The sequence below is a fragment of the Diabrotica undecimpunctata genome, chromosome 7 (genome assembly GCF_040954645.1).
Source record: "Diabrotica undecimpunctata isolate CICGRU chromosome 7, icDiaUnde3, whole genome shotgun sequence".
In the NCBI taxonomy this organism is placed as follows: domain Eukaryota; kingdom Metazoa; phylum Arthropoda; class Insecta; order Coleoptera; family Chrysomelidae; genus Diabrotica; species Diabrotica undecimpunctata.
This window is the reverse complement of record NC_092809.1, coordinates 80,866,116-81,007,541: the sequence shown is the minus strand read 5'-3', so window position 1 is coordinate 81,007,541 and position 141,426 is coordinate 80,866,116. Positions and strand designations below refer to the sequence as shown.

The 141,426-nt window shown below is 32.8% G+C and overlaps 4 protein-coding genes across 4 annotated transcripts; 3 read left to right on the top strand and 1 right to left on the bottom strand.

The window, feature by feature from the left end:
- The first annotated feature begins 32,068 nt into the window (after nucleotides 1-32,068).
- On the top strand, nucleotides 32,069-102,133 carry LOC140446831 (uncharacterized). The gene is made up of 2 exons (XM_072539416.1): nucleotides 32,069-32,503; nucleotides 98,782-102,133. The coding sequence occupies exon 2, from the start codon at nucleotides 98,847-98,849 to the stop codon at nucleotides 100,386-100,388; it is 1,542 nt and encodes a 513-aa protein (XP_072395517.1). The 5' UTR covers nucleotides 32,069-32,503; nucleotides 98,782-98,846; the 3' UTR covers nucleotides 100,389-102,133.
- Nucleotides 58,895-60,907, top strand: LOC140446489 (uncharacterized). The gene is made up of 3 exons (XM_072539044.1): nucleotides 58,895-60,020; nucleotides 60,256-60,469; nucleotides 60,526-60,907. The coding sequence occupies exons 1-3, from the start codon at nucleotides 58,895-58,897 to the stop codon at nucleotides 60,905-60,907; spliced, it is 1,722 nt and encodes a 573-aa protein (XP_072395145.1).
- LOC140446488 (uncharacterized) lies at nucleotides 60,955-63,145 on the top strand. The gene is made up of 2 exons (XM_072539043.1): nucleotides 60,955-62,091; nucleotides 62,699-63,145. Exons 1-2 carry the CDS (start codon nucleotides 60,955-60,957, stop codon nucleotides 63,143-63,145), a joined length of 1,584 nt encoding a protein of 527 aa, XP_072395144.1.
- On the bottom strand, nucleotides 85,359-85,823 carry LOC140446487 (uncharacterized). Its single transcript, XM_072539042.1, has one exon. The coding sequence runs from the start codon at nucleotides 85,821-85,823 to the stop codon at nucleotides 85,359-85,361; it is 465 nt and encodes a 154-aa protein (XP_072395143.1).
- Nucleotides 102,134-141,426: the final 39,293 nt, after the last annotated feature.

Here is a 141,426-nt window from a genome sequence, read left to right as displayed (position 1 = left end):
TGCTTTCATCGACTACAAGAAAGCGTTTGATTCAGTGCCGCATGAATGACTTGTAGATATATTAAAAATATATAAAGTCGATGATAACATAGTGACCTTTTTAAAACATATAATGTCAGATTGGAAGACAAAAATTCACCTCCAAATACCTGGTGAAAACAATATCGAAACTGAAAATATTGCAATCAACCGGGGCCTATTTCAAGGAGACTCGTTGAGCCCACTGTGGTTTTGTCTAGCGATGAACCCCCTATCCCAGCTACTGAACTCAACTGACACAGGTTTTAGCATCAAAAATAACACTACTGTTGTGGCAAAGCTCAATCATCTATTGTATATGGATGATTTAAAACTATTGGCTTTTACTCGATGCCACCTGGATCAGATGCTGAAAACAGTGGAAAATTTCTCTAATGACATTAGTATGCACTTCGGCCTTGATAAGTGCCGTGTCTTAAATATAATTAAAGGAAAGGTTCAGCCCGGTGGATTCGATATGCAAAACGGCCAGAACATCGAGGCCATGGGTGAAAATGATATGTATAAATACCTCGGAATAAAGCAAGCGCGGAAGATTGACTATAAGCAAATGAAAACTGAGATAACAACTGAGTTTATACGAAGGATAAAACAGCTGCTTCGTTCACACCTTAATAGTAAAAATTTGTTTAAGGCACTAAACACCTATGCATGTTCCGCGCTTAGCTACTCGTTTGGTATTGTTAAGTGGACAAAAACGGATATAGAAAATCTTCAGCGAAAAGTACGAACACACCTCACAAAGGTACAAAAACACCATCCTCGAAGCGCAATAGAAAGAACGACATTACCGCGGTATTTAGGAGGACGAGGACTTATGGATATAAGTGAGCAACTAGAAAAACACATTACTAATTTAAGAACTTATTTTCAGATGCAGAAAAAATGCGCACCTGGATGGGTAAACCCCTTCACGGGCGACATCCTAATGAGGTCAGTCAAGACCACGTCGACAATAAAGCGTCGAACTATTGGCTGACATCAGGAAAGTTGTTCCCTGAAACAGAAGGTTCATTACTCGCCATTCAGGATCAGGTTATATCAACAAAAAATTACCTGAAATATATCGTCAAAGACCCTCAGGTCCAAAATGACAAATGCCGATATGGATGTCAAGCTCAAGAAACCATCCAAGACATTACCGGGGGTTGCCAGGCATTTGCTGCAACTGAATATAAGGAACGGCACGACTCAGTAGGAAAGATCCTTCATCAAGAGATAGCCATCAAACTGGGACTTCTCCAAACAAACCATCTCCCATATTATCAATACGTTCCTGAAAGTATACTTGAGAATGATAACTACAAGCTATACTGGGACCGCACTGTGCTCACAGACCAAACAGTGGCACATAATAGACCAGATCTTATACTAGTTAATAAACTAAAGAGACAAACAACACTAATTGATGTGGCGATACCCAACAACAACAATCTTCGTATTAAACAAAACGAAAAGATCGCCAAATACAGGGATCTGGAAATTCAAATACGAAGACAGTGGAGAATGGAAAGTACCCAGACAATACCTATTATTCTCTCTACTACTGGAGTTATTCCGAAGAACCTCCTAGAAAATATAAGAAAGCTAGGTCTGAATGAACATCTCTACAAGACCATGCAGAAAGCTGTACTTCTCTCAACATCCAGATGTGTACGAAAATTTTTGGGAGATACTCCAGCATACCAAGTCACCTAGGGCTCGATAACACGGAAAGAGTCCCACCAGAGCTCAATCCTTTTGATACCGTAGGTATCTGGGATGAGTGAATTTTCCCCTTAGAGGGAGTGAGAGCCGTATGGCTAAATCTGGGAGATAAATAATTAATTATCTCTATGTTTTGTCATAATACTAGTAGTCGAGGATTGTGACAAAGTTCTGAAGATTGATCTTGTCTCAGGGAAATGTCGTCAGCATCTTCATCGCTATCAAATTCGGAATGAAAATACTCTTCACCACTTAGATGGTCCGCTATATACTGAAGTTCAGCTTCTATAAGCGGTCGATTTTGAGACATTTAAAAAACAAAGAATGTACTGAAAAAATTGTAATAACAAATAAGCTTAATAAATAATTTAAAGTCTTGTAGAATCTTGTCTAGCAAATAAATACTAAACTTTACTTTATTGTAGCCGTAAAAATTTTAGTATTGTGCGTAAACTACGATCTCGAGGTATGTGAAAAAATATTGGTATTGCTTGTCAAATTTAACGTGATACTTGGCCGATTTGAAATTAGGCTCCACCCACGATGCGCATTCGACCACAACACAATTCGTCCTTATTATTTCTTGGCCCTTCGAAGTGCAAGATACTTGTATAGTCTGCGACAAAGTTTTTTTTATTTTACTTATGTTTAAAGTTAGTGTGTGTGGAAGAAATATCGTATTACAATAGATTTGACTTTTTAAATAATTATTGTTACATATTTTAAATTATAAACATGGATTTTCATTCAAAATTAGAAGGCAGTCTTATCTGGACAAACAAGGGAGGTAATAGCAAATGTAATTATTTTTATGCAGAGAGAAGCGATGCAAAATCCGCATGTTAAAGATTTTAAAAAATATCAAGAGCGTGCTTCCTTAGCAACGGGAGTAAGTATAGCCACTATAAAACGGATTTCTCGTGAAATGAAAAATACAGAAGAAGGTGCTTCTACATCATTTTCGACGCCCAACAAAAGAATGAGATCTGCTCCAAAATCCAACTTGGGCGATTTTGACAAAGGTTTACTTCGGCGTATAATAATAAATTATTATGTCACGGAAAAACGAGTTCCTACATTGCGACATATAACAAAAAAAATTAATGAAGACAATATTTATACAGGGTTGCATGAAACTTTGAGAAAAGTGATGAGAGATATGGGATTTCGATGGAAGAAAACGAAGAATAACAGGAAAATCCTAATGGAAAAACCCGATATACAAGTGCTCCGGAGGAAGTTTCTCAGAAATATTAAACAATATAGGGAAGAAAATCGGCCCATAATTTACATGGATGAAACTTATATTCATTCCTGTCATACCCATGACAGATACTGGGGAGACAATACCACCGAAGGTTTGCACAAGCCAGTGTCCAAAGGGCAAAGGCTAATTATTGTTCACGCCGGCGGCCAAATGGGGTTCATAAAAAACGCATGTTTGACATTTAAATCTGGTACGAAGTCTGGAGATTATCATAGCGAAATGAACTATAATAATTATAAAAAATGGATTCATGAAAAACTTATTCCTAATATTCCTAATATACCAGCCCGTAGTGTATTGGTTATAGACAATGCATCATACCACAATGTCCAAGTGCAAAAATGTCCCACTATGGGGTGTAGAAAAGACGAAATGAAGGAATGGTTAACACACATATCTCTGTAGGAGCTGGGTTGTACGCTTGTGTGTGTGTGTGTGTGTGTGTGTGTGTGTGTGTGTGTGTGTGTGTGTGTGTGTGTGTGTGTGTGTGTGTGTGTGTGTGTGTGTGTGTGTGTGTGTGTGTGTGTGTGTGTGTGTGTGTGTGTTGTGTGTGTGTGTGTGTGTGTGTGTGTGTGTGTGTGTGTGTGTGTGTGTGTGTGTGTGTGTGTGTGTGTTTATTTAAAATAAAAATTATTCTTAGGCTATTTTCTTGTGGCATAATAATGTAATTTACTATTTTTATTGGGAACAAGCCACAATTTAAGTTTAAAATAAGTGTATTTTGAAGTTTCGAGTTCCACTTTGGAAATCGTTAACTCAAAATACGAAATACCAATAAATTAAACAAATTTTGTTTTTGTTACTTGGTAAAAAAATTCTTCTAATAATTTTATTTTATCTGACTTATTCATATTGACAACTCAGTCACTAATTGAGATATATTTTATACGATATATTTCTACAAAATCTCCTACCGAAAATAAAATATTCGGGAAAGTTAATAAAGTTATACAGTTTAGTACCTAAATACCGGATGTTGACAGGCATCCCAACTGGGCTGGTATTATTCTATTGTAAAGAAATAAACAACAGATTAAAATATTTATGACTTACTAAAATTTAGAACTACTGTTCTTTTATTCTTATACAGTTTACTGTAACGCAAATGTAAAGCTTTCATCTCTGCCAATATTCCTCTTATAAAATTACAGAACGAGACATTTATAGAAGTGTTCGAAAAAACTTCCGCTTCAACATGACTGAATGGTCAATATTAATGAGTCAAATAAAATATAATTATTAGAAGAATTTTTTACCAAGCAACAAAAACAAAATATTTTGTATTTTGAGAAAAATTTCCGAAGGAAAAATTGAAAAGTCAAAATAACATACAATGCATACATATCATAGAAGTTCCCTTAATAAATAAGGTCACTCTCTGTAAACTTGTAGTACGGAGTGTACCAACGAGGCGAAGAGACCGAGCACATTATGTATCTCTTTTCCTCCGAATGCGTTCTCACTTAATTTTCTACGCAAGTGTCAAAATTTGTCAAGTATCACCTTAAATTTGACAAGCTGTACATACCTATTTTTTCACATTTTTTATGGTGCCAATCCTAAAATGATTAAAAATATTTTCCTAGCGCTAATGTCAAACAACAAGATTTTTATAGAAATTGGTTGCCATCATATTGTTGAATAACTGGCATAAGTTTCAAAATTAAGAAATAAAAATTGTTTGTATGCCAGGATAAATAAAAACAATGAATTTTGAGGTTAGAATTGTTATAAAATGTATTTATTCCTGCGATAAATATTCTATATTATTATACTGTTTCATATTTTTATATATTTTCAATGTCATAGTATAGATATTGCACTAATTTTGATTTTTGTTTCAGGGTTAGGTATTCACAAAAATAAAAACCAAAAAAAAAAATACACAAAAAACCGGCCCTCGGCTACCAAAAAAATTATACCAAATAAAATCACTAACAAAAACCGGCGCAAGCTAACAAAAAAAAATTAACAAAAACCCTAAAAACCCGGGCACGTAGGCCCCAACCCCTTGAGCACCAAGTCGCCGAACCGGGCCTGGCTCGGAGCAGAGACGTGAGGCCCAAGTAAGCAATTTTAGTTCGCGGATAAGCCACATATAGGACAACAGGAATATAGCGACAATGCGCTGCCCTGAGTTTTGCATTCCGTTAGGAAAACATGGTGGGGTTCTATTACCCAGGACCTCCACATGAAGAGCATTTGGCTGATAGTTGTGCCCCTATCGCACATCAGAGTGCTATAAAGGGGAAAGGGATGGTCTGGAGCAGCGGTGCTCAAAGGGTCGATTGCGATCGACCGGTCGATCGCCAAAGTTTTTTAAGTCGATCGCGATTCACGGAGAAAATACGGGGACTGTCTTGACTCACCACAAGTGCATGATCGAAATAATTATGATGCTATCTCTTCACCCGAAAGGTGTGATAATGCCGATTCGGTATATCAGCATTCACAGATAAATTATGGTACATTCGTGCAGCAAATTCCTAACTGTAAACAAACACATGTGTTGATATTCTTCCCCTCATTCGTCAAGAGGCTATTAAATATAATTTATTGCTTTAAGTCAGACGGATTCTCATTTTACAGGTCCAAACTTGCCAGTCTGTTTAAATTCAAATTTTATTTGTAGCGTGTTGGTTTTTTATTTAATATATTGTGTGTTATATGTTATAGTTATTGTTAAGTTATTTACTGGGCGTGTTATTTTTTAGAGTTTAGTTTAAGTGTTTAGTATTAAGTTTTATAGTGTGTAGTGAACTTTTAGTATCCAAAAACAAAGTATTTGTTAATCAAAAGTAGAAATAGCTTGCGGTAATCATTTTAATAAAGGTAAGAGAAACCAATATTTTAATTTATTGATATTTCGAAAAGTTTTATTTCCTTTTTAGTCCATTTATTCACGTTTTTTGCTATAACTATTAAAGAACCGCTTGGATTAAGATGAAATTTGACATATACATAGCTAAACTATCCTGCAGGTAAATGTTTATGTGGTTTTTCACTTAAAGTAAATTTTAAAATAATAAAATTTTCAGGAAAAGGAAAAAGACTAATAATCTGTCACATTGGCAGTGAAGAAGGGGTTGTTCCAGAAGGGCTGTGGGTGTATGAATAAAAAACAAGTGGGGACTACCATGAAGAGATGGATATTATCATTCCAGAAAATTGGAAAAAATTCCAACTACTGCTTCTAGAAAAGCTGACATCCAAGCGTGACTGAAATAAAAAAATATAGGGTTTGAGGACTCCATGTTAAAAGTGCAACTGATGCCATTGCATCATTCACCAGCAAGTTTTGTGTTCCAAAATTTTAAATATGGACGACATTATGAAGATGACAAAAAAAATTGTGAATTGAACAGATGTGATAGAAGAACGAGGGGACGACATCTCTACCTCAAAACGAAAAATAGCTCAGTGGTCTGGCTTTCCTAACAGATTTAACAATTCATTTGAACCTCCTTAACTTTGAACTACAAGGTAAAAATAAAACAATTATCGATATGATGAGCGCAATAAATTCTTTTGTCAACAAATTGAAATTATTGATTAAGCAAATTAGCAGAAAGGAAAAAACTGACAGATATTGTAACATTCATGTCTAATCCATTTTCTTGTCAAGACGTGGAAAAAAAATGGCCACTGAGATATCCGTTACGTTCAATATGGAGATTATTTCCGTCCAAAATAAGGTACTGAAAATAATTTCGGATATACACCTTAAATCCAGAGCGACCGATACGAAATTTTGGTCTTTCATATCGTCTGAGAAATATCCGTCTTTGAGACAAGTAGCTCTGCAACTCACAGCATTATTTAGATCAACATACTTGTGTGAGTCTGCATTTTCCCAAATAAAGATATTGAAATCAAAATATCGTAATCGGCTAACTGACGAACATGTCTCTTCATGCTTGCGTTTGGCCCTCGGTAATTACGTACCATCGTATGAAATACGTGTAAATGATATGCAGTGCCAGGCATCAACATCCAAATAAAATTAATATGAAAAACATGACTTTAATTACAAGTCTATGTATTTATCAACTAGAAATGTGCAATAAATTTTCAAAACTTATAAGGTGGATTTGGAATACACGTTCAACACTTGGTACTGTAGATTATATTGAGATTAAACATTGAGTTGACAATAAAATAAAATACATAACGCGAGGAACCCACGCGAAGCTGTTTCTAGGCACGCTTGCCTTGTTCAACTGCCTCTCTCGCGGGGCTTTGTGTCGGCTCGGGAAGTCGACGGAGCTGCTGACTGCATAGTACGGGAGATTAGTGGATAATACACAGGTGGCTGTATAGTCTCCCCCTTTGCACCACATAATCGTCTCGAATGTGGGGCAAGAATCTATCTTGAGGTGGTATTCTTCTTCTACGGATAGGCCCAAATGGCTCTGGAGGGACTTCCCCAGGGTCTGCACGATAGGGCGTCAGCGCAAATATGTGGTACTTTCCAACAGGTGCATCTCTGTTGCTGACAGAAGCGATTTCGTAGGTTGTAGGAGTCACTATGCGAAGAATGCGATACGGTCCATCACGAAGCGGCACAAATCTAGATGTACGCATCTTGCTTGCATTACTTGATGTGTCCACGAGAACTTGATCACTCACATTAAAAGCGACGTCACGATGATGAGAGTCCTGATAAGAGTTTCTACGGTCCTGGGTTAGTTCATGCTTTTCGCGCGCGACGCGTAACGTATCACTAAGAGTAAGCAAATACTGAGTGATTTGCGGCACAAAATTTTCAGTCTGCACTATCGCACGAAAGTCTCGATTGGCATCATCCGGGGTGCGTAACTCGCGTCCGTACTTGCGAAATGTACGGCGGAAAGTTTATCTGACCAAATCGTATGATCATATTTAGATAAGATAGTTAATTGGGTTTTCATGTCGCGATTTTTACGCTCAACAGGGTTTGATGCGGGGTGGTACACAGGAATCAGCGATTGTTTGAAACCGAAACACTCTGCGACCGTTTGCATTACGAATCCGGCGAATTGTACGCCATTGTCACTTATTACCCGTCGAGGCAATCCGTACCTCAGTATGTCCTCGTCGATTAATCACTTGGCACATGCGGCAGCGGTTGCAGTTTTTAGCGGAAAGAGTTCCACCCATCGACTTGCGATATCTTCAACTATGAATACCCAGCAGTAACCATCTGCAGTCTCTGGTAATGGTCCAAATAAATCTATGCTAACTACTTACTTCGAAGCGTTGGGACTGTATAGGCGTCTGTAGTAGGCCTGCAGGTTTTAAGTTGGTAGGCTTAAATTTCTGGCAGTCTACACAGTTACGTAAGTAGTCAGCTATTGTCCTACGCATACCAGGCCAAAAATATCTTTTAGCAATGCGTTGATATGTGCGTTCGACACCACAATGACCTGCTGTATCAGCATCGTGGTATTGTTTTAAAATTTGTGAAATACGAGCACTAGCTACTACAAGTTGTGGCTCGTCTTCATCAATGTCTGGGGTGTAGCGGTACAAAAGTCCATATGACATCACATATCCTCTCTCCACCCACTTTTTGTATTCGACAGAAGTCTCGTTAGGGTCTTCAAGCCCTTTTATGATTTTCTCGATATCAGGGTCAGAAACCTGCTCTTGTCGAATATCGGCAGCACTAAGTGTAGGAAAATCGGCTACAACATAGTTACTTCTATTGTTTCTTCAGTTTCATTGCGTGGTGGCCGCGAAAGTGTATCGGCAACCACATTTTTCTTGCCAACAATATATTCTATGCTCAGATCATAAGGCATTAATTCTAGAGCCCATCTGGCGAGGCGACCGGTTGGTGATTTAATAGACATCAGCCATTTGAGGGGCTGATGATCGCTTTGAACAACAGCGTCTTCCAGGTAACCTCTGAATTTCTTTACAGCCCACACAACAGTAAGAGCTTCACGTTCCTTCGTGTTGTAGTTCTGCTCTGTGGAAGTCAAGAGTCTAGATGCATATTCCACTGGTCGTTCATCGTCGTTCTCCCCCTGGAGTAAACATGCACCGATTGCATAACCACTAGCATCTGTGCGTAGTATATAGGGTAGTCTGCTGTCCGCTTGTCTTAAAATTGGAGGCGAACAAAGTAGAGTTTTAAGTGCTTCAAAAGCTTCGTGTTGCTTGTGGCCCCAGGTCCATTTAAAGTTCTTCTTCGTCAGAGTGCTTAACGGCTTTGAGATCTCAGTGAAGTTTTCTATGAAACGCCTGTACAATGAGCAAGTTTGTAAGAAACTTAAGAGTTGTTTCACGTTATTAGGAGGCGACATGTTGAGTATTGCAGCTACGGAGTCCAAAAGGCATGCGTGTATACCTAAATGTACCAAAAGGTGTCACTAAAGCAGTTTTGTCTCTATCACTCTCTTTGACGCTAACCAAATGATATCCACTACGAAGATCAAGAGTTGTCATACATCCTGTCTTCTTGGCGGCATGTAAAAGATCATCTATCCTTGGGATGGGATACCGGTCTGCCCGTGTGACTGCATTTAAGGCTCTGTAGTCAACGGTGAGACGAACACTATTGTTTTTCTTCGGAACGAGTACGACTGGAGCAGCGTAAGGAGACTCACACTCTTCAATGTAACCACTCGCTAATAGTTTGTCTAGTTCTTCCTAAAGTTGATTTTTCTTGGTCTCTGACATCCTGTAGGGAGGTGATGCTATTGTAGATTCATCTAATAGTCCTATGGAATGTTCTGCATAAGGTGTAGGTTCATCATTTGGCTCAAAAACCTTGCTAAACTTATGCAAAAGATCATTAAGCGTACTTTTTTGTTCTTGTTTAAGAACAAGTGCTTCATCATCTTGTAGTTTGATATTTTCAAATTTTACATTATTCACAGAATATAAGGGATCTAGATCAGTGTCAAAAATAAAAGTGAGTTGTGGATATTCACCAAAATAATAATGATTACTAGGGAAATCTAAAATTATGTTTGCTTGTTGAATAAAGTACCCGAGCAAGGTTCGACTGTTTTCATGGTCTGGGACAGACATAAAACGTGTAAGAATAGTTTTATGTTGTAACTTAACATCTACTTCAAAAATATTTACGTTTACACGACGTTGTAGACCATCTGCTAATGTCATTAACATGATATCTTCAGTATAGGGTACGTTATCCTGCAATAATAGTTTAGCAAGAGAAGATCCGGCAACACTGGTTTTAGCCTCGGTTTCTATATAAGCGTAACCATTATAATTAAAAATATGAATCGAAACTAACGGTCTGACCATGGTTAAATTTTCATCAAAAGTATTGTACATAAAGTCTGCAGCACGAGCGTCAGCTGCTTTAGATCTACAATCTGGACAATTGCTTTTAATATAGCCAAGTTTACCATAGCCATAACATGTTATACTGGAAGACGTAAAATTATTATTACAAGCAGGCTCCTTTTTAACAACAAAGTCCGTTTTAGCCAAAGGGGCAGCGCTAGTAGGTTTATTTCTACTGTTTGCTAGCTTACGACACTCTTCGATAACATGTCTTGTATATTTACAATATGCGCATCTAAGTTTTTTCTGAGACGGTAGTTTTTGTTCGCTAAAAACTTTGTTTTTCGGTATATTATCGAATGTTTCTTCGACTAATCGCGCACGAGTGAGAAGTTCACCAAAAGTTTGTATTTTATCGCGAGAAACCTTTTCCCGAATTCTGCGATTTAAAAGTCCATACACCATGTCAAGTTGTATAGCCTCTGTAAACGTACCGGCAGGCAGCTGCGCTAAAATCGACCTAGCCTTACATATAAAAACGTCGGTTTTGACCTTAGTGTCTTGTTCATTACTAAATAATTCACGATATACGCGATGAGGAGGTTTAATCGGACCAAAAGTTGAACGTAATACGTCAATAGCTGAGTTCCAGTCAGTTAGGATAGTTCTGACTCCACGGTACCACGTCGCAGCGAACCCGTCAAGCAACATAGGAAGTCCCATGAGAGCGTTCTCATCAGAAATATCCGTACAGTTTTTGTATACCACAATAGCATCAATAAAAGCATTGACATCAGTCTCCGAACTACCGTTAAATCGCGAATTGCACTTTGCAAAGTTAACCATCTTTGCATTAACACCAGCAATGCGAGTTAAAAGTTCTTGAAATTGTTCTTGCGAAAGCGACAAGTTTGAAACAGTTCAGCTTACTGTTTTTCCTAGATTCCATAAACAGTCATGTTCTGTCACTGGTAAGCCTGATGTAAAATATTTCCAAAAGTATTTCGTGTAGAATGCACCCAGGAACCTAATTTACGCGCCAATTTTGGAACAGACTGTACACACAATTAGCCTCTACGCAGGGATAGCGTTGCGTTTCGAAGAAATGCCGGCAGAATCACGCGCCAAACGTTTTATCTTGTAACTTTAATTGTTCCGCGAACGATTTTTTTTTTCGGTGATAACTCACACGAGAAACACATAACAGATAGTCCCATTGTATAGGTTGCGATAGCAGAAAAAAGTCATATATAACATACGTGGAAAACGAAATCCCGCCAAAACTACAATACACAAAGTTATAACGTTTTTTTATTCCGTGCCACTCGTTGGGCGACAAGACAATATAAGGTGGATTTGGGGGTAGGTTTAGGTACACGAAATACACGTTCAACACTTGGTACTGTAGATTATATCGAGATTAAACATTGAGTTGACAATAAAATAAAATACATAGCGTGAGGAACCCACGCGGGGCTTCGTGTCGGCTCGGGAAGTCGACGGAGCTGCTGACTGCATAGTACGGGAGATTAGTGGGTAATACACAGGTGGCTGTTATAAACTGTTTTTTTTACTATGCTTTGTTTTTAAACCAGGAGGAGTAAACTAAAGAGACTGATTCACACCCAAGAAAGTCATTAGAAAAGTTACTAAATACATCTTCTTTTTTGGTTGATCATATCGGCCTTCCACGATAATCCAAAAATATTATATTATACTAATACGTAGCTAAAGAGTTCTAAAAACAACTGTTTTTTATATAAATGCAGACTAAAAATCTAAAAATTAAAAGAATAACGCAGAAAACACAAAAAATGGCCGATATAACTTAATTAACGTATGAAATGCCATTAGTGTCAACATTGCATAACAGTGAAGTAAACTTGCCTGAGGTTGGACCAATTACAAACAAACAATGCGGCGCGGTAAATTTGAATTACTCCTTCTGGTTTAAAAACGGGGTATAGCAGCCGATCTCCGGACGCTTGCAGTTTATGTGGTAGATCCCATGCAGTATAAGTCTGAGCACCACTGGTCTGGAGCATTGGAGCGCGGTGGAGTGACTCTTGTTTTATATATATATATATATATATATATATATATATATATATATATATATATATATATATATATATATATATATATATATATATATATATATAAATCCCGCCTTTCATAGCGTAATCCGCCTTTGGGTTCCTGTTCGCCAAGCCTGCCTATTCTACCAGTCTTCTTCAGATAGATTTCTTGCTGACATTGCTTTTGAAATTCCTTGCATCCATGTTGTTGGTTGTAGTCCTCGTTTTCTTTTCTCTGGTGGTATCCATTCTAATATTTTTTTTGGTAGTCTTTCTTCCCCCATACGTCTAACATGTCCGTACCATGTTAATTGTTGTTTTTCGATATCTTGTATAATTGATCCTTGTACATTCATTTGATTCCTTATCTCCTCATTTCTCATATGTTCTAATCTAGACTTTCCCGCTGCTCTCCTCCAAAAATGCATTTCAACTGCCAATAGGTTACCTTTAAGTTTTTGTGATAACTGCCATACTTCTGAGCCATAGACGATTACTGGTTTCAATATGGTATTCAATATACTTTTTTCGTTTCCGGTCTTATATTTTTCTGCCATAGTACTGAATTCAATGCACCTATAACTTGTTTCCCTTTGGTTATTCTATCTTTTATTGCTTTATCAGTTCTTCCTGTCTTTGTTAGTTTTACCCCCAAATATATACATTTATCTCATTTTTTAATTTTCCCGTCTTCTAAGTCGAGGTCATCTGCAGTATTTTCTCCTATGCAAAGATATTGCGTTTTTTTTGTAAATTTACTTCGAGGCCCCATTTTTTGTACTCTTCAATTAGGTTTCTAGCCATATAGTCCAGGTCTTCTTTGTCTTCGGCAATAACTACCTGGTCATCTGCACAGTGCAACGTGTATAAAGTTTCATCCCCAATAGACAGCCCCATCCCTTTACACTTCTTTTTCCAGTGCCTGAGTGCTTCGTCGAATATATATACATATATATATATATATATATATATATATATATATATATATATATATATATATATATATATATATATATATATACTGAAAAAGCGATGAACGCTTGTCATCAACGCTGATCAAATAGAATACAAAACTCAAATATTTGGATGTGCAGCGGAAGATAGGACAAAGAAGTACTCTTTTTAGTAAACCAAGCTTTCGCAAATCTTTATTTGCATCATCAGGGTGCTACAATAAACAAAATTAGTACAAAATACAGAAAAGAAATTATTTTGCATCTTACACTAATTGAGGTTGGTTGTCGTGATGTTTATCAAATGAAATGAGCAACTCATTTGACCCCTACAAATGATGGTGAAAACTATCCAAAATTGTTTTTTAAAAAACGTTCTTTAACAAATACATATTTAAAACACTTTAAAACACATATACATGAACACTTAAATAAAATTATGTTAAAATAATTACAGAACATGTCATAAAATAAAATTTAGGTTATAAACATTCTTATCAGAAACAAAGAATTGGTTGTGAATTCGTTACTGCCAACTTAAAACGATAGAACGTTAGATCTTAATGATAACAATGTAAAGGTAATAGTATACCTGATAGACGCTGAACTTGAAACAGAAAAGGTAAAAAGACTTATTTTAGAAGAAGTAGTAGAGGTATTGTATATCTCATATATAATTAAACTTATATTGTTGATGATGAATTGTCTGTATTAGTAGATTCATGTTTATCCAAAGTTAACAATAATGAATATAAGTTGCTTAAATTATTGGTATCTGTCTTTTTGTTAATAGTTTCTTTTTCTTGAAAAATGAAAGCCATCTCGAGAAACAATCTTTTTAAATAATTGGTCTCCGTGGATAGGATTTTTACATTTGGAAAATCGAAAGAGTGCCCTGTTGTGTTAGCATGTGTGGCTAGAGAACATCTATCAGGGTGTAACCTAATGTCACTCTTGTGAAGAGTCAAGCGGCTAGAAACTTTTTGGGAGGTGTGACCTATATAAGAACCTTCACAGCCCAAACAATTAAGTTTGTAGACAACATCACTTTTATCTAAGTTTGGTACTTTATCTTTCAATGACTTGTACAAAGATCCCACAACTAGGGTGCTTTTATAAGCAATTTTTACATTTGGTAGGTATTGAGCAAAAATTCTGGTCAATTTGGGAGAGACGTCCTTAATAAATGGAAGTGATACAAAAGATATATTAGAAATATTGTTAGTCTGTGAGTGGGAATCAGAGCTAACTTTCATAGCACCTGTATTTTGGGGAGGGTTTACTTGTGTGTTGAGTATGACAGAGGATGTGTTAAAGATGATTTTCCTAAGTAAGAATTCGGGGTAAGAATTATCTACGAACAACTGTAAAAGGATGTTGAGATTCTTCTCTCTAAAAACAGGGTCAGCTAGTTTACGAACTCGTGTAGTCATTTGTTTGACTAGATTAATTTTCATGCTTGACTTGTGGTAAGAGTGGTAGTTGAGATATCTTCCAGAGTTACACTTTTTTCTATACCAATCAATTGTAATGATGTTATCCAGTTCTCTAATAAACATTGTGTCGAGAAAATCAATCAAATCAAAAACAAATCAAATCAAAACCAATCTGTTCCTTTTCTCGACACAATGTTTATTAGAGAACTGGATAACATCATTACAATTGATTGGTATAGAAAAAAGTGTAACTCTGGAAGATATCTCAACTACCACTCTTACCACAAGTCAAGCATGAAAATTAATCTAGTCAAACAAATGACTACACGAGTTCGTAAACTAGCTGACCCTGTTTTTAGAGAGAAGAATCTCAACATCCTTTTACGGTTGTTCCTAGATAATTCTTACCCCGAATCCTTACTTAGGAAAATCATCTTTAACACATCCTCTGTCATACTCAACACACAAGTAAACCCTCCCCAAAATACAGGTGCTATGAAAGTTAGCTCTGATTCCCACTCACAGACTAACAATATTTCTAATATATCTTTTGTATCACTTCCATTTATTAAGGACGTCTCTCCCAAATTGACCAGAATTTTTGCTCAATACCTACCAAATGTAAAAATTGCTTATAAAAGCACTCTAGTTGTGGGATCTTTGCACAAGTCATTGAAAGATAAAGTACCAAACTTAGATAAAAGTGATGTTGTCTACAAACTTAATTGTTTGGGCTGTGAAGGTTCTTATATAGGTCACACCTCCCAAAAAGTTTCTAGCCGCTTGACTCTTCACAAGAGTGACATTAGGTTACACCCTGATAGATGTTCTCTAGCCACACATGCTAACACAACAGGGCACTCTTTCGATTTTCCAAATGTAAAAATCCTATCCACGGAGACCAATTATTTAAAAAGATTGTTTCTCGAGATGGCTTTCATTTTTCAAGAAAAAGAAACTATTAACAAAAAGACAGATACCAATAATTTAAGCAACTTATATTCATTATTGTTAACTTTGGATAAACATGAATCTACTAATACAGACAATTCATCATCAACAATATAAGTTTAATTATATATGAGATATACAATACCTCTACTACTTCTTCTAAAATAAGTCTTTTTACCTTTTCTGTTTCAAGTTCAGCGTCTATCAGGTATACTATTACCTTTACATTGTTATCATTAAGATCTAACGTTCTATCGTTTTAAGTTGGCAGTAACGAATTCACAACCAATTCTTTGTTTCTGATAAGAATGTTTATAACCTAAATTTTATTTTATGACATGTTCTGTAATTATTTTAACATAATTTTATTTAAGTGTTCATGTATATGTGTTTTAAAGTGTTTTAAATATGTATTTGTTAAAGAACGTTTTTTAAAAAACAATTTTGGATAGTTTTCACCATCATTTGTAGGGGTCAAATGAGTTGCTCATTTCATTTGATAAACATCACGACAACCAACCTCAATTAGTGTAAGATGCAAAATAATTTCTTTTCTGTATTTTGTACTAATTTTGTTTATTGTAGCACCCTGATGATGCAAATAAAGATTTGCGAAAGCTTGGTTTACTAAAAAGAGTACTTCTTTGTCCTATCTTCCGCTGCACACCCAAATATTTGAGTTTTGTATATATATATATATATATATATATATATATATATATATATATACAGGGTGAGTCATAACTATTGGGACATAGACTATGGACAGATTATTTGGAAAAAAATATGGCTATTGGGCCAAATATGCCTTAATAAAATGTTGCTGAGAAAAAAGATACAGGGTGTTAAAGTTAATTTTTGTTTTTCGTTTTTTGCTAATAGTTTCCCTGTATATTTATAAATTGCTATCAAAATTGGCACAGAGACATAATCTTAGACAAGAAATAGTATTTTATTTACAATTTTACGTTTTGTCATAGAGAGCGCCACGTGGATCATTCCTAATTATCAAACTGAGTCTAAACTTTTTCTGACGAAACTTCTTAGTAATTTTTATTAGAAAATATGACGTAAACATAATTTTTACGTAAAATTGGTACTCTTGTTTAAACATGAAAATTTCAACCGTTTTCGATAAAAACGCAGTCGAACTGCTTAGAGTCTTAAAAAAGGATTTCAAATATTATTTCATTTATGAAAAGTATGCTTTGGACTGTCAGATAATTGTTGTTGGTAAATGTCATTTGTTCAGAGTAAATTATTTTTGATGTGACTTTCATTACTTTTTCTGATTGAAATGCCTCGTCACAATCATTTTACTAATGAAGAAATGCGAGATATGATTTGCGTATACGCACAAGAAAATTTTTGCTGTCGCTCAGCAGCCAGAAGGTATGGAATGTTATACGCAAACAGAAGGCAACCAAATCACAAAACTTTTGTAAGATTATATCGTAGTTTAGGTGAAACTGGGTCATTTCACACTAAAAATCGGGGTGGTCGACCGAAACAAATCACACCTAATCAAGAAGATGAACTTTTGGTTCGAGTAGATGAAAATCCTGAAATAAGTTCACGACATCTATCAGCAGCAACAGGAGTAAGTCAGTCGTCTATTGTTAGAATTCTAAAAAAAGAGAACCTCCATCCTTATCACTTCACTCCTGTTCAAAATTTACTTCCAACAGATCTTCCACGACGGTTACAGTTTTGCCAACGTATTCTGAATAAACATCGCAATGACAGACACTTTATTAAGAGTATTATGTTCACCGACGAAGCAACTTTTACCAGACGAGGGGTTTTTAATTGGCGAAATAGTCATTATTGGGAAGAAGAAAACCCGCATGCTATAAAAGCTAGACATTTTCAGCATGAGTTTAAATTGAATATTTGGTGTGGCATTATAGGCGACCAACTACTAGGGCCTTATGTTCTTCTTCCGAATTTAAATGGAGATTCTTATTTATTCTTTTTGGAAAATACTCTTAGTGATAATTTGGATGATCTGTCACTGGATGTAAGAAGAAAAATGTGGTTTATGCAGGATGGAGCGCCACCTCATTTTTCATTAGCTGTTAGAAATCATCTTAATGACGTATTTCCTCAACGATGGATTGGCAGAGGCAGTGATTTTCAATGGCCACCAAGAAGTCCTGAGTACAACCCGCTAGATTTTTATTTTTGGGGACATATGAAGTCCTTAGTTTATGCCAATGAAATTAATACACGAGACGAACTTTGGAGATACATTCAAAATGCAGCTAATCTTATAAGGGGACAGAATAATATTTTTTTAACGTCCGAAAATCCTTTATAAAAAGAATTAGAAAAGGCATAGAAATCGGAGGAGACCATGTAGAACATTTAGTTTGAGTTTTTGTGAGTTCTTTTAAGTTAAAGTGTGTTTAGTTTTGATTTATCGTCAAAACGGAAACCTTACGTTAGTTGCAACTTTGTTTATTAGTTTGATATTTGATAGTGGAATTGTAAATAAAATACTATTTCTTGTCTAAGATTATGCCTCTGTGCCAATTTTGATAGCAATTTATAAATATACAGGGAAACTATTAGCAAAAAAACGAAAAACAAAAATTAACTTTAACACCCTGTATCTTTTTTCTCAGCAACATTTTATTAAGGCATATTTGGCCCAATAGCCATATTTTGGTCCAAATAACCTGTCCTTAGTCTATATCCCAATAGTTATTTAAATCGCATTTCTTCATTATTAAAATGATTGTGACGAGTCATTTCAATCAAAAAAAGTAATGATTACTTTTAAAAAATGCAACATTACACTGCACTGTCACATTAAAATAATTTACTCTGAACAAATGACATTTACCTACAACAATTATCTGACAGTCCAAAGCATACTTTTCATAAATGAAATAATATTTGAAATCCTTTTTTAAGACTCTAAGCAGTTCGACTGCGTTTTTATCAAAAACGGTTTAAATTATCATGTTTAAACAAGAGTAATAATTTTTCGTAAAAATGATGTTTACGTCATATTTTCTAATAAAAATTACTAAAAAGTTTTATCAGAAAAAGTTTAGACTCAATTTGATCTTTAGGAATGATCCACGTGGCGCCCTCTATGACAAAATGTAAAATTGTAAATAAAATACTATTTCTTGTCTAAGATTATGCCTCTGTGCCAATTTTGATAGCAATTTATAAATATACAGGGAAACTATTAGCAAAAAACGAAAAACAAAAATTAAATTTAACACCCTGTATCTTTTTTCTCAGCAACATTTTATTAAGGCATATTTGGCCCAATAGCCATATTTTGATCCAAATAACCTGTCCTTAGTCTATGTCCCAATAGTTATGACTCACCCTGTATATATATATATAAATATATATATATATATATATATATATATATATATATATATATATATATATATATATATATATATATATATATATATATTCAATAGTATGGGAGATAAACAACAACCTTGCTTAAGTCCTTTTGGTACCTGAAAACCATTAGACACCTTATTTCCTAACCCTTTTTATCTTTTGATATTATGTTAATCAATTGTGTTGTTATATAGATCTTATAGCGTCGAACGCTGATACTGGTTTTCTCCAATACTTCCCACAATTTCGCAACAGGCACGTAGGGATGAATCGATACCACTCGGCATTCGATACCAAGTACTTAGGTCGGTATCGAATCAAGGCATCGATACCTCATTCGATACCGGGTTCTGGTATCGATACTTATGAGTACTCGTTACTCATATGTGACGTGACGTAATATAATCACAGAATACCACTTGTATGACGTAACAGCACTCACAAGTACAGGTAACAGGACAGAGTGACAGATGACTGAAAAATAAACAATGAAATTTGTGGAATGGACAGCCGGAGTGACGTCACGGCGGCCATATTGTTATTATTACTTTCCAAACAAAAGTTGAAATGGTTGAAATGCCCAATCTCAAGACTTTTTAATTTCTATAAAGTTAAAATTTTGCTTTCTCTGCTGCTTTTTCTTTTAAGTATAGTGTTTTTTACGATAATACCATCATAATTCAGTATTCTATTTATATGAAATATAGTTTAAAAGTTTAAATTAAAGAAATTCTAACCTCACTTTATTGATACATGCATTTTATTGCTATTTTTATAAAACAATATGCTTTATTATTTACACAACCTTGTAAACTTGTTGTAGTAACTATTAGAATACTTAGATATTGCAAAAAGCGGAAAGGTTCTGTAAAAAAATGATAAAACAACGAAAAATACAAATTATCCACACTAAACAAGGTTTGTTTGGAAAGTAAAACTGACAGCTGTCAATAAAATCTACGTTTTTTCTCCAGCAGTACATTAGAATCAACTTTATTTTAATTATACATAATGATCATAGTAACAGTATATAAAGGATAAAAAGAAGAAAAATAATTTTTTTAACAAAACAATATACAAACCAGTTTGTATAGTGTTTCGATACTAGTATTTTCATTCGATACTAGTACTCGGTATCAAATACGATTTCATTCGATACCGAGTACTCAGTATCGAATGAAGGTATCGATACCATATGAGTATTTAGTAGTATCGAATCATCCCTAGGCACGATGTCATATGCTTTTGTTAAATCTACTAAAAGTAAATGCACTTCTCGAGATCTCAGTGTTCTTTTCTCGAGTATTTGGGATAAGCAGAAAATACTATCTATTGTGGATCGTCCTGCTCTGAATCCGTTTTGTTCTTCTGATTCAGAAGGACGGTATTCTTCGCATATGCGTTCTTTTATAATTCTCCCATATAATCTGCTAAGCGTGCTCGTAACAGTTATACCCCGATAGTTATTGCAATCTTCCTTATTTCCTTTTTTATGAATAGATGTAATAAGTCCTTTTTTCCAACTTTGTGGCACTGTTTCTCCATGCAAGTGCCTATTGAAAACTTCTGTTAGTATCTCGAATAGTTTGTTGGTTCCATTTTTTATTAACTCTGCATATATCCCCTCTGGGCCCGGAGCACGTCCATTTTTCGACAATGATACAGCTTTTTTATTTTCTTCGATGTTAATTGTCGGTGGCTCTCCTTGAATCAGGACTTCATGTTGTTCTATGTTTTTTAATCCGGTCTTTCTTCTACTAACAGTGTTTTATAGTGTTTTCTCTATTTTTCGGGCTCTATGGAGTGTATGGTTATTTGTTCTGTTTTGTTGGATCTGATGTTTTTTATAAACCTCCAGGATTCTTTTGATTTGCGGCCGCCAATGTACGTATCTAATTCCTGACATTTTTTCTCCCAGCTTTGATTTTTTGACTCTGTTGTCGTGGATTTAAATTTATTTACCATTTCTCTATATTCTCTTTTGTGTTCTTGATCCTTTGTTCCCAGCCATCTGTGATATAATTTTTGCTTTTGTTCTTTCATTTCCTGTAGTTCATCATTCCACCAATTATTTGTCTTTTGTTTACTCTTACACCTAATGCTTCTTTGACCGCTTGATGTATTCCTTTTCTTATTATTCTATGTAAATCTTCTGTTGTTTTATGTTTGAATTCCTGTGGTAGTTGTTGCTCCAATCTTTTTTTATACAATTCTCTAGTACTATCGTTGTCTAAACTTGTTAGATTGTACTGCAGTTGTTCAACTTCTACTGAGTGATTTTCATTTAGATTTTTATTTTGTTGGTGTTTACAATTTTCTCTTAGAGGTAGTATTATTTTGGCTCTTACTAGATGGTGGTCACTTCCACATTCAGCTCCTCGAAACACTCTTACGTCATGCACTTTTATTTTAGACTTTTGTTTCATTATTAGGTAATCAATTACTGTTCTCAAGTTTCTTGTAGGCTGAGTCCATGTATATGTATGTATTTCCTTATGTTTAAAATACCCATTCATGAGCCTTAGTGAGTTGTATCTATACATTTCTATTAAGTTATTGCCATTTTCGTTTGTAGTGTTTTCTCCATATGGTACTATTGTTTTATCGTTTATTCTTCTACCAGTTCTTGCATTGAGGTCACCTAGTATAATAGTTTCCCCTGTTTGACCTATATATTGGAAAGGATGAGGTAGCTGGTTCGATGATTTAAAAGTAAATATTTGAAAAATTATAGTCCCACCTTCCTACATCTGGTAGATAAAAAATAAATAAAACCACGAAGGACCAGCGACCAATAGGTCGCAAAATTGCGGATTAGTAATAATGTAGTGAGTAGTAAAATTAAAAATAGAATAATTAAAATAAGAATTAAGCTAGAAATATTTTTATTATATTATTTACAGAAATAAATAGAAGTAGCGGAATCGCCAACAAATCACACCTTTATAATAATAAAACATAAATGTTCATATAAAATGTTCTTAAAACATACAACTGTTATATTAATTGTTCTTAAAGCTAAATATATGCGATTTATAGAACAAGAAAGTTTATTGTTTGTTGTATATCCGGCAACCCCGTAATTTGTCGGACCGGCATTTATGAAATGTTGGCACAAAACTGTAGATTCTCTTCTGTATAAAAGAATAATTTCAGGTACTTACATATTCGATGCACAGGCACTGAATTTAATATAGTTAATTAACTTTTTAATAAAATAAGTTACCTATTTAAAAACTGCTTTTATTTGAGAAGCGTGAGAACTATAACTTGCTTCTATTTGAGAAGCTGAAAAATAAGTCTGACTTGCGTGCTTCTATTTGAGAAGGCAAAAACGAAATGGCGTTAAGGGTAGTTGGGTTTGAATATTTTGAATCTGAAATACTGACAGCCGCAGCTGATACGAAACAGCACGAAGAAGGAATGTCGTGCTGATCGCATAGTCTCTAATTTAGTAAGATATATTATTGAGAATAATTATAATTATTACAATAATAAACAAACTATTGTAGAAAATATAATTAATTTTCTACATACTGGGGGCGGGGAAAATTTAGAATATATACAATGATCGAAACGACCGTTAAGAAAGGGTTTAATCAGAAATTGGAAGAGGTGCTAATTTTATTATGGGGTGAACACATTCACATACCTAGTGGCCAATTTAAAGGAGGGCGATCTTCAGATTGTATGAGAACTAGCTGATTGATCGCCAAGTTTTGTTAGGGTAGTTGCCATTTGGGTCTATACTGCAGACGGTGCAAATAATCCACAGACCATTTTCTCCAAAACTCTTGTTGGAGTTTGGAACACACTTTCCAATAAGAAAGTCGATTAGTAGGAGTTCTAGAAAGATCCCTTTTTGGGTAAGAAGTAAGGGGAGCTCCAATCAGAAAATAACCAGGAGTAAGATCATTAGGATCGTTGGAAAAGGGATACAAGGGATGGCTATTTAATATGGCTTCAATTTGCACTAATAAAGTAGAAAGTTCTTCAAAAGGAAGGCAAGTATTGCCGAGCAATTTGGTCAAATGAAATTTAGCACTCTTTACAGCTGCTTCCCAGAGTCCGCCCCAATGTAAAGACCTGGGAGGGATTAATTTCCAGGTAATTTCGGTGGAAGAAAGAAAGAAATTCGTGATTATTTTCTTTGGATTTCAGAAATATAGTCTCGTAATTGATTACGAGCTCCAATAAAATTGATGCCGTTATCCGAGTAAATTATTTGAGGATTTCCTCGACGACTAATAAATCGTTTTAATGAAGCAATAAAAGCTTCTGTGGACAAATTGGTGACAAGTTATATATGGATAGCCTTGGTTACCATACATATAAAAATGGCTATATAAGCCTTAGTGGTAGGGGCCTTCCTTAATCTAGAGGAGCGAATCATAATAGGACCAGAAAAATCTATTCCGGTCTTAGAAAATGGACGAGCTTGTTGAACTCGATCCAAAGGCAAAGGGGACATTATCTGTGATGCAAATTGAGCGTTAAATCTATGGCAAATAACACACTTTTTAATGATAGTTTTAATTCTTCGTATACCATTTAACGGCCAATATCGAAGACGAAAATTTCCAAGGACATTTTGAGCTCCACTGTGTCCTAAACGCATATGTTCCCGATTAATTAGTAGATCGACAACATGGTCAAACACAGAAGAAATGAAAGATAAAATACTGCGTTTAGTTAAAACAGTAGGTTCTTGTATATTAGTAGTACGAATAAGAAAGAGGTCAGACAGAGGGTTCCATTTTAATCCTAGTATGTTACTAGGGGAGCCATTAATATTAAAATCAATTTCGTAGGAGGAAGTTTGTGATATCGTAGATAAAAATTCAGAATAGTTGGATTGCCATTTATGAAGCTTAAATCCGTGTTTACCCAAAATAGTATTAAGCTCAGAATATATTGCTTCTAGAGATAAGAAATCGTTAGTACCTGACAAAATATCGTCCATATAGGTTTGTCTAAGTAGAGCATTCCGAGCATTCCAAGCATTAGGGAACTTAGGATATCTCTCAGCGATATCCTTTAAGACACGCGTAGCCAAATACGGGGAGCAATTTTGCCCAAAACTCAGACTTAAAAGTTGAATACAGGTGAAGGGATCAGAAGAATTTTCTCTCCATAAGAAATTTTGGAAATGACGTTGCGATGGATTTATATCTATAAATCTATACATCATTTGAATATCAGCACAAAGGACAAATTTGAAACAACGGAACCTACATAATATGTCAAAGAAATTGTCCTGTACTTGGCAACATTTTGAAGTTAGGTCATTTAAGGACACTCCGGTATCAGTACGGACGCTAAAGTCAAAAACTACTCTCACAGGCGTTGAACTGTGTTTGCGTATTACAGCTCTGTGGGGGATAAAATATTTAAATTCGTTAGTAGGATAATTGTAAAAAGATAAAGGGATTACTTGAGCGTGATTTAAAGTAAGATATGCATCTATAACATTCTTAAAGTTTTGAAATAAAATTGAATCACAATTGAATTTTTTCTCAATCGAGAAAAATCGTTGGCGTGCCATGCGAAAAGACTGTCCCAATTTTGTCGGATTATTTTCAAGGAAGGGCATATCGACCTGGTAACGACCTGACGGTAAAATAATAGTGGTATTTTTGAATATTTGTTCTGCAAGTTCTTCCCTGGAACAGTGATTTTTTGGTAGTGGAATAGTTTCTAATTCCCAGAAACTTTCATTACGACGGTTCAACTCATCTTCTCTTTCTAATTGAGCATCATTAATTGTAAAATAAGAATGAGAAACATTATTTTGGTTTGAAGAAAAATATAAGCGGCTCCTAGGTATAGGACCGGCGATCACATAATCCAGATAAGTTTCAACCAAAGAGGGGATCTGGGTCCCATATTGATAATATTAGGTTTAAGTAAATTAAAATAAATATCAGCACCAAGAAGCCAATTCATAGGCCCAGTTTTAGAGAAAAATGGGTCGGCAAGTTCGGCTATTATATGTTCATGTAATTTTAGAACCTCGGGTGATATAGAAAATTGAGGGAAATTATTTGTTATTTTGTTTATAACAGAACAAGAAACGTTAAAAGTAATTGATGGGTTAACAAGAGAAATAAATTGTATATCTAGCATTTTTCTACTTTTAGCACAATTGGTACTACCTAACCCAGAAATATTTACAAATTGTGTTCAAGAGGACAGCTGCAAATTTTCTGCAAAGGAGCTATCAATGAGACTCATTTGACTAGCAGAATCTAATAGGGCTCTTGCCACCATTTGTTGACGATTAGAACATCTGATATTTACAAATTCTGTAGGTAAAAGAACTATGTTATCAAGTGAAGCTTGCTGAGATGAGGAATGAGCATGTTCAATAAATTCATTATTTATATTTTTACGCATTTTTACGCATTTTTTTACGCATTTTAAAATAATGGACTAAAGCTTTCACCTCATATTTTTTGTCTTATAAATTCGATGTCCAAGCTATGGAAATGGTCTCGAAAATGGTCGAAAGAAAAACTTTAAAATTAGCTTTTTTCGGTATTTTTAATTTCATTTATTTGCATTTTACGTTTAGTAGTAAGTATTTTACGAAAAAAACATAAGAATAACTTTCGTGATAGAAAACGTAATTACGAATCATTTGTTTAAAAATTGTTCAATAAATAAATAATATCAATCAAATAAATAAGTTTACATGGAAAATTTTCCATTGAAAAAATTTATCCATTGGGAAAATATAAAGTTTTTGTTTGAGATTATTTATTTTCAGAGCAATACATAAACCAAGAGATGCTATCTTTAGAACTAATTGAATAGGATCATTTGTTTTTTTAATAAAATCTATTATAAATTGTTTACGACGTTTATTAAAGCAGTATATATATATATATATATATATATATATATATATATATATATATATATATATATATATATATATATATATATATATCGAGAAAAGGAGTACGACCGTCAATCCAAAATAAACTAAGGTACACTCGAAGAGTGGTGGGTTTTTCGGTCAAAGTGGAGAAATAAAAGACACAGAAGGTGGATACTTCATCTATTTATTGAAGACGTTTCGCTTTCTGCTCAGAAAGCATCATCAGTTCATCTAAAAAGAACAATATGAAACCAAACATCCATAGAGAAGTTAAAAAATGTGTGTTACCTTACAAAGACATGTATCAGTCAATGATGTTAAAAATATGAAAAAGCTTACGAAACTGGACATTTAAAGCTAAAGTTGTAAAAAACAATTAATTGAAACTAGGTATAGTTTACAAATTAACAAAATTAGCACAGCAAAAAAACATGTGATAATCATACATGTATATAAAAAAAGTTATTATAAAAACTTAAGTAAAAAACATTAAGGTTTATTTTATTGTGTAAAGAACTAGAAAAATGAAGAGATGAAGAATACATATCGCTAATAAAACATATAATGGACTAATTAAACATCTAAGATCTAACATCACAAGAAGCACCAAATGCAAAATATACAAGACCCTGATAAAACCGGTCCTTGTATATGGATCAGAGACATGGACACTATCGAAAAGCGATGAAAACCTATTAGGCACATTTGAACGAAAAATCCTTAGACACATATATAAGGGGGTAAAGGAAAATGACATATGGCGCAGAAGATATAACTTTGAACTGTACACAGCATACAACGAACCCGAGATCATAACATCCATAAAGATCGGACGTCTGCGCTGGATGGGCCATGTTGAACGAATGTTGGAGACTGAAACACCAAAACATATTATGAGACAAACACCAGTAGGAAGAAGGTCAAAGGGAAGACCCAAACTTAGATACATGGAACAAGTGGAGCAAGATCTGAAAACACTTAAGATTACCAACTGGAAAAACAAAGCAATGAACAGAACATAATGGCGGAAAATCCTAGAACAAGCCAGGACCCAGAAAGGGTTGTCGAGCTACTGATGATGATGATGAAAGAACTAGAAAGATCATGAGAATGCACTTCCAACAATTTATTTATAATCAATTAGATTTTAATTTTGACTTTAGGTAACATTATTAAATTATTTAAGATTAATATAGTAATAAAGATAAAAAATAAAGTTACCAGTCTTAAGCTTACTGAATCTCCCAGGTAAATGAATTTACAGGTTAAACACCCACGCAAACAACGTGAATAGATATGGCCTTGAGGTCAAAATGACAGAACAGCAAGGCAAAATACCAACCTCCAATATAATAAAGCGGTACATTCATAGAAAGTGATAAATTTGGTTGACAACTTGTCGTTAAAAAGCCAAAAAATGAAAGGAAAAGGTGGTTAAGATCACCATTTTCCCCCCAGTGATTGATTTGTTAACAAAGAACAAAGCATGCGAGGTCAATCCAAAATATCATATATTATAATATTTAAGATGTCACTGGTTAGCCAGCCAACAGGTGAAGATTAATTCAACTTCCTCAGTCCAAGGTTCATAGCATTTGGAACTGTAATGAAAAAGATTCTATGAATCAATTTCAGTTTAAAATTTTACCAAACAAGTTAATCAAAAGGAACAATTACTTTAAGTATGTAAAAGTGATATTGACCTAATAGTTAATAAAATCTAAGTTGATGAATCTTAGTTAATCTGAAGTTAATAAGGAAATAATAATTTATTTTATTTTTATTTTTATTTTAATTTATTAAATATGAAAATGTGATAAAAAACACCTTAAAGGACAATTTAAAGTAAACAACATATTAAGCCTAATTCTGCAAAATTAATGCATGATAAATTTGGCTTAAGTTACTAATGTCGGTTCTCTTATTAAGGGTATTTGGATGTTTTAATATTGAACACACTTCTAAAAACTGTCTTTTAACGAGATTGCGTTCAGTGCCAAGAATTTTAACTTCATTAAAGTTAGCACTTCGTGCTTAGAGTTAATAGCATGCTGGGCAAGAGCACAAGTATGCTTAGATAAGTTAATATCACTGCGGTGTGTCGTAAGACGCCCTCTCAGTGATCTCCCTGTCTGACCGATGTAGTCACACTCAGCACAAGGTATATGATATATTACATTAACTTGTTCCAGAAGGGACAGAGGTGTTTTAGTTTTAGAAAACAAATTCCTGACAATCTTAGCATTCTTAATTGCAATTTTAACCGGTACGTTATTATGTTTGTACAGTTTAATGAGTTTCTCAGTAACTTGAGGAAAATAAGGTAACGATGAGTAATGGGTAGTTGGAGTCCCAAGTAAAGTATTAGGCAGAACAGTGTTAGATAGAGTACAGTACATACAGATACTAAATCTGTATGTACTGGATGATTTAGTATCTGACCATTTGGGTCTTTTAGATTTCCAAATCCCTTTTATTAAACGGTATGTTGATGACTTATTACTAGCCTTACCTCCAGACAAGATTCAGGCCACCTTGTCTTTGTTCAATGAGTTTGATCCTCATTTACAGTTCACCGTTGAACTTGAGGACTCTAACACAAATAGTATTCCCTTCTTAGACATGCGTGTCATTAGAATGGGAGATAACACCCTAATTACAAGTTGGTACAGGAAACCAATGGCCTCTAATAGGTTTCTCAACTACCACTCTTGTCATCCATTTAAATATAAATTAAACCTAATTAAAGCTTTAAGCTGCAGGCTAAATAGACTGACACATCCGGTTAATCGAAGGGAATCCCTTCAATTACTTAAGAAAATTCTGATTGGGAATTCCTATCCATCCTCCCTTATTAATAAATACCTTTTCGTGCAAAGCTATGGTTTTTCTTTAAATGACATACCCAATGATGACCAACTTAGAATATTATCAAATAATTCAATTAACAACACTGTTCTGCCTAATACTTTACTTGGGACTCCAACTACCCATTACTCATCGTTACCTTATTTTCCTCAAGTTACTGAGAAACTCGTTAAACTGTACAAACATAATAACGTACCGGTTAAAATTGCAATTAAGAATGCTAAGACTGTCAGGAATTTGTTTTCTAAAACTAAAACACCTCTGTCCCTTCTGGAACAAGTTAATGTAATATATCATATACCTTGTGCTGAGTGTGACTCATGTTACATCGGTCAGACAGGGAGATCACTGAGAGGGCGTCTTACGACACACCGCAGTGATATTAACTTATCTAAGCATACTTGTGCTCTTGCCGAGCATGCTATTAACTCTAAGCACGAAGTGAACTTTAATGAAGTTAAAATTCTTGGCACTGAACACAATCTCGTTAAAAGACAGTTTTTAGAAATGTGTTCAATATTAAAACATCCAAATAGCCTTAATAAGAGAACCGACATTAGTAACTTGAGCCAAATTTATCATGCATTAATTTTGCAGAATTAGGCTTAATATGTTGTTTACTTTAAATTGTCCTGTAAGGTGTTTTTTATCAAATTTTCATATTTAATAAATTAAAATAAAAATAAAAATAAAATAAATTATTCTTTCCTTATTAACTTCAGATTAACTAAGATTCATCAACTTAGATTTTATTAACTATTAGGTCAATATCACTTTTACATACTTAAAGTAATTGTTCCTTAGAATCTTTTTCATTACAGTTCCAAATGCTATGAACCTTGGACTGAGGAAGTTGAATTAATCTTCACCTGTTGGCTGGCTAACCAGTGACATCTTAAATATTATAATATATAATATTTTGGATTGACCTCGCATGCTTTGTTCTTTGTTAACAAATCAATCACTGGTGGGAAAATGGTGATCTTAACCACCTTTTCGTTTCATTTTTTGGCTTTTTAACGACAAGTTGTCAACCAAATTTATCACATTCTATGAATGTACCGCTATATTATATTAGAGGTTGGTATTTTGCCTTGCTGTTCTGTCATTTTGACCTCAAGGCCATATCTATTCACGTTGTTTGCGTTGGTGTTTAACCTGTAAATTCATTTACCTGCGAGATTCAGTAAGCTTAAGACTGGCAACTTCATTTTTTATCTTTATTACTATATTAATCTTAAATAATTTAATAATGTTATCTAAAGTCAAAATTAAAATCTAATTGATTATAAATAAATTGTTGGAAGTGCATTCTCATGATCTTTCTAGTTCTTTACACAATAAAATAAACCTTAATGTTTTTTACTTAAGTTTTTATAATAACTTTTTTATATACATGTATGATTATCACATGTTCTTTTGCTGTGCTAATTTTGTTAATTTGTAAACTATACCTAGTTTCAATTAATTGTTTTTTACAACTTTAACTCTAAATGTCCAGTTTCGTAAGCTTTTTCATATTTTTAACATCATTGACTGCTACATGTCTTTGTAAGGTAACACACATTTTTTAACTTCTCTATGAATGTTTGGTTTCATATTGTTTTTTTTTAGATGAACTGATTATGCTTTCTGAGCAGAAAGCGAAATGTCTTCAATAAATAGATGAAGTAGCCACCTTCTTTGTCTTTTATTTCTCCACTTTGACAGAAAAACCCATCACTCTTCGAGTGTACCTTAGTTTATATATATATATATATATATATATATATATATATATATATATATATATATATATATATATATATATAAATTAATTATAAATATTTATGTGCTACAATAAAAATTACCTGACATAATACTAAAAAAACTTGAAAAAAATTGTTTAAATAAATAAGACATTTTATTTAACAATTTATTTATTTAAATAATACATATTCGTAATTTCCCCAAAAGTACATGCAAATAAAAAAAGAAACGTGGAAATCCATAAACAAGAACTAGAAATATGGTTAATTTCTCCTTCCCCCTTCCACACTCCGCCAGTTTCAAAGCCAGCCGATTTTTAGGACCACATTTTGGAGCTTTGTGAACGATTCCAATAAAAGGCAATATTTTTTTCGAATTTTGCACATTAAAACTTAAGGTATGTTGTTTCAAATGACGCTAATTAGATTTCTTAACTGTTATAAAAAAAGCTGCTGTCAATTTAAAAAAAGGACTAACTTCGTCCCAAATTGTCCTAAAATAACTTTTTCTTTTTTTTTAATTTGTAGAAAAATGCAAGCTTTCTGAATATAAAAAAATTATTTTCCGCAGGCAACAGTAAAAAAGTTATTGTAATTGTTAATAAGCAAAACATTGATATGATTTTGCAAAATAATTTTTGCAATATTTAAAATCATTTTTCTTATTTTTTTTAAACAGTTGATAGAATGGCCCTTCTTCTTTTAAAAACTATCCGTAGAATTACTGTAATCATCAATTATCATTTTCTGACTTATTTTTTGTCGACAAAGTTTAATTTGGAATAAATAATTAAAATAACTTTTTAACGATTTGATCGATCGATTTGAAATTTTGATCATTAGTATTTTAAGTTAATTTTTAAAAAACAGAGGTCCATACTACCCAAAACAACTGTTTGTTAGCCAGTTCATTTTCACAAAAAAAAAATGATTTCCCTGATCTATTAGTCTAGTTGGACTTACGATAAAAAAAATACATTCTTAGGAATAACAATAATAAATACAGTCTATAAAAATTTGTAAACTTTTCAGTTAAAATTGACTACTATTTGCCCCCGTTTCTCCTACTTCAGTTTATGTGTGTTAGGTATAGAGAGAGAATATTATAAAGCATAATAATTTAGTAATATCAATGTTCAGTATTTTTTATATTGCTGTTTTTTAATCTACTCGTATTTTCTGAATTTTTAGGCACCTTTTCTTTTTTTGTTAAAATATAACAGTTTTTTCAACCCCGAGTTGAAACGTTATAAAGAAAATCTAAGAAAATAAAAACCTATCTACGTTTACTGTTGATATATATATATATATATATATATATATATATATATATATATATATATATATATATATATATATATATATATTTATATTTATACCTATTTATATTTATAGTTCATTTATTACAATGAGATAAAATTTAATTTTAACATCAAGTGTGAATCTCTAAAATTACATTAAATTATTTCTTTTCCAACCTACTATTTGAATCTTTTACTATTGTTTCATTAGAACGGTTTTAAAATTTGAATTACTACTAAACCAGCGTAAGATGCAATTTAAATATTAAGAACTCCTTAACATTTCAAAGAACTAGTTGTAAGGTGGGGATACAACTACAACGAGGCAATGTGAAGACAGTGGGGCTCTGGTAGAATTCAGAATGTAGGTCTCTAGGTTTTAAACGTGGTGGGTGGTGGTTAGTACAGGTTAGACAGTCATCATCGAAGATAAAGTAACTTCCGTACTACTAAGGTGCTATTCAAGAGAATACAATATGGACTAACATGTTTTTTATTGTTGATTCGGTACTGCAAATTTATAGTGATTGGTGGATAAATGCAGATACAACTGTTACATTTACAGTGAAATGAAGTGTATACCACAGTAACTACCAATAAGTTAACATTTACTGAACATTAAAAAGACGCGTCAGCATTTGTGAGAGCTCCCGTAAGTTGTTGCTAGAAAAAAATATATTGATTACCTTCTTTTCTAACGGCATAACATCTCTGTTTTTAATAAAATTATTTAAAAAGGTGTACAATATTATCGTTCACGTATTATACAATAATCTTGGATTAATCGTAGAATATTTAAATGTGTAATATTTTCTTATTACAAATATAACAAATTCTGGTCAAACTCTTCAAACTTTAAAGCACACTTATATTTATATTAAAATAAATTGAAAAGAACACCATTCATTTCAAAGTTGCTCAAACAATGTTTACCATATGCTTGTCGTGTTTGAGGTACGACATTCTTACACTATAATCATACATGTACTATTCTTACAATGTATATATAATATATACTATATACTACCTATATAATATATATATATATATATATATATATATATATATATATATATATATATATATATATATATATATATATATAATAAGTTAATAATTATCGGGTATAGTGGTCTATAGTAAAAATCTTTATTTTTTCTAAATTACTCAATATTTCGCTATTTATTTAAAAGCTTCCTCAGGAGTAAACTAAAAACAATTTGAACATTACAAAAAATGATTTTAGTTTACTCCTGAGGAAGCTTTTAAATAAATAGCGAAATATTGAGTAATTTAGAAAAAAGAAAGATTTTTACTATAGACCACTATACCCGATAATTTTAACTTATTTATAAATTATTTTTTGGTCGAAATAATCACTTCTAATATATATATATATATATATATATATATATATATATATATATATATATATATATATATGTATATATATATATATACATATATGTATATATATACATATATACATATATACATATATATATATATATATATATATATATATATATATATATATATATATATATATATATATATCTGTATATATATATATATATTATATAGTATATATATATATATATATATATATATATATATATATATATATATATATATATATATATATATATATATATATATATATATATATATATATGGAGATAATATTGATCATTCCCATTTTGAATTTCTAAGCAGCTTATAAAAACAGAATTAACGATTATTTTACATATTAAAATTAAGTTTAGTTGACGTTTAGATTTCCACTTTGGAAATAATTCTTAAATTTAAAAACATTAATAAATAATAATAAATGACTTAAACCAATTTTGTTTTTGTTGCTTGGTAAAAATTCTTCTAATAATTTAATTTTATCTGACTTATTCATATTGACAATTCAGATGACTTTAAAGTGATATTGCTAATATATTTTTTAGTTGCGTTCCTGGGTTGACTTTATTGTGACTAGTTGTCTTTAAAAAGACAACCACATACAATGATGGCAGCAAAATACTCATGTTAGTGATCCTATAGTAAATTATGAGGAAAAAACAGGGAAAGAACCTCATAATACTATCCCAATATGGTAATTATTTGGTTTTACATTTATTTTACTCTCAATATTAACACCAAACTCTAATATGTATGTTTTTTTAACATAAATTATATATCCTCGATATGTTATTGGCTTACTAATAGTGGTATTTCCTTTCTATTGATTTCTTCTTTTAATATGGGTAACTAGATCCTACTATTTGCGATGCAATTGGATCCATTTAAAATAATTAGAGCAGCTTCTTTGATTTTTCCCTTTGTACCATCTTTTTCTTTCACGACTATACTTGAATCTTTCCACTGAACTCTATATTAATTTTCCCATGCATGTTTACATATTTGAGATCTATCAAATTCTCTATTTTTAATATAAGATTGATGTCAGAGATATATCTCGATGTGTTTGTCGTTTTCAATGTTGTTGAAATGTTGAATTTACTTCCTATCGTTTTAAGTTTTTTCGATAATCCATTTATTGTTATTTTTGTAGGGTATTGTTATTTTCCTCGTATTATTTCTTGTGAATGTTATAGGATCCCGTTCTAAGTTATTCTGTTCTATTCGGTATATTATTTATCCTACACAGGATAATCATTTTTTAATAAAACAGATGTTAACACATGTTTTTCTTCTAAGAACGAATTTTCGTTAAAACAAGTAATTTTGGCTTTATTGTATAAAATATGTTGTGATTTAATTTGTAATTTAGATATCTGTTAATGTGTGTTGGTTTGCTTTGACGTTAAAACTTCGAGGGAAGGTAGTATGTTATTAAATTCTTTTTCCATGGTAAATGTTATTGTCTCTTCTTTATCTTTATTTTATTTAGGAATGTGTTTAACAACTCTGATTCATGAGGCCATATTGAGAACACATTATTTATTTATCTCCACCATACTGTGAGTTTTAAATTTTGTTTAGAAATAATAGTCGTTTCCAAATCTTCCATAAATATATTTGCTAATAATGAAGATAAAGCAGACCATTGCTGGACTAAAATTTAGTTTATAGAATTCGACAATGTGTTATTATTATTAGTAAATGGTTGTATATTATTTAAAAAAAATTTGACAATTCACTAACAGGAGAATTCATGGTACCACAAATGGGTTAAGTGGTTTATGCGCTTTCTGAATGTTTGGTACTCCATAAAATGAGGTGTCTTACTTCTTTCTTTTTTGAAATAAACATATGGTAAAAAGAGAAAAATCAAAGAAACTGCTCTAATTATGGTAAATGAATCCAATTGCATCGCAAATTCCTCGACAGAATGCAATAGGACCTGGTTATCCATACTCAGAGAGGAAATCAATTGAAAGAAAATTCCACTATTAGTAAGTCGATAACATATCGAGGATATATCATTTATATTTTAAAATACATACATATAAAATTAGAGTTTGGTGTTAATATTGAGAATACTTACAATAAATGTAAGACCAAATACTTACCATGTTGGGATAGTATCATAAGGTTTTTTCCTGGTTTTCTTCTCGTGATTTACTAAGGGATCACTAACAGGAGAATTTTACTGTCATCATTGCATATGATTGTTTTTTTAAAGACAAATCACATGCTATGATTTTTCTGACGCATATTTTTAAGTTAAAGTTGATTTCATGTAATCGAATGAACTATCTTACAACAAAGTCGTCCCAGGAATGCAACTCAAAAATATTGGCAATCATTTTAAAGACATCTGCTTTAAAATGTATAATATATATGTCTAAATTGTCAATATGAATGAGTTAGATAAAATTAAATTATTAGAAAAAATTTTTACCAAGCAACAAAAACAAAATATGTTAAATTCATTAATGTTTTGTATTTTGAGAACGATTTTATTAATAGAAATCGTAATGTCAAATATAAACTGTTAAAGTAAAATTGTGGTTATTCTCAGTTATTTTTTTTCTTTCTAAGGTAAATTTGAACTATTCAAATCGTGTGACTGTTTAAAGCTTTTGATTTTTTATTAAGTTGGTAATACAATTTGTTGATGGTTTCTTTGATATCGACTGTTGTACTTTTTCTTTAGTACCCTCTTCTGAATTTTGTGATTCACTGATTTGTGTTTGATTTATGCAATATATTAAAATAGATATTTTAATAAGTGTCTTCTTAGGCTAATTTGTATTTATATTTCATTATTCTGTTTGGTGCATGTTCATACGCCTTTTTATTGTTGGGTATTATTAGATATATATATATATATATATATATATATATATATATATATATATATATATATATATATATATATATATATATATATATATATATATATCTAATAATACCCAACAATAAAAAGGCGTATAAACATAAAGGTTAAATAATGTGTTAAACTGTGATGTATCTCATTCATTGGTTACTTATATACACTCATATAATCTTACGAGTAACTATAATTACATATCGAACAAATGGACTATTATGATAATGATGATAATATTATGAACTAACGAACTAATATTATGCTGAACTAAATTGCCTGTTTGTTTACTATATTTATAACAATATCGGTTATTAGGCCAACGATGATGTTTTTCTAAAAATGCTGAGTCTTTAAGGTAAGATTTGTAGCAAAAGTATTATGAAACAAGACACGTGTGTTATTTCATACCTGTGCTTTAGTTTCCATTTGTCATAATAAAAATGGGTAAACAACAATTTACGTAATGAATAATAAGTATTATTTTGTGTTTTTTTATAAATTAAATAATTATATCAATATCTCACCACATTGCCAAGGAATAAGACTGCCACGTCCAATCCAACGTTCAGAAAAGGTGTATTTAACTATGTTCTCAACGCCTTCTCTCTAGAATGTGGTGGTGTACCATCTTACATAAACCATATATTTTGGTTTTTCAGCATTTTACAATAGGGAGAAAGTAATACAACGCCAGTAGGTATAGAAATTTAAGAAGCGATAGAAAAGGGAAATTGTATACATGATGACGGCCAGCGTCTGAATACGGACACGGCACCTAAAGAAGAAGATGAAGAATATTTTCTCCAATAAGACATTTAGCAGCCATAACAAAAATTTTGTAATGTTACATTATCATCTTTGAGTTGTTTTAATAAGAATAAACTATGAATTATGCTTATCTACAGGTATTGAGTGCTTTACCGCACAAATATCACAACTAAGAATTATGAGGCAGCTGACTTATAAAATGCGATTATCTCGAAAACGGTTAAATTTTGAGGTTACTAACAAGTATACCTTTTCTTTGTAAAAATAATGTATGTTTAATATTTTTTAACACAAATAGAGGTAACTTTAAGAGCAAAAAAGTTAAGCGCAAATCTATGCCACACCTGTGGCATATGTGGCGCCATCTATCAGTAACATTAATTTATGTATAAAATTATAATTTATCCTACTTAAAAGCGTCCAATTATAAATTTTTGTCCAAAAATATTTACAAACGTAAAAGTTATAGCGAAAAATAGAATTTTAAATTTCCACTTTAACACCCTGTATCTTTCTTAATATCAACATTTTATTAAAGCAAGTTGGCTTAAATCGTAATATTTTAAAGTGAAGAATCTACGGTCTCTGTTTGTACAATAACATATATATATATATATATATATATATATATATATATATATATATATATATATATATATATATATATATATATATAATATATATATATATATATATATATATATATATATATGTATATATATATATATATATACATATATATATATATATATATACATATATATATATATATATATATATATATATATATATATATATATATATATATATATATATATATATATATATATATATTCTGAACCGACTGAATATGACTAGACTTATCTTAGCGTCATATTGTATTCTTCTTCTCATTATATATATATATATATATATATATATATATATATATATATATATATATATATTCTGAACCGACTGAATATGACTAGACTTATCTTAGCGTCATATTGTATTCTTCTTCTCATTGCGCCGTCTCCTTTCGAAGGTTGGCGATCCAAATGGCAATTGTAGTTTTGGAAACTGCTGCGCGAAAGATTTCTGCGGATGAGCGGTCGAACCATCTCCTCAGATCTTTCAGCCACGAGTTCTGGCGTCTTCCTACTGATCTTTTGCCCTGTACTTTTCCTTCCAGTATAACTTGAAGTAATTCATATCTTTCGCCTCTCAACACATGACCCAAGTATTGCATTTTCCTCTCTTTGATTATTCTTAGTAATTCTTTTTGTTTACACATGCGACGAAGTACCTCAACATTAGTAACTCTTTGTACCCATGGAATCCTCAACATTCGTCTGTATAACTACATCTCAAAGGCATCTATTCTTTTTTTTATTTCAGAGTCCATTGTCCAACTTTCACAGCCATACAGTAAGACAGAAAAAACGTAACATCTGATCATTCGGATTCTAAGCTGTAGACTAAGGTTTGGTCTTGTAAAAAATGTTTTCATGCTTATAAATGTTTTCCTTGCTTGTTCGATTCTTGATATATCTTGACATATTGTATTGCTAATTAAATTTTCTTGCTCTATCCAAGATCTTGACATCTGATTAAGTATATGTGTGACCTGTTGTGTTGGAATGATGTGCTACTGTACAAGAATTTTTTGTTTTGCAGTCTCTCTGTTTTGCAATCACTTTTAGGCTGCGTTATTCTTTGTTTTAACCACTGCGATGTTTGCCTCTATATTGCCCATCACATTCGAGACAAGAAAGTTGGTAAATGAGATGACTCTGCTTTAAATGCGGTGTCTGGTCTTTAAGGTTCGAGAATAATCTATAATTGGATATATATATATATATATATATATATATATATATATATATATATATATATGTTTATATATACATATATATATATATATATATATATATATATATATATATATATATATATATATATATATATATATTATTGTTATGATTGTTTATTTTGACTTTAATCTTAGTTTATTGAGCCAATAAAAAAAATATAACTTATTTGTTATCAAAAGTAAAATAAACTCCTTATATTACCTGTGTTCGATGGATTCAAAGATTTTCTAGTTGTCTTTTATCGGGATAGAGAAGAAAGATAAGAATAAAAATATATTATATTACAAAAATTTACGTTTCTTTATTTTATATGAACGAATAAAACAATTATCAAATTCTGTCGTTATCTTATCAATCAGCATACAAGAAAATAAATCAAATTTTTATAATAATAAGATTTTAAATCTACATACATTTATATTACGTGAAAACCAATTTTACTTAAATTTTTCTTTACTTGAAACAAGAAACAACAAAACTTTAAACTTTTGATTAGCCTACCAAAACCTTAGTTCTTAAATTTGAATGCTAATGACCATGATGTCAAACCGATCCTTCACAGATATAAAATTTAATTGTACAAACACTTACAGCTTGTTTTCTTGTTGAGTTGTATGTTGGAACATACCCAGAAAAGTCCAGTCTCCTCAACGATGTGATCTCTCCTCTTTGGCACCTCGGCTCCTTTCTAACGTCTCTGCAAACCTCCTGCAGACTACACAAAAACACCTGATTCACTTCTCCAAACTCAGCTACTTATTTATGACACAAGGACCTCCTTTTGTCAACTTGATGCCGTAAGAATACTTTTACATATACTTTACAAAATGCCCACGGTAGATACAAGAACCTCTTTTAATCTACTTGTTATCTCCTTCTGCAAAACTATTCACTTCTTTTCACAATTTCGGTATCCAAACTCACGAACCACACTCTATCTTGAGAAAAACGACTGTTTCTTTCGATGACCAAATTATCACTAACTTCTCCGGTCTCATGATCGGTTTACAAATTCCCATTTAAACACGACCGTCCAATTAAAAGCTCAAATTGTGTTTACCATGATTTTGGAAAAGCCTAATTTCGGTTTCAGAGAAAAACTAAATAGCTTACTTTAAAATTGGTTTTGTCAATACACAATTTATACATATTTCAAAAGATTAGAATATGGTCATTTAATACTCGACTATACAAACAATGAAAAGATTAACTTACAGGTAAAATGTCTTCTAATTCTAAACAAAGGCTTTTTGATAATTTTGTTTGAAACGGAAAAAGGTCGTTTGCCAAACAAATTTCTATTCTTATCTACACTAAATCTTATCTTAAATTAGTATATACAATTCGTTTATATTGATATCTTGAAATTTTATTTCGATGGATTTTTTTTTATTTATTTTTCTTTGGTTGGGAAAGAAGAAACATAACATATATATATATATATATATATATATATATATATATATATATATATATATATATATATATATATATATATATATATATAGATCTAGCGGTTAATGTGGGCCCCGTACTAAAACGGTATTATACTAACTCCAGCAGAATATACACCGTGTATATTATTATCTGGGTAGCGCTTTATGTAGACTCCGACCAACACGTAGGATTAAATGAACTCCGTAATAGGGTAAAACACTTTTGGGATCCGTATGTATTCTTCCCCGTACACAACTAAACTCCTCCGATGTTGCCAATAATTTGATTAGTCGTAGATTTTTAAATTTTACAGCAGGTACGTTTTGGAACTTGAAATTTATTTAAATATCAATCAATTTATTCATCCCGAAATTTCACAAATACTTGGTTAATGTAGTTAAATATTTTATGGTGGTAATTTATATTACTTGCTTTAATTATTTTTAAACTTAAGTTAGTGTTTGTTATAAGCTTGGAAAGGGCAATTTTTATGTATTAGTATTTTTTTAATGCATTGACACTGAAAAATTTATTATATAAATGTACGTTCCGATGTTTCGATTGCTACGTTTTATGATGTACAATATTTGTTTCATAAAGTAGTAAAATTTAAATTATAATAATTTGTAAATCAATCTTAAAATTATAATTTTTTACTGTCTAATTTCAATATTTCAATTTTTAAATGTAGGGAATTCAATATCTTACTATAATACTTTAGTATGTAACTTGTAACAGATACTAAAATAATAAGTAGGCATAACACCTAATTTCGCTTTAACTATAAATGTATCGTATAACGTAACGTAGCAATCAGTAGTGAGTCATTACTCAGATAAAATATTTCGGTGGCTTTATGGTAATTTGATTATAGCCAACATATCTATTACAATTATTACATATAATATGTTCGGTTCTTTTAAAAAATACTTTGTCGCTTGTAAATTTTGTATCTTTCGTTATCAGACATACGAGTATTTTATTTTTAATTTAGAAGTAAATGTATATATAATATTCTTTATTCTGTCACTTATTTTAAATATGGTTCACTTATATTCTTCTTGCTTATTTATTTTTATTCGTAATACTTATAACGTACGTAATAACGTACCCGTTGTTGCAAAAAGCAACAACGGGTACGAAAGATATCAGGTATCAGGGGTGGTATTTGTCAATCTAAATGCCGCCTACGACACATTAAATTAGAGGACATTTCTCCAAAAACTGTATGACAAACTGTAGACATCGTTTTATCTGCGTATATCTACAGAACAGAAGATTTTTCGTATCATTCAATGGTAATATGGAGAACGCAGACAAACGGTCTCGCTTGGGGTAGCGTAATGGCACCTACACTGTATTACATTTACACAAATGATCAACAGATACCAGTAGATACTAGGATTTTCATGTAGACCATACATTGCACAACCAAAAACTTTTGTTGCTGGAGTGGAAAAAAATCTAATAGATGCCTTAAATATAATAAAAATGAACTACGATTTAATTTTAAGCCAAACCCCAAAAATCTTAGGAACGCTCCTTCAATTTTCCCAACACAGGCGCTTTCACAAAACTGAACATCCAATAGTGTGATGAAATCCTTGAACTCTGAATTTCCTATAAATATTTTGTAGATAGTTTATATCGCACGTTGTCAATCACAGAATCTTGTTTAAAACTAAAAGGCAAACTAAGGACCAGAAATAGTATGCTCCGCAAGCTTGTCAGCTAAAAATGGGGCGCACATCCTTTCACCCTTAAAACATAAATGCTTGCACTTTTCTTCTTGCTTAACTGTCTTTTTCCTTTTATTTCGATATACTCTGTACGAGTACTAGAAACCAATTCGTTAAGGATTTTTGCTTAGTTGAGGAGATATGTTGTTCAATGCAATTTTTAGATTCCCCATGTCTCTAATAACAGTTTTATCAACGTCTGTTTTTCCTTGCAATTCTTAAAAGGCACAGATTAAAGCAAAATACTGAATTTGGTTTCAAAAATTAGTTTACGTTTTTTAACCAAGTTTGACATCTTGGCGTCTATGCATGTATCCGATCTACCTTAAGCGATTTATTTTCCTAAACAATATATTTATAAGAGCTTTCTTTATTTAGTATGTGTTCTTATTCTACACGGATTTGTAGCAATATGATAATGAGGTTAAAAAAGTTTTCTTATTATTTTTCTTTCAAATATTCGGAGTTCTTCCGTATTTGTTTTAGTCATTGTCCATGATTCGCATTCATGTATTAAAATAGGTCTTAAGTGAATTATGCTCTGTATTGAATTGCTTTCTTCTGTTGATTCGCTTGTATTTGGTTTTTATTTTGTTGATTTTAAGTAAAACATTTTTCGTGCTCTCTTCACTTTGTTGAAGATGTCGTTTGCGGAAAGAGTTTCTTATAAGATCAATATCATTAGCAGATGCTAGGACTGCTTTGTACCTTGAGCCATTAATGAATTGCATTTTAAATAGACGTTATTTCTATTTTAGTAAGCTGTTCATTAAATTTTTGAATATTTGAATCGAGAATCTGTATTTTATTCAACTGTTTTATAACACAGAGTTTCTTGGCGCCTATCTTCATCTCTGTTTTTTTTTGTTTAGCGTATCACTATTTTTCTTCCTATGCCGTCCCCATTAACGAAGGTTGGCGACCACATTTCTAAAAGTATCTCTGTCTTTTCCAAAGTGGAATAATTCGTCTACAGTCATCTTTGTCCAGTCACGAATATTTCGCAGCCATGACTTACTCTTTCTACCTATTCCCTTTTTGCTATCGACTCTACCCTGCATGATGGCCTGCAGAAGACTTTATATTCCTTAGTATGTGTTCCAGGTATGCAGTCCTGCGTACATTTATTGTTCTCAACAATTTTTTGTCTCGACCCATCCTTCTCAGCACTTCCTCATTGGTGACCCTGGCAGTCCATTCTCAACATTCTCCGGTATATCTAAAATTCAAAGGCTTGAAGCTTCCTAACTATTTGCGCTTTTACCGTCCATATTTCTACTCCGTACAATAGTTGAGACCAGACGTAACATTCAACAAACCTCAGTCTCAGCGCAGTATTAAGATTTTTGTCACAGAACAATTGCTTGAATTTTAAGAACGCTGCCCTTGCCATTTCTATTCGTACCCTGATTTCTTAGTCTGAATCTAATTCTTTGTTGATGTAAGCTCCCAGATATTTATATTTTTACTCCCGCATCATTATTAAAAGAATTTTGCTGAATGTCGATCTAGGGAATCCGGTGGTATGTACATGATGTTTCCATAACCAACGTTCGAAAATTTGTCTTACTGTAAAGTCATGAGGATTTTACTAGGAAATATAGTGCTGTTTAATAATAATAAAGTTCAAGCAACAATTCCTATATGCACTAACTTGGTACTGATATCTCTGCTCCCCGATACCAGGTAGCAGTCCCGAAAACATTATAACTGCTACACTCATGCTTCCAATTATCCAACGCTTAGCCAGTCCAGCTTATTTCTCCGAGAAAGTGAAAAATATCTATTTGCTATCCGGATTTAATTCATAGATTAAATATTAGAATGCTATAAAATAATGCTATTAGCAGCAAAAAACGGTCTGATAGTAAGTAATGAGAAAACTAAATAAATTTCTTTAACATACAAGAGAGAGGACGTAGAGTAGGGCATAACGTAACAATAAACCCATATAATTTTGAAAGATTGCAGCGTTTTAGGTATCGTAGATAACGCTGTCACATAAGAAATAAAATGGAATATTCAGGTAGCTAACTGATGTAAATATAACCCACATAACACTTTTAAATCCAGAAGTCTAATACAAATCCCTAAAATCAGGATATATAAAACAGTGATTAAAGCAGTGCTATTGACTGAAAATGTTACGAGAACGCTGACAAAACAATGTAAGTAAAACTTAGGTATTAATTAGATCAGGATTACTAGAAAAGCCATCAGAATTATTTTCCAACTTACAAAGGTCCGAATACTAACCAATACCGAACCGGAACTAATGCCAAGGTCTAACAGATATATAAAGATAGCAACGTCATACAAGAGACTAAATCTCAACGCCAAAGTTACGCTGGCTACATCCAAAGGCTTTCTAATAACTGCATTGCCAAGTTAAACTGGGAAAATGCCCCGAGAGAAAAAATGCCCTTAGGACGTCCACGAATCAACAGGGGAGGTAACATATGGTCAGATTTAGGAATAATGGGACTACCTACCGACCCATCATATTTATCAACACATGCCTGTACAACCAACTGCTATCCAACCTACAATCAATACTTATCTCTTGGGAACTATCAAATCCATTACATGTAGTCAAACGAAGTAGGCTTAAAAAAAGTTATCTTAGGAAAGGCACTACAGAAATATTGATACATATTTTTAAAACGTTATTTACGTGGCTAAGTTTTCAATAGGAATGAGGAGACAAAAAGCAGAAAAGCCAATAGAACCTTGTTGCGTTCTGACTATACTATGACGATAACCTTTACAATATAAACAATACTTGAGGCAACTGTTTGTCTCAATTTTGTCATTCAGAATAATTATGTCTGTATTTTTTAATTTGCTAATTTCCATAGAATCTAAATATATCTTAAGGCCTTTATTTTAATTATACTTTTTTAGTAATGAAAATACGTAGATAGAACCTGGAATATACATTTAACCTTTAATCTCTGGGATAAATCCATCTCCTAAACAATGGCGCCGATATATATTTAGTTAAAATTCTGTGCACTTATTTTAACCGTTTATGTCCTTATCATTCATATATGAGTTGTGACCGATATTACAAACTCATTTACTTTTCACAAAGAGACTCCATATTAACTATACTTATTACTATACAAATCTGATTCGAAATATCGTCGAAAAGTAACAGTGTGTAAAATTATTTTTAATGAAAAGTTAATTAGCCATTTCTTATGGGGTTCAAAAGAAAAGCCTTTACGAAAATTTGAGTACAAATAAGACCACCGTAATCAGTTGTACCCTGGGTAATGAATAATTAATTAATCGACTAATCAGAATCACCCGGTCAATATGATTTTTGTCAAATCGGTCCTTTTTAGGATCAATTATTCTAATAATGTCTACAAATATTAAGGGCATATCTAGAGATAAAGACACTTTACTTTACTTAACCTTATCAGACATATGCGCTTAGCACAAATGTGACGTATTTCTAGTGCAGAAAATACATAGAGGGCAAAAAATAGTGTATTTGGTATTAAGCTGATCGCTGAAAATCACATAATAAATGTAAAAGTGCTATCTCTGCCGGCAAAGAAGCAAAGAAAAACTTAAAATGAGAGAGGACAAAACCAGTCAGCTGAAGGAACCTTTTAACGATGTTGAGCTTGGATCCACTATCTACGTATATAATGAAGAATAGTACGGCACTGACTGAAGATCTGAGCACAAAGCTTATTATAAAATTTGGACCAAAAATACAACAGTTACTGATATCCAAAGTCTTCAGACAAACAAAGCAAAGACAAAGTTGTGGCCTTGCTTAAACCTGACAAAAACCTCAACGACCACAAAAGCTACCGGCCAATATATCTATTTATTTTGTCAGCTATACAAAATACTTCTGCATATGATCCTTAATATAAACCGATATTAGAAAAAAAACTTCAATTTAAAGATAAAAGTGGCTATATATGACAGGATAGATCATGTTAGGATGTTTCGAAAGAAAAATACTAAGGCGCATCTATGGAGCGGTAAATGAAAACTGTGTCTGGAGAAGACGATACAACTTCGAACTCTATAGGATATACCAGGAACCAGATATCGTAAAACACATAAAGATAGGACGTCTGAGGTGGGTAGGCCATGTAATGCGGATGGAGCAAACCGACCCAGCTAGAAAAACGCTCCTTGATAGACCTATTGGTCAAAAAAGAAGAGGAAGACCCAGAACAAGATTCCTAGATAACATCGATGAAGACATGAGAAATATGGAAATACGTGCTTGGCGGAGGAAGGCGATGGATAGGGACGACTGGAGAAAAATTCTTGGGGAGGCTAGGACCCACACAGGGTTGTAAAGCCAAAATGATGATGATGATCATGTTCGTTACACATACTAAATCTTGCCCAACACAGCGAAGACGCATATGAAAAATATCAGACATGAGGAGTGGTATTTGTCAATCTAAATTCTGCTTACGACACCTTAAATTAAAGCACATTTCTCCAAAATCTATGTGATATCCCCTTAGGTAATAAACTCACTTGTATTATCCGCGTATGCCTACACAACAGAAAATTTTCCGTATCACTCAATGATAAGAATAGAAGATGAAGATGGAGAACGTAGTAGAACGGTCTCCTTTGGGGTACCGTAATGGCACCTACACTGTATAATATTTACACAACCCATACCAGTAAATACTAGGACTTTTATTTTGTAGACGATACATCTATTGTTGCACAACCAAAAAATTTTGTTGCTGAAGTGGAGAAAAATCTAAATATCATATCTTAAACACAATAAAAATAGATTATAAATTAATTTTAAGCCAAACCCTGGAAAAAGTCAGGCGGGCTCCTTCAATGTCCCTAACAGAGACGCTTTCACAAATTTGAACATATACCTGAACCAATAGTGTCATGAAATCCTTAAACACACTTTGTACTTCACAGAACTTTGTTTAAAACTAAATGGAAAACTAGAACCAGAAAAATAATATTCTTCGCGAACTTGTCAGCTAAAAATGGGAAGCACATCCTTCCACTCTTAAAACGTAGACGCTTGAACTCTATGCTTCTGCTGCCGAATATACCTTGCTTGTATGGGTGATATCAATACATACTTAACACGTAGATTTAGCTATAAATTAGTCAGCCAAATTCAGCGGATATTAAGACTCACATCCATACATAAGCTCTACAATATCGTAGTTATCAATCCACATAATATCCGAAGATAAGTAGCTAGAGAACAAAAGAAACAAGGTCTAGATTCGTAACATCCACTCCACGAATAACAACCCATTTTATGACTAGAATCGAGGAAAAACTAGCTAGACCAACACATCTGCAAGACATACAAAAAAAAAATAAGCTGCTTCTCGCCATCTGAACCCTCGAAAGGAACTTCCTTATGGTAGTTATCTTCCTTAAATCTGCAATGAGGACTCTTGCCTTCAAACACCGGTTAACCTGTGTGAATCTGGGGTGATACAAGATTCATTACACTTTCTTAGTTGACTTTGCCATTCCGATCGCTCTTTTCTGAAGGGACAAGGTTTATTTATTTGAACTAAACATGTAAAGTATAGTCAGTAAGCTATTACTTATATTGATCATTGCAAATTTGACACTAACTACACTTATATTGACTACATATTACCCCTAAATAGGAGATAAAACATTCAGTATGTAATATGGGTGTAAGTATGTAATATGGGTGAAGTGGTATAATTGTTGTTAGATAAATTAAGCATTCTTCTTTTTTTTTTGTGCACTACTATCTATTTTTACACAAAAATATTTATTTTAGCACTTCAGTATTTATTTTGAGATAACCTTCTATCCAGAATTATCTGTAGTACACAGATAAAACAAGAAATAAAATAATAAAAAATCTGTATAAAAGATATAAAACAATGGATAAAATAAAAGAAGTTCTTATCTATCGAATTCTTAAATAAAACGTATGAAGATATACTCACGTTAACAAAAAACATTAGGAAATTTCCGCATGTGAAAAAAATCCAATTTGGTAACAAAATTCTTTTGTATCTATAAAGCTATTTTTAGAAAAGCACGTACCTACCAAAAACAGGTAGTTAATAGTATTCATATCTGTTACACAATGTAATGCGTTTGAATGATAACAAAAATAAGGAGTCCATATAAACCGTTCAGACTATACGCGAGAAGTATACAGCTTAATGGCAGAGTTGCCAAACTATCAGAGTTTACTTAAACCGATATACCTATGGTTCCAATATACAATGAAAAAGATCTGAACGACCCCTATAAGATATACACGTGAACTAAGCAATATACATTCATGATACAGGGGTACTTAAGGGCTCCACAAAATTTTTAAAAATTATGAAACTATACATGTTGACGAATCGACAGAGCCAATATTATAGAATGGTCAAGTGAGCTCCGTATATCGGTGTCGACTTGACCACGGAGCTCACTTGAACCTGAATTTTAACATGGGCAGAGTCCACTTTATGCCGTAGATATATATATATATATATATTAAAAATAAATTTTCTAAAAAGACAAGTCATTTTGGTAAGATTTTCTACCTGCCACGTGATCCAAAAATTACGCGTGTGAGAGCGTGTATTCGCAGCTGTTTGCGTCCTCAATCTCAGCGATTCCATTTCGAAAAAAATCACGTGACCTGAAGATACCCATGCTGTTGTGCCTCAAAATTTTGGAGTGATCTCAGTTGTAAAATACTACTAATAATTGTCCCACGTCTTATGAAAAAAAAATTATAATGTCGGTTAATAAAAGAGTGTGTGAGAGTGAGCAAAAGGCGATGGAAAAATAATTTATTTTGTTAAAAAAACTTAAAATATAATAATGTTATTTTACCAGGGAATCGTAACCTTGAAGATGGCTATCATAGTAATTGTTATAAAAATTGTTTGCCAATTACAAAAAAAAACGGGTGTGGCAGTCCAGTGGGACTGCCGGTGGAAGTTACACTTCTATACACGCATTCGCCGTTACAAATTTATTTGGGAGTCAATCTGCACAATCATTAGGTACATATGTAATTCTATAGGTAAGACATAGCAGAAAGAGAAACAGAATTAATAACAACTTACTAACAATGATGATTGAATCAATGTTTTGATGAAAATGTATATTTTTATTTTCATATATGTATGAAAGAAGTTGAATGCAAAAATTTTTTTACAGATCCTCTGCAGTAAAATTCATTGTTTATTTTGTTATTAATATAATAATACAATACAAATTAAACTGCAATATTCATAAGTATTTAAAAATGACAATAATATACATAAAAAAAAATACACTACAATACAGTGCAACATAATTCCATATAATAATACAATACAAATTAAAATGCAATATCCATAAGTATTTAAAAATAACAATAATGTAATAATATTAATTGATAGGCGGGGATACTGACTACTATACTACCGAGGACATGCCACAGACGCATTTCAAAATTGACAGTTCTGAATCATACAGTGATTTATTGAGATTATTATTTTGAAATACAAAAGACTAATATAATTATGAACATTTAATAAATGATACAAAACATATCACATAAATAATAATATTAATAAATATTATATTATATGTATAATATTATATGTATATATATATATATATATATATATATATATATATATATCTTTATATAATATATATAATATTAAATTATGTATACAAAAGGAACATTTTTATATTCGAGAGAGGAAGAGACAGAAAATATATCTTCTGTCTCTCTCTTACTCATTATCTTACATATGTAATGATTTCACAGATTCACTCCCATACAAATTTCCAAAGTGGAGCGCGCGTATAGAAGTATAACTTCAAAAATATTATATGATGAAAGTATTAGGTATTGTATTAATTACGTTTTCTTTCCTTTTTTTGTAATGTATTAAACTCACTAACTCTAATATTACGAACACAAGATACTCACTATATTATTGATATTATTCTACATTCTAAATGAATACAATAGTTCTAACATCTGCACGTATACAATTATCTGCTCAAATACCGAAGGGCCCTTTAGAACCGTTAAAAATAATTTTAACACAGAAATTTAATAATTTTTTTTATTTTGCAAATATATTTTTATACCTAATCAATTAATTAATAACATTTGGTTATTTTAAGACTTCAAGTATTATTAATGTTAATTTTCCTTTTTTTTCTCTCTCTCTCTCAATTGTTTCTATGGTATAATTTCACTATTTGAGAGAGTGATTCATCGTTTAAAGGCGCAGAAATGCGGAAAGCTGTATGAAAATCCAGTGACGTACACTCACTTTTATTTTAACGTTAATTATATTTTATTTTTCAAATATTAATGTTCGAAATAGGCCACAATATATTTATTTACAAGTTTTTACTGACATTTCGATCTCTATATCCAAAGACCGCTTTCAAAGATATAAATGATAGTTATATTTATTTTATTTGTTTATTATTATATATTTTTATAATCTTATATTGTTTATTTTCTTTCTTTTTCTATCTTTAAAACCGGAATAGAGATCGAAACGTCAGTGTATTAAACATGTAAATAGATATATTGTGGCTTATTTCCAACCTTCTCCCTAAAAATGCAGAATGCCACAAACAAGAAGCTATAGAAAAATAAATATATCTGTCATTTGTATGTTTGAAAACGGTCTCTTTATAGAGATCGAAGCGTCCGTAAATTAAACATTTGAATAAATATATTGTGGCTTATTCCCAACATTATTTCTAAAAATACAGAACGACAAGCGAAAAGCCATAGAAAATAAATATTACTATCATTTGTATAATTGAAAACGGTCTCTGGATATAGAGATCGAAACATCAATAAATAAACATATGAATAAATATTTTGTAGCTCATTCCCTACATTCCCCTAAAAATACAGAATGCGACAAACAAAAAGCTATAAAAAACAAGTAATTTTGCAGAAAGTTTACTGATACCAACCGGCTGTCGCGGAAGTTACGCTAAAACGTCTTTTGACGTGACCCGTCCTTAAAGAGTTACACAATGAAATTTTTTTAAAACAAATTTTAAGACAGTTTCCACACCCCCCCAGAGGTATGTCTTGTGGCGCGTTACTTTTTTTAGATGGGTGTTCGCCAAGAGCCATATTGTCTTATTAAATAAAATGAACAAAACACTTAAACAGTATAAAACAAAAAAAAAATAAAATCCTATAAAACAAAATAAAATTCTATAAAAACAAAATAAAAATAATGTTTGATGTAAGAAAACATTGTACTATTCTATTTAAACACAATCACTATACACACTTACTATGTTCTTCTCGTTTTTTTTTTCTGTTTTTGGTTTTTTTTTTATGCTGATGTTCTTATTAAACTATTAGAAAATATTATTCGCTGTCTAAATCTGAAGATGCAGTGCTTCTATCGCTGTCATTACCTTCACCACCTGGTGTAATTATAATTGGCTCTAGTAAAACTTCGATATAACTGTGAAGTTCCCACATACGATGTTCTTCTTTAATTATGTGGCCTACACATTTAGCCCATTTCTCTGGAGTTATATGGAGGATTGCTGGAATCAAAAGTTTCTTAATTTCATTTAATTTGAACGTTTTGTTATTGCGTGCTACTTCTACTTTCACTTGCGCCCAGATAAGTTCAATGGGATTAAGTTCGCAATGATAAGGTGGTAGACTAGTGGTAGAACTTTGACACCATAATCTTTTGCAGTTTCATCTACAGCATATTTAAGATATTCACTTTTCCTTAACCGTGCAATGTCAAGTAGCTCAATTTTGAGCATTGATTCTTCGTATGCAATCCCCTTTTCTGTAAGCCATTCTTGAATCCTCCCTTTCAATTTCTTTCATATTCACCTGTTTTTTTCGACTCAAATTTAAGAAAACCATCATAAAGAAACCCTGTATCACTTCCTATATGGGTGATGATTAAACGCCGTCCCTTTCCTGATGGAGCTTTTAATCCTGTAGATCAGCCTTCTATAAATGCTTCGCGTTTACTTTTGACATTTAAATCTTGCCAAACTTTTTCAACTGTATGACCTTCGTTAATCTAGGTTTCATCCAAATAACATATTTTGCGTCCAGTGCTGCGAATTTTGCGTATTGAGAAATATTTTTCAGTGTTGGAATTTCACTCCGAAAATAAAATGAATGAATTTTTCGACGTATAATATTCCTTGTCTTGTCATCCAAAACAATGCTTTTCCTACCTCTAGTTTTACCTTTTTCTTGCTTTTTATTTTCCGATGTATTTTTAAGTACCTACACGATAAATACAGCTAACGGATACTTTTGTTAAACTGCTACAACTGCTACGACCGCTTGGCTAACATTTAATACCACTTTCTGCCGACAATTCCTTCATAAACGTTTCGTATCATTACCTTCTCTTCGGACGTTAACATTTTTCGTCTCTTTTGCGGCTTTTCATTTTTTGAATCAACATCAGAATTTTGCTGTCTTCTCTTGGAACAACTCGATTTTCGTCCAACTCCAATAAAACTCAAACCAAATAATCACAGAATATAACTAAAAATTTACTATAAAACGACAAACTATAACACTCGTATTATCAATCGTCAACACGTTTTATCAATAACACAAACTTATCGCATAAAATATATTCACATAATGCAACACATGCCCTACCCTCAGAAACACCAACGTAAATGAACTATTGTTGATGGGCACTTGCTCGACAAAAACTAGTTTTACGGCTTTCTGTGGGTCGGAATTGAAACGGAGTTCTGTCGCTAATTCCAAAGTTGCCAAACGATTGAAAAATATTGTTTTAAAATATCGATTTTTATTTTATAAATTTAAATATGTAACGAAACGGAACATATAAATAAAATTTATTTAATTACAATTTTGTGCTTAATTTTTACTATTGAAAAAATCATGTTTTTTTGGTATTTTTATGACGGTAATAATCGCAGCGTGGAAGAATACAGGTTTTGTAGGACCATAATTACTACTTGTGAACAAGAATTGGCTACACTGTACGACAACTCCTGGTCAGTTTTTCTATAGAGATGCACAAATAAATATACTACTTATATATTGTGTAATTTCTTATGAGAAAACGCAAATTGCAATTGAGAAAACGGGTAGTTTTCGAGGGCCGCTGTGTACATTTAAATTTGAGGATATTTACCGTTTAAACGATGAATCACTCTCCCAAATAGTGAAATTCTACATTACATATATTACATTACCAGAGAAATCACTTGACCAGACTACGTATTAAATCTGGATTTACAGATATAGTACAGCACGCTTTCAAAATTGTTGCACAAATTGTAATGCTAATAGGGAAAATGAGCCTTTTAAAAAATGTTAAAAAATTGTGATCCATCTACTTTGCCTCAGTACAGAGGTGAATTGATTGGTGACAAAATCTGTTAAGAACACAGCATATTATAAGTATTTGACTAAACGCATATTTGCGATTCCCCAATTCTTTAATACTTAATGGATACGGATGGATATTACATATAGACAAATTCGATTTTCATTGGTTTGAGGAAGATTTTTTGCCCAAGAGAATTTCGGATGTATTGCTAAAGGTAAGCTTACCTACATGTTCTTTTTATAAATGCTGTCTTCTTTTTTTTTTAATTCATTCAATAAACACATGTAACTATTTACAGATCATACAGAGCAATCGAGTCTCGAGGAGGGTCGGAGGAAGAAAAAGAAAAAGAAAATAAATATTTTAGCTCAGATGAAGAGTTTGAAGATGAAGTACAAAATTCGGACACAGAATTAATTTAATTTATACTTTTATATATATTTATTAAAATAAATTTAATTTTTTCTATTCATATTTACAAAATTTATATTTTAGTACGTATTATCTTCTTTTAATTAATAAAGGAATATATGAGAAATCTAATAGAAATAAAATATATAACAATTACAAAAAAATCATTAAGCACAACAGCATGGGTATAGCCAGGTCACGTGATTTTGATCGAATCAATGGAGTTGCTGCGATCGAGGACGCAGAAAGCTGTCGATATAATGCTCCCTCACATCGCAGCTTACCTATTGCACTTTTCACGCACACTTAATTTTGTTGATTACTTGACAGGTAAATTTTATTATTTAAAAATACACTGTCAAAATAGCACCTTGCTTAAACCGTATTTTTTGTTTTTATTTCCAAAATAGTTTTGCAAGTACCTTGCAGAATTAAAATCACTCGCAAATCGCATAGCTTGTTTATTTTCTTTATTTTTGAATATTTCAATTTACTTTAAAAAAATTACAAGTTACCTCAAAGATATTTTTTGTAATAAAAATTTTTAGATGTTTTTAATTTAACTCTTGTTAAATGGCCGCATCCTCCAGCCAGATCTGTATTTCTGTATTAGGATAATATGGAAAAAGTATCAAAAAAAATTTCAAAATGCGTCAAATACCTACCCAAAAATGTCATTTCAGTATAGAGCACTGAGAGCTTAAAAAGGAAAGAGAGGGGACAGGTAACGTTCATTTAATAAACCTTCGAAAAGTGAAGCCAGTTTCGATGTGACCGCTATGTTTTGTGACTTTACGTTGTCCATTACTACCTCTCTCAGGGTTACCAGGTCTACTGATTTTTCAGTAGATCAACTGATTTCAACTTCAATTTACTGATTTACTGAAACACCATATCGATCTACTAAAAAATATGTAATGATAGAATCATGTTCAGAAAGTGATCATTATGTCAGTGTTCAATTATAAATTTATTTATGGATAGTCCATTCCGTCCATTCTCAATCTACTGAAGAAATAAAATATGACCTGGCAACTTTTTTGGTGCCGGTTGGTGCCAATTTAGGCTTTAGTTAATTCCATACGATTAAGCGTCCCCTCTCTTTCGTTGTCTAAGACTGAGAGCGATATCGGCCGCGGTAGTGAGTGAGACAGTGAAAAGTTAGGGCGATATCCTGTACATATCGGACTTAACTTTCGTTACAATTTATGGAATTAATGTGTTAACTTTTTTTATTGGTCGACTGTTTCACACCTAGTTCAGATTCAATGTATTAAATATGTATGCTCCGTTTTATTTTTGCTTAATATATATATATATATATATATATATATATATATATATATATATATATATACAGTGTGTCCGTAAAGTATGGAATAAATTCGATATTTCTTAAATGAAAAGCCTTTTTAAAAAAATCTAAAACACGTCGATTTTTCGATTTTTAAATTTAATGTTCTACTTCTTTTTCTTTAAGTGCCGTCTCCCCATCGGAGGTTGAAAATCATCATCACTATCTTTACTCTATCTACTGCTGCTCTGAAGAGTTCTATAGAACTGCATTTAAACCAGACCTATACTCCTTCCTCCTCTTATCTTTCCCTGTATTATCAGCCTTAGCAGTTCATATCGCTGTCCCCTCATTACGTGTCCCAGATATTGTAACTTTCTTATTTTTATTGTGTTTATTATTTCGCATTCTTTGCCCATTTCTCGCAATACTTCCGTGTTAGTTTTCTTCTGTGTCCATGCTATTCTAAGCATCCTCCTGTAACACCACATTTCAAAGTACTGTAACTTATTTATATGTTCTTGCTTTAATGTCCAGCTTTTAAGCCCATATTGCAGTATCGAAAACACGTAGCATCTCAGTGCTCTCACTCTCAGTTCTAATCTAAGGTCTTTGTTGCAGATAATTGTTTTCATTTTTACAAACGCATTTAAACGCATTTTAAAAACGAATTGTTGCCCCTGAAGATGCTCTAGGAAGCGAAAGTACTTGGGCAAGATTTAATTAATAGAACTGTGCTCGATATATGCCCTTTTTTTTCAAAGTTCATTTATTAGAGCATTCAACCTTATATCAAATTATAATTTTGTTGGTTACGCGCCTGAATAGTTCAATTGAACTGCATCCAAACCATTCACGGAGATTGTGTGGCCACGAGATTTTACGTCTTTCTACGCTTCTTCTGCATTTGATTTTATCCTGCATTATATTCCTTAGTAGTTCGTATATTTCATCTCTTATGATGTGCCCCAAGTATTCCAATTTCCTGATTTTTATGGAATTTAAAACTTCGCATTACTTTCCTAGTTGTTCGAGAACTTGTTCGTTTGTTTTGCGATCCATCCATGATATTTTCAAAATACGTCGGTAACACCACATTTCGAATGCTTCTAGGTTTTTAATGTTGGATTTTTTAAGTTTCCAAGCTTCAACCCCATACACAAGGGTAGAGAAAATATAACATCGAAGCATTATTTTTCTGAGCGATATATTGATATCGCGATTACAAAAAAGTTTTCTCATTCTATTAAAAGTTGACCGTGCAATTTCTATGCGGCATCTTATTTCTTTTGTCTGATCAGTATCTTCTGTGATTCATGCTCCAAGGTATTTGTACGAAGATATTTGTTCAATTTCTGTATTATCTAGTACTAGCTTAACTTTGATGTTTTATGCTTTTGTAATTACCATGAACTTGGTTTTCTTCAAATTTATTTTTAGTCCATAATCGTTGCAATATATATTTAGTTGTTCAGCAAGGTGTTGCAGTTCTTCTAGTCTTCCTGTCAGAAGGACGATGTCGTCAGCATATCTTATGTTATTAAGTGGCTCACCGTTTACTATAAGGCCCTCACTGATCTCGGCAAGCGCTAATTCTGAGATGGCTCCACTGTTAAAAATTGAATAACAAGGGTGATAAAATACACCCTTGGCGGACACCACAGCGAATCTGGATATCCTCGGTCAGTTCATTTTCAACTTTCACTTTTGCTGTTTGGTTTCAAAAGAGGTTACATATGATTCTAATATCTCTACTGTCTATGTTTTTATTTCATAAAATTTCTTTAAGGCGATTATGCTGCACTCTATCAAATGCCTTCTTAAAATAAATGAAACAGGCATATACTTCCTGATTTATATCTAAGCATCTCTGCGAAAGAACACTTACTGCAAACAGTGCATCTCGTGTTCCCAGTCCTTTCCTAAATCCCATTTGTGTATTACTTATGCCTTCATCTAATTTCTTATGTATTTTATTGTGAATTACTTTTAAAAACAATTTCAAGACATGACTCTTTAAGGCTATGGTGCGGTGTTCATTGCACTCCTTTGCTTCGGCTTTTTTGGGTAGCAGTATGAATGTTGATTGGAGCCATTCTTTAGTATTATACCTGTTCTATATATGGTATTGAATAGATCCAAAAGAAGATCAATAGATTCAGTATTCATAATTTTGAGTAATTCGATAGGAACTTCATCAGGCCCGGGAGATTTACCACCTTTAGCTTTGTTTGGGACTTTTTAATTTTGTATAACCAAAGGTTTAGGTCAGTTTGGCAACAATGTGTAGTTGCAACCTGTAAGACGAATGGACTCGCCCGTATGAGCAATGTACTAGGGGAGGAAGGTTGTAGTAGTAAGAAGAGAGGTTAGAATGGCGGAATACATAGCATTGTAAATTTGTTTTAGTTTTTAATAAAAAAGTTGGAAAAATCAGTTGGTGATTTAATGTTGGCAAAGAAAAAAAAAAGCCGTAAAGAAAAGTTGTAAGATCTTAGCGGCTTCATGTGGTCCTTCGAGCCGGATTAGTGCAAATAAATACAATACATTTATCGATAAAATTATCGAACCGGCATGGCGGTAGCAGTTTATGGACATTTTGGCTTAAAACGTTAGAAATTGGATGATTCTGGTGAGTCTGTTCCTTTTTAAACACATTCCTATTTGCGATCTAGAATTTCTTTAATTTGTGTTATGAAGAGTACTTGAAATAAACAATATTTAGTTTGTATGTATTTGTTTCATGATTATTGGCAGGGTTCTTATTCGTAAATTTCATTTTATTGGCAATATTTAATATAATTATTGGGTTAAATGTTGATATTGATTAATTATTGGCAAAAATATAAAGATTTCAAGTTATTTACTTTGTATTTATTGGTTTATTGGCGCACGCAAGTTCATTTTATTGGCAGTATTTAATATAATTATTGGGTTAAATATTGATATTGGTTAATTATTGGCAAAATATAAAGATTTCAGTTTATTTACTTTGTATTTATTCGTTTAATTGTCATTGGCGTACACAATTTCATTTTATTGGCAGTATTTAATATAATTATTGGGTCAAATATTGATATTGGTTAGTTATTGGCAAATATACAAAGATTTCAAGTTATTTACTTTGTATTTATTGGTTTAATTATCATTGGTGTACGTAATTTTCATCTTATGGAAAATATACAAGTATTTCAAGCTATTTACTGTGTATTTATTGGTTTAATTATTATTGACAGTATTAGCATTCGTAATTTTCATCTTGTTGGCATTATTGAAGTTACTTAATTGTAACTGTTGGGTTAAATATTGGCATTGTTGGTTAATTATTGGTACTATATAAATATTTCTATTTAATAATCATGGCGGAAGGTCGTGAAAAGAGTTAAATAGATCACGTGGCACCATTAAGGGTCAATTAACAACCTTTGAGACTTTTTTAAATAAATGTAGACTGGATAATAATCTTTTAATTGAATTGGAAAGTCGGTTAGATCGGGCAGTAGGATTATTAGATAAATTTGAAGAAGTTCTCTCAAGTATTGAAAAGTTTCATTTTTTAAAACGAGCATTACAGGGGGATCCTGAAAAAATGGTAAAAATGCGTAAAATGACCGCGGAAAATTATGACGTTGTTTGGCAACTGTTATGTGGTCGTTATGATGATAAACCTTGGTTAGTTGGGTTTCATATAGATTCATTATTAGTATTTCGGTCATTATCAAAAGAATCTGCGACAGATTTTCGGGATATGTTAGATACAATAATTGAAAGTTTGTTTGCATTGGAAAACCTAAGAAATTAGACCTAAAAAAGAGTTAGCAACTCTAGATCAGTTTAAAGATTTGTTAAGAAATAGAATAGATAGCTTAAAAAATATTGAGAGGATGAGAAAAGAAAAGAACACAGTTGATAGTAAAGGGAAACATTTTCAACCAAATTGGAAAAGTAAATTAAATAAAACATTAGTGGCAGTAGAAACAACTTCTTCTTGTTTCTATTGTAAAGAAAAACATTTTATTTATAACTGTTCTAGTTTTTTGAAATTAAACACTTACGGTAGATATAAACAAGCACAAAAATTGGGTTTATGTTTAAATTGTTTGCAAAAAACTAATCATGTTAGTAAAAATTGTCAATCTAGAAGCTGCAGGAAATGCGGGCGGAAACATAACACACTGCTGCATTACGCTACTGGAGGGGCAGATAGGGATGTCACTGGAGTAGGTTATCAGGAAGATATTGATCAGCTTTCTGCGATACAGGTCTGCGAAGAAGGTGCCACTGCCTCTGTTAATAATGGCAATCAGTCAGTAGCTGGAACATCAAATGGTATGTCATTTAGTGTCAATTCTGTCTGGTTGGAAGATGGAGCTGGGGTTCCTGGAGAGGTATTGTTATCAACTGCATTAGTTCAAATAATTGATGGAAATGGAAAAGCTTGCACATGGAGAGCACAGTTAGATTCTGGGTCCCAACCCAATCTAATAAGTGAAGAAGTAGTAAAGCGGTTAAACTTGCCTAGGAAGTCAGTAGATCTTACTTTAGCAGGAGTTGGAAGCAAGGTCGCACAAGTCAAATATAGATGCAATGGTACAGTTGAATCAATTGGGGTAGGCTTTAGGAAAACTGTATCCTTTTTAATAGTTCCACAAATTACTGAAGTAATCCCTAGTCAGAATATACCTACAACAAGGTTGAATATTCCGAAACACCTTCGATTGGCAGATCCAGGATTTCATAAACCTGGAAAGATTGATCTTCTCTTAGGAGTGGATATATTTTATGAATTATTGTGTGTTGGACAAATTCGGTTGGGTCCAAATCTTCCATTGCTTCAGAAGACAAAGTTGGGCTGGTTGGTCAATGGAAAAATGAGTTTTATTGGAAACACATCTAATATTACAAATTGTAATCTTAGTGTATTAGACATCAGTCAGCAGTTGGAAAAGTTTTGGCAAATAGAAGAGGTAGCAGATGGACAAGAGGTGCTTTCAAAGGAAGATATAGAATGTGAGCAAATCTTTCAACAAACGACAAAGAGGGCTCCTGATGAAAAATTTGTATAGTGAAAATAATGAAAAGTTACAAGAATTGTATATCAAGTTCATGCAAGACTATATTGACATGGGTCATATGTCATTATCAGATGGTTCATTGGATACTATTTCATATTACTTTTCACATCATGGGGTGATTAATGAAAATAAAGAGACTATACGGTTATGAGTGGTATTTAATGGTTCAGCCACTACTGATACAGGTGTATCTTTCAATGATTTGCAATATAATGGACCAAAAGTACAAGAAGATTTGGTTTCTATATTGTTAAGATTCAGACAGCATTATGTGGTAGTTGGTGGAGATGTCGCTAAGATGTACAGGATGATTTGGGTTGTTCCTGAGCAACGGTCCTTACAAAAAATATTTTGGAGAGCATCACCTGATGCAGACTTAAAGGAGTATACACTCAACACAGTCACATATGGAACAAAGTCAGCACTTACTTGGCAATTAGATGTTTGAAGGAGTTAGGAGTTCAGTGTGCAGAGAATAGACCTGAAGCTTCTCAAACAATTTTAAAAGATTTTTACGTAGATGACCTACTTACTGGTGCTGAATCAGCAGAGGAAGCAATAAGCTTGTGCAAGGAAGTAGATCAAGTTTTACAATGTGGAGGTATGGAGTTGAGAAAATGGATAACAAACAGTAAAGAGGTGCAGCTTGCATTGGCAAAATCAGAAGATGGTTCTGGTTCTGTTCAGATTGGAGAAAAGGATAAAAACAAGACACTGGGGTTGATGTGGGCATTTAAAGAAGACACATTGATGTTTGCAATAGATTTTTCAGCTAAAGACAATAGGCATACCAAGAAGTTTCAAGGATTTTTGATCCCTTAGGGTTGGTGGGACCCTCAGTACTTTTGGCGAAACAGTTGTTACAAAAAATGTGGCAGCAAAAACTTCAATGGGATGAGTCATTGCCTTACCATTTGGAAACAGAATGGAGAAAATTAAGGGCCGAGTTCTTAAATTTAAATAGTCTACGAATTAAAAGACATGTGCTTTGCAAGAATGCTATAACAGTGGACATTCATGGATTTGCAGACGCTTCAAAGTTGGCATATGGAGCTTGTGTTTACCTTAGAAGTATAGACCATGAGGGATTGGTAACACTAAATTTGTTGTGTTCTAAAGTGAGAGTAGCTCCATTGAAGGCACAAACAATTTCGAGACTTGAACTCTGTGCTGTATTGGTGTTGGTTAAATTAGTTGCAGTAGTTCAAGCATCTCTTACAGTAAAAATTAATAATATTTTTTATTGGACAGATTCTACAGTGGTATTGGGATGGCTTAAAACTGATGTTTGTAAATTACAAGTTTTTGTCGCAAATAGAGTTAGTCAAATTAAGGCCATTGCTAAATGTGGTGAATTTAGACATGTGAGATCAGAGCACAATCCAGCAGATCTTCTATCTAGGGATGTCTTACCGTCGAAAATTATTGGTTTACAATATTGGTGGATTGGGCCTGAATGGTTGAAATTGGAAGAGTCAGAGTGGCCAAATTTGGGTCATGAAGCACAATTGGAATTACCAGACTTGAGGTATGCAGTAGTTTCGCACATAGCTACTGAAGAAAACCCAAAGCTATTTCATTTTGAAAAATTCAGTTGCTTAAATATTTTAAGGAGAGCTGTGGCATATAGTTTTAGATATGTTAAAAAGATCAGATCAAGACATTTTGATGTAACCAGTTCACTATCTCCTTTGGAATTGGAGCACGCTATGGATGCGTTGGTATTGATATCACAAAAAGAAATTTTTGGAGCGGATATGATGACACGGGAAAATGGAAAAGCCTGGAAGAACAGTCTTCTTAATTTGAATCCTTTCTTAGATAAAGCAGGATGTCTCAGGGTGGGGGGTAGATTAAACTTGGCAAACCTACCTTATTCACAAAAACATCCTCGATTATTAAGTGCTAAACACAGGTTTACCATATTGTTATTTGAAATGGAACACAATAGGTTGCTGCATTGTGGCCCGCAGCAATTGTTAAGTACTATCAGAGAGAATTTTTGGGTATTGTGAGGACGAAACTTAGCGCGGAAAGTGTATCGCAGTTGTGTGAGATGTTTCCGATGCAAACCTATTCCTTTGGAGCAAATTATGGGAGTTTTACCAAAAGACAGAGTAGAAGTAAATCCTCCATTTTATGTAACGGGAACGGATTATGCAGGTCCTTTTCCAATGAAGACAAAACGTGGTCGTGGTTCACAAATAATTAAATGTTATATTTGTCTTTTTGTGTGTTTTACAACTAAAGCACTTCATCTAGAGGTAGTATCAGACTTAACCAGCGAAGCCTGGATAGCATGTTTTCGAAGGTTTGTCGCACGACCCGTAAATTTTAAGTGGCAAACCACTTAAAATTTATTCAGATAATGGGTCAAATTATATTGGGGCTAATACTGAATTAAAAGAATTACAAAAACTTTTGGAACAAGAATCACAAACAATTAGTAATACGTTAGGTAATAAGGGAATTCAATGGCAATTTATTCCGGCACGTGCTCCAAATTTTGGGGGTTTATGGGAAGCGGCCGTGAAATCATGTAAACATCATTTACGGAGAATTTTGGTTAACTCTCCTCTTACATACGAGGAATTTAGTACTCTTCTTGCATAGGTTGAAGCGGTTCTAAACTCCCGTCCTTTGGTCCCTCTTTCCTCTAGTCCTGACGACCTTGAGGTATTAACACCTTCCCATTTCCTTATTGGACGCAAACTCACTACAGCTCCTGATCCAAGTCTTCAAGAGATACCAGTTAATCATCTGTCTCGTTGGCAACATGTACAGATGTTACATCAACATTTTTGGAGTAGATGGTCGAGTGAGTACCTTGCTGGATTGCAACAAAGGCAAAAATGGTTGAAGAATTCCAATAATCTTCAAACTGGACAGTTGGTTATCATCAAGGAGGACAATCTGCCTCCATCCCAGTGGCGACTAGGAAGAGTGAAGGAACTGTTCTGTGGTCCAGACGGAAATGTGCGAGTGGTCATGGTCAAAACTCAACTGGGAGAATACAAACGTTCTATTTCAAAACTTTGTCCCCTCCCAGGACAATCATAGTGATTAAGTGTTTTTCATATATATAAACGTTGGTTATGTGACAATTTTCTATTTTTCAGTTTTTACATTTATAAGCTTTATGTTGAAATTGTTATTTCAATGTGGGGGAATGTTTGGGACTTTTTAATTTTGTATAACCAAAGGTTTAGGTCAGTTTGGCAACAATGTGTAGTTGCAACCTGTAAGACGAATGGACTCGCCCGTATGAGCAATGTACTAGGGGAGGAAGGTTGTAGTAGTAAGAAGAGAGGTTAGAATGGCGGAATACATAGCATTGTAAATTTGTTTTAGTTTTTAATAAAAAAGTTGGAAAAATCAGTTGGTGATTTAATGTTGGCAAAGAAAAAAAAAGCCGTAAAGAAAAGTTGGAAGTTCTTAGCGGCTTCAAGCTTGTTTCATTGCATATTCAATTTCTTCACGTATAATGTCAGACCCAGTATCTTCCTTAAATTCTTTTAGTGCTTCTGTTCTCTCTTTGTCTTCAAAAAGTTGTGCTTTATATTGTGTCCATCTCTGCATTTTTTGGTTTATATCTGTTATCTGTTATTGAACGTTACTAAAAATAATTACATTTTACCAAAAACTAGTATTCTACTTTTTTGCAATTGATAATAAATAATTTATTTTCTAAGCGCATATCTTTCAAATTATATACATTAGACCCGAGTATTATACTTTTTTGAAATCAGTTCATTTTTATCGATCTAAAAATGTCCTAAAATGCAGGGTGTTACATTTAAAAAAAGAACCTATGGCGTCATCACAAACTCAGTTTTCATACAGAGTTTGTGTGTTTTTTTTTTAGTTTTATTAAGTTAGTTTTAAATAATGAGTAAAGGTTACAGTAGATATATAATAACATCGATAATACACTACATATTGAGTTGTAAGTTATGAACTATTAACACCTGTATATCTTATAAACTCGTTTTCATCTATTGTTATTTTAGAGAACTAATGAAGCCTTAGAAATATAAGACGAAATGTCGACTCTTCCTGCTGCCAGTCGCTTCGTGTTGCTACCTTTCGCTATAACAGTAATTCCTATAGTTACTATTTGCATAAGGTTTCTGGAGACGAAGTGTTATTGCAGCTCAACCTGATCGTTTTGTAGTCGACACGCCGGTTCTCGTACTCTTGATAATTTAACTTCTAATTGGATAACTATTCTTGGGTTTCGACGTCTTCGACGATAGCAGGAAATTGGTTAAATAATAAAACTCAAAGTAGCGTGGTAGCACACCGAGCCAACAAGGTCTAACGGGGCTGGTAGTGAGAGACGACTGGATCCCCATCAAGCAAGCAATTTGATTGAACCCAGCCTGTGAGAAATGTTCACCCCTATGAATTACGTTCGGGTGTAACAATTCATTGGAGCGAGGTGTGTTAACTCGAGTAAAAACAGGAGTCACCCCACCGCGCTCCAATGCTCCAGACCATCCCTTTCCCCCCTATAGCACTCTGATGCGCGATAGGGGCACAACTATCAGCCAAATGCTCTTCATGTGGAGGTCCTGGGTAATAGAACCCCAACATGGTTTCCTAACCGATTGCAAAACTCAGGACAGCGCATTGTCGCTATGATCCTGTTATCATGATGTGGCTTATCCGCGAACTAAAATTGCTTACTTGGGCCTCAAGTCTCCGCTCTGAGCCTAGGCTCAGTTCGGCGACTTGGTGCTCAAGGGGTTGGGCCCTACGTGCCCGGATTTTGGGGTTTTTGTTAATTTTTTTGGTGGCTTGCGCTGGTTTTTTGTGATTTTTTTTGTAGATGGCCCTGAAACAAAAAATCAGAATTAGTGTAAAGTCTATACTATAACATTAAAAAATATATAAATATAAAACAATATAACAATATAGATTTTATCTTCTTTATTTATTTAATATTATTTATTAAATAATAATAGAGAAAATAAATAATATTTATTTTCTCTCTGGTGTTATTGTTTTATTCTACTATTTGTTGTTTTGGTCTTTTGTGCTTCCATCTGTGGAAAGCGTCAGACCTCATCATGTCTCTTAGTATGTGAGTGGGGTGGTTCTCTATTTCTGCGAACTTTATCCTGGCTTTTTCTCTCATCGTGTCAGTCACTTTGATTTGTTGGAGTTCTCTAAAGAGGAATCTTTCTGCAACGTATCTTGTACGTTGACTGCTTCTCTTAGGCTGTTGTTGTGTGCCGCTTGTATTTTCTTTTTTGATGTGTTGCATATATGTCCTCAAGCAAGGGATACATATGTTAGTATGGGCAGTATTATGCTATTTATTAATCTTATCTTTGTTTTTAGTTTGAGTTTACTTTTTCTCCCTGTTAGTCCTCTTATTGAAGTTCTTGCCATGTTTGCTTTTTGTACTGTAGCTTCTACGTGTTTGCTGAATGTTAAGCCTTTATCCATGATTACTCCGAGGTATTTTGCTTCGCTTTTCCACTCAATGGGATTTTCTTGCACAGTTACCTGTTCTTCTGGTTGCTGGTGCCTCTTTTTGAAAAGTACAGCCTGTGTCTTATCGGAGTTTATTGCTATTTTCCATTTTAAACTCCATTCTTCTATGTCGTCTAATGCTGTTTGTAAGTTGTTCACCGCTATGTCTACGTTTCTATGTTTGGCCGCTATCACTGTGTCGTCGGCGTAGAGGCTTAATAGTGTACCTGGTGTTCTAGGTATGTCTGCTGTGTATATTGTGTACAGTAGGGGTGACAGTACCGCTCCCTGTGGCACTCCAGCCTCCGGGTTCCCGAGCTCGGATAGGACTTGTTGCTCGGTTGCCCAAGTACGACGAGATCAGTCTTGTCATTGTTACACTGTACCCGTAACCTCTCATTTTGTATATTAGTCCTTTATGCCAGACTCTGTCGAATGCAGGGATTGCAGATGGTGTAGGGATTCATTTTGGTTGTGGAATTTCTATCTTTTTCTCCTGGGCTTCAGGTTTGGGTTGTACCAGTGTTAAAGCTGTGACTGCTTGTATAAGCGTGGACAATACTGTAGCCAGGTCTGGGGTGTGGGTATCTTCTATTAGTTGGGCGCCATGTCGTACGGTTGTAGTGTTCTCCTGGTTTTCAGGGGTTTCTGGACGATCTACGACCGCCGCTCTCGAAGAGGATCTCAAGTTTCGAGAGTCCATCTTCGTTTCAAGGAGTTAAATTTAGATACCGGCCTCTACGGGCGAGAAGTTCCGCCGAGCCTTTGTGGTAGGTGAGGGGCCACCGGCAATCAGAATTCTCTAACAGTTCGAGCTTTCTTACAGACGATATTTCTTACAATGACTTAATTTGTGTTAGAATTCTGATGCATAGTGTATACCTCAAATTCAACAGAGTTGTCGGCCTTCTCACTTCGTGTAGCCGCGTTCCCTCTCCTCGAGAGAGGCACAAGAATGCCAGCAATGTCGACTCTTTCTGCTGCCAGTCGCTTCGTGTTGCTACCTTTCGCTAACAGTAATTCCTATAGTTACTATTTGCATAAGGTTTCTGGAGACGAAGTGTTATTGCAGCTCAACCTCATCGGAAAAGCAATTACAAGTTCCCGTCGGGGCTTTCATTCGCTCTTTACCGTAACACGCCCAAATAACGATGTCGTCAGTTCGACACAATTTGAAATAGTTCTAAGACCAATGTCTTTCTATCTCAGAAAGTCGTGTTCTACTGCCAGGAAGCGTTTTGTAGTCGACACGCCGGTTCTCATACTCTTGATAATTTAAGTTCTAATTGCATAACTATTCTTGGGTTTCGACATTTTCGACGATAGCAGGATATAGGTTAAATAATAAAACTCAAAGTAGCGTGGTAGCACACCGAGCCAACAAGGTCTAACGGGGCTAGTAGTGTAAGACGACTGGATCCCGATCGGAAGATGTGCTGCTCTTTAATACACATAGTGTTTGAGCATTTGCAGGAAGCTTCCGCCGAAAGGCCAATGACAGCGCAGTTAATAACATGCGCTGTGGTTGGCCGGCCAAAGTAACAATCTTTGTCGACCTTGGCGACAAGTTGTTTCGATTTTATAAGATTTTGGAGGGCAAAAAGACACCTGTTGCCGGTCTGGATCCTGTTGTTTATTTCTTGTGATCCGTTATTGTCTTCATTTATTGTTGTTCCAAGATACTTGAATTCTCTAACACGCTCAAAGTTAAAGTCATCGATGGTGATGTTCTGACCGATTCTGTCTTTGCTTTGGTTATTGCGGCTCATATACATATTGTAGCGTGATTAAATAAAACGAGCGGTTCGAATTTATATAAATATATTTATTTATAAGTTTACAGTTCGGTACTCTCTTATCAACTAAACTTCTAACACCTCTAATTGTCTCCCGTCCGAAGGACGGGCGCTATTGACATGCCGATTCTTACGTTTTCTAGATTCGTCCTTCTAAGAATTATGACGTATCGGAGATGGGCTATTTCGTTACAATATATTTCGTCTTGTTTTCGTTGATTTGGAGCCCCATCTTCTCTGCTTGCCTCTCGAACCTCACGAAAGTCTCCTACATCCTTAGTCGTGTGTTTCCTATTAGATCGATATCGTCTGCAAATGCCAGTAGTAAGTTTGGTCCTTCTCGATGAAATACTGTATTCGGTTTTTCGATTCTTGCACTTCTGATTATGTGTTTCAGAGCTAAGTTGAAGAGTTGTGGTGAAAGTGCATCTCCCTGTTTTAGCCCATTGTCTATTTCAAATGTCTCCGAGTATTGTTGTTCAACTCTCACCTTACATTGTAACCGTTTCATACACATCCGTATGAACCTGACTAGTTTTTTTGGAAAGTCAAGTTCCTGCATCGCTGTCCACAGTCTGGCCCTGCATACTCTATCAAATGCTTGTTTAAAATCTATGAACATCTGATAAAGCTCACCATCAAACTCCCAGCATTTTTCCATTATCTTTTTTATTGTGAATATCTGGTCAATGGTAGAGCGGCCCGGTCTAAATCCGCATTGATAATCTCCAACGATTCCTTCTGTGTATGTTTTGGTTCTTTCTAGCAGGATGTTTGCAAGGATTTTGTAGGTGGTGTTTAGGAGTGTTATTCCCCGGTAGTTAGTACATTGCTTTTTGTTTCCTTTTTGTATATTGGTACAATAACCCCTTCTTTCCATTCATCTGGCATTGTTTCTTCTCGCCAAATGTCTTGAATTAGCTTGTATATAGTACTGTATAACGCTTCTCCTCCATGTTTTAAGCACTCGGCGGGTATACCATCGCTACCTGGTGTCTGATTATTTTTAAGTTTTTTAATTGCCTGTATTACGTCTTCGTATGTCGGGTATTGGTCTTCTATTTCAGCTGTATGTACCTCTAAGAGGAACTTCGAGGAACGAAAATTAAAACACCTAGTCGACGAATGACGAATGCAAAAAATATTAATTCTAAATAGTAGCACTATAAGAAACGAAACAACTTGGGAAAATTCAATGTAAATAAATTACTGTTTTTTTAATAGCGGAAGAGAAAATAGAATGCTAGGAACAGGCTTTGTGGTAAATAAAAATATGAAAAATCTAATCATTAACTTCAAACCAATTTCAGAGAGAATATGCGTAGGTAATAAGAATAAGAGAAAAAATACCAAAAAATAACATTTATAAACATACATGCACGCATACATACATATGCAAATATAGATTTTTTTCTGATGTTTATTTTTAATAAGAGGTCAAAACCTTTAACATAAATTTTTGCTTTTAAGTTTGGACAACAAATATGAAGCATTTGAAATATGCTTAAAAACGCCGAATTTAAACCTTCACATTACAAATGATCTAAAACGTTTAAAACTAATTATTTTCGATTGCACAAGTACGATTTTTGAAACAACACAACGTCAACTACAAATTACACCCAATGCTGTTTTCTTGGAAGCATTATTCGTTTTTAACGTGAAAGTGAAAATTAAGCGTTTTTTACGCATACTTAGAATGTCTCTGCCTTGCCGAATTTATTGCCAAAACTCAAAAGCGAAATTGCATGTTGCAACGTTTATTGATTTAACAGCTTTATAGAACCTCATTTCGCTTGCAAGAAAATGTAAAAACTGCACACAAAATCTGCACTCTTCAACTTTAAAACGAATTTTGCTTTTTGTCAATAGGACACTTATCAAAAGATATTGAATTTTTACCGCCGAGTTGATACAAATTTTATTTAAAAATTAATTTCGCCCGCGTAACGGACTTTCAAAATCGCAAGTCGCTGCAAGCGTTGTTTCTAAGAGAACAATTTATTCTACAGAAAGTGCCAATAGACATTTTTGTTCAAAATTATCTCAGCTACATTTCTCGTTTAAAATATTTTTTTGTATGGTGTACTGATTCTTGGTAAATCGATGTTTTTTCGTTTCCCCTAGGAGGAGTGGCAAACTTTTTTACAATCTTTTTTGGGGTCCAATATCTGGCAACTGGACTACGTACTTACGCTATTTTAATATTAAGAATTGTTTAAAATGCTGTTCATTTTGCTGTGCACTGAGATTAATGCTTGTAAAGTTATTGTGTAAATAACATTTATTTTAAATTATGAAAGAGTTGCTGATATGAATCCATTCTACCCATATGTTGGCAAAAGTAAAGACAGTACTCACAATCCAATACATGTGGTAAAAATAATTTTTTCTACTTTCCTTCCTTATAACTTTAAAACTATTTATTTTGGAGCATAGCCGTATGGAAATAAAATAGCCATAATTCAATTTCCTATAAGATACGACTGGTTAAAAATGTATTAATTTATTATTCTTGCTGCAAAATAGCAGTAAATACAAAAAAAAGGAAACAATCCTTTTCTTATTCAGTATTTTTCAACCACTTAGATTGTACTTAGAACCTTCGTAATTCGCCTAGAAAATCGATTCAATAGATTTCGCATTATAATTTTACAATCTAAATTAAAAAAAAAGGAAATTCTTTAAAATCTTGCACAACAAAACCAAAAACAATGTAAAAGTTTACCTATTTTTTACATAATATAAAAGAACACTTCATTTATTTAATCGGAAAGACGTCATTTTTTAAGTTGAATTACGAGCAATGGTTCCTGAGATACAGACGGTCAAAGTTGACCGGCATTTGTGATCAAGATATATATAAACATTAGAATGCTAATCTTTGAACCATTGCCTTTTTTATTTCGGAGCTCTTTCTCGATAAAAATTTCATATTTTCAAAATATTTATAAAATATATTACAATAAGAAAAACGATCGGTATTGCCCGTGAAAAATACCAAAATAACTAAGTTGAAGAAAATTGAATTTCAAAGTTAAAAATCTGCTTGCAGTTCAGAGCAGTGTTTTCTCAGCTTCCAATGAAGCAATTTTCTTCTCTTTGTTTTTAATCCATTGTAACTCGAAAAGAGAAACCTAAATAATTCATTACCAAATCTCAAAGATGCTTTAATTTTGTTATAAATAAATAAATTAATTTATAACAAAATAAAACTACATATATTTTCCTTTTTGTTTTTTTTTTAGAAAAACTTAACAAAAGTGTACCTTTTAACGCTTAAAATACAAATATCCCCATTTAAATTATATTTCACACCTTTCCAACGCTGTTTTCTAAAATTATTTTAAACTAATGGTTAATACGATATTATATTTGTTTATTAGTGAAAAAAAAAATTGACATTTTAAAAAATTCCTGATACCGTCCAAATAACCCGATTTCACTCCTGTAAACTGTGTTGCATAGATGAAATTCTCTTTTATATGTGAGAACACTGAAAAACTTCTACATTGTTTAGTTTTGTTGTGCAAGATTTTAAATAATTTCAATTTAAAAAAAAAAAATAGATTGCAAAATTATGCGAAATCTGTTGCATCTATTTTAATGAAATTTAGTGAACTGTTTTACTATATTATAAGGATATTCTAGTCAGGTTACGAAGGTCCTAAGTGGTTGAAAATTCAATGAATAAGAACAGGCTTGTTTTCCTTTCTCCCTTTTTTTTGTATTTATTGCTATGTTGCAGAAATGTAATAAATTAAAACAATTTTAACCGGTCGTATCTTATAGGAAATTCAATTATCGCTATTCTATTTTATTACGACTTTGCACTAAAATAAATCGTTTTAAAGTTATAAACAAGGAAAGTAGAAAAAACCGATGTTTTAAGTAATTTTTAAATATTTGAATTTTTTGTTATATTTCCGACTTATTTGAGAGGAAGAATAAGTCAATTATTATTATTGAAGTTATCACACAACTTTTTCTTCCAAAATCAGAATGCCACCTCTCACATTCACCTGACAACAGATCTAGCCTAGTCTATATCTATCTGTAAATCCAAACGAAGAAAAGAAAATTATTATGTCCAGCCCTATTGCGACGTTGCCGTATCTCCAAAAAAGTTGAGAAAACGAGTATGAACTACGCGGTGTAGAATAATAATATTTATTGGGTTTCCTTAAAATTTACTTTAAAGTTAAGTCAGCAAGTAAAATGGAAAGTGACGCATTCACCGATGACGGTAATAAAAGAAGAAGAAATGGGGATGAAGTTAAAGTGGATTATTTTTCGAAAAGTAAGAAGACGCCTAGAACACTAATAAATGTAAGGAGTGAGCGTGAGGATATGTTAAATCGGTAACTTGCAATAACCGAAGATACAGAAGGTGATATGAAAGAAGTAAAGAGGTAACTGCAAGAATTAAGAAGTGAGCAAAAAGGAATTTAAAGAAAAAAAATCGAATACTTGATTCGATAGAAAACAGTACCCTAAAAGAGAACCATAAAAAATACTAAATTAGAACGAAGAACTGAGGCAGGAGCTAAAGAACTTAAAAAGAGATATGGAATGGCTCGATAAAAAGAGCAGAGAGCATATTGTACTAAAACGGCTAAAAATGTATACAAGTAATGCAAATGATCTAAAAAATACAATGGGAAACTTTTTAGAATAAGGTGCATTTATAAATATTAACAACAACAAAAGTAGGAAAAATCATGCCCATTAGAATTAAAAAACACTGACGATAAGTAAATAGTGATAAAAAAGCATAAGCTTAAGGAAATCAGAAATCAAAATTTTTTTATTAACCATGATTTAAGTAAAAACATAAAAATCGTTACAGAAACATGCAAAAAGCAGTAAGACGAAATAGCAATAAGAATACGAAGAAAAAGGAAATAAAAAAATGAGTTAAATTTAATTTTGCCAAAATAACAATTGGAGAGGAGAAATGGATCTGGACTAAAGATCCTTATCATTAGAAAAGCCGAAAAATAAATAACCAAAACAAAGGCCGAGAAAAAGAAAATGACTATTGCAAAGGAAACGGAAATGAATGTAGGAAAACGATTAAGTGACTATGTTGGACGAGAATACAGATGACCACATGGAACGTGAGAAAAACCTACACAGAGAGATATGCTCAATAATGAAAAAGTATAATATCGATATGATGAGTCTGCAAAAGACTAAACGAGCAAGAAATAAGATATATGAAAGAACGATGTAACATTTTTCCAAAGTGGAGGAAATGATGGAGAATTGGGAACTGGAGTTTTCTTTATGAAGCAACTATATGATAAGATGGAGGAGAAGCTTGTAACTGACAGAATGTGCATCTTAATAATAAGAGAAATATGCAAAGGGCAAAATCATTCAAAATATATACGCACCGAGTGAAAAGGATGATGAAGACACAAATATATTTTACGAATTATTAGAAGAGTTTAATAAAATACCAAAATATGACATAAATATAGTTCCGGGGGATTGCAATGCGAAAATAGGAAAAGAACCTATTTATAAATCAGTTGCAGAAAAAAAACAATATGCATGAAGAAACTAACGGAAATGGGCAGTTGATAAAATTGGAATTAGAAAACAGCTTAGAAAAAAAGCACGCAGTTGCAGAGAAAGGAGATCTGATCTAGAAAGGAACATGGTCCTCATCCGATGGTAAAATTATAAACCAGATAGACTATGTCTTAATCGAATAAAATATCAACATATCATTACAAAAGTCAGGAGCATGAGAGGCGTGAACTGTGGCTCTGATCACATCTTGGTAAGAATAAATTTTTCGGTAGAAGGGGAAAAAGAAAATTAGCTCAGGCATCACGAAAAAGCAGTCCGAGATAAAAATAACAGCTAACTAAAGGATGATTACTTAAAAAGAAAATATGAGCAGCACATACAATTGGAGGTGCAAAAAACGAATTGAAAACAGAGGTAGAAATAAACTGATAAATAATTAAACACTCAGTGGAAAAGGTAAAAAAAGAAGGGATTGGATATGAAAACAAAATTAAAAAAAGTTTATGAGTGGTTCCATAAGAAATATAAAGATTTAGCGAGGGCAAAATTACAATCAAAACAGGAAATGTTATCCCAATTATAATGACCCCAACGAACAGAACTACAAAGAAAAACGTAAAAAGTTAAAGAAAATATTGCAGTAAAACAAAAAAAATTTAATCTTTCACCAGGAAATAAAGAATATAAAAAAAGATTATCAGAACAAGAGCATAGGCATGGCAACAGCGGGTACCATGACATCCACAGTAACTTTCGAGGGGCGCAAAAGTTGGGATTGTTCACTTCTAGCAACAAGCAATCTGTGTACATGTTGAGTAATAGAGTAATACCCAGTAATACCACAGTACATTGCTATTGCTTAAAAAGAATCAGTAGGTTCAGTCTGCCGCCAGTCCTTTGTTCTTCATGTTCCATTTTTTTTTCACGCGCATTTATTCCAAGCGCAGATAAATTCCAGTTTTTGTTACACTGCTCCATATAATTTTTAATACACTGCTCGAAAATAAATAGGAAAATTGTGACTTGTGGAGATCTAAAATTTAATTAGATTTTCGGAATAATGAATACTTTCCTAAATTTAGCGTTTTCGACAATTATCAATAGTTTCCCAAATAATTATTACTGATTGTCCTTCAAAATGTATTATGTTGAATCCATCAGTTTGGATAAATCGAATATTTAATTTTTTGTATTCACTAGAAAATGACGCTGTATTCAATGTTACTGGTGAGAAATCTCATAAAACGAAGAACTGATGTCGAAAGAGCTAATGAGGAAACTATTTCCATAGATGAAAAAATAATACATTCGAATTATAAATTATATTTTGAGGATTTCAATTTTACAATAGCAGTTATAATAAAAATAGGATTATAAAAAACACAAGTAGCGAACTATGAATACAAGTTAGAATATATATATATATATATATATATATATATATATATATATATATATATATATATATATATATATATATATATATATATATATTTCCACAATCACAACTTATTAATAATAAAATAATGGAATGAAAAAATGTCATATAGCCTAAAGATCCCACTGTAGGATTACTACGTTCATAACGTAATTAGTCAAACTCATCTTTTTATATACATTTAAAATTGGGAGAATCTGTCTATATAAAAGACTAGTCACACTGTTTGTCCAGTAAGGTAACTACGCCACCTAGGAAAGAAATCTGAACCAACATCTACAAAAATTAAATATAATTAAGTAAAAGCTGTAAAAATGCTGTTGAGACAAAAAAATAGACATTTCGACATTGGAGCATGTGATGCGTTAAATAAAAGGGCACTACACAGTATCTTCAATATTAATGAACGTGTACGAGATATGATAGGGCACTATGGATAAAAATAGATTTACCATAACACAAATTTTGATTTTTTGACTTAAAGAATGCCTCAGGTCGAGTACAAAATAAACAACTGATTGAATCCTAACATGTGACATAGCAAATGAAAGGGGAGGATATAACGAATGTATTTAGATAGAAAAAATAAACAAGGCGACTACTAAAAGAGCACTACACAGTATCTTCAATATTAATAAACGTATAGCGACATACAAGATATGATAGGGCACTATGGATAAAAATATATTTCCCTTAACACAAATTTTGATTTATTGACTTAAAGAAGGCCTCAGGCTGAGTACAAAATAATTGATCGAATCCTAACATGCGATATAAATCTTCTCAGCTATTTACTATTCTGTTTTAAAAGGTTCAAGAAAATTATGTTTTTTATATAGCTTAAGTTTTGTTTTTAAGACTAAAGCATGAAGAATCAAACTACAGCTGGGCTTTAGGAGGCCTGTTATATAGTTTCTGCAAATAAGGTAATCCTCAAATTCTTGCAGAATATAAAATTTTTATGTTAGCGTTTTTTTCCTCCTTTTTAGCATTTCTGCAAAGACCGGTTCCTCAAAATGTAAACTGCATATTCTAAAGTGATCATAACAATATTGAGCACTGTACACGGCAAGTTTTTCACATTGGACAATTTGCTTCCATTCTGCAAACCTAAAAATACAACACCGATGAGGTCAATGATATTAAATAGATAATTTAGTTCTTACCGATTTTCATCCTTGGGAAACCTGGAGAAACTCAAGTTCAAGTTGTTATGGTCCCTGGAATTTTTTCTATATACACAGCAATAATAAACATTTGTTTTGACTGAAATAATAAAACCACTTAGAAAACTGGAGAAATATCACAGTAATATGTATTAAATACGAAATAAACTTATAAAACCAACTATATAACAACAAATAAAAGAAATTTATATAAATTACTGTAATTTCACAGCATAAACATAAACACGTGTTTGGGATGAAATCAATTTAATCAATGTTGCCAAATGTAATCAATCAATGGATAGATACTTATGATTAATTATTTGAATATGGGTAAATTGTCTAGAACATAGCCCAAAAAAAGAATAAGAAGAAGAAGAATTATTTGAATAGATGATGTCAATTAGGCAATATGATTTTTCAAATTTTAGAAGTTTGTATAGTGGGTATGTGAAGAATTTTACCATTTATGAAATTTATTTTCCACTTTTCGAAGAACTTCTTTAATAATTATTTTATTATAATTTAAATATAATATTTTAAATCTTGCAACAGCAGCATTTTTCGCCAAATCTATTGCGCACATACCTAGGAGTGGATTCAAAATTGGAACCGTGAAAATGCGAGAGTGAACCTACTGATTCTTTGTAAGCAATAAACTGTGGTAATACTAAGTAGATCTTAAAATCCAAAAGAAACACGGGGTGAACTGAAAGCTAGAGAGCAGCAGCAACAAAAAAATCTGTCGCTGCTTATCTCCAACCTGCATATAGGTAATGGATTTTGACAAGAGCTATGACCTTGTAAATAACAGATAAACTTGTGTACTGCACTTTTTGCTCGATGGTACTGCATCAGCATGACTCATAGCTCTTGTCAAAATCCATTACCTTTGCCTCATATTTGTATCATTTTTCCACACTGTATATTGAATTTAAATCGATCTGGTTTGACAAACAGATTCGTATAAATTTTTTCATAATTTTTTTTCATTGTTCTATAAATTTCTTTACTGTATAACTTGTGTCACAAAGAGATTGTTTATTTTACGATATTGTCTTTAAACTAGCTAAAAGCCATCCACATAGGCAACCAACCTCACAGGAAATATCATTTAATGAATTTCATTTATTTAATCTCCTTTCTCTTTTATTCATTAGCGTACAAACATAATTATTATCACAATAGGTAATAGTTTACCTTACCACCAATTTTATCACATTACACACTCTTACCAAAGAATATAGACGCTCTATATTCTTTGCTCTTACTAAGTTGGCAAAGTCGTTGCTCAAATACAGGATCAGACATTGACTTTATTCATTCAATTAACTGGTTTTTGTTAGCAAAAAATTTAACTTCATAATTTAATTTATTTAATTGACATTATTAAGTTAATCTTTTTTTTATTTTTAAATTTTGGTACATTATGTTGCTTTAAAATAATTTTTACACACAATATCCTGATCTGATTATTGTTTGAGTGGTCGCCAAAAATCTACTTTCTGCTCACGGTTCGTAGACTTACTACGGTTGCCTCTTCCGACTAACCAATGAACATTAAGCCCGAAATTACGTCACGAGAGTACAGTAATTTGAATCGTAACATTGTTAATCGTCGTTTTTAAGTCTTTGATGTATGGAAAATAGTGAAGATAGTTATGAAATAAAGATGTCTAGTGGATTATAATACCTAATTATGGAAAACTGTTGATATGTAGGCAGTTTGGTACTTAAAATTAATCAGAACCGGTTGTTAACGTTTATCCAACGTTAATGCAGGATTTACGTAAATCTAGGACTTCAATCTCCATTTTACACTAAAAATTTGTCGTGTATACTGAATTTACATCAATACTGGATTAACTATTGAATAAATTACTGAATTACATAACTATTTTTTCCATTTTTTTAATATATTTCCTACACACTACAACTTGTGCCTGGCATTCTAAAATTTCATCAACATTATTATTACGTTAATACACAATGAAATTTTAAAGTTTTAACCTACCTTATAAAAAGATATGAACACAATAGGTACAATGTACAACTACAATAAATAACGTTTCTTCGATAATTCAAAATAAGTTTTTATAGAAAACAACACCAAAATTTCAAATACAAAAATATAAAGTAAACTGAGATATTTAAGAAACGATAAATAATAAAGCAAATAATAAACTGAAAGATAATTACCACAAACAAACTGTGATAATAAATGGGTTTTGTATTCTTGTGTACTCTGATGACGTAACTCGAGCATCCCCACCCCAGTCGGAAGAGGCAACCGTAGTAAGTCTACGAACCGTGCTTTCTGCTGTCTTATGCACCTGCCAATTTTAATAAAAACATTAGGGAATTGTCAAAAAACTGTCAAACTTGAAGCACGGTTTTTTGAAGAACGTCTTAACAATTTGTCGATTTTGTCCATCGAAAGTAGGAGAGAGGTTCTGTCAAACTCATTTGAGGTTGAGGGTTGAGGCTATCTTCGGTTTCCGTGATTGGCTTTTGTGGAGAGAGGTTCTATTATAATAGTTCTGTTCCTATCCTTATAAACTTTAATTTAATTTTTAGTTGTATATAAATAATTTTTATTGTATACAATCAATTGAAAAAAAAAAACAAAGTTTAAAGAGGTTTAATAATGGGGGATAGCACAGGGGGGGTTGGTCCTCCTAGTGTTGAGATGGTAATAAATAAGATAGATGATTCAGATTTAGAATGCAATATAAATATAGACAAAATATTTGTAGGAAATAATGATAATTCGGAGACCACTAATCAACAGGAGAGTAAAAAAGACAAAAAACAGCATTCTTATCAGTATACCGACACTGGCCCATTTGAGGTCTATATGGAATCAAAAAACAATAACGTCGGAAATTATAGTTTTTTTAAAGCTAGCAAAATATACACATGATAAGAAAATTGAGAATATACAAAAAATTAATAAAAAAGGTAAAAACCGAATTAGCGTTATTTTTAAGAAATGGGAATGTGCTAATAAATTTGTTTCAAATATAGAGATTAAAAATGATGGATATGAACTCTTTATTCCTGCTAATAAAGTAACTTGTAGGGGTATAGTAAATAATTTTGATGCAAGTATTTCTGATGTTGAATTAATTAGTTTTTCGGGTATATCCTCAGTAAATATTAAAATTTGGAGGTAAGACGTTTTAAAAGAAAATCAAAATATGATTCAGACAAATACATAAATACAGACAGTTGCTTTTACCTTTTCAGGAAAACAAATTCCAAAAGGGGTTTCTATATATGGGATTCCCTTTAGGGTAAAGCCATATATGATTCTGGTGGTTCAATGCTATCATTGTTTTCGTTTTGGTCATACAAAAAATCAATGCAGAGGGGATAAAAAATGTAAAAATTGTGCTGATAAAGCACATGAAGGTGAATGTATGATGAAATGTCTCCATTGTAGTAGTAATTTTCATGTAAGTACTTTTAAAGAGTGTCCTGAATATGTCAGACAATAGAATATTAAAGCTGTTATGTCATTAGATAATCTCTCTTATTTTGAGGCAAGTGAAAGGTATCCATATGTTTCCAATAAAAAGTTATCAAAAGAAAATACATTTAGAGTAAGCCAGGACGAATTTCCACCTCTATCACCTGACAGAATTCCAATTAATGAGCGATGGATAGAAAATATTCGAAGTAACCCAGAACAGTGGTTTAGCAAAAAAACAGAAAATATTGGGAACAAAAATAAAAGAAAAATTAACGAGTCAAATAAAATTTATGACAGAGAGCTTCATAATCAGAATTTAATATCTCCAAATGGGAGATTTGAAGAGGGAACCTTCTCTGTTAGTTCTAAAATTCCTATCCCTGGATGTTCACGTACAGAACAACTAGAGGAGGAAACGGAAAACATATTGAATGAAATACTAAAAAAACTGAATTGGAGACATAAGGAAGAGATAATCACCTACTTGAACAAGCTAATTACACATGAAACATCAACAAACAGAAAATTATTAGATCTAGATGGATCCCAAGAATCCATACATCCTACAATGGAACATAAAAAGTTTAAACAGTAATTGTAATAGTTTAAAGATTTTTATACACGATTTTAACCCTAAAGTAATATTATTAAATGAAACATGGTTAAAAATAAATCATCATTTTTATTTAAGAGAGTATAAAATACATCGATTGGATAGATTAGATGGTTATGGTGGTATTGCTACTGCTGTTGATAATAGTTTGGATTATAAAGTAGTATATACTTATAACAATAATAATAGTAAAATTCAAATTTTAGCAGTTAAAATAATTGATTGGGATATTACAATCATTAATATTTATATTCATCCTGGGGCAAAAATAGATTTAAATGGATGGGTTGGGCGAATAGAAAAAATCAGAGGCAATAAAATTATAATGGGTGATCTGAATGCACATAATGCATTTTGGGGAAGTCAGGTAACTACTAATGTTAATGGAAGAATAATTGCTGACTCTCTAGAGGATTTGGATCTAGTTTGTTGCAATGATGGAAGATCCACACGGATTACACTCCCAGGTCAGAATGCTTCAGCAGTAGATCTAACACTAATCTCCTCGGAAATAGCGAACAGATGTCAATGGGATGTGTTAGAGGACTCGGGTGGTAGTGATCATTTCCCAACGATGTGTAAAATCCAGACACAAATTCAACATACATCTATCCAAAAAAATTACAAAAAAAAACATTAACAATGCCAATTGGGAAAAATACTGTTCAAAAATAGAAGAACTAATGAAAAGTGGGTGTAAAGAATATAGCACCTTTACGCAAATTATGGAGAAGGTGAGTGATGAAGAAATACGCTTTTTGGAAACAAAAAAGCACACAGTAAAAAAGAAAAGTCCTCCATGGTGGGACACGGAATGCTCAAATTTAATTAAAATGAGGAAAGAAAAAATCAAAAAATACAAAGAAGATGCAAGTACAGATAATTATATAGAAATCAAAAAAATCTTTGCCTATAGTAAAAAGATATTTAAAAATAAAAAAAAGAAATAGTTTTAGATGCTTTTGTAATGGACTAAACAGGGACACTCCTCTAGCAGAAATATGGCGAACTGTTAAACAGTTCTCCACATATCAAAATGCAATAATTCCTGCCAAACTTCCCAGCAAACACATAGCTTTGGATATATTAAATATATTGGGAATTGATATAACAGATCCAGAATTTACTGTTATCCAATCCAATGAGAATGTGGAGGACATTTCTAGAGAGGAAATAATAAGTCTCATTAAAAAAAAGGATAAGGCTACTGGCTTAGATCTAATAACATATAGTATGATTGGCAGACTTCCTCAGGTAGCATTAGAATCACTGTCAATAAGATTTAATCAAAGAATGAACAGAAAAGCTGGATTTCCACAAGAATGGAAAAATACTCTTGTTATTCCTTTCTTAAAACCCTATAAAGATCCATTATGTGCAGACAACTATAGAAATGTTGCCCTAGAGTCATGTGTGGGCAAAATACTCCAAAATATAATTAAATTAAGAATTGAACAAATAATTGAAAAAAACTGTATATTGAATCCAAAACAGTTAGGATTTAGAAGAAATAAAGGATGTAACGATAATTTAGCTTTAACAATAAATTATATTAGAACAGGATTTAGTAAAAATTTAAATACAATCGCAATTTTTTTGGATATTAGTAGGGCATATGATACTGTCAATACGTTTTTGCTATATAAATATCTAATAAAGTATGGTATTCCAACAACCTATACAAACCTAATTATGCAATTCTTGCTCAATAGAAATATTTATATTAAAGATAAATCAAACAATATACTAGGCCCAATCCAAGCATCAACTGGATTGCCACAAGGGTCACCTCTCAGTCCAATATTGTTTAATTTGTACTCAAAGTCTTTACATGATTTAATCAAACCTGAAATGGAGTGCTTCCAATATGCAGATGATTTTGTAATTCTGGTACAAGGGTCAGATATATATATATATATATATATATATATATATATATATATATATATATATATATATATATATATATATATATATATATATATATATATTACATGATTTAATCAAACCTGAAATGGAGTGCTTCCAATATGCAGATGATTTTGTAATTCTGGTACAAGGGTCAGATATATATATATATATATATATATATATATATATATATAAATCAATTAATTGCTTAAATACTTACTTACAAAAATTACAGGAGTGGTTGTTGATTGTTGATCATGAAAGCAATTATCTTTGCGGATTCAAAAAGTGCTTTATCCAAAATTTCCAGTCTCAAATGGATTACGTAACCATAATGACCAAAAAACTATTGGTAGAAGCTAATAATATGGGATTCTCGATAGGAATAGAATGGGTACCTGGACATCAGGGGATTAAAGGTAATGAGGTAGCTGATAGGCTGGCGAATATTGGGAGAGAATTAAGAGTACCATATGATATAAAAAATGTTAGTACAGATATCTTTTGCGTTACAAAAAAAGACATTTTAACACAATTCTACAATGAATGGCATTCCCAAATTAAAGATAAAGATCCAAACTATTGCAGATTGCAGTGTGATTTCCCCATAAAACCATGGTATGCCAAATGTGGGTATATGGGCAGAAATACCATAACAAATATTAATCGTTTACGTAGTGGACATTGCAAAACTCCTTGCTATCTCTACAAAATAGGTAAAACAGAAACACCGATATGTGAATGCGGAACCATTGGCAACAGTGATCCATATCTTCTTTGAATGTCCCATAAACAAACACAAAAATATGGATCTGTATTTAGAACTAATAAAAGCAGGAATAGAGAGTCCAATATCTTTACATAGTATTCTATATAAACCCTCTGACAAAGTTATAAAAATAATTATTAAATTCATCAAATTTTTTCAAATCGATCTATAAAAAAAAAAAAAATTTTATACTTGTCAAAATAACAAAATAAATCTAGAAAATACTGGAAATACCCTAACATACAAAAATGTACGTCCTTAAAATCCTTAATCCTAACCGAAGGTAGCATTACCCATAAACCTAATGTGACAATGTTTGGAAGCTACCCCCAAACGAGAAAAGTCTAATCTAACCTTAAATGAAGAAGATAAACAAATGGGAAAGTTGATCTTTCAGTATCACCCAGTTGTCAATTAGCAGTAAACAGTAACCTTAAATGAAGAAGATACACAAATGGAAAAGCTGATCTTTCAGTATCACCCAGTTGTCAATTAGCAGTAAACAGTAACCTTAAATGAAGAAAATAAACAAATGGAAAAGCTGATCTTTCAGTATCACCCAGTTGTCAATTAGCAGTAAACAGTAACCTTAAATGAAGAAGATAAACAAATGGAAAAGCTGATCTTTCAGTATCACCCAGTTGTCAATTAGCAGTAAAGTAAACAGAAGTAGAAATTTATCCCTGGTTGTGCATTGCCTAGAGCAAGACGAGCATAACCTTACATGTACTGGGTAAATGATTATATAATCCAAACCCAAAAACAAACGAAGAAGAAGAAGAAGAATAAAAACATTTACTTCCTCCCCCACGGTTCGTAGACTTACTACGGTTGCCTCTTCCGACTAACCAATGAACATTAAACCCGAAATTACGTCACGAGAGTACAGTAATTTGAATCATAACATTGTTAATCGTCGTTTTTATGTCTTTAAATAAATAAAAAATATGTCCTTCTGCTCGTCTTCTTTGTCTTCAGTGGGAGCATGGATATTGATAATGCTGTAATTAAAGAACCTGCCTTTAATTCGGATTCTACATAGTCTTGGACTTATTGGATCGAAAGTTATGACTTCTGATTTCAATCGTTTATTCAGTACGAATCCCACACCAAAAATATGATTATTTTTATCTCCGCTGTAGTAGAGAGTGTAGTCTTTTTTTTCTAGACTAGCACTACCTGTCCACCTGATTTCTTGAAGTGCTATAATGTCTGCTGAAGATTCATTAAGTGTATTAGACAGACTTCTTAGTTTACCTGCATTATACAGCGTACGCACATTCCAAGTAAATAAACCAATATAATCAACCTTATTTCGTTTGCCAAGTCGTCGACAAAAAATCCGTCCGGCTAATTGTTTTGAAGTTTCCGTAACAGAATAATTTTTACAGGAGGGGGGTGTTAACCCACTGCCCAACCCCCAACCTGGAGGACCAGTTTACCCACTCTTGTCAGTTGCCGACTGGATTAGGTGGTTGTCATTAGTTTCCTCCCAGTAGTCAGGTCCGTAACACAAAAGTGAAGTGCGGCTGTTATTTTTCAGACTTCTTATTATTTTGGATAGCTAAGTGTGTTTGTGGCAGTTTCTTTAAATGATGGCGTTAGAAAGTAATAGAAAGACTAATTCTGTTATTAATGGACAATCTCGTGAGATCATATTCTTATATACGTTTTATTTCATTATTCTTTATTACATCGATTATTAACCCTATGTTAATAATAATAATAATATATAATTAATTATCTCTATTTTTTGTCATTAAAGAACCCACTTTATAAATATTTGTCACGTTTAGGTTCTCACTATCCCTTTAGATTATTTTTCAATCAGGTTTGAACCTTTAGTTCCCCTCTTAGTTTGAAGCCCTCTGGCAGACATCCCAGTCGAGGTTTTTAGTGGGTCCAAAAGGATGGCCAAAGTTCGTGGAAGCAAAGATACTTAGGTCACCCGAGCTGACCCTCATACACCGCCCTATCATCATTGTGACGGTTCTGTTCAGGAAAATTAAAGAAATAAACTGCCACATTCCAAATCTATTTAACAGAACGAAGTCTGTCGGGTCCGCTAGTTCAAAATATATTCTTTAAAACAGTAAATTTTTGAAGCGATTACGTTTGTTTTTGTAATAAATTATTTTTTAAAGGATTTCATAAGTTTTAATAAAGGATTTTATTTAATGTAGTATACCTTTACCGTTAGCTCTAGCTTTTGCATTTGCAATGGATTATATAATTGCTTCAATCTAATCTTTGACCACAGCAAGTGCTTAAGCACACCAAGTCCAACGTGTTTCAGATAAAGATTTCAAAGTTTTTAACTTACTATTTGTGACCTAGACAATCTCTTCGAAAACAGAGCGCCTTTTTGGACTGCCTCCAATATAAAAATACACTAATTATGTTACACCAAAAAAATCGTCAAATCTTTGGATTTTCAATATGATTAGCGCAAGGGGCAACCAATGCTAAACTAAGGCAATGTGCATAGTAATGAATATATACAACTTTAACATTAAAAAAACTTACATATAAGTAAGAACTTCTTGTGTATATTGGTATATTATTTATTAAAAATAATTTAAAAATTTATCCAAAAGGATTGCAAATCTTCAAGACGTTTTCGGTCCAGTCGGATCATAATCATCAAAAAAGGCTGAAAATGTATTTCCACTTTAAAATAACAAAATACGTAAGTTGACTCTTAAATGACAAAATGACATGTGGAAAATACTTTAATTAAAAGTAGTTAAAACTAGCTACGTAAACATGAACAAATGTTTTGTACATGAAAATCATGGTAAATTTTAATATTTAAATGACACTTAGGTCGATATTATAAGAGAAATAGATTATGTTTGCGTCCCATCATTCTCCTATTGGTTTACTATTTCTGATAAGTAGTTTCTGTGGCGTAACGGTATAGTTCAAATAATTATTACACAATTAAAAAAGTAGTAACATTTTTTGGCAAGCTTTAATATATCATTAGAAAGATGAAATTGTTATTATTTTTTTAGTCAATTTAAATAGAAAGCCACTGGTTTATAATATCTCTTTAATTTAACATACAAACACAATAATAATTATGACTGAATTTTCTTCATTTTCATCATCAGAAGAAAACCTGTACTGGAAGTTTCGCTGTTAATATTTATAATAATAGGAGCTATTTCCATGGCGTTATCAACCACTTTCTCGCTGTCCATGTATTCATCTTCCTTCGTAATGACATGGTCACATCGTTTTCTCCACTCATTTGCATCAATTTTACTGAACTCTTCCTCAGTCAGTTTTTGTACATCAGCTAATTTAAATGTAACGTTTTTCTGGCTTACATTATTTTTGACTGTAGCCCATATAAGTTCAATCGGGTTTAGGTCAGGATGGTACGGAGGTAAACAGAAAGGAATATGGCTATGCTCGCGTAAAATTTCGTCGAACTTGTATTTTACGTGACGGGGTTTATGATATTTAATGGTTTCATATAATTCCGATTTTAAAGCGGTATGTATAAATGGAATATTTTTCTGTATTAACCATTCTATCATTTCATTTTTTTTTTTGCGTTTGATGTAGGCGCCCGCTCTAAATGAGGACCCTTAAGCTAGCGGGGACACATGAACGGAATCCAATTTAACCTACGTAATATTTTTTCACCCATTTTTCACTAATTTATTACCACCCTAAAAATTTTTCACCACCAAACCAACCTTAAGGGGAGCGATTCTGCTGGCTTAAGATTCAAGCTAGCAGAATTCAAAAAAGAAACTTTTTGTTGATGGCATATTTTTTCACCCATTTTTCACTAATTTATTACCACCTTAATAATTTTTCACCACCAAACCACCCTTAATGGGAGCGGTTCTGCTGGCTTAAGGTTCAAGCTAGCAGAATAATAAAATAAAAAATCTTTTTGTTAATGGCATATTTTTTCACCAATTTTTCACTAATTTATTACCACCATAATAATTTTTCACCACCAAACCAACCTTAAGGGGAGCGATTCTGCTGGCTTAAGGTTCAAGCTAGCAGAATTCAAAAAAAAAAACTTTTTGTTGATGGAATATTTTTTCACCAATTTTTCACTAATTTATTACCACCCTAATAATTTTTCACCACCAAACCCCTCTTAATGGGAGCGATTCTGCTGGCTTAAGGTTCAAGCTAGCAGAATTCAAAAAAAAACTTTTTGTTGATGACATATTTTTTCACCCATTTTTCACTAATTTATTACCACCCTAATAATTTTTCACCACCAAACCACCCTTAATGGGAGCGGTTCTTCTGGCTTAAGGTTTAAGATGGCAGAATTCAAAAAAAAGCTTTTTGTTGATGGCATATTTTTTCACCCAATTTTTACTAATTTATTACCACCCTAATATTGTTTCACCATTAAACCACCCTTAAGGGGAGCCATTCTGCTGGCTTGCGGTTCAAGCTAGCAGAATTAAAAAAACATATTTATAATATACCACAGTGTTTTGCTAGGTTTTTACGAATTTATTACCATCCTAGTAATTTTTCACCCCTTAACTACCCATGTGAAAAGTCAATAATTGTGTAAGATTAAAATTTAAGGAGAATTTTTTTTTTAAATTTACTGTCCACTACTTATACTGAAATAAAAAAGTGTTTTGTTAAGTTTATACTAAACATTGACCATCCTGATAATTTTGCTCCTATAAACCTATTCGAAAACTTTCCTACTAGCTGAATATTTGAACCAGCAAAATAAGAAAAAAACGTATTTTTGAAATACCTCAGTATTCTGCTAAGTTTTTACGAATTTATTACCACCCTAGTAATTTTTCACACCTAAACCAAAGAATATAGACGCTTAGCGTCTATATTCTTTGCCTAAACTACCCCTTGTGATAAGTCAATAATTCTGTTAAAATTTAACGTGAAAAAAATCTTTTTTTACAATTTCACTATCCTCTACTTATAACTGACATAAAAAAGTATTTTTACCCTGTTAAGTTTCCATCTCTAAACCAATCTTATTTGGAAACGTTCCTCCTAGCTTAATATTCAAGCCAGCGTAATTAAAAAAAAATATTTATGATATACCACAGTGTTTTGCTAAGTTTTTACGAATTTATTACCAACTTAGTAATTTTTTATCCCTCGACTAACCCTTAGTGGAAGTCAATAGTTCTGCTACGTTTAAATTAAAGATGAAAAAGTTTTGTTTTATAATTTTACTAAATACTATTTATAAATAAAATAAGAAACTCTCTGGTTAGTTTTTACTAAATGTTAACCAACTTCACCAATTCCACCATCTACACATTTACGCTGGTTGAATGCAAAGCAAATCTTTTCGGAAATATGAGATACTACAGTATTACGCTAGATTTGTACTAATACATTACCATCCTAGTAATTTTTCACCCTTCAACTACCCTCTATGAGGAGTCAATAATTCTACTACGTTAAAATTTAAGGTGATAAAAAATCTATTTTTATAATTTTACTGTATTCTACTTGTAACTAAAATATAAATTGCTTGCCTGGTTTTTACTAAATTTGATCCACCCTTATAATTTTTGACCCCTAAGCCTCAGTTAATGGGAAACATTCAACAAGATACACATTGACGCTAGGTGAATAAAAAATCTTTTTGAAAACACAAGAGTGCTCTGCTAGAATTTTACTATATTTTTACCAGCCTAGTCATGTTTTTCTCAACTACCCTAATTGAAAAACATTTTCAAATGTTATTCTATACTAACTAATATTTATTTTTTCAATGTTTAAATATTAAAAATATGAAAACACTTTATTCCAAAAACTATAAATTTTACCTGTTTTAAAAAATTGACTCTGATTCGAGACGTATTACATGGCTAAGCGAAATCGAATCGTTAGTCCCTTTTATGAATATAAAATAACTGAAATCAAGTTGAGTTTTAGTAAATACAATGGAATTTTTATATTTCACAGAATAAATTACCAGGTAAGAAATATTCAAATTGAAATAATTTTATTACGTCTATTACATTATTTAACAGATTGTAAAGGAGGGTCGGGACCGTGCGCACCTATTGTTAAAAGATTTGTATTCATTAGGTAGATGAAAATTTGAAAAATAATTTAGGTATTTAATATTTTAATATTATTTAAATAAGAAGAGTATCAACGATTGGTCAAAACATAATTTTAAGATTAGGTGTATAACATAAAGAATTTATATTGGAAAACATTTTAGGATATAAATATTTTAAGTAGGGATATTCAAATGAGACCGAAATTACCGGTTGGTCAGAATAGCTGATATAGATTATTTGCGTAGTAAAATAAATTTATATTAGCAGCAAAGTCTAACTTTCCACGGTACCATCGATTCATCTCGCGATAATTCTTTTACTGGATAACGCAGAGCAGTCATTTTATTATTAAAAAGTCTATAACTGTTCTTATTCTATAAAACCGATCTTCAGGAATAACATTTGGTCCCATTGGATTATGGATGAAGATTAAGCACCTTAAAATTATAAGAAAAAGATATCTTCCGATGTTCTGCAAAAAAGATTTTAAGTTGAATAGTGGATCTGTTTTCCAATAACCCTCCAATCTTGAAATCCGTATGTGTCAGTGTGGAAGATAATTCCCATAAATACTAGAAATTCAAATAAGGAAAGTAGTTTACATCTTTAAATGCTAGAATTTACACAAACACCAACTTCACCAACTCTTTTATATGCTAAACATTGCAATATTGTTGTTTTGTACATTGCCTATTTTTTAACAAAATTCTACAACTTAAAAAGGGATCATTCCCGTGAGTTGGCTGTATATCATATAGTTAAAAAACTCGAACACTGTTATGATTGGTATATTTAATTAAATTTTAAAAATCCTAAGGGATTAAGTTCAAAACGTTTTCGGATTTATCAGTCCATCTTCAGTGAAATTTGTAGTACTTTTAGTAAGTAATAGGTAAGTAGTAATTTTTAATTAAATATACCAATTATTACAACCGAAGTGTTTTTCACACACACACTCGCACACACACACCGTGTAAATGTATTGAAGTATTTTTAAAAAAAGAAATTTATTTAATTTTTGTTAAAGGGATAGTAAGGGGTGAAAAATTACTAAAGTTGTAATAAATTCGTAAAAACCTAGCAGAAGACTGTGGTATAGCATGAATATTTTTTTTAATTCTGCTAGCTTGAACCGTAAGCCAGCAGAATCGCTCCCCTTAAGGGTGGTTTGATGGTGAAAAAATATTAAAGTGGTAATAAATTAGTGAAAAATGGGTGAAAAAATATGGCATCAACAAAAAGTTTTTTTTTTGAATTCTGCTAGCTTAAACCTTAAGCCAGCAGAATCGCTCACATTAAGGGTGGTTTGGTGGTGAAAAATTATTAGGGTGGTAATAAATTAGTGAAAAATGGGTGAAAAAATATGGCATCAACAAAAAGTTTTTATTTTGAATTCTGCTAGCTTAAACCTTAAGCCAGCAGAATCGCTCCCATTAAGGGTGGTTTGGTGGTGAAAAATTATTAGGGTGGTAATAAATTAGTGAAAAATTGGTGAAAAAATATGCCATCAACAAAAAGTTTTTTTTTGAATTCTGCTAGCTTGAACCTTAAGCCAGCAGAATCGCTCCCCTTAAGGTTGGTTTGGTGGTGAAAAATTATTAGGGTGGTAATAAATTAGTGAAAAATTGGTGAAAAAATATTACGTAGGTTAAATTGGATTCCGCTCATGTGTCCCCGCTAGCTTAAGGGACCTCTCTAAATGAATACTATGAATACTATGCGTTATCAAAAACTAGTACCGAGTTAGCAGGTAAATTAGGTATTAAACGTTCTTGTAACCACTTTCCATAATTATGTGCATTCATTTCAGAGTGGAAATCCCCTGATTTTGTACCTGACTTGAAGATTAATAATTCATTCATAATGAATCCCATGTCTCCACCGGCATGCACTATTATTAGTCCTTAGACCTTTGGAAATATTAGAAAATAATCACTTTGTTGATTCCTCAGTCCAGTTCTTCGAAGAAGTATGACCGCTGTGTAAGTAAGTTTCGTCAACATACACAATTGGCCTATTTTAAGTACGAAAATATTTGATTTGACTGAGATATTTTATTCTCAAAGCTCGTATCTCACTTTTTTCTATAAGCAATTTTCGGTTGTTTTCGGTTTTCTTCCAACGAAATTGCATTTTGCGTAGAAGTCGCCTTAGAGATGTCTGTGAAATTGTGATATCCAAGTCGTTATGAATTTTTTGTTTTAATTTTTTTACCGTAACCCGACATTTGTCTGTTTTATAAAAATCGTAGATTATTCTGCGAATGTCTCTTGTTTGGTGTTCCGGCAAATCTATGATTGATCTCTTTACTCGTTTTTTGCCTAGAGTGGCAAACTGGACTCTGTCGGTATTTTTCAAAGAACATTTTGCCTGTCTTGTTATCCTTTCGATTGTTCTGATAGAAATTCCTATAAAAGTAACTATAGTGATTCATTTTATCTAGTATGTAAGTATAAAAAAGTCTATATATACTGCCATACCGAAAGACAGTACACAATATATTCATGTGCTAATAGGTGTAATAATTTAAGTATGTTAAAAAATGTCTTTCAATTATCGAGAGTAAGACCGATGTACATACAATAATTATAATTTTACAAATTTTTGCAAATATGTTTATTTAAAAAGCTATGCCGTTGCAAACTTGAATATTTGGGCCATGTTATGCGACACCCAGAGAGATATAATATACTCCACTTAATAATACAAGGCAAGGTAGACGGAAGAAGAGTGGACAGGTCGAGAATGGTTTAACAGATCGTCTGCATCCCTTTTCCGAGCTGCCGTCAACAAAATTACTATAGCCAACTTAATAGCCAACGCTCGATAATCGAGCACGGCACATGAAAAAGAATGCCATATGATACAACCGCGAAAGTACGTTATACAACTAAAAGAGAATGAATTAAGCAGATATGTCTAATAAAATATAAAGGCAAAGTTAAAAACTCTCGATTATTTTCAGTTCATTTGATAGCGAATTAAAATTAATTTATTGTACAAACTTACCTGTTGCTTTAGTTGTTTCTTTCACAGTTTTCAAGGTATCTGCTTCGAGCTTAAAATTTTTGAAATAATTAAACACATTATATAAGTGTTTTAAGTAATCGCTTTACTGTAAATCAAGTAAATCATAATTATTACAAAAATCTGTTTTATTTTTATTGTAGTGCTTTATACAATATTTTTTGTTTGATTACCTGGTAAATATACGAACAAATCTAATGGTTTTCCAACACGGGAACAGGCAACATACAATTGACCATGTGAGAAACATAGGTTTTCTAGATTAATACCACAAACACCTAATGATTGCCCCTGGGACTTATTTGTGGTCATAGCAAACGCAAGCCGCACTGAAAACTAGTCGTTTAAATTCAAATGGTACATCAGTCGGAATCATTGGGATGCGTGGTATCAAAACGTCTTCTCCTTTATACTTTCCTTTTAGTATAGTTTCTTCTATCACGTTGTTCGATAATTTTTTTATCGCTAACCGTGTACCCTTGCAAAGACACGGTCGGTTGATATTTCTCACATTATAACTACCGATCCAACTTTTAATTGAAAATTGTGAGGTGTAAATCCTCTCACAAAAATAACACATCCAACGAGATAAAAAAAAGAATATGCGTGGCTAACCGCTGTTATTTTGGCCTGGGCCCTCAACTAAGAGCGAGAAGTATGTCAATAGCAACAAAGTGCAAACTTTATAAAACAATAATACGCCCAGTGCTCACATACGGATCGGAAACATGGACAATGACGACCCGAGATAAAGAGTTACTGCGAGTCTTTGAAAGAAAAGTATTGAGGACCATATATGGCGGAGTAAACGAACAGGGTCTGTGGAGAAGGCGATATAACTTTGAACTCTATAGACTTTTTGGTAATGCAGATATTGTGAAGACCAATAATACGCCCAGTGCTCACATACGGATCGGAAACATGGGCAATGACGACCCGAGATAAAGAGTTACTGCGAGTCTTTAAAAGAAAAGTATTGAGGACCATATATGGCGGAGTAAACGAACAGGGTCTGTGGAGAAGGCGATATAACTTTGAACTCTATAGACTTTTTGGTAATGCAGATATTGTGAAGACCATCAAAATAAACCGCCTAAGGTGGGTGGGCCACGTTATGCGGATGGATGAGAGTGATCCCACTAAAATAACTATGCTAAACAGGCCGGTCGGAAGAAGAAGAAGGGGGCGACCTAAACTCAGATATCTGGATGATGTACAGGAAGATCTGAGGGAGATTGGAGTGAGGGACTGGAGAAGATAGACACTCGATAGGGAAGGATGGAAGAATGTTTTGAAGCAGGCCAAGGCTCACGAAGGGCTGTAGCGCCAACTGATGATGATGAGGTATAAATCCTGGTAAATCCAGCGAGTTTAAAAATTCAAGCGGATAATTGACGACATCATCTTGATTAGTAGCAGAATCAACTGATTTATATATCCTCAATTCGCCTGTAATTTGTTCTTGAATTATGAAATTTAATTTATTTACATCTATGTTTTTTGCAGCCAATATAGCCCGTTCGCTTAACCAATCATGGTTGATGTAATTTTGAGCAACATCTGGAAACACCTTTTGAATAAGTTCATCTTTTGATCGAGTTAACTGACAAAAACTTTGAGGAAAGTTAATGCAACCAGTCAAGGTGTCTATAGGAAATTTGCCATTACCAATGTAAATGAGTTGTTTAGAGAATATGTCTCAAGATTGGTGATTTTGCAACTCGACACGCATATTCTTGTTTAAGTGTAATACCTTGACATGTTTCCACAAATTGGAGGACTTTAAACATGGATTGAGTTCATCAGCTAGCGTTGATCGTGGAATAACTGGCAATGTTTGACGAAAATCTCCTGCTAATAAAATCATTGCACCACCAAATGGGTTATGATTACTCCGTAAATCTTGTAAGGTTCTATCTAAAGCTTCTAAAGATTTTTTATGTAACATCGTGCATTCATCCCCAAAAATCAATTCACATTGCTGTAAAACCTTTGCCATTGCAGAGTTCTTCAAAGTTGCTGCAAAGTTGCTGCGCTTCCCGACGAAGTGAGTGCAAGTGCAATTTTATTTTGTAAGCGAATTGTTGCTAATATCAATGAAAGCAAAAAGTTTTTCCTATACCACCTGGTGCATCTAAAAACCTCCTGTTTTATCATTTGTTACTTTCATAAGTGTATCAAATACACTTCTGTTGTTCATTCAATAGTGGAAGATTTCTTTGAATTAATTCCTTCAAAGTGTTGAGATCATACAGTTTTTCTCGGTGCAACTCGTGTAACCAGTTAAAAGCATCATGCATTGGACGATTGGGCGCGGTCAGGCCTAATTGAAATAATATTTTGTTTGACATCATCACACAATATTATCTTTCTACTTGATCCACAAATCATTTGGGTTTGATGGGAAGCATGTAGATATGATTATAGAAAACAATGTTCGTATTTGATAAGCTTGTGATGATATTACTGCATCATTGAGAGTTTGATCCCAATGAGCGTCATTTTCTAGCAGTTGCAAACGTTGACAGGCTTCTCTGTATGATCCACACAAATCACCATCAATAGTTCGTAAATGTTGGAATGATGTTGGGTCACGTACATTGACTAATAGCAGTCGTAAATAAAACATTTATCATTGCTTGGATGTACTGAATAGATTCGACCAATCGCATCGGTAGAATATGTATTTGAGTATCCAGGAACTGGTTTTCCTTGTTTCCGTCGTATAAATCTCCTTGAGGATTGATTCCAAGTATAATATTTTGGCATTTCAGAATATAACAATGTTTAAGCAAAAGCATCGTTTTGGCATACCTCAAAAAAACTGGTTAATGTAGTAGATGGTGGTCGAGCAACTCTTCGAACTGCGTTCTGTGCTGTAAGTTATACTCTTTGTCCATTTTCTAAATGCACAGCTAAATGAACAACAGTAGTGTGTCTCTCATGAATAGGAAAAAAATATTCGCCAAACTGCTTCATTACTATTAACATAGCGGCCCATTTGGTATTGGGTAACTTCATCATTGGAATTCTCTGCATTAATACCAATCACAGTCACTTCCTTTGTTTACATATTTGCAAATGTATTTAATAGATTTCACTGAATGACAAGATTCAACGTTGATGTGCGCTTTGAAGGTCTTTGATAAAATGGGTGAATATGGAACAATCCAGCGATTATCTATTTTAATATCGTGAATTTCAAGATAAACTTAAATTAGATTAGATTACCGATTTCAATATAAACTTAATTGAAAAGCCATAAAATTTAAATTGACTTTACATTTAGTTAGAAAATATTTGTATAGGAAAAATAAAAGGACTGTTTTAGGGTTTTCCCGGAAATTATTCGAATATTGTTTGCCGTATAAACCATCCTTAGACTTCAAGGATCATTTAAAAAAAATTGTTAAGATTGGTCCATGCGTTGTTGAGTTATGCGCTTACCATCACATTTTGCGATTCATTTTTATATTATAGATTTAAATAAATATTTCAAAAAGTTGCAAACTGTTTTTCATATATAAAAATGTGATCGATTAAAATGAAAAACGTACCTTTATGAGGAAAAGTAGGGCGCGATTTTCAACATTGTAGTTCAAAACTGGAACCCGGACTTAAAAAAACTGGCCACGCCTATGAGCGCATGCATAAGATCAAACGAAGGAATGATGTTTAGCAAGGCTGATAATATAATGTCCGAATAGAAAAGTGTCTTCGGTGCGCTTTAAATGGATATGACGAAAAGGAAGAAGCCAAACAACCAATATTAGAATGCGAAGATATCCATGACAGACCAACAGAACAATAAATTCTTCTTCTCAGTAAAGAATGTTGGCGATCATCATGGAAATCTTTATATTGTTAGAAGCAGCGCGAAACATCTACATAGACGTTGTGTTGAACCAGGTTCTGAGGTTCTTTAATCAGGATCTTCTTCTTCTTCCTGGACCTCGCTTGACAAATATTTTACAACATTATTACATAGAACAAAAAATACTAGACACATTTTAAGACCTAAAAATAATAAAAGCCCTGGAGTAAACGGGATAAGTACAGAAATGTTAAAAGCAGTTAAAAAGCTGTTAGTAAAGTAACTAGCTAAGTTAATTTGGTGTATTTGGGAAAAAGGGAAGATACCAGTAGAATGGTACGATGCACTTATTTTTCCAATTTATAAAAAAGAAGATACGATGCTTTATGAGAACTATAGAGTCAACGCCCCACTTGACACTTGCTATAAAATATTAACAGCATTCTGAGAAGGAGAAGAAATCAGTCCGCATAAACTTTGTTGGGAGAATAATCAAACTGGCTTCAAGATAAACCGATCTACAACAACAAATTTTTGCTTTGAAAGAAATTCAGACAAGCTGTTATGAGTATAAAATAAAGTTATATGAAATATTCATGGATTTAAACAAACATACGATAAAATAAATTAATGAAAAAGTTATTAGAAGCAATCAGCCAGCTGGGTATCCCAAGGAAGTTGGTAAGGATTACGAAGCTAACGTTAAGCACAACTAAAAATAAAGTTAGGTTAAATAGGTTATTATTAGAGACTTTTTACGTCACGTTAAAGAGGGGAGAGAGACCACTATTAACAACTTTGTTTAATTTACGTCTGGAAACGATAATAAGAAACAGTGATTTCGAAAGAAATGGAACAGTTTTCAGCAAGCACTACCGATGCCCAGCTTTTATGAATGATTTAATGCTTCTGGATAAGGCAAAGATAGATAAGGCCATCATTGGCAATACCAATGATGGTATTTAAAAAAAGAAAAAGGGAAACAAGAAAGTATGGACTGGAAATAATTATTACAAAATATAAATACATTATTATGGGCGGGCGGAGCCAAGATGAATGAGAATAAAATTTGAAGATAACAAAAGAAGATGATAAAGTATATGAGTTTGAGAAGGTTAGTGAGTTTACTGGTTCGGGAGTTATTTAAAGAGAGCGGCTATAAGAAAAACGAGATAAGCACAAGGCTGGCAAAAGGCAACATAAAATATGGAAGTCTGGGAACGTAAAATATTGAGTAGCATTTTGGAAGGGATAAAGAATGAGGAACGATAAAGAAGAAAAACAATAACGACAAATGTCAAGCTATAGAGAATAAGGTGGCTGGGATATACATAAAGAATGCTAGTGAGAAGAATACTAAAATCTTCCTTACATAGAAAGATCATAGAAATAGAAAGAAAGAAAGACCGAGGTCAAGATGGAAGCTTGAGAGTTACTTAAAGGAAGTAGGTGTAACTCCCCCTCTTTGACTAATCATCTTCTCTTCATATAAATTTGGATCTATTGTCAGAAAATAAGAAAGAAACCAATCGTCATTTAATTAATTCGAATATCAAACCTTAAACTCTATATATTATACCTTAGACTCAATAAATTCTCTAGAAATCATTCAAAAATTTAAAATCTATTCTTTTGATCCTGTGGTCAAACTCATGACAAGAATTTCACCTAATTTGCATCTAAATCACAGAAACATTGCTTTCCTGTAGGTGCCATCTCATATTGGAATCACGGTAAATGATCTGGCAGATAAATATGCACGAGAAGACTTTAGAGGACGTAACTATTAAGATCTATTCGAAAACTCCAGCCACAGATCTCAAATATTTCCACAGTAAAATAGTTGACATATAGAACAACAGATGGAACAAAAACAGGCGAAATTACTTAAGATAAAACCAACCATGGTCTAATAGTTCCACCAATCGTTTTTCTCAGCTGATCATCACGCGACTGCGGCTTGGTTATAGTTACCTACGCATGTACATCTGGTGACACGCGATCCCCAACCCGAGAGTTATGCTTACGCGACCCTGCTAACAATAAAACACCTTCTAGTGGAGTACTTGTTAACAAGCGACAGAACGTGAAGTGGCGTTCTTCATCGGCGATGAGAAATACAAAATACGTAATAGAAATATATATATATATATATATATATATATATATATATATATATATATATATATATATATAAACCGAACCAACACAAGGTGGAGTACCGTTTTTCTTCTCAATATTTGTGGTTTATGATACCTAAGATAGGGCAAAACCGTCCAATTATGGCCGGCGCCTGCTATCCCGTTGTTTGTCGATAAGTCGATCCGCTTCAAAAGAAAATCGAAAGCTGATGCACGGCGTGTCCAATCCTTTGGACGCGACTAAGGAGATATAGTCAGATAAACAATCCAACTTCTAAAATGTTTACCACCAATATGATGGTGTACAACAGACTTAACCCTCGATACTCAGCATCGGAATGGTCCCACTACATTTTGGAGTAAGGCGAGTGCGTTTATTAAATAGCAAATATTTACTAATTTCACAGTAACGTGCGGTGCCAACCGTTCTCTTTCTCTGATCGTCAACATCGATCTTCTGTTTCACTTTCCTGACGTACTCCAGCGAAAAGTGCCATTCCACAAGTTGACTGAAGCCGCCTTTAAGCCGGTATCAGACAGCTCGCTGGTTCAGATCGGCAAACAGAAAATATATACAGTGAAAAAAAGAGAGACCGCGGTAGGCATTCCATCTTAGTGTAAAATTGATAAATATTTACTTTTGATAATGACCCTAACGAAGAGTATCCCTCGAGATCAGTACTTAGGTTAGTTTTTCTCCGCCAGTGATGCCGGTAAAAATTTTAGTTAATTGGGTAATTTATACAATGATAAAAATTCCAACACAACTTCGTTAGACCACTCCATAGTAAAATTACCACGACACTGACCGTACCTGTCGCTAATCATGTCAGAAGGTTTGATGGGATAAGTACGTGCTATATATCATCTTGCAGATTTCTTCGAACCGTGTTATTTTACCGACAAACAACGGGAGTGGAAGCACTGGCCATAAATAGACAGTTTTGCCCTATCTCAGGTATCGTAAACCACAGATTTTTTGGGTAAAAACGGTATTCCACGTTGGGTTGGTTCATGTTTTTATATTTTGTCCTTCTCTATTATGTACTCGTATTTTCTCTTTATGTTTGCCAATGAACAACGCCACTCCATGTTCTGTCAGATCGCACCTTTACACAGTACGGAAAGAGGTGAATTCGGAATCCCAGATAATTTAAAAGAACTATTGTTAAAGTGCGGTACCAAAGTGATTATTCAATATTTTAAAAGCATTAAATTATACAAAAGTTGATTGTTGTTCTATTTTATGGATGTTAATATTTTTTTCTTTTTGGTTAATGGCCACACAGGCTGATGTGAGTTTGTAAATAAAAAAAATAATTATACGCTTTTCGTTTCCCTTTTTATTTCAACTAAATGACTTGTTTTTTATTAACTTGCTACTACTAAGTAAATACAAATTTGTCAAAAATATCTTTTCAAATATAAACATTTTATTTTGACTTTTGTTTTCTCACATTACTTTCTTTTTTAGGTTTTGCCCACCACATAGAAAAGTACTAGAATACATATAAGCAGATATCTATAATTAAAAATTTGATGGAACTTAAGGACACTGTGATAATGGATTTAACTGAGCCGATAAATAGTATTGATAATAAGACGGACTTTTTTGATTTTGTTGAACCTTCAGATTCAGGAAACTCATTTTTAAAGAATGTAGAAGATAGAAAAGAAAATAACAATAATACTATGATCGTTACGGAGTTACCAGATAATTTAAATGAAAATTTTCAGCCCGCTTTTTGGAATATAAAGGATACCGTTAAAATAGAAACAGCTTTACTAGAGGATTTAAATAAATATTGCTGGATGTCAACTGCAAATGAAGTTGAGTCAATTGGTCAAGAAAAAAGTAACGCTGATGAACAAATATATACTCTAACAGTATTAAATGGAGTAGACCAAAGCGCCACATGGTACCGTTTGCCAAAAGAGGATGAGTCTCTTTCAAGTCCCAACTCCATGGAACAATATCAAGTAGGAATTGATATGGATTCAATATTGAGTGTGATACCAAATGGTCAATTAAATTATAACAACCTGATAACCAATGTCACTACTACGAATACAGATGGTCTTATAAAATCCGAAACTTTTACATATGATGATAATAAAAGTGAAATAACTAATTCATTTATTGTAGATAGTCCTATGTTAGAAATAACAGACACTCTTGAAAATGATAATAACGATTGGAAAATGTCTGATCATGATAATAACAACAATAAAGAGTCTCCAGACTCACTCTTAAGAAGTGCTCTTCAAGGAAAAGCATATATTCGGTATAACGGCACTTTTAAACCAATCCAACGAAAATTTCCAGACAGTGAAAATGCGGAACTAAAAAAAGTACTTTCGAATTCTCCAACGAATGCTTCTACAATATATACCAATGATGAAGAAGTAGATAGAATTCCTACAATTGTGGCTGGAATAGATGTTAACGGTAAAATAATTTTCGAGGAACATATTGTAACTAAAGTTATTAAAGAATCCAATAGTTCCACAAATACTAGCAACGTAGATGATCTTTTGCTCAGTCAGCTGGATCATTCATATCCAGAGGATTTTGAAAAGTTGAAAAAAATCGAACACGAAGTTGCAGAGTCTGTCCATCAGTATTGTCAATTCGATCATTCCGGCGAAAGTAACACTACTCCAGTTAATGGTGAACAAATAGGACTATCCTACATAAATCCACAAATACAAACTGTAATGCCGAGAAGTACAAATGTAAAACCTAATAAAAAATATAAAAGACAAAGTAGCGGTAGTAAAACAAACACAAATTTACAAAACGCAACACCAACACCGACAGCAGCAGCAACAACAACAAATGTAGTTAGAAAAGAAAGATCACTTCATTACTGCAATATATGTTCTAAAGGATTTAAAGATAAATATTCTGTTAATGTACATATTAGAACACATACTGGAGAAAAGCCATTTGCTTGTAGCTTATGTGGTAAAAGTTTTAGACAAAAAGCACACCTAGCCAAGCATTATCAAACGCATATAACACAAAAAAATGCTATGGTAACAGGTAATGTTATTTCCGTAAAAGGTAAATCCAGGTAGTTTAAAAAACAATTATAATAAAATAAATACCAAATGCATTTGGTTTCGAAAATTATTTACGGATTTTAAAATAAATACATTTCATTTTTAATAACATTTCAAGTGAGTGTAAAAATAATAGAATGAAAATAATTTAACGATATCCTTAAAAATTAATAATTTATCTCTTTTTTAAATGTTAGCATAACAATGTATCCCATTTTTTTATATATAATAAGTCACCACATTTTTACTGAATTTGCTAGTTCTAACAAACAGTATTTCACAAGTTAATTGTTAAAGATGATTCGAAAAGTAAGCTTAGTCATTTATTGTACTTTAGTAACGATAATATAATTTAATGAATAATTCTTTTTCGAAATGTGAAGTGAGTGTTAAAGTGAAATGCTTGTTCCATACTATGTGTTTTTAAAAGGTTTCCGCTTTTGAGCGACATCAATTATTTTTACTTAATCTTAATATAATCTTAATCTTACTTCTTTGGGCGCCGTTTCTAATGAAGGTTGGCAATGACTTCTGCAAATTTGTCTCTATCCTGTACTTTTCTTATTAGGGTTTGAAGGTCCAGGTCAGTACAATCCTTAATGTAACGCAGCCAGGTCATGTATCGTCTACCAGGACCACGCTTTCCTTTTACTTTTCCTTCCATTCTCTTCTTCTTTTTATGTAGACATGACTGCCTATTTTTAATGTGCCTTCAGTAAGTTTTCGTTTCATTGTTTTCGTGGTGTTCCTACTGATGGTCTTTCTATTGGAAAACCGTCTCTCGCCATCGTTACTACTCTATTTGTTGTCATTAGGCTTATATGATCGTTCCCTTATACTCTTCTATGTCTTACCTAGTCCTTGATATTCTCCACTTTGCATCTACGTCGTATATCTGTGCTTCTAGCTCCGCTCCATAGTGTCTTGCCATCAATTTTTCTAAGAGTTTTTATCTCTACTGATTTCAACATTCTTTTTGCCCGCTCTGTGTCAGGTCGTGTTTCTACCTCGTACATTATTATTGATCTGATGAGTGTTTTGTAAATTTTACTTTCATTTATTTCCCGATATTTTTATGTTTCCATACTGTTTCATTCAGAAATCACAATCACAAATCACAGCAACTGAAATGGAGTTCATGGGAAGAAGCTGCAGAGTGACAAAAATGGATCGCATCAGAAATGAGGAGATAAAACAATAAATGGCAGTAGAACAAGACATACTCAGCTACATCGAAGAAAAACGTTTAATTTGGTATGGACATGTGAGAAGAATAGATCATACAAGGTGGATAGCAAAGATTTCGGATTGGAGCCCAATAGGAAGGAGGAAAAGAGGTAGACCCCGAAGATCATGGAGGGATGAAGTGGACGAGGCCATGGGAAGACGGGACCTTAGAGATGGAGAATGTCAGAACAGAAAGGACTGGAGACGTTGGCTGAAAGAAGGAAGGCGGCGACAGCTGTAAAAATTCTTATATAGATAGATAGATGTTTCATTCAGATAACCTGCAGCTATGTTTGCTGTATTCACTTGAGCTTTGACTTCTGTTTCGAGCTTTCCGTAGCTAGATAGTGTGATGCCTAGATATTTCATTACTTGTTCTATTATCTGACCTTCCAGCTCCAATTTACATCTTAGTAAAATTGATGTTATAACCATGCATTTTGTTTTTTTTTGTCTTAGTAAAATTGATGTTACAACCGTGCATTTTGTTTTTTTTTTGGGACACGAACATGTTCAATTTTCTGGCGGTTATATTAAATTAGTGCAGCATACTATGTAAATCATCTTTACTTTGAGAGATTATCTTGCGTCGTTGTTATTTTTCTCCCTTTAGTATCCTTTTTTAGTTCTTACTTTTATGATTTCATCCATGATAAGGTTAAACAATAGAGGACTCAGGAATTTTCTTGTCTTATCCAATTGTCAACTTCAATTGAGTGTTAGTTCTTCTTCTATGTTTACTTTTATTGTGTTGTTTTGGTAGATATTTTATTTTGGTAGATATATATATATATATATATATATATATATATATATATATATATATATATATATATATATATATATATATATATGTGTATATATATAATAATAAACTGTGTTGTTTGTATATATATATATATATATATATATATATATATATATATATATATAAGTAATAATATTTCATTGAGTTTAATACATTTATTTCAACATACTTTTTAACAAAGTCTCCAAGAATCCATGTTCTAATAAACGTTGACAAGTAGTGACAACTGACTAAGAGTCTCCATACATTGTGCCTAGAGCCCCGTGACCGTAATCATAACCTACTGATATGACATCTTTCCCCTTACATTTGATAGTCCTTAAAACGCACTGGAGCCCTTTTGAGTGTAGCGCTAGTTCTATTTTCAGCATTCATCTGGGAGGTTGAAGGTTCCTCTACTTCACAACTCTGATTCCAAGATGAGGAGTTTAATGATCTATCATTATGTGCAAAATCAGTATTCTTCTTAATTTCCGCTTTAACTAGGGAAGGCCTCAAGTGATAACTGTTTCGCCTGACCACTTCCCCATTTTCTTTCTGCACTAAATAATATCTGGGTGCCTCATCTACTTTTTCCAGAATTTTACCTGGTCTCCATTCTCTACCCTCTCTGACACCTACATTCTCTCCTGGCACTATTTCTCTTCTCACCTTGGTGTTTCTATCATAATAATTTTTATATTCGTTTCTTTTTGCCTCTAGTTTCTCCCACTCTTCCTTTAGATTTATGTCTTTGTGCTTTTTATTTGATGGTAGCTTCGATCTAAGAACCCTGTTAGTCACTAATTGGGCCGGTGTTTTATCTGTTCCATTTATTGGAGTATTGCGATACTCCAGGAGCGCCATATCTAAGTCGTCACACTTTCTAAGCAATAGTGGTTCTTTAGCATTATGACTTTTAAATATCTCACACTTGCTACAATTTCTTACCCAGTCTTCTATACTTTTGTTCATTTGTGGCCAATGTAATATCTGTCTTGCTCTCTGTTGGGTTTTCTGAATGCCAAAATGACTCGAATGCAATAATCTTAGCATGCTCTCTCTCAATATTTTTGGGACTATAACTCTGTCTTTGTAAAATATTAGTCCGTCAAGTAAATATAAATCATTTCTTATATAATAATAATACCTAATTGAATCGCTTACTCTTGACAAGGTTTTGGGCCACCCTTGTATACAATATTTCTTTACTAGTTTCAGATCCTCATCAGCATCCACTTCAGTCCTAAATTGTTCTCTCTTCTCATCAGTCATGTCAATAATAGTATGAACTATTTCTGTAATAAATTTATCATCATCCACTTCATCTTTTATAAAATTCCTCGATAATAAATCTGCCACATGCATGAATATATATGATATATATATATATATATATATATATATATATATATATATATATATATTAAATGGCCAAATATATGGCCTAGGAAGACAAATTCGTTAAACTTCCCGTGCTCGAATCGGTATCAATAAAGTGTTATGATCATTTCGGCCTATCCCAGCCTCATCAGACACTTGGGCTGATACAAATTCAAACTCGGAAAGTCCAACGAATGTCTCCCAAAACTTCACTACAACAGTAGTTTAACGAATTTGTCTTCCTAGGCCATATATTTGGCCATTCAATTTAATAAAGCGATAGCGGCTTTCGCTAAAAGATTTTATCTTTTATATATATATATATATATATATATATATATATATATATATATATATATATATATATATATATATTTATATATATGTATATACAGTAAACGGCTAAATTATGGAGTATTATCATTATTTCGAGAACGGTCAAGTTTTGAGGGAAATCCCGAAACAGGTCGATTTTGGTTATAAAATACCCATCTTATAACGTACATGGAGTAGGGATGACGTCACCGGTGTGGGTGTAGTGACATAACCGTTAATATAGAAATTGGTATAATGCGACACCTCATTTGAAGAATTTAATTCTCTATTCAACGACATTACATTTTTATCTAAAATATTTTTTTAAGGGTACAAAAACATTTTTTTTAAGTTAAATTCAACTAAATTACAACTAATGATTTAATTCATAATGTACTTTAAAGTAACCAAATTATGCATAACAATTATTTTAAATGTTTGAAATGCCATGCATCGGCTCCTGCCATGAATAAATACTTAAAATACTTAAAAAAGCAAAAATAAGTAAAAATAATAATGGACACAACATGTTATCTCATAAACACTGAAAAATTTTGTCAAATGTTAATTCAAGCACGTGATACTGGCATAGGTACTGTAATATTTATTGACGTAAATGTTTTGATTTTGTGAATTGTCATCAGTTGTAATTTTTACTTTCGAATACTAAATTATGGCTCACCTAAATGAAACACAACGCATAGAAATATTAATTCTTAGCGGATGCGGAAATAAAAAAAGAACACAGAACGAGGTATGCAATTTATTCAACGCAAAATATCCAGACAGACTTATCAGCCAATCAACAGTAAGTAAAATAGTCCGAAAATTTTGAGAAACTGGGCAAGTTAAACATATTCCAAACGCTGGGCGTCCTAAAATTAAAGACAATGTGAAACTTGATATTTTATTAAATGAACATGACAATCCTCACAGTAGTTTAATACAAATGGGTGAATATTCTGGAGTTTCCCAACGATCGTTATTACGTATTTTAAAAAAGAAAAATACCATCCCTACAAAATTCAACTACATCAGGAATTAAACGACGACAATCCCGATCGCCGGCTTCAATTTTCTGAAATTATGCAGGATTTATGTATCCGCAATCCACATTTCATCAATCAAATCCTTTTTCCGATGAAGCCACATTTTTTATACATAGTACCGTGAATCATCAAAATTTCAGATATTGAAGTCAAGAAAACCCACATTGGATGACTGAGTCACACACGCAATATCCTCAGAAAGTAAATGTATGGACAGGGATCATTAATAACAGAATCATTGGCTCTTTTTTCTTTGAAGAAAATTTAACAAGAGAAGGTTAATTAACTTTTTTAAAAAATCAACTTATACCTGTCCTTGCTAACATGTATCCAAATGGCAATAATCCAAATTTACATAGTCAAAATATCTGGTTTCAACAAGATGGAGCTCCTTCGCATTACGCACGTGAAGTATGTCAAGCAAGGTCGCCAGATCTAACACCTCTAGACTTTTTCCTGTGGGATTACATAAAATCAAAAGTTTATGTCAATAGACCCCAAAACTTACAGGACTTGAAAGATAGAATTAGGCATGAAATGAGTCTAATTACTCCAGAAGTCATCCGCAATGTACTTGATGAATGTGTCCGTAGATTCGCATATTGTCAAGAAATCGATGGATTGCATTTCGAAAATTTAATTTATAATAATTATTATGCATAATTTGGTTACTTTATAATACATTATTAATTAAATCATTAGTTGTAATTTAGTTGAATTTAAATTAAAAAAATTGTTTTTGTACCCTTAAAAAATATTTTAGTTAAAAATGTAATGTAGTTAAATTATAGAGAATTAAATTCTCGTTTAAATGAGGTGTGGCATTATACCGATTTTTATTTAAAAAAATTAACGATTACGTCACTACACCTACACCGGTGACATCATCCCTACTCCATGTACGTTATAACATGGGTATTTTATAACAAAAATCGACCTGTTTCGGAATTTCGTTCAAAACTCGACGGTTCTCGAAATAATGATAATATTCCATAATTTAGGCGTTAACTGTATTATGTATAAGACTGACGTTTTAATTATCACAAAAAGTGAAGTAGATCTGAAATTTTATAAGGATCATTTGGCTAGTAAGTTAATGTTGGCATTGAGTACTACGAATACGAGTACCTACTGCTTATCTTTCATTAGTTTTTGTAATTCACTACCTTAAGTTATGAGTCTAGGTCTAGACTACCGTATTATGTATTTACTATTGTAGACATAGGATATGTCTCATTTCTTTATATCCCTTCTTCGAAAATCTTTTTACTATTTAATACTTTATAGGCACCTTACTGTCAATCGAGTTGTAAACCTAAAGTATATTTCACGAATTTGCAACTATTTTGGATTAGGGATGAAAGACTTGAGTAAACGATCCGCTGCACTGAAAAAGTTAATAGGAAATTCTCCTAATATTTGAAGCACTGGCAAAGACAAGCAAAAATACGGTTTTAACTAAATGTATTTTACATATTTTTACAAAAATATGCAATTATTAGTGCAAAAATAGAAGAAAATTACAAATTCTATTGTTTCGAAATTGTAGTGATACATATTTTACTGATAAAGTAATAACGATAACACTCAAAATTTTTCTTAATGAGAGAATGAAAACATGTTACCTTACAGTGTAATCAAGAATTAGATCCATACTCATAATAACTGTCCCCGGTATCTTCTTTTGGATTGTAAATGATGAATGGGTTAATTGTTTTGATACGATTTTCACGCTTCCAATATTCTTCTATTAATTTTTCACATTTCCGCACAATTTTCTTGTGTGAATATGTTCAATGGAACTGAATTCAGAATGTTTAGGGGGCGGTCTTAACACTGTATGTCCACAACTATATAATCTCGTCTACTAAGAATATTTTTAGTTTTTCATTCCTTTTGGCTAACTGTAGTAATTTCAGCTTAAAATAATGTTAAGAAATCGAAATATTCTCATTCGTTAGCCATTCTTTTATTTTATGTACTATCCAGGAATTGTTTGGTTGCTTATTTAAAATTTCCGAATGGTATGGGGCATGATCCAAAACTATAACAGATGATTTAAGTAAACTTGGAAGCAGTTTGTTTGTCTTTAAAATATTCTACAATCATGTTATCGTGATAATCAGCCGATTTTGATTTTGACAAAAACACAGGATTCGCTCCATTAATAAACCCATGTTTTCCACCCGCATGCAATGTATTATGTCCCTTTCTCTCAGTATCGGTTTGTTTTATGGATTTTACTCTCGTCCTGCATAATCCGTTTCATTCTACATTTAGCAAAAATCCACGTTTCACTAACGAACGACACTAACTCTTTCACACAAGGCTTTTCTATTGTCTTCCATTTTGAACCTAAACCCAATCTATTTGAAAACTCTCCACAGATCTACCCTAAAAATTTCGAATGTATTTCTGGCTTTTAATTTTTTAACACCGTCTCTAATGTTTTTTTTTCACGTATTTTATATATAATATCTCGAATTGCAAACTTACAACCTTCAGAAAGATCTTTAGTCTTAGAGTGTGATCTAGGTTTATATTTTGCGACCTCTACGTCACTATTAACCTTTTTTTTTTTTCAAAACTGACTTCAGTTTTGTCTCACTAATACACAATGCATCAGACCTACTTTTATGTACGGATTGAGTGGTCACAAAGGGCCTCCACTGTCCTTTTGAGCAGTAAAATAAGCGTGCAAATTAAATATTACTTGATTTATGTCTAAAACACGTCTCACTATTTTCGCTGTGAATACACAGACAAATTCTTTGCCTTCAGAAGTAGGTGGTACTATGAAAAAGTTATTAGGGTACCATTAATTTGCAAACAGTTTGGGAGTATCGGTAAAGTAAGGTATCAATTTCTCCGAATTGTCAAAAACCAAGTACAGGCTATAAGGGATTAAATAAAATCTACGCTTATGTTAATCGCCAAGATTACACTGATTCATCATGATTCTCTTTATTCTGAATTTATCCCTATGCGGGGTTGGCTTCTCTAATTACATTTCTCCATAAGTTTCTATCTTGGGTCATATCAATAATAATACCCCTTACCGACATGGCCTGCCTAAGCGTCTTCTCCTACTACTACCAAGAACCTGCAAATCAGCAATTCTTCGTATAGGTGATTAAGGTTTTGAACATGACCAAACCATTTTAACCTATGCTTTCTCATTGGCAACAATTGGTGATTGTTTCCTAGACTTTCCATAATATACTCATTCCTAATTTTATCCTTTTTTGTCACTCCACTCATCCAGCTAAGCATCATTTCCGCCACATGCATTCGTTTTACCTCTTTCTTTTTCAAACTGTCGAACATTCAGTTCCGTACATTATAGTTAATCTTATGGCTGTTTTATAGAATTTTTTCTTCAGCTTCATTGGAATTTTTCTTTACAAATTCCAATGAAGCTGAAGAAAAAATTCTATCCTACAGCAACATATTCCAACATATAGCTTCATTGGAATAACACACCACGCGTTTTCTTCCACTTCATCAATCCAACCCTAATTCTACTGCATTCATCTCCATCTATTCCCCCATTACTCTATAACAGCGATCCTAGGTACTTAAAAGTATTACTTTTCACAATCATTTCACCATCCAAATATATCATTCTATTTGTACTAACTCCATTTTTAAATGAACATTCCAAACACTCTGTTTTTGTTCTACTAAGTTTTAAACCTTTTTCCTTAAGAGCTTGTTCCAGTTTTTGTTCTAAGTCGCTTTCACTATTTCCTACTAACACTAGCACACATCAGCCGGAATATTACCCTGTAGTTTTGCTGTAATTTGATCTAGAATTAATGAGAATAAATAAGCACCGAGCCTTGGTGCAATCCTACTTTTACATAAAATTTAGGAGTCTCTCCCACACCTGTCCTAACACTAGTTGTTACTCTCTCATACACTTCTCTCACAATATTTACATATTCACCGAAGACTCCTTTCCTATTGAGTGCCCACCACGAATCTCCTAAAGAACTCTATCATATGTTTTCTCAAGATCAATGAACACCACATGAGCGTTTATTTCTTTATACCTGTATTTTTCTATCGAATGCCTTATAATGAAAATTACGTCTGTTGTTTATCTGCCTTGCATAAAGCCAAACTGATTATCGGATATTTCGGTTTCTTAAAGTGTCGGTTTCACGTATCCATCTATCAATTACTCTCTCGTATATTTTCATGATGAGACTAAGTAGTTTTATGGCCCTGTTGTTTCTACGGGACTTGATGAAAGTAACTCCTCGTAGACACATCGTCTCAGGACCAGCAACTTCACGTAGAGTCATACGTCACCATGTTACCAAATCCACTGGTAACTTTAACATCATAATATTTACCACCACATAATGTAAACTAAATTAAAAAAAAAAACAACTTTTAACGGGTTTTTACCCACATATTTAGTGGCTCAATACATGTATACCCACCTAGTGCACTGATGATGGAATATAGATTTCGAAAACGTTTTGTGATATAGCCCGACTGGGTTTTTTTACATTAAATACCTTTTATAAAGGATTCTTAATAAAAATTTTTGTTATATATGGTATACAGCCAACTACAGGAACTTAGACTCCTTGTGGATTATAAGAGGATTTTTTTAATTCAATTTAGAAATTACTTTCTTTCTTCACATTTCCATTACTAGAACAATTTACTTACTTGCCTACTTCTATGGTGTACATTAGATTAGACCATTTGCTGTCGAATGTTTGGAGATAATCCAAACCAGTGGCAAATTAGTGAAATATATTATACTTGTAGTACACGACAACAAACGTAAGCTGTAAGAATTCCTTTCCTAAGAAATCAATTTTTGTTAAGAGGATTTTTATTGTCCTTTATATTAAGTACTAGCTGTACTTTCATGTGAAAGCTGTATATGTCTAATCCATGCAAAAATCCTTTTTATATGGAGAATCAGTCCATTCTTTAATTGTGATGAGATATTTTATTATTATTATATGTCCACATTTTGAATCATAAATTGACTAATGATTTTTCCCCCCATGACTTTGTTTCAAAAACGCAGTAATACAAATTATTCTGTTTTAAACAGATTTTAGGATCATAAATCAACCTTCTTCTACCTATTTGTAAGCGTAGCAGATTTTATGCTGCCTGTAAAAAATACAGAAAATCTAAAATTTTGTGAATGGATAAAAAAAATAAAATGATAATATGGGAGAGATAATTAAAAAAGAGCTAAGTCATTAATTCTTGTTATATTAAAAGTTTTAAGTTTTATTAAATTAAAATGTTCTTATAATATTGTTACAAATTCGATGCGCGAACCAATATTATAGCTAACTTAAAACATTATTTTTGTTAAAACATATCTGTTTTGTTTAACATATTTTTAAACAATTATTGTTTAACAGTACAACTTTGTGAGATACTCATTTTAATACTCAATCTCTTTGTTTAGATTCATATTTGATATTGTTTTTATGTGCTGTGATTTTTAGCGTAGCGTGAAATTATATTGTTTATATTGTAAAGAATATAATTCATTTTTATTTTGCCTAAAATGTTTCTTGCCATGTGTAAAAAAGTATTATTTGTATTATTATATAATAAATATATATGTATATATAAATATACAAATATACACGCACGTATATATATATATATATATATATATATATATATATATATATATATATATATATATATATATATATATATATATATAATATGTATGTTCCGAAAGATTTCCGCGGTTAGTACAATTAAACCTAGAGCAACGATTAATACTACTACAAGAATTAATATTAAACTCAATAGTCCATGCGATTATCATTACACCGACCTTTCGACATCCTTTTTGATGTCTTCTTCAGGGCTTCCGAGGTCTCAGTCTCGGAACATTTCACACAGTAGGATTTTGATTGGCGGGTGGAGTGGACGATATTTTCTTTATGAGAGGTCTTCATGTCGAAGGTAACCGTATGCCGTCACCTCTAATATGCAGTGTCGAGTCACTGAGTAGTAGGCAGATTAAAAAATTAGTGCTGTTTGACGGCTGTATTTCTACAGAACAAGATACTGGTACGTCACGAGTGAGGGGAGTAGGCAGATTGGGACCCATGCTCGAACTCGAACAGAACCATATACCTCTTGATAATGGCTCCAAAATGGATGCCGAAATGTCGAGTTTTAAATTCTCAACGCGGTTCTTCTCGAGAACTTAGTAATTTTCATTTACTTGACACGGAAATTTATCCGAACATATATATATATATATATATATATATATATACAGGGTGTAATAAAAAGGTGGGTCATAAATGAAGTCATATATTCTGGAATCAAAAATAGTTCGATTGAACCAAATTTCTACAAATGTGTACATACAAAAAGTTACAGCCCCTTGAAGTTACGAAATGAATATCGAGTTTTTCCAATATTTATCGAAAACGGTTTTTCGAAAAAAAAAAAGAGATTTTATATTGAAAAGGGGCACGTGACTTTCTTATGATAGGAACATCTTTAAAAAAATAACAGTGAAATTTGTACACCCCATAAAAATTTTGATAGGGGTGTCGTTTCCATAACTCTCAAATGTTTGTGTACGTTCTAATTAAATTAATATTGCGATACCATTAGTTATACATAATGTTTTTAAAACTTTTTTACCTCTTAGTACTTTTTTTGTTAAGCCAGTTTTTATCGATATGCGGATTCTTTTTTAATACGTTTAAAAATTTCTGAATACGTAACAAAATGTAAATTATAAAGACATTTTCATATTATTACCAGGTCTCTAAAATCTTACTTAAATATTTATAAATATGTGTTAGATTTTACAAATGTTTAAAATGACTTCCATTTTCTTGAATACAGATTCAGCACCGTTTTAAAAAGGAAAATCAAATATTTTGGAAAATTATGGGCTTTTGATGAAATCAATTTGCAACTTCCATGATTCTATTCCTCAGTTGTTGTTTGTTCATAATTATTACGGAATATACATCCCCTTTCATAAAACCCAGAAGCAAAAGTTAATTGGGTTAAGATCTACACCTCTGGATGACAAAGAAATACGCGGATGAGGGCCCCTTCTAATTCTATGTCCAGGATACTGATCGAACAAATATTCTCTGATTTCATTATGATAATGTGCTGAAGCGTTATCCTGTAAAAATCACATATTTTCCTTACTGCGAGATTGATAACGTCCAAGTAATGTATTAATTAATACGTTTTGTAGAAAGTGTAAATAATTTTTACTATTTAAATTGTTGGAAGAAATACTGGCACTATTAACCACAATTCCTGCCCAAACTTTAAATGTTTTTGGTGATAAGATACTTTTTTGCGTAGGGGTTATCCTAATCCCATTATTTTAGAATAATCTTCATCCAGTCACTCTAACGGGTGTTAAGTGATAAGGGTGAAACTGCTGTTCCTTAAATCTTCTCCAAACCATCATATGAGACACATCTAATTCAGCCGCTACTACTTTTGTACTACATCCAGCAATAACTTCAATTGCTTTCAAAATCTCCTCATCGTTTGTATCTACTTTTGGTCGACCATTATTACCTAAAAAGTTGCGGTCAAAATGTACATGTCTCTCGTAAACGACGATCAATGGAAAGAAATAATCGTCTGCGTGGTGTATTTCGATTAGGATATTTTTCAAATAACACCTTGCGGCTGCTGCTCTATTCCCTTGGCATTAACCTGTAATTACCAAATTACCAATAATTATCTAAAACCCTAATTTAACCTGCTCAAACGTACCCAGAATTAAATGCATATCTGCAATTTCTGAAAACGTGTACGCCATTGTAATAGATAATTTAGTTTTTCTTAATAATCTTAAATACGCAATAATTATTGGAATATTTATTACTGTATATATTATATTTATTACTATAATATGTACTGTTGATGCTACTGTTTAATACATATTATCCCTAGCAACAAGTGTTATACAGCTTACTGCAGAATTTTTGAAACATGAATAAAAAAGAAGTTTGTCAAAAAGTACTAAAAGGTAAAAAAGTTTTAAAACATTGCGTTTAACTAACAGTGCCACAATAATGATTTAATTGGAACGTACACAAACATTTGGAGAGGTTTAAGGGAACAAAACCTCTATAAAATTTTTATGAGGTGCACAAATTTCATTTTTATTTATTTTTTTTTTTTTCAAGACGTTCCTGCCATAAGAAAGCCACACGTCAATTTCCAATATAAAATCTCTTAACAATTTTCGACATATTGGAAAACGACGATTTTCATTTTGTAACTTCAAGGGGCTTTATTTTTTTTCATGTGCATTTTTGGTCCCAGAATATGTGATTTAATTTATGACCTACCTTTTTTTCACACTCTGTATAGATATAAATGTAAATATATGTATATATTATATATATATATATATATATATATATATATATATATATATATATATGCATATATATATACATGTATATACATATATATATATATATATATATATATATATATATATATATATATATATATATATATATATATATATATATATATATATATATATATATGCATATATATATATACATATATATATACATATATATATATATATATATATATATATATATATATATATATATATATATATATATATATATATATATATAATTAATTCCTAGCTCTCGATAATGATTCTTCTGAGCGTTTGGTCGACAGGACGCTAAGATTTATCTTCATTATGAATTGTCAGTCGCACGCTCAGAAAATATGTTTTTGTTAAATTATGTTTTTTTTTAATTTTAAGTATAAATAAGTATATGCATATATTATATATATATATATATATATATATATATATAACAATGGAAAGGGATTACACTATAACTCTTGAAGGTATCAGATAAGAAGAGAAAAGAAACAAAGCAACTATTCCATATATTAGCGGAACCGTTTCGTTTTGTACTTACAAAACAGCATCAGTCCAAATCTGCAAGAGTACCTAATTACTGAAGCTCTTTAAATTAAAAAAGAAAGCCAATTAGAGAATAATAATGAAAATGTGACTTACATAAGCAGTAATACAATATCCATTGTAATTATAGCTAGCAGTGTTACAAAGAATTTTATTGGTCAAGCATTTAAAATTAACATCATGTAATCGTATAGTAAGGTTACAATCACTTAATTAATCCATGAAAAATCAGACTTAACGAATTATAAAATTATCCTTAGTTGATAAATGAAACTTGGAAAACAGTCTTGTACCATCGATATTGTATTACTGCTTATGTAACTCACAATTTCATTATTATTCTCCTTTCTATCAACATGCGAGGTCACTTATTGGCCTTCTCTTTTAATTTAAAAATCTTCACTAACTACTCTTGCAGATTTGGAGTGATGCTGTTTTGTAAATACAAAACGAAACGTTTCCACTAATATATCGAATATTAACATCTTGCTTTGTTTCTTTTCTCCTCTTATCTGATTAAGACCTTTAAGAATTACAGTGTGAAAGGGTTCCAACGCTGCCCACTGTTTCATAATATATATATATATATATATATATATATATATATATATATATATATATATATATATATATATATATATATATATATATATATGTACTTATAAAGGAACATCCTTCTACTTAGCTGCTTTCCATTTTATGTTTATTAATATGCAGTTAATTTATTAGTTGTACTCCATCGACCTCAATGTGCTATCGTTGTGTATTTCATTTTTTTTGCTTGGATTGTATAAACCTTACTTGTGAATAAGAAACTTGTTACTTTATATATATTTATTTATACGCAACGCTATTTGTGTAAACGTATTATTTGCATAAGTCTATTATGACAGAAAAAAACAACAAATGATGATACATAATTTCAAAAAGAATTACAAAAAACATTACGAATTATATATATATATATATATATTGTAGAGAGATTAAATAAAACGAGCGGTTCGAAAATTTATATAAATATATTTATTTATAAGTTTACAGTTCGGTACTCTCTCTTATCAACTAAACTCTACTCCTAACATCGTTACATATATATACCAAAAGTATTATATACGAGAATATTCTGGACTAGCCCACCTCTAATTCGTCTCATCGGGCGCTATTGAAATGCCAATACTTGAGTTCTCTAGATTTATCCTTCTAAAGAATTATGACGTATCGGAGATGGGCTATTACGTTACAATATATATATATATATATATATATATATATATATATATATATATATATATATATATATATATATATATATATATATAAATATATATAAATGTTTTGGATGGGTTGGAGTCAATAAAAAAACGTCAAAAAAGTCCAAACGAGTCACAAGTACTTCTTTTTTCTTATATATATATATATATATATATATATATATATATTGTTCTTATTTTAATTTATTAAAAAGCACGATAATTTATATCAATTTATTAAACCACTGTACAACAATTTATTTGACTAATAATTACATAATGTATGTATACGAACGTTACAATTAAATCGCGACCGCGAATCTTCAAAATTAACTGTTGTTTCTCGAACCCCATGGATGTTGACCTCAATTGACCTGGTCTTGCCTCGAATGCACAGGCCTGTTTCCGGAACTTTCAAATGGACGGGTTTTTTATTACTTGGAATTTCTGCTAGTCGAAGGGTCGTAGAATCTAGAACATATCAGTGAATAAACATGTTTACAGGTTTTTAATATGACTCATATTTTTACGTAACAATATATATATATATATATATATATATATATATATATATATATATATATATATATATGGTATTTCTTGACCGTGAATTATTAAATAGGGGCTTTTTTAATTCCTGGGGTTGTCGGTCGTTATAAATACTTAATTAGTGCTTATACATTTCGGCTTTTGAGATTTTCAATAACCACTTTAATTATATAAACCTGTACTTACTTTTTGAGAGTTTACGATGGAATGAAAAAAGTGTTATCTGACCTTAAATACATATGGCAGGTACTTCAAAATACGAGTGGTTCATGGCCGTATCTAAAGATTCCATATTGAAATGATTCACAAAAAGAAAGATTAAAATTCTGTCAATAATAAGGTATCAAAGATCTCTCTAATATACATCTCCAATATTAAATAAATTGAGTTGTTTTTTAATGGGCCATTGGTAGATATTTAAGATACGACCCTAAACCACTCTTATTTTGAAGTACCTACCATATGCATTTACGGTCAGATATCACTTTTTCATTCCATCGTAAAGTCTCGAAAAGTGCCTAAAGTGTATTTTTTTTTTGAGCAAACTCTAATTGTCTACGATGTTCTTTGTCATAGTAAGCGTTTCATTCTAGACTAATTCTTCTTTATAGTACCTGTATTTGATTGTCTCCATGGATTCTAATTTCAAGTTCTAGATACCTTCATGTATTTGTTCGATGATTTTGTTCTCTAGAAATATAGTTTCTCGAGTGCCAAATTAGTGATGAGTAGATACATATAATTAGTGATGAGAGAGTTATATGCAACAGAAAACAGAACAAATATTCACATATACAGTGATGAGTGCCTTACCACCCGGCAAAATAGCGGAAAGGATAGAAGACAGATTAAGTTGTGAGATAGTACGAGAAAAAGCTAGTTCTTGACGTGGCTATTTGACTTCAGTCATAATTATACGGATGACCTCGAAAATATTTTATTTTAATAATTTCTGATGTTAGAATCAATGATTGAATAAATTAAGATATATTATAGTAAAAAACATTAAATAGTAGCGATTTTAAATTATAAATCTTTAAGTTTATTTAATAATAAAAATAACTCAACTGGAATATTTGACTAAACTAAAGGTAGGTATGTTCGGTCCGAAAACAATTATTGTATGTGGAATTGGTGTAATAGTTAGAGACGTGATCTATAGACAAGAAGGTTGGGGTTCAATTCACACCAAGGATAAAATTTTTGTTTTACTCAATCAAAATAATAAAAAATATGATACATATTAGGTAACAAGTTTTCGAAAAGCTTATTATTTACAATTTATTCTTATTCCAATGTTTTAAAATAGAAATACAAAATAATTCAAATTCAATTCCAGTTTTACATCTTCAGTTGTGAAAGTAAAATAATCCGGTGAAGACTGTTTAATGTCAAATCCATCACTAAATTCTCAGTGTTAATATCAATTCCTCTGTACAGGTAATGATTTTCAAAACAATTGACAACATTGGAATGGACGCGCGCTAACAGCTGCCTGCTTTACAGCTAACCAAATCATTAAGCCTTCAGCCATGAAATAATACCATATCGAGAAGTGTTTTTGCACGGTAAACAGAAACTTTTTATTGAAAAAACAATTCGTGAAAATGGTTTTAACGGTCGAGGAAAAAGTGCAAATTGTTGTCTGGCATGTGAATGGATTATCAGACAACATGATTAGACAACAATTTGTAAATATGTTTCCAAATAGGCCGGCTCCAGCACGATCAACAATTCAGTCTATTATACGTAATTTTTTTACATATGGATCCGTGTTCGCTCCAAGAGGAGTTCTTAGACGAAGGGAGGTAAATCCAGATTTGGAACTAAGGGACACTTTGATTTGTGCAAGTATTGAGCAAAATCCTACCCAATCAACTTCTCGTCTCGGAGAACAATATGGAAAGATTTAGAGTAGGTAAAATTTTGGAAAGACATGGATACCGTCCCTATAAACTTCATAAATCCAACGAACAATTCCCTGGGGATCAATATAGACGTTTAGAATTTTGTCAAACTGCAATTGAAATGTCACATCAAGATGAACATTTTTTAGAGAACGTTTTGTTCGCCGATGAATGTACGTTTTCATTGCATGGCCGTCACAATTCAATGAATGCTCGGCATTGGTCTCGAGGAAATCCTCGTCAGATTTATGTCGCTCGTACCCAGCGTCCTCGAAAAGTAAATGTTTGGGGAGGCATAACAGGGAATCATGTCATTGGTCCATTTTTTATAGACGGTATGTTGACTGGGCGGAAATACTTGGAACTTCTGCAAAATCAAATTCTCCCAGCTCTTCTTAATTTACCAATACCTTTCGATTCCATATGGTTTCAACACGACGGTTGTCCTGCACATAATTCTCGCATTGTCAGTGAATATCTCAGTGCGACTTTTCCTAATCGATTGATTAGTGGCCACGGAGATATTTTTTGGCCTGCAAGATCACCTGATCTTGCACCTTGTGATTTTTTTTATGTGAGGATATATCAAGTCCAAACTATATGAAATTAAAGACGATAGGCCTAATTCTCTCCAAGAATTAAGAGAAAAGATCTTTGATTCAATGAGAGGTATTAGTCCAGAAACATTAACTAATGTTAGACGAAACTTTTATAATAGATTGGGTTATTGTTCTGCTGCTAATGGAGGCTTATTCGAACATTTTTTGTAAATACATTTCATTAGAATAAAATACGTTTATTTAGAATATTTTTATAGAATTTCTACCTATTTAAACATTTTTTGTAAGTACATTTATTTAGAACGTTCTTTTATGTTTGAAGAATTTTTACTTTATTTTCGAAAGTACATTGTTTTTTCAATAAGATTTTCATGTTTTACTGTAAACACTTCTAATAAAGACTGAAATAAATGTTTATTGATTTAAAACAAAACGATATAATATCTGCATAATTTCAAATTTTAATTTTTAAAAAAGTAAAACCTTCATGTTGGATTCGAACCCTGAGCGCCTGGATGAGAACATTATGCCTTGAACTCTGATCCATCAGACTTTTATAATTAATTAGTGACAGTTTGGGTTATTGTTCTGCTGCTAATCAAGGCTTATTTGAACATATTGTAAATACGTTTATTTACAATATTTTTGTAGAATTTTTACTTATTTAAACATTATTTAAACGTTCTTTTAATTTTGAAGAATTTTTACTTTATTTTCGAAAGTACGACGATACTGTTTTTTCAATAAGATATTTATGTTTAACTTTAAACACTTCTAATACTAGTAACGACTGACATAAATGTTCAGTGATTCAAAGCAAAACGATCTCTGCATAATTTCAAATTATTAATAATAAAAAAAAAAGAAAACCACATGTGGGTTTTGAACTCCAATCGTCTGCAACGTCTGTGTCGAATTCTTACGACTAATCCACGAAGGATTGGTGACAAGAGTGTATGAAACTCCTCAAATCATAGTAGAAATTATTCTTGGTTAATAATTTAAAACTTTAGATTAAATAATCACTATTAATTAAATTATTTTATTCATATTTTTGCTTTATTGTGGTCAATCAGATTTTACTTTATGCGAAATTAAAAAATGGAAATACGTCACAAATACGACTTTACTCATAATAATTATGACCGAGGTGATTTAGCTCAAAGCTAACGTCTAAAGGTGTGAGACTATCGATAGTGGTAATGTAATGTAATGTAAATTATAGGTTTCTATCGATTATTTCTCACCTCTACGAGTTTCATCTCTTTTTATTTCACAAGGTAACTGTATTTTCTATCTCTTACGTTAAAAAGCCGGGTGATAAGACACTCATCAATGTATATGCACAAAATTTTTAAAAAATATGCGTTATATACGCAAATATGCAGACGTTAATTATCGTCTTGTTCATAATTTTTTTTATTTAAAAAATAGTTCATATAATAACAATCTAAAATGCCTTCGTGTTAGTATTTAAAAAGTTGTATTTTTACAAACATAGAATTTTGATATATTTTAATATATACAAAATATCAATATTTTAAAAAATACAGTAACCATAAATACTTATAGTTGATAAGCAATTTCACAAACTAGTGTTATCATTATCAAAACAATTCACAATAATTTGTTTTTCAAAATTTCATTTAAAACATTTAAAAATTTACATTATGCTTTCTATCTGTGTATGAATGTTTAAAAATCGAAAAACTTCTTTCAATATAATCAGAAGTTATTGATCTATTTTTAAACTCTTTTATGTTGGAAGACTTAAGATCTGGTAATTTTTACGGTACGAAAAAAGGTAACATTTATTTTTAACATCTTTAACATATATTGATGCTACAACTACAATTTTAGTGTAAGTTTCAATTATAAAAGAAGGCACTGAGGATGATCTGATCTAGACCGAAAACGTCACGTTATGCTACTGTATAAATTTTGACGACACTTTTTAAAAGTTTTAATTATATGTTTTATACCTAAATACAAATTTGAAGTGTTTTACTTCTGTATAAGTTTTAAGCTTTGATCCTCAACATTAATAACACAAACATAAAATACTGGACAAAATACATTCTATTCTATCCATTATTTTTTGTTTCTGTTAATAATCTCAACGACTAGTAAGTTGCACTGACGAATTGTGATATTTTGTAAATATTTACATTTTCTTTTTATCTATATTACAGCGTCTTGAAAAAGGAATAAAATAATTCCGAAAGCTAGACAAAAAGTTAAAAGAGTGTTTCTTTAACTTTATTTGTCGCCGTATATCGGCAATAACGCGATGAATGTTGTCCTCCAAGTGGTCAATCGTTTCATGCTTATCGGCGTAGACTAGCACCTTTACATATCCCCAGATAAAATAGTCTAGTAGTGTTAAATCGCACGATCTTGGAAGCCAATTCACGGTCCGAAACGTGAAACTATGCGGTTACCAAACGTTTCCTTCAACAAATCAAACGTGGCACGAGCTTTGTGACCTGCTGCGCTGTTATATTGAAGCGACAGCTCCGGCACATCATAATTGTTCAATTAAGTAATGAAAAAGGTAGTAATCATGGATAGCAGTCACCATTGACTGTAACGTTCGGGTCAGTATCGTTTCAATGATTTCACCAGACCATAAAGCACATCAAACAGTCAGTTTTCTGGATGTAATGGTTGAATAACATTAGATATGCAGATGACACTATAGTTTTTGCCGATAATCTGAATGACTTACAGATATTAACAAATCGCATAACAGAAGTCAACAACAGATACGGACTAGCTCTTAACATAAGGAAAACCAAATTTATGACAATTAGTAAAAAACCAATACTAAACGCTCAACTTACAATCAACCAACAGAATATCGAAAGAGTCGAGCAATATACATATCTAGGCACCAATTTAAATAGCCAATGGGACCACTCAACAGCAATTAAACAGCGAATAATAAAAGCAAAAGCAGCATTCGTTAGAATGAGAACTATTTTCAACAGTCGAGACATATCATTAAAAACAAAATGCCGTCTATTGAACTGCTACATATTCACAGTTCTGCTCTACGGAATGGAAGCATGGACACTGACTGTTGCATCTATGAATCGGCTCGAAGCTTTCGAAATGTGGTGTTATAGGCGCATCTTACGTATATCCTGGGTTGACAGAGTTACTAATGTGGAGGTCCTGCGTAGAATGGGGAAAGAATGTAAAATTCTCATGACCGTCAAAACTAAAAAGTTGGAATATCTAGGTCATGTAATGAGAAACCAAGAACGTTACGGCCTTCTCCAGCTGATTCTCCAAGGGAAAGTAAATGGTAAGAGAGGACCGGGAAGAAGACGCATTTCCTGGCTTCAAAATTTGCGAAAGTGGTATAACACGACTACCACTGAACTGTTCCGCGCTGCAATAAGCAAAGTGAAGATAGCCGTGATGATCGCCAACGTCCGGAACGGATAGGCACTTTAAGAAGAAGAATGGTTTCTCAATATACAAAAATCTTAACTACAAATAGGGCAGTTTTGTTTGTTGACGTAGCTATTCAACCAAAAGTGAGCTTCATCCCTAAACAAAATATGCTTATGAAAATCGGAATCAACGGCAATCTCGTTCTAGACCGAATATACGCATTGCTAGGTGATGATGTACCTTCAATTCTTGCATAAGTTGTACCTATTTTGTAAGCAAGTAAAGCAAGATCTTTTCACAAAATCTTCCATAAAGTGGATGGACAAGTATTCAACTATTGTGCACGATGGCAGATAAACTGATTCGGGTCTTTCTGTATGCTACGCTCTACAGCAGGAACAACTTCTCCTGCACGCCATGTACGACGTGTCTGTAGATGCAAATTATCATTTGGAGTAAACGTAGTGCAAAACCTTCCATGATTAATCGAATTACTAATGGACGTAGTGCGCGATACGTATTTCGAACAGAATCACAATTTTCAAAATAAATTTGTACAATTTGGAAGCGCTGTTCGGAAGTCAAGTATATTCATGCTGAAATGCCAAACCAAACTTAACATAAATCACTGGACAAGTGTCAAAATGGCCGACAGTTAAAAAAGTGTTATCAACTTACATTTCTATACCTCTAAAAAACACTCTTTATATAATATATACATACATATATATATATATATATATATATATATATATATATATATATATACAATATATATATATATATATATATATATATATATATACAATATATATATATATATATATATATATATATATATACAATATATATATATATATATATATATATATATATACAATATATATATATATATATATATATATATATATGTATATAGAAAAGGTTTATTTTAAAAAACGTTGAAAAATATAAATTATAAAAAATTATAAAAACTAAACGATTTCCGAAGTGGAAATTGAATACCATTTAAATAGTAATTATAGAAAAGGTTAATGCGGGTAAATAATAAAAGTAAAATGTAATGGCATGTCTCGCAAAACAGGAAAACAAAATAAGTACCTATATCAAGTATAACGTTGGAAGGCAACCGTATATACGTATTTCTGACTATTTGTTGTTTTCAGTACGGTGCAGCCAAGTTAGAAAAGGAGCACATTAACTTGAGAAAGGATATATATATATATATATATATATATATATATATATATATATATATATATATATATATATACCCGGTATTTAGGGGCCTCGCCCTTCCGGTAGGGATCTATGGAGGAGTATCACTGAGCCGCAAGCCCTTATCTCTTGCCGTACTGCTCCACCATAGGCCGATCAGACACCAGCATATTCTAGTCTAAGCCGCAGATTCATTTAGAATTTTAAACTGCTGCGTTAGCCTTTTTGTTTTCTGTACACCGAGCTGGGGATCAAACCACTGAACCACTCGCAGTAAAGCGAGTGAGAACCGGCCGCCCAGCCCGCTTGGCTATCTGACCGACTTGAGAAAGAATTACTATACTAAAACAATTTTTAATTGAAGGTGGTTACTTGGCAACATCGCACTTAACGAAGATCTTAACGATAACTTTTCAACGAAATCATATTCCACGTATCAATTTTGCAGAAGCGTAACAAAAAAAATTTTAATTATTTATTTAAACACATAACTAATTACGTAAAAATTTAATCTAAGACCGATATAATTATTAAATTATCATGTGTCTTTTGACAGGTATCTTATAGTTGTCTAACAAATTAAAGTAAAATTTTATAGTACCTATTACCGAACTTCAAAAAACAGAAAACTTTGGAAACACTTATTTTTTAATTAGGCTCAACAATCTGAAATTTTAACATACGATCTCGTCACTACACATAATTCTCTATTTATAGAATTGCTGTGTACTGTAAACGTTATATTTGTTTTTTTTTTATTTAATTTGAAAGTTTTCTTGTGTTTATTTGTTTATATAAATATAAAAATATATTATGAAGTTCATGTAAATTAAAATGAAGTAAGCTAAACTATTATCATGTGAATGCGTGTATATAGTAGAGCATTTGTTTATTTCAGTAAATTCTCGAAATATGAAATGAAGATGGCACTAACTACTAAAGAGTTAATAGCTTTGTTAGAAGAATACTCAGATTGTGAAAATGCTGACTCACTTAAGTGTGTTTTATTTGCCGCCGAGATTAGATTAGAAAGTTTCTGATGTAGAAGACATTGATGGTAATATTATTTGTGAAGAATCAATAAAATCGGATATTGCAGGTACATATGAAATACAAGTAATTGGGAATTCTGACGATTCTGATTATGATATTCCTCTGAACCACAGATAAAACGTCTAAAGAAAAAACCAGGCAAAAATAGTAAATCCAAATTTGTCTCAAGTTGTAACAACAGATACTCCTCCGTGCTCAGTAGTAATTCAACATCAGTCTGATTGATATTTAGATAATATAAAAGCCAACCATGGAAGAAATGTCATATATTGAAGTTTTTCGCTCTTTTTTGATAAAAAAGTAATTGAGAGCATTCCATATTTTACAAATATTTATGCATCGCAGAATAACCGTCACGATTTTGAAATGAATAACATAGATTTAAAAAATATATATTAGCATATGTATATTATCTGGTTCAGACTCTGCTTCAAGTTGATATGCATTAGTCAAAGGATGAAGATAAAGAAGTGCACATTATAAGAGAAAGCATGAGCCGACATAGATTTATATTTATAATAGTGAAGAAACCGCTACATCAGTGTCAAACTTATTGTTACATTAGTGTCAAACTTAGTACATGGACGTCAATCTAAATTTGCTTTACCAGATGAAACCAGATTCGACAATATTGGCCACATTACAAAAAGAGACGATAGTGCAAGAATGTAGGATGTGCAAAAGTAATACTATTTATTTATGTAAAATGTGTAGAATGCATCTACACCCCGAATATTCCGAAAATTTTCACCTTAAAATTTAATTTGCATTTAAGATACAATATGTTCCTTTATGAAAAATTGTAAAGTTTTCCTTGCAAATGAGAAAAAAAATTATTTTTGTTTGTAAATTAGTCTTAATTTATGTGTTTTTAATCTAATCTAATAAATTAATTGTCAAATTTCTCTTTGTATATTGAGCGGCCGTAATGGGTTAATACTATACAGTGTGTAAGCCAAATGGAATAAATTCATTATTTAGGTTACTGTACATATTTATAAAAAAATCCCGAAACACGTCAAATTTAAATTATAACTTGACATTCTTTAACGTGAAAATGCAACCCCTACCTTCAACCCCCTTAGAATGACAGGTACAACCCCCAATTTTTAAAATAGGAAGTATAGGCTTGTGATATATCGTTTCAAAGGTCTTTTCATTCTCCATTAAAAAATGTTGTCGCTTTTAAGTTTATTAAGATTAATTAAGATAAAATAAATTAAAATCATGTGGTTACCGAAATTCGCTAAAATATACTCAAAACTTATTTCCCGTTTAGGTCTTGATAATGAGAAAGTAAACAAAAACCATAACAATGAGGTTTTTAGATAGTAACCATTAAAAAACTTTAAAGAATTTCCGTGGCAACCTTATTTTAACACGCATTAGTAAATGGTTTTATTTAAGTTGTCAGTATTTTAATTTAAGTAAAAAGTTCGTTCAATTCAATTCTGAAAAATGGTTAGATTAACGGAAATGCATAAAATGTTTTACAAAACAGTTTTACATAAATGTATGCCAGCCGTAAATATATACCAGCAAAATATTGATAAGTTTACCGATCTTTTAAACTATTCGATGAACTTGTCTTAGTATACACTAGTCCATCGCACCAATTTATATTGTTACAGGGGAAAATTTTATGAAACTTATCTTACTTTTTATTCTAAATTCAACGGCGTACCACAATGAGAGTATTAATTTAAATAAGTGCGCTAAATTTTCAATTTAATGTTTATTTTCAACAATAATCAATAACATTCAAAATATGAAATAATTTTATAGGAGGTGTTACTATACTTAAATATACCGGCAGAATTAGGAAACTGAAAAATCCGCATGTACTTAAAAACGCGACGGAAAATTTTGTGATCACGAACAATAGTGTAAAGAATGGAAGAGTTACATCAGTGACCTTTTTGATGATACTTCTCGAGAAAATACTACACATACACATACTACCTGTGACAACCATTTAGACAGAGGTCCCAGTATACTGAAATTGGAAGTCAGACAAGTAATATAGTAAACCAAAAATAATAAATTACCTGGACCAGATCAAATCCCTATTGAGCTACTTAAATTTTTGGACGGGGAAAACATTACCTACTTAAACACTGTATTTAACAAAATTTAAAAAGAAGGAAAAATAGCAGGTGATTGCTATAAGACTGTTAAAATACTTATATTACAATCAAGTAGTCTCTATCCAAATTGGCGATAGTTTAAATGGCAAGACTTCAAGCAATTCTTCCCTAAATATTTTATTTTCAATATCATAAAATCTCACAAAAATAGACAATTTTTCGTTGTCAACAATTTCACATGATTCATTAAGTCACTGAAATATTTATTGGCTGCAGACAATAAAAAGAGTGTACTCGAACTTCTGTATAAGGCTCCTTGCTACGCCATAGCACTTAATGATTAAGTGCTATGGCGTAGCAAGGAGCCTTATACAGAAGTTCGAGTAAACTCTTTTTATTGTCTGCAGCCAATAAATATTTCAGTTATTCTTGAATTACTTTTTGCCGACAATGGAATAATGGCGGCAACAATATCCTTTTTATCTTTAATAAGTGCTGCGACCGCTCCTAGCTACTACTTATTTAACTATCTCAGAGTCTGAAAATGGCTTCTGTTGTTTAAAAAACGTCCAACATACACGCAAAACTGCGCCTTCAGATTTTTCTTGTCCGCTCATACTTTGAAGTAGTATGGATGTGATTTTTGTAAGAAGCTAAATATGTCTTTGAGCTTTTCTTGGCAAGCTTCACTTTCCAGAAGAAAGTTTTGATGAAACTATTGATGTGTCGTTCCATAATGCCTCTTTAAATTAGTACTTTTAATAAGAGCGATAGTTTTATTGCCTATTAGGCAAACTGAAACAGCGCCAGGTCTATCAGGAAGCGCAAAACAATACTGTTTAGTGCTTTAAGTCACAAGGATCGTCAATTATAAGTTACAAGTTAACCAAGAGAACAACACAAAAGACAAACGGCGACACACAACAACCACCACTTGCTCTTAGCTCTACTACGACAGGCTGGCTATTCTCAATTGCTCAAGCTAAGCAGTGGCTGTGTTGCCAACCCTACGGTGGCAATCAAACGTAAGAAAAGGGCTTTTAAAAATTATATTTAAAATTTATGTGATTGAAATATTAAAATATTTCTAGCGGTTCAATTTTCGATCTTCCGCGGTCCGGAGTTGGACGATGGTCCGCAAGTTGCCGACCATTGCTCTAAATTGTAATAATTAGAAAAATTGATATTGGATTGATGGCTTTAATATTGAGTTGGGTTGATTCATTGTTTAAATGATGATCTTCAGTATCTTAGAAAACCGATAAATTATCGTCAACAGAAACAAATCTTGAAAAATATCCGTCATTTTGTTGAGTTTTTGGGTTTTCCTCATTTTCTACCTCTTTAGTAACTAAAAGTTTGGATGATAAAGTTTCTGCCTCTTTAAAAACTTTATAAAACTATTTTTAATGAAATTTTCCGAAATATTATGCCAACTTTTGTTTGTCATATGAATGGCAGAGAGAACTGAAATTTTCCTTGCCGTTATTGGAGCCAGCTAAAGACGTCGTGTCATAAAAATCCATATTGTGGACTTCTTATTGTCAAGTCAGGTAGAAACGCTACTTGCTGGTGCTTGAAGTACACTGACACTCCCCGATTCATTGTCAGTTTGACTCTCGTTGGGTGATTTCTTCGATTTGGAGTTTTGATGTCCTGTTTTAGGCTTTTCGCCTCTTCAGGACGTGGTTTGTTTTTTATTTATTTTTTTGTGCGGCTGGAGATTTTCTTGTCGTGGATGCATTGGTGATATCGTGACTGGTCGTCGGAGGAGCGCCTGGATAATCAGAGGCGAAAGGTAGTGGTGAAACGGTTCTTTCCAGAATTTAGATCTAAAAAATATAATTAGTATATATGTGAAATTATGTGAGTTTACAAATTGGTAAATTAATAACTGTATGAAAAGCAACGCGAGAGAGCAACTGTGACTGAATACTCTGCAATAGACAGGTATCGTTGTGCAATGGGATCGGGAAACCACAGAAAACCAATACCCCCCTGTCTAGAACAAGCTCGAAGTGAGCATTTAAAGTTAATGGCGACGACGATAGTAGAGGGGAGTTGCCTCTTGTATACCAATGTATTCATCAGGGAGTTCGTAGCTGGCAAGAGCCAGTAAAATAGCGAGTAGGAAAGGGATTTTGGGTTTGGGTCTTCTTCTGAATACATTGCCGATGGATGAGCAGGTAGTCTTTAGGCTGCTTTGGGCTCTGAGGTTTTGGCCCCAGATGGTGCTGATTGTATAACTCCTGCTCAGGGGATCCAGAGGAAGACGAAGAATTTCCTGGCTAAGAAACCTAAGAGAGTGGTATAGTTGCAGCTTAGTAGATCTTTTCAGAGCAGCTGTCAATAAGGTAAGGATATCTGTGATGATAGCCAACCTCCGATAGGAGAAGGAACTACAAGAAGAAGTCAATCTCTCTCTCCAATGGTACTACAGTCCAAATCGTGCCTTGGCCTCCTCCAAACTATGACTTCAATCCTATCGGTCCCGCGTCGATCCTCTCCAATAGTGTTCTGAAGCATCTCCAAGTACTCACGTTTGAATATATATAATTCTTAGTATTTACTGGTATAGGTTGGTCGATTGTCTAAATGTTAAACAGTGTAGGTCCCATTAAGCTCCCAGAGCGACACCGTTCTTCTGTGTTCTCCAAATCTACTATTCTTACTTTAGAGATACAAAAATTGTTCTGTTTTGCAGGAAGACGACTATAAAACAAGAGAGTTTTCTGTCTAATGTAATATTATATAGATTTTGAAGAAGTCTTCTGTGATTTACGAAAATTTCCATTAAGGATCATATGCTTAAGTCTCTCTATCATATAGCCTCTCATTGATGGGCTGGATGTTCGACAGGTGATGTATGAGGGCAGAAGGGTAATCGTATCGCTTGTTATTTACTCTACGCAGGATTCTCCTCTTCAACGCAAGCAATCTTTGTGTGTGGTGGTCGTGCACCGTAATATAGATATTGGATCTATACTCGATGCACGGCCTGATAAATGTTTTATATGTATGGATGAGTGATCGTGGATGTGTTCTTCAGAATTTACCACAAAGAACGTTGAGTATTCCGAGTCTGTTCCTGGCCTTGTTACAGGCTATGTCCAGATCGGCCTTCCAGTTCAGTGTTTGAGTAAACACTACACCGAGGTACTCGATCCGGTCACGGAGCTGTAGTCGGTCTCCCCAAAATCTAAGATTGTGCCTTGCGGAAATTATGGGTCTGATAGATTGACTGCTATATGGATGTCTGAAGAGAATCATTTGTGTTTTATTTGGATTGGGTGTTACTCTCCATCTCCGACACCACCTGTCGACCAGGTTAAGGTGATTTCGAGCAAACCCAAGTACTGAGTCAACGTCTCGTGATGTTGTTATGGGAGCTATCGTCTGCGTAGAGCAAAGTGGTTGTGTGTGTGTATCGGGAGTTAGGGGAGTCAGTATTCTATATTCTGTATAGTATGGGAGCCAACACAGAACCCTGTGGTACTCCTGCTGTGGGAGTAAAAGAATCGGAGAAGTGATTCCGCTCCTTTACCGTTATTAGGCGATGAGAGACATATGAATGAATAAGTCTAACGAATGAAAGAGGCAGGCCGATGTTCAACAGTTTCTTGACCAGTCCAGCATGCCAGACTAGGTCGAAGGCTTTTTGAACATCGAGAAAGATGCCTAGTGATACTTTACCGTCGTTTACACTTTGTGCTAGGTGTGTGACTTCTGTCAATGCCGTTTTGGTAGAGCACCCTTCTCTAAAGCCGAATTTGAATGATGCAAAATTATATTCTGTGGTAAAGTCAACGAGTTTCTCCTTGAGGATCCTCTCGAAGACCTTAGCTAGGATATTTATGAGTGATATCGGCCTGTAAGAGTTTAGATCGGTACGGGTTTTGCCCTTTTTCAAGAGCATGATTGTATTGGCTACTTTCCACGGAGATAGGAAGTAGCAGAGTTTGAGGGTGGCATTGATTATATTCATCTGGTAAAGAGTGACGCTCGGTGGAAGTTGTTTCACGCAGTTCCTGGCAATGTTGTCAGGTCCTGGTGCGTTCGATTTGCCGATTTTACAAAAATTATTGAAGGTTTGTTGATTCACAGGCGACATGATAGGATAATGTGGGTCGAAGGGGGCGCCGAGTTGTCGTGTTATGTCTCTCTCCATCCTTGTATGAAATTCGAGGTCAAATCTAGGATCGTTGGGAGAGATTAGGGATGATGTAGGAGATGGGTTTTGAAGGCGTCGGCCTTCTGCTGATTTAAATTTATGATTGGGTTGTTCACCACAAGGTGAGAAGGGTTATTGGTTTTCTGTTTCGTTAGGCATTTGAGGTTGTGCCAAAATGCGCCGCCTTCACGATAATCAAGACTGGAGGTAGCTGCAATCCATTGTCTTGCTTGCAGATTGTTAACCTGCAGTTTGATTACCGCAGACAGGCGGTTATATTCTGTTTTGACCAGGGTGTCGCTAGTACGTTGAAATTGACGCGAGAGTCGTCTCTTTTGTTTAATTTTGTCAATGATATATTGTGGTAAAGGTGGTTTACTAGGGTTGATAACCCTGTTGGAGAATGACAACTCAATTGCTTGGTTTATCAGTTCGGTAATAACCGTGATACCTTGGTCGATATCATCGGCCTGTGTTAAATTGCCTAACTCAGGAGTATTGACAGATAGGTAGGTTCTGAAGAGTTCCCAGTTGGCGTGTTTGTAGTCTCTTATTCTTTTGGAAGGGTTGGGAGGTAAGGGGTTAAATATCTGCTCTTTAACCAGCAGGGGTAGGTGATCCGACGTGATCGAGTCACCCAAAAAGCATTCGTCATCCAGTAAGTCGATCACATCGTATGTACACACGATGTGGTCAACGGAATGACACGCCCTGGGAACCCATAAAAGTCGGTTCACGGTTACAGATACGATGTAGGGGTAGGTTAAAAAGCAGATTCGAAAGGTCATTTCCTGCACGGTTTGTAGCCGTGTTGCCGAATTGTATGTTCCTGAAGTCTCCAAGTATGATTGCCTTATTCAGACTGGAGACATAACCAAGCAATGCTTCGGATAAGGGTTGAGCAGGATGTTTGTAATAAGAGACTAGGTGTGGTGTTATTATCGAGGTGTATGTCAACTGTCAGGAAGTCTTCATCATTTAGGATAACATTGGGAGGGATGATGTGAGAAGAAAAAGGAATTCCATATTTAATGAGGAAGCCAATACCACGTGATACTTGGCTGCGGGGGCGGTGTAAAGTGCAGTATCCGGGGAAGATAGGGTCACTTTTGGAGAGGGTGTCGGAGAGGGCAAGGATTTGTATATTATGATGTTGTAGGATATGCTTGATAAAGGGGCGTTTTCTCGCAACACCCTGGCAGTTTACAGCACCTAGCGAGCTATCCATTAGAGGGGCAGGAAGGAGATGGACGCTCTGTTTATGTGAGCCACAAGAGTGCTCCTGTGACCGAACATCAGAATTGAGAAGTGATTTGTGACGTCTAATATAAGCTGTCGCCTATCAGGAAGGAGATTAATAAGGATAAGGGATGTGAATTTCACGACTTTCTTCATGTCTGATGACAGTTCATAGAGGGGAATGCGTTTCTCTGTAGTTATTGGTTGTGTTTCTTGTAGGGTTTTGGGTATTTCCCTTCTATGGGGGCATTTGGCCGAATAAGCCGCATGGTCATTGCCACAGTTCGGGCATTTTGGTGTTTGAGAGGTGGTACAGGAGTTAGATTTATGGTCTTGGCCGCAATTCGGGAATCGATACTGTTTTGTGGGCACTCCGCAATGGTATGCCCGCTTTGACTGCATCTGCCGCAGTATTTAACACAGGAGGGACGGGGTTGGAATTCAGGGGGAGCTCGACTTGTATCGGAGCCCGTACATAAATATGCCTCTGGTCAGAATCTTAGTGTACTTCAGTTCACTCGATGTGACCAGTTTGACGAAGGTGGTGAGTAGATTGGCCAGAGATATTATCCGCCATAGTCTTACTACAGGGATGTCCATCTCGGTGAATGTTTGGTTAAGTCGGCATTGACGACCACCATGCAAGTAGGGGTGGTGGGACGGGTAGGATTTCTTGGAGCTGGTGTGTGCTTGGGTGTGATTTGAACTTTAGGATCTCCCAGTGCGTCACGGAGTCTGCGTTGGAGCTCGACGTGATTTATGGGATGGGTGGTAGTGAGGTAGGCGATTTGTGTAGGGTGGACTTTTACCGTCGAGATCTGGTTCAGCAGTAGCTCTCTGGTATTAATAACTCTGAAGAAATCTCTTTGAGTGAATTTCTGCAGAGGGATGTGTGTAATTGTGTAATTGAATGTTTTGGGATGGGTACCTGAGGTAGAGGGAATGGCAGGTTGTGGTCTGGGGTTGTGCATGGCAGTTGCATACGATGGTTGTGTATTTGTGATGGGTGTAGTGTTGTGACTTTGTGAAGGTGGTGGGTTTGTATTTTGAATTGGTGTGGGTTGAATTTGTGTAATGTGTGTGGTTGTGGTGTGTTGTAGGTTGGCTGCTTGAGTGGTAGTGGGAGGCAGGGTAGGATTAGGGATGGCAGATAATCGGGACTGCTGCAACTGAGCGATCAACCGGTCAATCTGATCGAATGGGAGGTGGGCTACGAGGTCTGTAACGAACGTGTCGGTGATATCATTCATTACAGGGGTGGTTGAGTCTTCAGGAATGTGGAGGGTGTGTGGAGTGAATACTGGTGGAATAGGCTATGTAAATGAATGGCTTGGTGATGAAGGTAAGGGTGATAGAGGGTTTGGTGATGTGTTATGCGTAGGTAGAGGTGGGAAGGCTGTGTCATCATGAATAGTGTTGGAGAGTGGTGTGGTTTGTGGAAGATCGGGTGGTTCAGCCGGTTTAGATTTGTTTGACCTGTTAGAGCGGGTCGAACGGGGCATAATTACGACTACTGGAAACTAGGTTGCCCTAGATGAGACCTGTTTTTCTACACTCTGTGCAATGCGTAGAATGGCGGGTAGCCGGACTATACTAACACTATACAGGTACGCTAGCGGTCCCTCGTTGTGTACTTTGCCTTTAATTGCCTTTTAAGTTCTCTTCGAGGATAATAAAGGTCATCCAGACAACGTCAGCTAGTCCAGATCCTTAATCGGAAGCTGGCAGCCCCGGCAACAGCCTACGTAGGTGGTCTTTTCTTACTAAAACCATCCACTATGACCGACAAAATCTCCGTAAAAAAAATGAAGCACTAACCTGCTCAAATATCTCTGTATTATCCCAAAAATTTACTGGAATTCTTTGTTTCCTTTGTTCTCCTTTGTTTCGGGCCACGTGGCGTCCCAAGCGGTCAGAACTATGGCTTTGCCTATGGCTGCCGTCTGACCCTGCGCTGTAGGGATTCGCCGCACTACCTAAAAACCTAAAACACTTCCTGAAAATTCGAATGCTCACAGTGAACTCTTGTGTGTCTCTCTCAAAAATATGTTTTCTGACTCTCCCGGTCGAAGCGGTAACTTATATAGTCGATCTTGGCGCGTTTTTCTCGAACGGTCCTTGGAAGGCTTCTACCAACATGATAAATGGTAATAAAGAAGAAGTCACAAATATATCAGACCACAAGACCAACTAGTAGGACCCCTCCTAACAAATTTATTTTATCGTTTATTTCGCACAAAACACAAAAAGGAGAACTTCCACCCTTATCACTTCACTCCTGTGCCAAATTTGTTTTCAAGTATTCTTCCAACATATTCCGAACATACATATACATTTGGCTTACTGCCAAAACAAGCTAACTCCATTTTCTAAGCTTTTAAAAAGTCTACGTTTTAAACTTTAAACTCAGATGAAAAATCGTATGAATTTACAAATGATTTAATAACTGAAAAATATTAAAATAAATAGCCATGAAAACGTGGCTATGTCCACTCCCGAGAAATTTCTGTTCTATCACAGATAAGTTGGTATTTTTTTTACTAACTACATAAGCAAGGCAGTAATATTCCGATTGCGATTCTATCCGCTGTTGATGTAACTAATAGGGTTCTATAAGGTCCGTTATAAATATTGCTAATATTATATGCAAGGTTTGAAGAAATATATAAAAAGTACTTAGATGCCTATGCCTGTTCCAGTTACATACGCGTGTATTGAACGCTCATTTGTGCTATGATGCTGTCTTATGATCTTCAGCTTCACTACACATCGAAAATTGAGGAGTATGTCTTGATTGATGTAATTGTTTGTCCGAGTATAAGTGATATGCGATATATATATATATATATATATATATATATATATATATATATATATCACATATCACTTATAGTCGGACAATAATCACATCAATTAATTATTTTATAACAACAATAGGTTACTTTTAAACTGTATCCTCAAGACATATCCCCCAATTTTCGATGTGTAATGAAGTTGAAGACCATCAGAAAGCATCGTAGCATAAATAAGCGTAGCATAAATACACGAGAATGTAACTACATTCCTGGAACTGGCATGTAAAAACTTTTTATATATTTCTTCAAACCATGCATATTATAATATTGGCAATATTTATAACAGGCCTAATAGAACCCTATTAATTACGATTTTTATTGTTGTTGGATTTTAATTTAACTTGTCCAGAGACCTGAAGATGAACAGCAGATTGTATAGTTTAGTTATGTAGTGTAATGGTAGTGTAGTATTCAAAACCGGTAGTCTTAGACTTAATAAAATAAATTGTGAGTAAGTCTCAACATTTATTTAGACAACCCGGTTAATATTTTATTTTTTATAATATTCTAGTTCTGCCAAAACAAGACAAGTGCCCTTAAGTTATATTTTGCTGTACAATTTCGATATAAATGCACAAATTTGATGAAATGCTACACTATAAATAAAAAACTACACTATAAAAAAACTGTCTCTATTCAGTCAAATATCTAAACCAAAAATTCACTCCGAATCTCTAGGCATATCTTTTGTTTTCAATAAAAAAAAAAACCTTAAGTTGTTTCTCCTTCTGCTGCTTCTCCAACCCTCATCAAGGGTATAATTTGAAAGGATTTTGACATCTGCAAATTTGAAAGTCTTGTTATTGTCAGCAACAAAATTTTTAGCATCAGCCCAAATCAGCTTATTGAGCAGATTAAGCTTACAATGGTACGGTGGCAAAGGTAAAACAGTTTTATTTTGAGCTTTTGCCTCTTCATCAATAACATATTTGTTATATTCAGCTTTACACTAATTGTAAAAGTTCAACCTTAAGCATATCCTCATCGAAGTCGATATTTTTTTTTATCGTAACCAGTCTTTTATTTTTTGCTTTGTCCATGCTGTAGTAGGTACTTTCCCACTTTTTCGCGAATGGTAAGGAGCATTATCGAGAACTATTACACAGTTGTCCTCTAAAAGGGGCGAAATATTTGCAAACCACTTTTCAAAGCCATCTGAGTTCATTTCCTAGTGATAGTCGCCACTCTTTTTTTATTTAAACATCCAGAGATCACCTTCTACAAAGCCTGTTTCACTCCCAATATGTGTAATAATCAGTCTTTTTTCCTTTCCTGATGGAGTTTTGAGACCTGCTGAGAGACCTGACAAAAACGCCTGCCTGAAAGATTTCACTATTTCGTCGACCCACATCTAAATAATAAATTTTCCAGTTTTCCTTCAGAAATTTTTTAATGGATCTTAAAAAATTTCGCCTCCATAAAATAATCTCTTCTCGTTCTAATAAAGCATTGTTTCTACCCCTACGTACGTATTTAAAATCTAATGATTTTAGAAATTTATAAAAAGTACTGCGTTTAAAATTTGCTTTGCAAATAAAATTGCTGTACAATTCGTCGTATAGCAGTTTTATTAAAATCGTCAATATGCTTTTGTCCAATATGCTTCTACTGGGCTTGTTATTTTCGGTGAAGAAAATACTTTTCTTTTCCCTAATAATTGTGTACAAAGAAGCTTCACCTACTCCGCTGGTAGAAGCAGTCTGTTTAACTATTTCCCATATTAAAACTGCAGGACGCGATTTCATTGTCGATGTATAAATATTATTACATATAACGCTTTTTTCTGGACTACTAAATGCACATAATATTGACCGCTTCTTAGGAGCGAATTCCTCCGCAAAATCTGTAGAACTAGACATTGTTTGTAAAACTAGATCGAAAAACTGTAAACAGTGTAAGAAAAGATTGTAATACAGAGTGGTAACCTTCTTAATAAATATATAAGCATACTATAAGAAGTATACATGCACAATAAGTTCGATTAAACGCGCTGATATGTGCAATCACCACGAAAACGGTTTATCAACTGAACTCTGAACTTAACTGAACAAGATGCAGAGTGGGCATGATTGGCCATAATGTGATGATTCATCAAACATCTGATTAGGTTAGGGGATTCCCAACACATTGTTTTTATAAGGGACTACTACTACGTGCCATTTACGTATTTTTTTCAGTTGATTTCATCAATTAGAAGTATCTTTGTTTGTGTTATATTTTTGAGTTCTTAGTATTTGGCGATTTTTATTTCATTGTGAATAGCAGCGTGTTACTATTGCTGTTTATTTTTTAAATGAAAAAAATTATTTTACATAAAACCTACAAGATAAATTCAGGTAAATATAACATATTATTAATTTTGGATTTCCTCTTTAATAAAAAAAAATAAGTTTAAAAAAGCATGCATTAAATTTGGCAACGCCTTGTTGTCTTGGCGCGCTATCTCTTCTCATTAGATAGACCTTAACTTACCTTTCCCCTTCCTTCTCAAAATCTACCTCTCGAACGAATCAAATCACTCAACACAAACATACCGTACCATCTCATCTCTTTCTCTAGTCAAAATTTCCTTATGGCTCACTGCGCTTTCTTTTATTAAACAAAAACATCAAATTCCTTGGTCAAAAAACCCCTAACGACCTGTAATTGTTTTTAAGTTGAATAGACAGCTTTCATTTGTACACAATTTACATTACCTGGAAACCGGAGTTCAATTTTATATTATACAAACCTTTCTTTCTAAGTCTAAGTTAAGTAACTAATTAACAGAAAATAATAAGATATACAAATCCTTCTTAGTATTCGAATATTATGAAAATCCAAACACACTTTCAGTGTCCCGTTTTGTTTGCACAAGTTTTTATACACTCTTTAAACTTTATGGTTCTACTAGTTGGTCTTGTGGTCTGATTTATTTGTGACTTCTTTATTATCATTTTTCATGTTGGTGAAATCCAAGGACCGTTGGAGAAAAACGCGTTAAGATCGGCTATATAAGCTACCGCTTCGACCTGGAGAGTCAGTGTACCTACACCGACTGACTAACTTCAAACACCAACAAGAAGTATCACCATATGGGATGTAAGGGCTTGTCAAAATATGTACCCTCTGCGTATCTTCCATCTTAGGTATTTCTTACACAGGAAATAAATGAAACTCGGTTTAGGAGGTGGGCAAGGCCCAGCCACAGAGTCTAAAATGTTCGTAGAACTGGAGCAGCGCCCCGACATCGGACTCCCAGGGTGCAGAGACCCTATTTGGGAGCCGAGACTAGACTGATCCGAGAGCTGAAAAATGTCGCATATTTATAAGTATATTAATATTTATACGGCATTTTCAGATCTCTCGGCCAATAGAAAGATATAAAGATGTTCAAAGGCGAGGCGATGCGCATCAGGGTGCGTATTAGTCAACGACTAAGGCACCAGGATGACAGAAGCGTTTCTACCTGACGTAACAATAAGAAGTGCGACCTTGTCGAAACGTCGTCAAAATAATGTTTTTTTTTTTCAAAACCAACATTATTCAACGCGGAGTCAAACCCGAAAAACCACATAAAACACATATAGCTCGCGGCAATTTTAAGTGTAATATATAGAGGGCCTCATCTGACAAGAGCTCTTGGACTTGTCTGTAATTGTAAGGATGTAATTGCTGTTCTTTCAGTATTCGCCAAGTACTTGAAGAAGAAATATTTGTTTGTCTTGCTATATTCCTTACGCTAACTGTTGGATCTTGATCAAGTAAATTTAAAATATTATTTTCTTTATAAATTGTCCTTGTTGTTGTTGGTCTACCAGAATTTATTTTATTTGGTCTCACATTCCCAGTTTCTCGACAACGTCGTTCAACGGCTCTAAATGTTTTTTTACTTGGTAAGTTTCTTCTAGGAAACTTTTCTGCATAACGTGTCACAGCTGCACTAGAACATCCTAAACATTCGCCTAAGGCTAATAACATGTCAGTGTTCTCAACATTTGAGCACATTTTGATTTGATTTTACAAATAACAAGGTTTCAAAACTATTATATTATATCATTACTACCAGCATCAATTATTACTTCATAATTTTCAAATCAAAATATTCCGAAAACGGTACACAGTATCGAGTTTTACCAAGAGTACCTTTTTCGTGTAAAATTGAATGATGTTTAAGTTTACTTGAAATTTTGATTAATAATTATACTCTTAAAAAAGTTATATTGACTAATATTTAGTACGATCCGTTTAACTAGCGCCCTCTATGAGAATCAGATATAAAAACAAATTCATGGGATGTATCAGCTTCCAAAACATATTCGTATAAAATTTCATTACAATGTTGCCAGTAGTTTCGACAAAATCGTAAAAAATGCATATTTTTTTTCTTCAACGCCCTGTATCTTGAAAACGGATGGCGTTACAAAAATTTTTTACTAAGCAAACCCCAATTATTTTTCAGTTTTTTACCTACCCTAGAGACGGGGTTACCTTTTTTTGAAACACCCTGTATATACTACTACCCCGTCATAGGGTACTACATAGTTTAAAAGTTTCAGTTATTAGGTAGTATCAAATCAAAATCTGAATTTAGTTGACTTAACTAACTTTAAACTCATCAATGTTTTTTGTTAAGCTTCTAATATTTTGGTGAATAAATTTTTCAGTTACTTTGATTATTTTTCGGTTCAATAAACTCATTATTTAGTTGCACTATTTCATTTAGCTCGTGAGTATCAAAAGGTTCTAAATCTACATCTCTTATAAATTGATCCATTCTAATGGATTACACACTATTTAATAAAACAACTATATGTATATATATCTACAAATCACAATGTATGGATCAAAAGAAACGAAACACAAAAAAATCTAACAGTGGACGCTTAGTGTATATATCAATAAATCAATTAGTATTTAAATCAAAACTTAATCAAATCAATCTGAACACTTAGTGTATATATCAACAAACCAATTAATCAAACCAATATCTACTCTTAGTGTATATATCAACAAATCACAATGTATAGAACACAAAAAATCAAGCTAGGTAATACGGAATGTCGAAAATAATTTAATTTTAGTGAAATACCCAGTTGGTTTATTTATTTGAGTTCGAATTATGTCGAATTTACATCTCTTTATTTGGAGTATTTGTTTTATTTTTTGCAATAGAGTGATTTCTTTCCTTATTAACTGCAGTATTTGGATTGGACTGAGAAATCTGATTGATTCTGATGTTACCTTCCTTTAATTTCTGTTCTGCCTGTAGTCCTTGGACCTTCTCCTCGTCTGTCTTATCTTCTTCTGTTATCGAATTTTTCTTTTTCGTTATCCTCGAGTTTTGTTGCCTAAGAATGGGGGTCCCCGGATCACTACTGGTGGTTCTATTTTACAATTCTGTATTTGATTCTTGCTGGAGCTCTGCTGCTGTATAGGAATCCTCATTAATGTAAAGTTTATGATTTTTTATAAAGCAGGTTTGTTTATGTCCTACCTTGCGAGTAATAGATGTTTACATAGTATTTTATGTTCTTCCTGTTGCTCTGTTGTAAGCTCTTCCACAATATTTATATTTGTTTTTTTTTTTTTTAATTTTTTAGTTTCTTCAATACGAATTCTATTTTTATAGGATTGTCAAGTTGTTTTCCCAATGTGTAGATATTATTTATTTCAGTCTCGGTGATAGTTAAGCTTAATAGATTGGTCAGTTGATCAATGATACTTTGAATTTGTAATTCTTGTTTTTCTCGAACAATCGCAAAAATAACTATGTTATTTTGTCTTTTATATTTTTCAGTGATTTCCATTTTTTTTTAAGTGTTCATTTTCTATTTCTAAATATTTTACTTTTCATTGTATTTCTTCAATTTGTAGAGTTAATCTCACTTCTGAAGTACTAATCAAATTCTTTAGATCGCTGTTTACTTTTATTATTTCTTCCAACAATTCCTTATTTGTAACTGCAATATTTTCCATTATTTTATTCAGTATATTTCAAATAGTGTATGGCCACTTGAAATGTTTAATTAATTTGGGTTTAAATAAGAAAGAAAATTATCTTTGTTTAATATAAATGTTTAATATGTATATATATATATATATATATATATATATATATATATATATATATATATATATATATATATATATACAGATTGAACGAATTTAAAACGGAACATACAATTTAATATATGTCTGTTTGAACTGCATTTGAAATAGTGGACCAATATAAAACTTGGACAAAAATAAATCCATACCCGGTGATAGACATTTTATAAAATATCGTTCAACTATCTGTCTCCTTTAAAGGAAAGAGAAGCTTGCCTAATAGTCGGAGAGATAGAGCCGAAATTTTGAACTGATCAGTAATATGACATTTCTCTATTGGAATATATTCATTGTAACTGGGTTAAGACTTTGTCTTACAGGCGGACGCCCCTCGTGGTACAGGGGGTGGCTATACAGGGATGAAGTTGTAATTTTTTTCGGAAAAATTAACGATCGATAATATGGCTGAAAATTTGCCCAGAGTAAGATCTTGGTATAACTAGACGAAATCCCAAAGGGCGGACGCGAGAGTGGATACATAAGGGGTGGCGGACAGGGATGAAATTGCAATTTTTTGGGGAAAAATTAACGATAAGTAATATGTCCGCCATTTTCATGGCTCATTATTTAGCCCCTAAAAACTCTAAATCCAAAAGAGCGGACAGCTGGGTTGGTACAGAGAGCCATAAAACGGGGTCAAATGTACCACTTGCCTGCGCATTTTAGGTCTCGGTAACAATTTTCAAACTGATTTTATTATGATATTTTTATACCGATTGATTTGAAAATTCATATGCTCACTTCTGTTACTATTCTGAAAAGCGTCAAGTAGAGTTTTCCTCAAAATTTTCCAAAAAAATTTCCGTAAATGAAAATTTTCGTAATTTTTTGAGGTAAAATCTAATTTGTAGAATCCTTTCGATTTTCTGTCAGTTATACCATGAATTTTTCCAAAAATTTTCAAACTATTTTTCCGATAAGAAAAAAAAATTTAGAAAAACTTTTA

Coding starts and splice junctions, on each gene's coding strand:
- LOC140446489 (XM_072539044.1), top strand. CDS start 58,895: ATGAGAAAAGAAAAGAACACAGTTGATAGTAAAGGGAAACATTTTCAA. Junction 60,021..60,255: donor TTCAAAGGAAGATATAGAAT/GTGAGCAAATCT, acceptor TTAATGGTTCAG/CCACTACTGATACAGGTGTA. Junction 60,470..60,525: donor CCTGATGCAGACTTAAAGGA/GTATACACTCAA, acceptor CTTGGCAATTAG/ATGTTTGAAGGAGTTAGGAG.
- LOC140446488 (XM_072539043.1), top strand. CDS start 60,955: ATGTGGCAGCAAAAACTTCAATGGGATGAGTCATTGCCTTACCATTTG. Junction 62,092..62,698: donor CTATCAGAGAGAATTTTTGG/GTATTGTGAGGA, acceptor CTTCTTGCATAG/GTTGAAGCGGTTCTAAACTC.
- LOC140446487 (XM_072539042.1), bottom strand. CDS start 85,823: ATGATAGAATGGTTAATACAGAAAAATATTCCATTTATACATACCGCT.
- LOC140446831 (XM_072539416.1), top strand. CDS start 98,847: ATGGAACTTAAGGACACTGTGATAATGGATTTAACTGAGCCGATAAAT.